At 44.8% G+C, this 141,689-nt stretch overlaps 3 protein-coding genes across 4 annotated transcripts; all 3 read left to right on the forward strand.

Moving 5' to 3' along the window:
• Window positions 1–18,611: 18,611 nt before the first annotated feature.
• Window positions 18,612–69,128, forward strand: TAF1B (TATA-box binding protein associated factor, RNA polymerase I subunit B). 2 transcript variants are annotated; one of them, XM_075414826.1, is made up of 15 exons: window positions 18,612–18,695; window positions 19,555–19,653; window positions 20,132–20,219; window positions 22,094–22,191; window positions 22,482–22,577; window positions 23,201–23,333; window positions 26,739–26,895; window positions 33,618–33,717; window positions 54,438–54,585; window positions 56,706–56,883; window positions 57,188–57,234; window positions 60,002–60,092; window positions 60,544–60,614; window positions 62,713–62,938; window positions 67,059–69,128. In XM_075414826.1, exons 1-15 carry the CDS (start codon window positions 18,678–18,680, stop codon window positions 67,249–67,251), a joined length of 1,743 nt encoding a protein of 580 aa, XP_075270941.1. In that variant the 5' UTR covers window positions 18,612–18,677; the 3' UTR covers window positions 67,252–69,128. The 2 variants fall into 2 exon arrangements, with proteins under 2 accessions (XP_075270941.1, XP_075270942.1); XM_075414827.1 differs by lacking the exon at window positions 67,059–69,128 and adding an exon at window positions 63,865–64,521.
• Window positions 69,129–76,303: 7,175 nt separating this feature from the next.
• On the forward strand, window positions 76,304–119,272 carry GRHL1 (grainyhead like transcription factor 1). Its single transcript, XM_075445065.1, has 16 exons — window positions 76,304–76,350; window positions 79,640–79,826; window positions 82,869–82,939; window positions 84,456–84,846; window positions 85,628–85,704; window positions 86,533–86,689; window positions 87,179–87,290; window positions 88,253–88,347; window positions 100,709–100,867; window positions 107,110–107,197; window positions 109,482–109,621; window positions 111,048–111,085; window positions 111,188–111,276; window positions 113,067–113,152; window positions 114,959–115,023; window positions 116,112–119,272. The coding sequence occupies exons 1-16, from the start codon at window positions 76,304–76,306 to the stop codon at window positions 116,224–116,226; spliced, it is 1,917 nt and encodes a 638-aa protein (XP_075301180.1). The 3' UTR covers window positions 116,227–119,272.
• Window positions 119,273–131,391: 12,119 nt separating this feature from the next.
• On the forward strand, window positions 131,392–139,408 carry KLF11 (KLF transcription factor 11). Its single transcript, XM_075414828.1, has 4 exons — window positions 131,392–131,472; window positions 133,388–133,642; window positions 134,985–135,978; window positions 137,902–139,408. The coding sequence occupies exons 1-4, from the start codon at window positions 131,431–131,433 to the stop codon at window positions 138,204–138,206; spliced, it is 1,596 nt and encodes a 531-aa protein (XP_075270943.1). The 5' UTR covers window positions 131,392–131,430; the 3' UTR covers window positions 138,207–139,408.
• The last annotated feature ends 2,281 nt before the right edge of the window (window positions 139,409–141,689 follow it).

Raw genomic sequence — 141,689 nt, forward strand, 5'->3', positions numbered from 1 at the left:
GACGGTTCGTTGTTGTGTTTTCTCCTTATTTGTATCGTTGTTGTTCCTGTTTTCCCTCTGTTTGCTGTTCTGTTAAACTGCCCTTATCCCGACCCACCGGTTTCTGCCTCTTTCTTTCCATTCTCCTCCGCACGCCGGCGGGGGGAGGGGCGGCCGCGTGGCGCTTTTGTTGCCGGCGGCAGCCGAAACCAAAACAGCTTGAAAGCCCTGCTTTACACTGTATTCCATCCTGCATGGTGCTGCTGACTTTTGCTTGAAGCAGTTCATGGGAGCAAGACTATAACAGTCAGACACCTAAAATTTCAATTATTTTTGAAAGGACCGAGTGTTCTCAACCCTGTCTTTGAAATGTGTTTGCAGTCTGCCTTTTGAAACTGCTGGTGGTGGTGAGCTCAGCCCCAGCAAAATGTTGCTGTGGGTGGAGGCCTTCCTACTATGACGCTTGCTAGGTAAGGATGATTGCCCTGATTCATGCCACGGGTAGCAGCCGAACACTCCGCAGACACTTACAGTTACATCACCAGAAGTCACAAAGTTTGGGGTCGTATTTTTATGCAGTGACCCCTGTTGATTGCTGGATTGCAAAGATGAAGGTTCTGGACTCAGTGGGAAGTACACAGAAGTAGGCTGGACACACAGCACAGATGCTCTCAAAACGTGTCCCAGGCAGTTGTCTCCAGAGAGATCCCCCCGCCTCTTAGCTGGCATGCAGAAATGCAACACCAGACTGTCACTTACCAGTAACTGCTGGACATTACTGATGGATGGAGTTAAGCCTAAATTTGCTATTTGCTATATTTTTGATGTTTGAATTTTCCCCTCAGATGTATGTGTAACACCGACAGGAAATTCCAGCAAAAGTCTCTCTTTCTGCTCTCAGTGTTGTTTTATTCTTCCACTCTCTGCATTTGTCACCCAAGCCCAAGCTGTTGCTAGGAGACAAAATGCATTTCAGTAGCATCACCCAGCTGCTGAGCTGTGCGGCTGTAGTTCCCATATTCAGTTAGAAAGCTTAAGTGAAATATTATTTTCCTCTGCCTGCCATGATTTATCTGTGGAGTTATCCATCTGCCTGTTAGAAGCGAGTGTAAACACATCTACGTATGCATTCTGTACTGGTCTTCACGCTGTACTGGTCTTCACGCTGTACTGGTCTTCACGCTGTACAGGTCCTCACGGTTCATGCTCAGGTATGGAAACAGTGACTGCCCTTGCCATCAGGGATGTTTCTGTTGATAGAAGAAGGGTGAAAATCGCTCCAGAGTATGAAAAAGGTTCTTTATTTTGCATCCTCTTTCCCTTGGTTAATTGCTTTTTCCTAAAAGGGGAAAGAGGATGCAAAATGGGGGTGCCACCAGCCTTCCTCATCCCCATGCAGCAGGGCTCACTGGGTGCTGGGAGGTCAGTTCGGGTTGCAGGAAAAAGTGGCGTGCATCACCCTGCTCTGCAATCAGCAAAGATTCGGGAGCTACCCAGAGGAAAAGTCTCGGCGCTTCTGCACAAAAAATGTAGTTTCCAGCAGTAGGTTTATGCAGGAGGAGCAAACCCCCAGGACCTTCCAATGGAAAGCAACAATTTGCTGACTGTGAGCCAGCCACAGCTACTAGATTGAGAAGATGGAAACACTGTTTGGCACATAGCACAGAGTCGTGGGAAATAAAGTCACCCCGGACCAAATCCCCCTGGCACCGTGAAAACCCCTTGTAAAGAGAGCTTTGAGAAGAGTTGGGATTTCCATTGCGGGGGTACGGTTTTCTCTCCAAGCACCTGCCCACCTGATTAGGTGATAAATTCTACCTTGCGATCACTCATCAGGCCAAGTAAGACCAACAGGGGCAATTAAATGCTGGAGGAAAAGATAAGGATCACTAATCAACTTGCAAATCATCTAATCAAACCGTGCTGCTCACATCCCACTGTTCCAGTGGATTTATAACTATAATTATCCTATTTTAATTTTTTTCCCTAATCAATTTTACATGAGTATTTATTTTCGTGCACTGAACATATTGTCCTCCATAGACTCGAGGAGTTTTTTTATAGTCATGCTTCTTAAGCAGCCACCTTGCATACCAACTCTTAACCTTGACGCATATGCAGACAGATGAAAAGCATTTTTAGGGTATTGCTCTTGGCTATAACGCAGCATTTTATAGTGTATAGATATGTTTTGCTTATATATACTTTGCTTTTCAGTAGGGATTTTGTAAAAAATCTGAGTATTAGTAGATGATTTAGCTGTACTATAAAAGATTACAGATTAAAAGATGTACCATAAAGACTGCATAGATTTTTTAGAATGGTTTGATTTTCAGAACAACTAAAACCCTCACATCTTAGTTAGACTCTGTGCGGGCCTTGCCTTTTCACATCAGCTAGACCTAATATATTACCTATTGCAAGAAGAGTGTTAATGAGGAGGACACCATTAGCATATACTTAGATTACCTAATATTTTACATTTTTAAGATTTTTAAAGGCACTTTTGGAAGAGCTCTTTCTTTTCCATACGGGACACCTCCAACAGCAGTCCAGCAGTTAATGTGAGGCCTCTCAGACTTCTGAAAAACCTTTCAACTTGTCGGTGTTGAAAAAAGCCAAGGATCCTTCCCTTTTTTGTGTTCCCCAGGTCCGAGCCCCTCCATGTCTCAGGAGATGTTGTTTCAGGTGGATCCTGCCAGGTAGGACAGGAAAAAATGGAGCCCTTCCTTGTCACTTCCACTCCCCAAATGCGAGAGCGTACTGGCAAGGCACCGCAGCAAAAGCCAGGCAGTTCTAGGTTTGGGCATATATACCTGCTAACTGGCTTTAATAGCATCCTGCCTTAATGACTTTCGATAAGACCTTGCAGATTACACGAGCTGTTGAATCCTGGCGTGAGTTTTGTTAGGTAAGCACTGAAATTCTTGGCAAGAAATTCAGAAGCTTCACAGTCAAAAAAGGGGATGGAAGCCACTGAGTTCGTGAATTATCCATGTAGGAAAATGTAGTTCTGTCCCTTGTACTGAGCCAACATGCTAAGGACAAAAATAAAATGAAACAATTATTTCTATATGTAACACTTGCCCAAAATTATATTAATGACAGAACAGTTATCAGGATTGCATGGAGTGTAAAGCCAGTCGTTCAAAGCATAAAGCTTTGGAGCAAAGAAAGGCATCTATTTTCCACAGCTATAAATGAATTTTCACCTTTATGCTGCACTATTCAACCTGCTATGACAAATCCCACCATGAAAACCCTTTTATTGACCTAAGAATTTCAATCCTTTACCACGGCTTTCTCCATTGCAATAAGAAGCAAAGCAGAGTTTATCACAGCAAATATATGACACTCAGGAAATTAGAGAGCTTTAGTAAAAAGAAAATAAATCCCACCTTTTAAATCAAGAAGCTTTTGTGACCGTTTATGTTTTCCATATGTGGTGATACTGTATGCTGAGCCAAGAATATCTTTACATCCCCGGTCTTAAAGCTCAGAGGTAGCTGTAACATGTCAAGCACAGCTCCGTGTTGCTACTGGAATAAAAGACTACACCAAGCTGCCAAAAATAAAAATAAAACAAGCTTCCTCTCTAAAATGTATTCCTATATTTCAAATGGTGGCGAGACATGACAAATAGCTGGCAAAGGCAGCAATTCATTGGATCAATAGATAAACTACCCAAAATCCAGAAGAAGCCTTGAGAATGGCATTCTTGAAAAATAAAGTACAGCCACCGGGGCAGCTCCTTGCAGTCAATCATAACACACGTTTAAGGCAATTCTGCTCCTCCTGGGTTCACGGAAAGTTGACCAAGAAAAAAATCCCTGGAAGACATACAAAAGAGCAGCCTCTGCAAGCCTAGCTTTAGGGCTTGGGGGTTAACCTAGACTGGTGCTAGAAGACCAGAGTTTTCTGGCGGGGCTCCTCCGTTGCAGTTTTACAAGCAGTAAATTCAGAAACACCAAATAAATGTGGAGGCTGTGTAGCCCATAGCTCCCTATCTGACTCATGGCCGTCACAGTCCCCTACTCCACGGCATTTATCGCGTCTGGACCCAGCTGTCAGCAGAGGCTGAATTTAGACAAGAGGCGGGCACAGGCCAGGAGAAGAGCCATGTTCAGGACTGCACAAGGCAAACTTTGCCCCAGGGACCTCCAGGGATGCTGGGCACACTTTGTCTCAGTGCCCACCAGCAGCTAAATCACACCAAGCTCCCAGACTGATAATGGGATTACTGAATCTGCTCAAACAGTAACAGTTTGTAATTCTGGCCAGACGTGAGAGTAATACCCTTTGTTTCTCTCTCTGAGCCCTGCATGGAAAGCAGTCCTCCAAATCTACCTGCCCAGTTTGGCAAAAGGTTTTTTCCCCACAAGAATGACTGTGGCCCCTCCTTGTTGACTGCCTCAAGGAAACTATGTGAAAACTGGAAATCATCAAAAGTCCTAACACTTCCAAACCTGCAAAGCAAATCAGTAAAATCAGAAGTGGAAAACCCAGACTGATAAAATCTCTGGGAAGCCATACTGAAGAAGTGTTTGCTTGCAGGTCAGCATTGAAGCAGCAGACACAAGCCCACACTATTTAAAATTTGTAATGAATTACCTACTGTCAGTCTCTGTAGTACAATCCAAATAAATCAATGATACATTCAATGGGACACTGCTGTGAAAGCAATATTGGGATTCAAATAAAGAAAAAAATCAAGATGATGGTAGAGGATTACATTTCCGTTCATACTTCATTCATCAATGGTTGGGATAGCTACCCGCATTCCAGTAGGCCCCTGAGTTATTTATACACCAGAAAGCTGAAATAAATGAACCCTTAGAAACACATAATTTGAAACCCTTGTTCCTACAGAAAGGTCTTTGTTAAGGACAAGCCATAAGATTTTCCAGAACTGGGATGTAAAGCTGTACATACACCTCCAGAGAATTTTAAAATGTTTTGTCAAGTTTAGGTAACAAATTATCTAAGGACAACGAGCTAAACAGGGTGTTTTTAAGATGGTGGCATTGCATCAGCTAGGAATTCAGCCCATTTTTATTATCTGGACACATGACAAATGATTTGCTACTATAGCCATTTGCTTAGGGGCTCAATCAATAAATATATAAGCAGCTATTTCTGCTATATATGATTTATCAGTAGACCTTCAATGGGTATGAATTATGTCATTTAAAAGCAACATACATTTAATGGTCTATTCAAGGATAAATTAACCTATATAATGCAATATATAATATTAATGTGATTCCATGATTTTTTACCGGGAAGCATCCAGATACATATATTTATTGGAAGTACAAGAATTTGTTTACTAGGTGGTTTAATTGTCTCAGATTAAAAAGTAGAATTATTGTGCAACAGCTTTGAGGAATGCATCAGTACTTTGTGATCTCTTAGATGTACAATCTGGGATGGAAAAAGTATATTTCTAAAAACAATATGCCATAAGCATCTTTATTTGTATTGCCTGGAATTAACACAGTGTTGAGGAGCGTGTTAGGAGACCTCAACTGGCATCTCTCTTGCAGGTGCAGCTCCCATCCCCAGGAGAGGTTCTCTTTTGAGAATAGCCCCCAAAAGGCAGTGTCCTGGGCTCTCTCTGAGGAGGTGACTCTAGCAGAAAGAAGGACATGGCCTTTTCCATTCCAGCCAGGTAAGATGCTGGAAAGGACTTATGCAAGAGCCAGAAAGGAACTGCACCCTGTTCCAAGCAGTCTGGTTTGTTTGCCATCCTTACCACCTGAATCAATCAAAGGAAGCTGTGAAGACAATTGAAGCTCTCCTCCTGATGCAAATCTTTTGCATCTTCTCCAAACGCTGCTTCTTCCCACCATCCGGTATTCCCCAGCTGAGATGCTGGAATCTTGCCTTAATGAGACAGCGCGATTTTGCGACCTAATTCACTGTCTCCCCCTAGAACAAAGGTGCCTGTCTACAGACTGGATCCACGCGAGATGATGCAGCTCCATGAGCAGCAGTAACTGTAGGAGCTGTTGTGTGCCCATGGTTTAGTCACTCCTGTCAATATTTTAGCAGGATACGTGCTTCTACATAGTGCTAAAATGCTGAAGTCATAGGTTCCACCACCACTATTTATCCTGGGGCTACACCTTTTTTTCCAGCATGGAGAGCACGATTTATGCATCTTATTTTGCTCGTAGGAGTGAAACTAGAAGTAGGTACACACATACAGACACTTCTTTACTGCTTCCCATTCTCTGAATTAGTTATTTTCCTTTTTTCTTTTTTTTTTTTTTTTTTGAAAGCAGGCCTTCTGACCTCTATTAAGCTTTTGTTTCAAGAATGTCATCACCAAACTTCTCATAGCTGTTTTTTATAAAGGACCCAGAAAACACCAGTTGTATTGATGGCTCTGCAGCAGCTGGTGGCCAACAGCCAGCCTTGCAACTCCACTCCAGGGCTGGGCACAGCTGCACAGCTTGTGCAAACCAGGGCTACATCTGAAAGGCTGAAAACTCCTTCACACTGTTTGTATTTGTTTCACCATATTTATTTGTTTCTAATTTGGCAATCAAGCAAATAAATGTGTAGAGCTACAAACTGTATTGGAAGGCAATCTGTGTTAAACAAGGCAACATGATGACAGCAGCCTTGGTGCAATACAGCAGCCAAACCAAACTTCTGTCACAGCATAGAAAGCTTCCTAGCTGTTTTTTCTTGAGAGGCACTGAAAAGCGGTTTAAAAGTGTACAGTGTGTATCCATCCTAATGCTTTAGAAATTGTAATATGTGAAGAGAAACTACCAGTGTAGGGGATGGGAAGGGAGGAACAGGGATTCCTCAGAGCACGTTTGACAGCAGTCGCTGCCGCAAGGCGGACGGGGAGCTACAGCAGTAATAGCGTGTGCTGTAGCAAACCTTCCCAAAACTCTGGTCTCCTCTAGCCAGCATTCAGGGTGCTCAGAAAAGGAAATGGGAATAGACATGAAAATCTTCTCCACTTTCTCAGACAGGGAACTGAGAAATATATTCTTTTTTAAATGACAATATGCCCTTCAGTAGAAGCATGAAGGCATGCAATTACGGAAATATGGGTATATTGCTTCAGCAGCTCCCATCACTTCGGGAGCAAGGCATGTTTATCACACTGCCTACTTCAGGGATCTAACCCAGATATGATCCAAATGATTGGAATTAGGACCTTGGCTTTATTGTAGATGTTCCTGATAAGCTGAAATGGGGGGACTGGGGTGCACTTTCTGAGCGAGGGTGCTCTTGGCAATACCAAGAGCCTGAAGTGCAGAAACTCAAGTACAAGTGAATTTGGATGGAGCCATACCAGTGAGATCCTAAATACACTCGACACCTGAATGCAGCTGGCCGGATGGTCTTCTGCCTCAGCAGCCTCCTGCCGTCCATGCCAGGGCACGCCACCAGGTCTTCCCCAGCACTGGGACACTGGTGGCTGTCACCACTGCTTCTTAGCCATGCATGGCTTGTTCATGCAGCAATACTTGGGAAGAAAAGAAAGGAGATTAGAGTAAATAGGAAACTTTGCAAAGGATCATCCGCTGTTCCCAAAGGGTCCTGCAGTGAAAACCCTGAGAGTTAAGAAATTGTGTCCTTTAGGTGCTTGACTTTGCATCTTTGGGGTTAAAAGGCTACTGGTAAGAGTGACCAGGAGAGAAAAGGAGTGAACACCCTTCTCTGAGGAGGGCAGGGAAGGTGAACGGAAAAGAGGACCCCGTTAGGCAGACGCGTGCCACAAACAACAGGTTCCTGCCTGATTGCTGTGTACTGACCACAGCGGCCGCATCTCTGATGAACCTCACACTCTCCTGATGATAAGCACCCCAGACAGAAAGAACGTGACAGACCCTGGGGTTCAGTGACAAGCAATTCACGATTCATAGACAGTTGCAAAAAGAAGTAGCAAACACGATTTTTTCTGTATCTTTCTGCCTCAGACAAAGACTCAGAAAAATGTTCTGTATTTTCTGGTTCTAGTGGGAATGTTCTTCATGATACTTTTCTGAGTTAGGCCCGGAGAATATTTAAACTGTGTGTTAATCCATCCTCAAACCCTGCTTCTTTAATACAAGACATTCCCAGAAAGTGATGGCTGAGCAGAGAGCTGTGAGAATTGCAGCTACATATTAAATATACATATCTATGTAGTTAATTTTGCTTCTCCTCGGTCTCCTCATGTACTATTTTAGCTTCCTTAATGATGAAGTCTTTGGAGCAAGGAGTGCCTAACAGGATTTGTCTGGAAAGTGCCTGGCAAACCCGGGGAGCAGCAACGACATAGCTCTGCCAGCCAGGCACCCCCCAGCACCATCTCCCCAGACGTCCGTGTGTGCTCTGCAGCAGCTGATCAGCATCTGCGTTGGACACCCGGACCGTTGACATCAGGGGAAGCTGTACAAACCTGGATCACATTTTCCATCTTTTTTTATAGCCAAAACACGCATATGTTTTAGCCATTCTTTCTCTCAATGGTTACACCCTATCCAGAGTGATGGAGATGTAAGGATGGAGCATTCAGACCCGACTGCAGGTCTCTGATCTGTTTGCCAGGTTGGAATCTCTCTGCTACCCAGCTGAGTGCACTTTTTCCTTCACAAGGATAATTCTGGGCTAGACTGTTTTGTTTCCCTGTGTGCTGCTACAGAGCTACTCAGTCATGTATGTTTTCCTGTGTGGGTGGAGATAATATCTGTGCCTTTGCCAGCACCTTCTTAACTCTTTTGAAGCTAAGGGTCACAAAAGAGTACTTTCTGTTGTTGTCAGCCTATGCTTCAAAGTTGTTTCAGATTTGCTTTGTGAATGGATTATTTTAACATACTTTATTATACAATCTTCTTGAAAGAAGCTTCCTGCAAGTTTAGAAATCACAGTTAACTAATGAATCATATGTTGTTTTTTCTCATGGGTTTGTGAATGAATAAGGGTGGAAAGTGGACAGATTTTCACTTCAGATGTTAATTCTGCACCAATTTCATGTATTCGCCTTGTATGTGCAGACCTTCCGTTTGCCAGGTGAAAGAATGCACTGGGGTGCAGCAGAGAGGCAAATACAGACAATTTCTCACTACCTTGCCAAAGCTGGAGATAGCTCAAGGACCATCACCCGAAAGTTCAAAGCTCATGTGCCAGGCCCTAAGTATTGGGCACTAGCCCCAGTTTCTTTGCAGCAGAAATTGTGGATTTTGATCTGTCTCTTGATATTTCCAAGACTTTCTTGTCCTTCGGTGTAGATCGGGAACAACTGTGGTGTCCCCCACATTTCTGGAAGGCAGTCCCTGACGCAGAAGTTCTCATCCTACATCTGTTTCCCCTTTCCATTGCCAGCCCGTACACCAGCCCTCCTCCGCACACCCACCCAGCCCCAGGTGCGCTCCTCTGCCTACTCAGGGAGTCCACGAAACTTCAGACAGAGGGGAAAACACCGCGGGCTCCTTTAATCCACCTTCCCAGGTCTGGCGTTGCACAGAAAGACAAGAAGCAAGACAGAAGCAGGCAACCCACAACAGATGGGCTCTTCCTACTGAATTCCCGTACCGGAGAGGTTAACCAAGTTACGGCTCAGTAACGACTGAGAGTAAGCGTGGCCTCCAGTATCCAGGCCAACAGTACCACAAGGGATGTGCCATTGCCTAACACTGTAGGTTTTCACAGGAAAGTGGAAAAGATTGAAACATGTATGAGCTACAGAAAAACATTTTGACTGCTTGAAGTGTATGTAATGTTCAGCTTTTTAGTCTAGCAGCTATTTCATTGTGGATTTTAAAAAAATACTTCACACAAAAGTTTTTTTAAAGTTTTTTTCCTCAACATTTCCATTTTGCAGCATCAGAAAATCTATACAAAGGGGAAAAACATTCCCCTGCCACCATCCCCCAACTTGTTTCTTCAAATCTTCACATATCTACTTCTGCCTTATCTCTCCTTTCCCCGCTTCCCTGCCTCTTGAGACAGAAATGCTGATCAGATGGGGTTTCCCTTCCAGACTGAGATTTGTAGGGCTTCTTCCATTTTGGAGACCAGCTTCAGTCCCAACAAAATCCTGTGAGCTACAGTGAAAGAAACAACCAACCAACAAATGTTGGCAAGACCGCAAAATACAGTGCGTCTGTAGGAGGAGTGTATTCTCAGGCTGGGGAAATACTGAATTTTCACAACATTGAAGCAGATAATCTGGAGGAGGATGGAATTTTTTTTCCTAGCACTCCCTAGTACAAATAAACACTGCTGAGAAAACAAACTTGTTTCGGTGAGAGAGGGCTGAATTAAACAGCGGTATCCATTTGTGGTCACCTAAAGCTGCTTCTATGCAGATCGCTTATCTTTGTTTACTGCTCTAAATTGCCTAAATGGTGTGAGCAATTCTGGTGATGGGTGTATGCTGTTTATGCCTTTGTTTGGGTTTGCTTGCCTTTGTCATATGGACAGGGATAACATGAAAATAAGATTCCTGGCCTGACTTTCAGATCTCCTTTTTCTTCCTTTCCAGCGATTGTGAAGGATACTTAGAGTGCATTAGGATTTTTAAATTAGTAGGATTAATTACATTATCCCTTCCTTATCTTGCACACACTCTTGAATTAGCACGTAGTGTCTTATGTGTGTGGCTATAAAGAAAAAATTGAACAAAGATTGTGAAGGCATCAGTAATTTGGGCACGTGGCCTTTTTACTACACATTATATTTGTGTGAGAAAGAAAGCATTTATCTGGCTACCATAAAAAGAAAAATCCCTGCGCAAAATCAACCCCCAAATCCCTACTCCATGAGGCCACATGATTTCAAAAGTTACCTTCAGAGCGTGATCAGACCACTAAGTGAAGATGACTTTAACACACAGGTATGTGCTGGCTTTTCCTCAGGGTGAGGGTGGGACTCCTGGAGCCCTCCATCTGTTGAGGGTTTGCATCCCACCTTCGTGGTTTCGAAGTCTCTTCTGAGGAGACCTCACCTGAAGAGGTGCTCTGGGTAGGCAGCGGGGACAGGGAGAGAAAATCACTATTTTTTTAAACCTCTGTAGGCAACATGAAATGTTTTGTGTGCAGACTGACCCAAGAACCTGGGGACTGTAAGAAATTTGATTACTTTCAAGTTCTTCATGTGCCAGGAATAGAAAAGAAGGTATAAATAAATAAGTAAATAACAAAGATACAGCAGGGAAAGAAATCCCTGATGCAATAGTAAGCTGTCGCTCCAGGATTACGTGCTGCAGGATTATGCGCTGAGAGGCTCTCTGTGACTAAGAGAACTCGTGGCACGCAGATCTACAGATCCATCTGCAAGTGGTGACAGCGATAATTCTGTTTCCCAAGGGTGAGCTAAGGCTACATTCATCTGTGATAATTGCTACAATATACATGCATACACCTAGTCCAAGTCAGTGTCCAGGAGGGCACGATCCAAAATCCATTGAAATGAGTGAATTTTTTCCACTGTCTTTAATGGGCTTTGGATGGGATTTTGAAGTTTATACCTTCAGGAGAGACCAAATAGTGTTATGTTTAAAATCAGGAAAACAAACAGTGCAGAAGACAATTAAGACTTTTAATGGCATTAAAAGGCCACCAGTTGGACAATTTTATCATAATTAAATCACTGTCCTCAAGCAGAGACTATATTGTTTAAAAGCTAAAATTTCTTAACATATCAATAAGCTGAAAAAAAGCATGACTCATCCCTAGCTTTCCAGTTCTCAACCTCCTTGCACAAAAGCTCTTAAAAATCGGTTTCACTGTTTTTCTCCTAATTATAATGCTTGATCCCTTTGTCACTGCTAAATGCATCCTCTTAAGCCTAAAATTTGCTAGAACTGTACTGATAAAACAGGGCTGCAAGACAATTTGCTGTACTCAGACACGTCCTCATGGAGTCTCAGGTACGTCTTAGTCCTGGCCAGAGCCTTTCTGCACTTTTAATACTTCCATTGTGTAACTGATACCTGAACGAAAGATGTGTGCAGTCTTCAGCACTGGAGGACCAAAGCTTTCTTCTGTGACCCTTCTGTGTACCTACAGAGAGAAGTTGCTTTAAGGGTATTACGTGGGGGTGAGACAAAAAGGAACCGTCACTGCTCTATTCCCTTGCCATTATGGTGTATTTAGCAACAGCACCACCACAAATGCCCCAGCGCACAGGTGAGCTAAAACATCACCGAACCTTCCTGGGGCACAATATATTCATGCTGATGTGAAGCTGCCTAGAAACTTATGGGCTTAATCAAGTTTTGAATAGGGATGGTGACCTTTTCTTTCTTCAGAAAGAGAGGACAAAGAAATAGATGTTGAGAAAAGGAGGGCAAAAGCCACTGGGGAAATGAGATTGTAAGTCCAAGAAAACCTATGCCTCTGTTCTACTGTATTTTAATTTTTATTATTACAATAGGAATCACAACTACTTTTTATAGCTCTCCTCCCCCTGTGATTTTAAAAAACCAGTCATGAACTGCATGGGGTCCTAGAAATTTAGTTGCAATTTTTTTTTAATGTTGTAGTTAGAACAGAAATTATATGTTTCTCAACTCTCCTTTTAAACTCCAAAATCCTGCATAAGTAATTACGGTAAAAACTATCATAAAAGCTGTGTATTGTGGGTGGGGAACAGAAATTGAGAAAGATATATTTTTCTTTATTTTAAGGGTATATTAAATATTATTTTCGGCTTAATTTCTTGGCAGAACATTGGCAGAACATTCACTTTGCCAGGACCATATCTAGTTTAGCACGGCATTTATCAAACATCCTTTGTATCCTTGAACAGGCACATCAGTTTGGAAGAGTACAGCATCCTAGCTAGGGTGATCCTACTGGTTCTTCTGGATTCTCCTGAATGCTGCTGCATTCTCCTTTTGACAGAGACAACCTGGGAAGTGAAAATTTGAGTCCAAAGCTTGGGCGCATTCTGAAAATAGGAGCTCGTATTCTGCTCATTTCTATCTCTTCTAGATTTGGCTCTCCTTCACCTCTATGCATTCTAATGTGGAATCAACTAGCATGGTTTTTTGAAACAAGTATTGGAAACCTGCTCCCAGTACTCTACGGTTCCATGCACTACGGCCTCTTGGAAGCATGATGGAATGAAGTATGATAGGAAAAGTTGCAGGGCTTTTTGATATTTCCATATTTTAGAAACCAGAGTAGAAGTTGTGGGCTCCTTGCCATAGCCTTGCTGTGTCTTTTTTATGAATTTTCTCCTCTTACCACATGTCATCTTATATGTGGTTAAATTTAAATTACTAGGGGAAAAATTAAACCAGTCTGAAGCTACCATTAAGGATACCAATAGATATCTTTTGTTTACCAAAACAATGTTTGAACAAAAGGGGAAACTAAACTCTATTAAGCATAAAGGATATGTAGGGCTTGTTTGTTAAGACTTGACCTAGAAAGAATGACTTCTCACGATTGCTTTCACATGCTACTTGCTTTGTAGCATGCTTTGGGATATTAATGAGCGTTTGGTTAACAAGGATTTTGAAAGTGGTAACTTTTTTGAAATTTAATTTTAACTTAAGAGCTCGACTAGCGTGTAACTAATTAAAAAAGCTTCTGGAGCTGAAACTTAGCTTACTAGAAGATGGGTAAAAGCATGTAAGACTGCTCAGCGTTCAAATCCTGCTCTGGACCGTGTCACGATTCAGTAACCAGACTGATCACCAGCAGTTTACCAGCAGATTACCAACCATTTACCTCAGCAATGGTTTCTCTAGCACCTGGAGAATGACTCTAGCATCACAGTCCCTTCTTTTTTGTGTGAGTTTTTAGATGTTTAAGGTCTACCACTTAGAGAGACTTTAAAAAATTTGTTCTTATATAAAATACATTTTTAAGACATCACCTAATGACAATATGTGCTGAAGGTAAAGTTGCTGCTGCAGTACCTGTGCAAAGGTACTGAAAAAAATCAAACACCTCTTTTTTTTTGTAAGACCATGTGCTGGTATCCACGTATTGGTACTGACAAGTAGCTCAGAGTTCATCGTGAGAAATGATGGGAGAGAAATGGTAAAAGAAATATTTCACAGCCCTTACTGCAGCCTTAGATCCAAGACTACTCTTCACTTCTGTGCAGAAAGAATGACCGGTGAATACTTCCAGTTATGGATAATGTCTGTCAGTGATCGCATCTTTGGTATTTATCAGGTTATGGAGCATGGGCCAGTATTTGGCCCCTGGCAATCCTGATTCTCAGTGTTAATGAATGACTAAAGAAAAAAATAAGCCTGTGACAGAAGTCTACATATAATGATTCCAAAACTTATCAGCAGTTTTGAGGACTTAATTAATTATATGGTGAAAAATGGCCCATGAACAACAACCCCCACCACCAAGGCTGTGTAGGACATAATGAGTACATTACTTTGCTCCCATGATTCTGCTGTGTTCTGCATTTTTCTGTGAGTCTTACATTCCTGCCTGCCACTGCCCACAACTATATTTCTCTGCTGCCCAGTTATAATCAGCAGAGAAGCTGTGTACTGTGCACTCACCGAATATGTGCAGACATGGGCATGTTGACCAGATGAACAACCTCCAGGATCCCGTTGCATCTGAATTCCTAGCAGTGAGTAGCTGCGCCCAGCAGCATTATTTGGAGCCCCTTCATGAATCCCAGCTCCACAAGGTGGCTCTCGATTCCTGTAAAAATACCTCTGTGTTTGTGGATTAAACACATCTGAGAATGACCTTGAGAATGCTCTTCAGGGCTCTACGGACGCTCAAGGCTATAGTTGAACCAAGATCCCCTTCAGTATGCCATGTATTTTTCTTCCAGTAAAGCTGGAAACTAGACAAAGTCTGACACTTAAAGTATTACAATTTGAAGGAATGTTTCATGTTAGTTGCTCAATAAGATCGGAAAAAGGAGAAAATAAAGGCATTGTACACGCCTGGAATGAGAAACAGGACATTGAAACACCCATTGTCTGCTCTGCGTAGTTATGGCTGCTAAGATCACCTTCTCTTCTAGAAGTGCCCTTCCCCTATTCTGTAGCTCCGCAGATCAGGTTAACACAGTCACCAGGTACAGGGGAGTGCGACCTCTGCTAATACGGACAGGGGGAAAGCAGCCTGGTGCTCCTCAGGAAAGAGATCCTGCCTTTGAAGGCCAGGACCCACAATGAGGTCCCTACTCAACTCCAGCCAGGAGGTCAGCATCCCCAAGCAGACGTCCCAAATCACTTCACTGCTGACCACGTTAGCATGGCTTCAGATCACATGAGGAGGTTGTACCTAAAGAATTTTACCTCCTAGAGCAGAGTACCTGAATGGGAGGTCCTCCCCTGTGGTCTGTGTCTCCAAATACCCACAGTTAGATGATCGCAGATGATCACCAGCTCTCTGGGGCACGGGGAGTCACACGTGAAACTGGAGCGAGACTGTGGCACTGCAGCGTACCTCTCTCTGTGAGATGGGCTGGGCTGCAGCCTACGTGCAAAGCAGAAGCCGACGGTGCGAACCCCAAACTCGGTGCGTAAGACTGGATAAGTCTGCTCTCCCTTCTGGGTGCAGTATTGCTGCTTTTGGTAGTCAAACATTCAACCTCATGCTGCTCACATCCTATGAACAGCTTAAGAAAACCTGAGTAAAATGCGGAAAAAAAAGTTGCCTGCTTTCTGTTGCTTTGGATGTTTGAGGTCGTATTTTCAGGTTTTCCACGGCTAGAAATGTATTTAAAAAACAAAATTTGAGAGCTGAGGCTGTGTAATAAACACTATCACAAGGCGACGCTGGGTGTGTCTAAGCTGTAACGTTAAATCCATTCTTCTTGTCGCTTCCTTCAAAGCTCTGCTGAGCTCAGCCCCTCCCTGGCTGCCCTCCCCAGCTGAGCTTGCTGCAACCCCTGCGCCTTGCTCCTGTTCCCACCTTTGTCCCTTCTCCCGCCGGCTCCTTGCACAACTGTCTCTCCGCACCTTTGCCTCCACCACACTTCTGCTTGGCACAGCTTTTCCCCTTGGCCCTTTCAATAGCGTGGTCTCTTTTAAAGATCAGTTAGAGCAAAGCCATCTGCTTCTTGTTTTCCTAATTTCCCTTTCGTTTTCTGTCTGTCCTTAAACATGAGCTCTTCCATAGAGAGATGGTGCAAAAATCGAACTGTGGGTGCTAATAACTATGTATATTTGCTATGAACTTGGATCTGGTAGATCTGCCCTGTGTTGATCTGCACAATCTTTACAGCAGTTGAGGTTGCCTTTCTGCTCCAACTCTTTGCAGTAGCTGTCTGACAACAGGTAAAGACTCTGGGGAGAATCTCTGCTACAGAAGTTCGTATCCTGGAGCCAGCACAATCTCACGAGCAGTATCCTGAAGGAGAGGCCAAGGGACACGTCTTTCAGTCCAATATGTAGTTTTTATGTTTTCACGTGTAGAAAGTCTGCAGTCAAGAGCCAGATAAGCGATATCAGCAATGGAACCCAGTTCATTAAAAATTCAAATCAATGGAAACAACAGGACATATTATTTATCTAAGCCTTGAATCAATCTGACTACTATGCATAATGATCTTAATTAGAAAAGTGAGCCGAAGCAGGAAGACAGTCTGTCTCCTGGCTTTGAAATTATCATACCCCTATCAGTATGCTTGGGTAACTTGTAATTAGGGACAAAGGTTACACATGAGTTTATATGTTGAAAAACCGGTTTTATACATGTCATTTCAAAAAGTATTTAAGAAATAGATGTAAGACTTGCTACCCCTATTATGCTTTGATTTTTTGCTACTAGATTACTAGTCTGCACTAATTAGTTGATAGTCTTAAGAAATACTGATAGAAGCTCTGCATTTATGTAGAGCCTGGATACTAATAAGTAACTAGTAACATCCGTAGCAGCCCTTCCGAAGTTTGGTAGCTTTTCACGTCTCTGTTTCACCTGCATGGAAAACGCAGCTCAGAAAAGCAGCGTCGGTTGTCCAAGAGCAGAGTGTAAACGCTTGCCTGTTCAAAAACTTCACTGGCACGTTACACCAGCATGCCGAGAATTACACCAATACAGCTCCCCGCGCAGTCACCCACCCTTTTCTTCTTGCTGTGCTTATCTTCAGCCGCTGCCACTGGATATGAAGTGTTCTGGTTTTGACAAGTGGGCAGAGTCCTGTGGTTATGCTTTCTGTAACATTTTTTTTTTGACCAGCTGTAATTAACTCCGAGGTTCTGCCCCATCAAAGCAGTCACTTCCATGCTTAATTTAAACAAGTTCTTCAATTTAGTTAAACCCACTGAGCAGGCCCACTGCCCGCTCACAGTGGCGAGTCACACACGAGCACCATAGGAGCGCTGCCTTATCTCCCGAACCGGAACACACCTCTTCCTGCCTCATCACAGATGCAGCCACCTTGATTTGTTTCAAAGTAGTATTTCATCTTAGAAATTCATTACGAAAAGATCAAACTCTTTTCTGTCACACGAATTGGCCTTGCTTTCCCAGAACAGTATTTCCACAGACAAAAAATATGGAAATTAAAATCACAAGTAGGATCTGTTCCATCAAAGTATTAGCTACGTTTCTGTGAGGTTGACAATCACCTTTTTAACATGTCAGGAATTACATGCGTAATTCTCTTTAATGGGTGTTACAAATGTTCATCCCACACCGAAAAAGAGATCACAGTTGGTATGAGTAATAACTTTTTTCCCTGAACAACAGTTCCCCTCTAGCTTTGTACATATCCTCCAACATCAATGTAACCACAGCTGTCAAGGCAGCCTCACCTTTTTCTATGTATATTTTAGCTTTAATTTTTTCCCATGCTTTCACTTTGTGGACTTTTTTTTTTTTTAAGGGGCCTAAACCTGTTCTCCAATTTTGTGGGCAAATTCACTGCAATAACAGAACTCAGTGTTTAGACATCTTTACACATTATTATTAGCGTGCAAGAAATTAGAGACCAACATCAAGATCTGGAGGTTTGGGGTTTTATTTTTTTAATTGAAAGCGAATTTCAAATTGTAGTTTCCCTCATTCAAGGATCTCCAAACATTTTACATAGTTAAATGCATTCTTGTGGCCTCCTTTTGTACAGGCAGTAGCAGCCCCCCTCCGAGGTGAAGCACCCGTACCACCTCAGCAAAACACAGTGTCCCCTCTGGGGTGAAGCACCCATGTCCCCTTGAAGCACCCACGTGCCCTCAGTGCAGTTCACAATGTCCCTCTGAGGTGAAACACCCATGTCCCCTTGGTGAAGCTCACAACGTCCCCTCTGAGGTGCAGCACCCACGTCCCCTCACTGAAGCACCCCCTGTCCCCTTGAAGCACCCATGTCCCCTCAATGAAGCTCACGACATCCCCTCACTGAAGCACCCATGTCCCCTTACTGAAGCTCACAACGTCCCCTCTGAGGTGCAGCACCCACGTCCCCTCACTGAAGCGCCTCGTCCCCTTGAAGCACCCACGTCCCCTCACTGCAGCTCACAACGTCCCTCTGAGGTGCAGCCCCCACGTCCCCTCACCGCAGCGCTCCGCGTCCCCTCAGAGGCGAGGCGCCCCGCGTCCCCTCAGCGGTGAGGCACCCCGCGCCGCCCCAGAGACCCCGTCCCCTCAGAGGGGAGGGGGCCCGCGCCCGCTCGGTGCCCTGCCCGCCCCCCGGGGCCCGCGCGGTCCCTCCGGAACGCAAGTGCCCGGGCTGCCGTTTCCAGGCCGGCCCGCGGTGCCGGCGCTCGCCGGGTCGGCCGCGGTGTGGGCCCCGGGGCGGCTGCCGGCATGGACGAGGAGGCCACGGTGGGGTCCGGGCGGCTCCGCGGCGCGGGGAGCGGTGGGGGCGGCGGGTCTCGGCGGGCCGGAGGGAGCTGGCGGAGCGCGGCGGCTGCGGCCGCGTGGGAGGCGCTTCCCCGCCGGGCGTTCGGCGGCTGCGGCCTGGACGGGGGGGGAACCGGCGGGGGGCGCCGCTGGGCGCTGCCTGCCCCGCTTGGCCCCGCCGGGCAGGGCCCGGGCCGGGGCCCTCGGCGAGGCGGCCGCGGGGCCGGTGCTAGGCAGCCGGTCGGCGCTTTGTCCCGGCCGGGGGCCGGTGCGGGGCCGCGGCCGTGCCACCCGGGCTTGGAGGGAGCTGCCCGTGCCCCGCCCCGCTCCCGTGGGGCGCCCCTGGAACGCGCTGTGTTTTCACCCGTCGGTTTCCCTCTTTTCTCCTGCCTCCTCCGGTTTCTCCGGGAAGGCTGCCTGCTCCCGGCCCGTCGCGGCGTTGACTGGTGCCGGCTTTCCTCCGCTGCGGGATATTTCTTCGCAGTTCTAGAAATTTATTTGTACTTTCATCGTCCCGCTCTCTACCTTTTTGTCTCTGTTTCTATTTCTGATGGGTGGGTTTTTGCCCAAGCCATGTCGTGTGTGCCAGGTGTGGGTTCTCATTCCCCTTGTACTCGTGTTCCTGTACACAAGAGCTTGCCAGCGAAAATTACCTGCTCACAGTTATCTGTGGCTGATAGCAAATGCGATGATGACTCGTTATCAATCAGAGCTAACATACAGGGCAGAAATATTCTCCTCTGTGAATAATCCCGAAAGCTGTGCAGTAGGCTGGTAATAGTGCCGTTCGTTTCACTGGAACACGTGTGAAACTCTTTTTTGTTTTTTTTTTTCCTTTTAGAGAGATTTTAATGAACGCTGCGCCCAGTGTTCAGAAGTGAACTGGGGTCTCACCGATGGAGGCAGATTTTATTGCAGATCTTGCCACAATGTTACTGAGGTAAAAAGCTAAGCTGCTGGCCTTGGAAAAAGTTTATTTTAATCGTTTCTTGGTTTTATAGTAAGAAAATGTTAGATTTCCTCCTTGGCATTAGGAGTTGAAGGCAATATTGCGATCCTTTTTCATGCTGTACTTGAGACTGCTTAAAACTAATGTTCCTTGAAATGACAAAATTTGAAATGAGCCATCGTAAGATGCTGTGTTGCTGTAGTGCCTCCGTGCTGTCTGGATGCCTTAGAGGTATTGCCTGGGTACTGCTGCACTTCAGTACAGTACCGATGTAGGCAAACCCTGATGCACGTCACCTGTATGTCCAGGATAGTAATTCTCTATATTTGCAATTTCTGAATGTTCAGAATTTCTGTCTCCCTTTAGTTTGGGAAAGTTGAACAAGTTCCTCCTTTATGTTTTATGATAAGGTAATCTATGCAAGGTAGGGCTGGCTTTTTTTTTGCTAAGGTATATTACTGTTTTGCAGAGAACTAGAGAAGTTGTAAACACTGATTTCATTTCCAATGCAAGAATACAGACAATCTCCAAAGGTTTAAGAAAGCAGGAAAAAACTGGTACGTATGAGTTTCTCTCTGTATTTTGCCCAAGGGTGGCTGCTCAGCCAGGGTTCACGTAGCCCTCTGTCCCTGATGGTGATGAAAAGCAGATCGCTAGGAAAGACTGTGAGAACAGGAACAAAATACATTCCCCAAACGCCATCAGAACTTTCAGCGGTCCCAACTCCAGTGACTTCCTAAGCCGCAGGTGACCTCTGTGAACGTGGTGGTGGGGTTTTTTTGCATTGAACAGAGCTATATATGTTACTTATTGCCACTTTGATTTGTGGAAGCCAATACTCACTGAAGATATTCGTGGCATGCGTTCAGGTGTGGTGATGCCTGTGTTCCTTCCTTGTGATGGCTATCACAGAACCGGAAAAGCTGCCTGTCTTTATAAGTGAGATGTGATGGTGGTCCAGCTCTTAGAATGTCAGTCTGGTTTGCGGTACAGGTACTTGGCCCTGTAGCCTACACACAAACCTGCATGGAGGAGATTTCATGCAGTTACAATAGCTAAGATGCTGTATTATGTCTTTCATTCATAGTCACTTCTATACTTCTAATTTGATGATTCAGAAGAATAGTGATCATTACGTATGATGCTATATGCTGTAAGGATGTTATGGTAAGGCTGCTGCTGGAGTTGTGTATGTATACTGTGATGGCTGGATAGATGTTTTACTGTTGTGGCCACTTTCGAAAAGCAAAAATGCATTGCAGTGCTGAATGAAGCATGGGGTTATCTTTGTCCCTGATACGCTGACCTATCTGCGCTCTACTGGTGTGGCAGTGGATTACTACATTCCTTTGAAAAGAACAATTGTGGAGAAGTGAAGGGAGGAGTGGAAAGGGGAACAGCCTTAACACCTCCGCTTGTCTCTATGCTGTGTTGCTCCTTAAGTCTGAGCTGTGTACCACTTAGTGCTTTTTCCTTCTCCTGTTAGGGAAGTCATTAGACATCTTCTTCATTAGCCAGGCTTTTTAAGAAAGAAATCCTTAGCTTCATACAGTCCCTTCTGTGAGTGCAGTTACATTATACTATGGCAGCTTCTTTTCATGCATTTATAGGAGTAAGCTGTGTCCATAGTTAACAGTTAAAGCCAACACCATTAAAGCAAGGCAGAAGCTTTGGGCAGACAACTTCTAAGATGGCGAGATGCAAGGTGTGATTGGAAGGAAAAATAGTGAAGAACAGGGAGTGAAAAGGAGGTTGAGAAATGCAGAGACAATTAAGACCAAAAGCCTACAGGAAAGGAGTTGTAAATATAGAGAGGTAAGGGTGAAAAGTAAATGTAATGCAGTCTGAGGGAATAATGAATAGACTGGAGAAGGCCCATTCCTGAAGAAATGCATGCTGTGCTGAGATTTGCTAGAAACTCTGAATATCTCAGGAAGTTTGTTTCCTTTAAGTGTGTATGATTCTGTGGGAGAGAATGATGAAGAATGTGGTGGTATTGGCTGGTTTTTGGTTGACTTGCCACTGTAAGGTGTTCCAGTTTTCTGTGCCGGGGAAGGGAAAAAAAAGGATCATATTTCATTTTTTAATGACAGGTTCTCAGTTATTTTAAAACTGGTCACTTAGCCACACTCCCCTTAATTACAAATGCCACACTAGAAATTAGAGTGAAATGTATTATTCTTGGGAAACGTGTGGAGAAAAGTGCTTGTTCAGTAGCTTTTCTACTTGATTAAGACTGTGAATAAATGGAAGTTAATGGAATATTCGGTGTAGCTGGTCTATGCTCTAGGATCAAAAATTATTTGATAGAGACATGTCTCTGTCCTGATACCAAAAGAACAGGATATTAAGTGGAAATAAGTTTATAAGGTTAAAAAAAACCCCAACATAGTACAAACACAAAAACTATATTTTTTTTTATCTTACTTAGATGGAGAATGTGAATGGTATGTTTGTGAAGGCTTTCAGGTTGTACTCAAGAAACAGGCTGAAGCTTTAGAAGCACTGGGAGTATGTCCACAAATGAAGGTATGTAGATGTCAGTGTGAGCTGTACACACTGGGTGTTACAGGAGGTGTTATTTTGAAAGACTGTCGTTTTTAAAGTGAATCGAACAACTCCCTGTCTGAAAACACTGAGCACAGGAAAACAAACTTAGTTTCTCTGGTAATTTCAAAACATGGTTTATAAATCACAGTTAATAAAATCAGAGCTGGAACATTATTCAGATTCCTGAGTTAGAAATTATGCTTTGTTCTCTTCAGCAATGAATGATCTTGTAAACTATGCGCTGATCACTATCCATTTGTATTTATCAGGATGAAATTCTGTGCAATTTTTGGAGGCGTTACCTACAGAAGAGCAAACAGGCGTATTGCAACAGACCAGCTGGTGAAACTGTCAAAGCATTATCAGTAAGTGAAAAGCTCAAATCCCATGAGAAGTTGGGTATCTCTTTAAAAAGCAACAACAGAAACCTTTGTTCAAGCTACACAGGTAGCTTGTATTAATGTCGCTTCAGTATAAAGGGAAGGATGTCTTCTAAACAGGGTTCCACGTGTCCATTTAGTTTGGGGTTTTTTTTCCTGTTTTGAGAGAATATGGAAAACTGCTTATTTAAAAATACAGCTTTGTCTTGGCATTATCTGCGGCATAGATAATGCCATTGTCTATGTTCATAGAAAGAGCAGAAATTACAATACAAGATGCATGATCAGCTACCATCCTTTCCTCCCTGCTCTCTTGAAGTTATTTCATCAAGCTTTGATTCTGTGTATTGCCAACTTTCTGGTCATTGTAGCAGATTGAAATGTAATGTAATCACTAGAAGTCTTTTTGTCTTGAGAAATCCTTTAAAAATACTTTTTTGCAGCGTTTCAATATGTACTGGTGATTCTTAGAGAAAGTAAAAATACGAACAGTTTGGGTTTAAACTTCGTTTACTGTTGATCTTGCATCTGTCATGCTTTATTTGGCTTCTTCAGATTGAAACAGTAACTAACAGTAGATAATACAATGACTTCTTTACAAAACCCAGGTGTGCGAGAGCAGTACTGATGTGGACAGTGAGCCGGAGAGACCTAGCCTGCTTCACTTGTTGTCTGTCTCTGAAAGTCAGGGTGATCTACAGACTGATTGCAGCCTTGCCTCGTCGACTAGCAAGGTCTCAGGTAGGAGCAATGAACTGAACTATCTGGAAGCCATCTTTGTATCATTTTTTAATATAAATAAATATATATAAAGTGTATTCATGTACAATGAATTGGAGGAACTGGTTGGAAAACGTAAAGTTTTCAGTGCTGTTTGCCACTGGAGTACTTCATATTCTATCAGAAACAGAAGACTGTCCCCCCTCCCCAAACCCCCAACCAAGGAGATGAAAGTTGAACAGGACCTGGAAATACAATGGGAAATGCAGGAGGAAGTTCTATTTTATAACAAGTTTGCTCTATGCCTTCTGTTTGGAGTGGGAAAAAATTGCTGCTATATCTGGAAAGCTGGATGGTCACGAACACAGCAGGTTTAAAGAATAAGCACTTGTTTAGCTAATACCAGAGCTGTCAGTCGTGACTTTGATGTTAAGAAACGTTAGCTTGTTCTTTTGGGGGGGTGGAATATATATTTTTTTTCCTATCCCATAGATATATTTAGCTTTCTATTTTTTTTCCTTACAGTATTTTTGGTACTTCTGTGCCTTTTGTCTGCATTCTTTTTACTACTTTCCCTATAACCCCTTCTATCAAAAACCTTCTTTCAACATTCCATGAGTTTCTCCTTTCTGTTCACAATATCAACTTGAAAATATTTACAGAATGCTAAATGTTTTAATTAAAATGTTATAGAACATTGGAGTGTTTGGTGCTACTGGGCAAGTGTAATGACAGACAATGCTGCAGTGTCTGATATTGGAAATACATTTCAAGGCACACTGGAAAGCTTTCGCTTGCATTCTAGACTCGTGATGGTTTTTCTTTTTTGCTTTATTCTTTGCTTGCCTTTTCCTCCTTTGTCTGTTTCAATGGGTTTTTTTCCCCTGTTACGTACTATGCTCATTATGTCCCATTTCTGTTCTTCTGTGATTTTGCCTGTCTATGCTTAGAAGAATGCAATCTTGTTCTTGCATGTTTTTCTCTTTATTTTGTGAAATCTAGAAATGGTAACAATGAAAAACTTGATCTGCATCAATTTAAAAAAAATTAATAAATTTAAAAGAAATTTTTAAAAATCCAAACTGAATTGGAGAGGGGAAAAAGGTGCAAAAATGGTGACGCAAGTTTTTGTGACTATAACGTGAGCACTTTTCATCCTTATAGATTACAATGACAAAATTTTCAGCTGAAGAGTCACTGTATGTACACATACATCTTAGGTGTTACACAAATATGTAGTATATGAAGAGGAAAGAATTCAGTGAAAATATTCCATGGAATTTTCTTCCCCTTTTTGGTATCTGGAGGAAATCTTTTCATCCTTGGCATCTGTGCCTTTTACAGTTAGGTTTCTTAGAGTTCTAGAACAGCTAGATAGTCTTAAAACAGGCCATAATTTAACATCTTCTTGGTCTCTTGTTTCGGAGATTGAATTCAGCTGTAAGTAGTCATGCTGATATTCACTAAAAGCACTTGAAATGCATTAAGAGTTCAGTGACATTAAAGGTACATTTTGGTGAAATCAAACAAACATAGGAATTGTTGTGTACATTGAAATTTAACACAAGTAATACTAAATGTGTTCTAGTCAATTATGAATTCTTGTGAGGATTCATAGGTTTCCTTTTCTGTGCCGTTTTTACTGAGCTGTTACTGCTACAGACTGGAAACCTCCACACCTTTCCCCCCCCCCCCCCCCCCCCCAAGAGGCTTGTCTAACCGGCAAGCATTTTTTTTTTGTTATTTTTATGTAGGTTTAGTAGCAAATTGCACTGAATATAGCACTGAGATATTGCTAGAGAAGCCTATTAAACTCTTAAATTATTAGATGTGTGTGTAACTGTGTGTTGTCATGCCTTGCATAAGCTGAAAGAAACAAAAGGAAATTGTGTGCCATCATTAAGGCCACAAATATAATGAGGATTATTTTAAATTGAGTTGAATGTGAAATTAATAATGAAGCTTCAGTTGTGAAGCTGCCTTTAAGCACAAGTATCCATGTAAAAGGTGATACTGACTAAGAGGATTAACTGATGTTCCTTCTTTTGTTCTCCAATGCATCTATATGTGATAGACCTCGTAGGCTGCTGTCATCTAGATCTTGTCTTAGTCCGTACGAGGTGTATGTTTGAGCCGGTTCTTTTAAGCTGTTGCTGCGTCCCCAGTGCTCCTGGCGGTAGGTGGCATCCAAGACCAGTTCTGGCTCAGGAGCACGCCATTTGCAGCGTCTTCATGCTGCGTGTCAGTGGGCTCTGGACCTCTGCTGCTGACCGCTGTCACCTTGCAGGCTTGGCTGTCACCTGCCTGCATAACCGTGGAGCTGCCAAGCTCTCTGAGGTTTGAAGCTGCTTTTTTGCAGGCTGCTTGCCATGGCCCTGCAGCTCCCAGCTGGGGAGCTGTGGATCCAGCCCTCACAGTTCCTGTCTGGAGAAGTGAACAGTCTGTGGGGAAACGGAGTGAGAAAATCTCTACAGAATTGATGCTGATATTTTGTGCTGGTGTGTTTTAAATGCATTTTTGTTTGTCCTGGCTGGGTCACGATGTAGAGAAGAGAGGCTTTTCTTCTTTTTTTTTTTCCTCCTTGCTGAACTCCAGGTTTAACTGCTGAAAAGGTTCCTAACTCATAAATCGTCTATGAAATTAAATTTCTCATTGCTGCTTCTCTTAGTTTTTAGTGATTCATCTCAGTAAGGAAGTAGGAAGTTTTGGGTTTTTTGTTGTTTGTTTTCTTTTCACCCTCTTCCCCACTTGCTACGTTTTTGTTCTGAAGGTGTTTCTTTTTCATTGAATTTAGGTATGTTGTTTTAAAAGAATACCTACACTTCCAAAGTTAGAGATTGTATGGCAGATGGATACCCACCTTAATCTCAGTAAAGTTTCTGCAATGTAAATCATTTTCTCATTAAAGTTCTGACTGTGTTGAAGTTTAAAACTGTATTTTAATCTCTAACTCCGAGACATTTGATTTAAGTACATCAGTTTTTCCTTTGTTTCCCCACTGGTCCCTCATCTCTCAAATGGAAAACAGTATTTCCAGCTCATAAGTGCTGTTAGTTATATGTTGTATAGGAATTACTGTCCTAGAATTCCAGGTTGAAGTGCAGCTCCCAACAAAAGGTCTCTTTTGATGGGTACCAGAGGCAGTTCTGTCTCTTCATATGATCCAGTGTCTAGTCAAGTGAAGTAGCAGTTTATGAAACAGCTTGTCATCTCATATTGTGGCAGATGACTACATTAGAGTTAAGCTGTTTAGTGGAAAAGCACATAAACTACCAAACTACTCAAAGTAAAGAATTCAGAATGTTACTAGTTGCTGAACAAGGGTCCTCGTATGTTCCTTTATCTTGTTTTGTGTATACTATGGATTGTGTGTATATCACAGCAATTACTTTTTTTTTTCTTTTCTGTTTTTAACATAAACCCAAGAAAGCATCTCTGTGTGCTCTGGATCGGTAGATGGTAGCTCCTATTTCATGAAGAACCAAAAGGAGAAGCTGCGGATGACAATGCCAATGACCCTTTCATTTTGTTACATGGCGCTACTCTGGTTGAGAGAACCAATGACATTATCTGATCTCTTAAGGTATGAACAGTCTCTAGCGAAGTATTAATTGCTTTTATAAATTATAATTTTTTTTCAAAATTACATCTGTACTATTGCACTCTTACTAATTTGCTCAGTAATAGTGAGAAGTTCTCTGTGTTTAGTTACCTGTTCTTTGGCATAACAAATCGTGTAGCTGCTTTTGGAGAACGCTGATTGCAGCAAGACCTGTAAGGTCTCAAAGACCTGTAAGGGACAATATGTTGAAGCTAAAGAAATTTTTTTTCTTCCTCCTTCAGAATATCTTAAGATTCACTGGAGGTGTGTATGGTCACACTTCTGCTATGTTTGCTGTTGTCAGCATGCCAGAATTAAATGAGTAAACGTTCTCCAGGACTTATGTCAGTGTCATCATACAAACAATGCCAGCAGTGTATAGTGATCTGAAAGGTAGCTAAGTGGCTTCACGCAATGGAGTTGGGCACAGAAATTAAAATAGGAAGTCCTTTTTTGTCTTCATATCTTTGTATCTGTGGTTATCAGAGTTCAGAATAATACAGCTTTTAATATAGTAGAAATAAAATATTCTAATACGAGAGTTTGATGCTAAATGGAGACAGTCAGACTATTATTGACAATGCAGTTCCCTTCTCCCCCCTACAACAAGGCTATGAACACTTTCCTTATTTACTGAAGGAATGAAAAATAATTCATCAACTTTTCTTGTTAGCAATAAATATTTTAGATCAGGCCTAAATAGTTTAAATTCAGGAATTGTTGAGTTTTCCTTGGAAGACCTTTTGTATGATGATACTCCTTTTTAACAAGTGTTGAAATATTGGGTATTTCTAAAAAGATGGTGAAAAAATGTTACTTTGCCAAAATTTAAGGAGCAGAAAGACTCAAGTAACTGTATGTTTGCAAATCAAATTGAAAACTTGGACAAAATAAATGAAAAACTGATTAAAAATTCAGTTGATATGATAGATTTCAGTTCTTTAATTTTTATTTTTCAAATATGTAACCTGTGAGCTAAAAGGCAAGGCAGTGAGTACATCTCCCTCACCTGTGGTGCATATAACTGGTATTGCTGTTGAAAGTTCAACGAATGCAAGGGAAGTTTACCGCTGAGCCTGATCTTCCATCGTGGCCTCTCTGCCCCTGGGGTGCCAACTTCCACCTGCGCTTTTCTACCTTTGTACAAGCTTTCCAAGAAGAATGGGTATGGAAGAATGCTCTTTTGCAAGTACTTCTAAAAAAGGGGAGGTTTGTATGTCTCAAAAGTACAGGAGTCAATACTAGCTGATTTATTTCCATGCAAAACAATGTTTAACCCTTTGATTTAACTTTAGGGGGTGGCTGTTGCCTTCATCGATGAGCATTGCACAAACCATTGCATATTTGCATAAGTGGATATGCTTTGCATAAAAGATGCTTGTAAATTGTTCAGCAAAATGCCACAGTATTCAGAATTCAAACTAGCATCCTGCACTACAGATGTATTTATTGAGTAGGTTAAGAAATTGTAGAACTCAAAAGTAGTTTAGAATACCAAGATTTATTACTGACTACTGTTTTCCTAAGGAAATGCTGTCAGAGTCAGAACTACCATAGAGTACTCTATTTCTGTCAGTTATTAGAAAATAAGTATATAAATCCTGTCTGATGATGTTTGTATATGGCAAAAATCCAAGTAGTAAATTACAGTTACTGGGATCGAGCAAATGGTTCACAGTAAAGGATTATTGCTCATCCCATCCCATTTGGAGAGAAAAATGAAAAATTAAATATCTCTTCTTTGGTTACTGTATCTTGGAAACTGTCGTTGGAAAGCATGTGGGGTCGTATGAGGCAAGTACATCCTCACGAGTTCCTGTCTTAGTATGATGGTGTGTTTTGAAAAAAAACCACAATCAACAACAAAAAAACAACTCTCAAAGTCACCTGTTAAAGAGGAAAGGTAGATTGTGTTGTTTGCGTATTAATAGTATATTATTGTATTTGGCACTTCAAACATTGGAGACTGCAGAAAAGATCCATGAAAATGATTCGGAACCTGGAGAACATCCTTTGTACTGAGATGCTTAAAAGCTGAGCACGTTTGCTTGAAAGGATTTAGAAGAAACATGAAAACAGTAAAAAAATCTGGAAAATGAGAGGAAAAAAAAAATCAAGTACCAAATATAGTACAGAAAGGCATAAGCAGCAACTAATAATCCGAAATTGAGATAACATGATTTGAATGAGAAGACATCATTAATTAGATACAATTTCTGTGTGCAATACTTTTAAAAGTGGGTAAATCACAATGATTCAGTGACTTTAAATGCGCTGAATATGTGAACTGAATTAAATGCAGAAAGTGATGTTTAAAAGAATGTAATTTGTATTGCAAAGTTTTACCGTGATACGATAGTTATATGAGACCGTAATTACATTATCATGTTTCCCTCCCTGCCCTTAAGGTCTTTGCCTTTCACAAGTTTGATGAAGAAGGGGAAAGAATTTTAAATTGCATGAACTACCATAAAACACTTGTTTTCTAACTTCTGAATATGTAAGTTTAAAAAATCAGACAACGTTCACATTTTTGCATGCATTAAGACACACAGATCAAAATAGTGACAGACCAGAGATGAAAACTATGCAGAAAAAAACATTAAGTATTCAGCATTACCTTTTAAATCTTTATAGGCAAATTGTTTTATTTAAACCAGCTGAATTACAGTTGTGCTTAAAGTTCTGCCTTGTTTTTTCCTCAGTTTGATTTTCTCCCTACGCTGAAGTCAGCTGACTACCACCCCTCCCTTGTGATACATGCTTAGGCACCATGGTAGGGCACTCTGCCAGCTTTTAAAGGATTTACGACAGCAAAAATATACTCCTCCTTGCTACTTGACACACTTAGCAGAAAAACACTACAATTACCTCCTCTGACAGGGACATTTTGTTTCAAAAATAACATTTTTAACAACCTTCTATTCAAGTTTATGCAACACATTAAATCCTTGTCCAGTGTGAATAGTCTCACGCTTCATATGCGGTATATTATTTATCTAAATGATGAATAAAATTGTTGGCTTGGGGAAAACGTTTCAAGATGCTAGACTTTGAGATTGTGAGAACCAGTGCCTTTCAAATGGGGTTGTACCTAGCTGTGCTGGCAAGACTAAACTTGTCATGAGTTTGTGGCATTACTGTGTGGCTTTAAGAGATGCATCACTTCCTCGTAGCATGCAGAGGACCTAGGATTTTTTTCATACTTGGGGCTTACTAATGTATGCTGCTGCTGTAATTAAAAGAACATGGACTGTGTACTGTGTCTGCCAGTCAAATTATCAAGCACTTCACTGATGCAATATAGTCTTACAAATGTTTTGGTCTGTTAAATGAAAGGTTTGGAAGAACAGCAGAAGAAAACTGTTCTGAAGTGCCGTTCCAAATCTGGGCTTTTGGAGCAAGCGTTAAAAACCTGAATCATCAGCACATTGTATTCGCAACAGGGTACTTAGGCTGTTTCATGTGTTTTTAGAATGTAAAACCAACTTTTAACCTGAGAGAAAAGAGCATTTCTTTTGTATAGAGACAGTAATTTCAAGCTAGGAAAGATGTAATTATTTTTTAAACAGTTGCAATGCTTTGACTTGGTACAGCCAAGTTACTGAAAACTTCCTTTCTTTTTTAAAAGCCGTTTTGATGGACATTGTTTGTCTCTTGCAGTGTAAAGATGTGGTTCCAGCGTTGGTTTAAGCTGATCTGAGTTTCTGTTGCTGTGGGTCCTGCATAAACATTGGTGCCCTGGGTACTAGCATTCATCCAGCTTACGGTGTATTAGTTGAAAGAAGTGGATCTGCAGAAAACTTAATTTTGCAAAAGAAAGCTTCACCGGACGTTTTAGCGCGGGTTAATTTGCTTCACTGCAGTCCCTTTCCGCCTTGCGCTGGCAGTAATGTCCCTGCAGTCAGCTGAGTCTGGCAATCTGTCTGGTTGGAATCAAACCCTGGGAAACAAAAGGCTCGTTTTCAATCTAATCCTCTGTCTGAGAAGTCACACAAGTGCTTTTGTCAGCAGGGAGGAGCGTGTGGCAGAGGGCTGAAAGGCAGGTGGGATTTCCCATCTGGGAGGCAGCAAGCTGTTAGGGTGGTTTGGCTGCGATCACCACTATGCCACACCCGAAGGAAGGTCTGGGTTGCTTGTCCTCCTCCAGCTGTTGCTGTGCTGGCTCAGGAGGTTGCTGCTTTCGGTGTCTTGGTACCAGCTCTTCAGAGCTGACAGCTGATTGTGTGATTGCGCCTGAACATGTGTCAGCCAAAGCGTATCATCAGCTGAGCCAGTAATGGGTCACTGTTGCTGAAGGAGGAATGTCTTGCTTCTCTGTCTTCTCTCCTCCTGCCTGGGCGATGCATTCCGTTCTCTCTGCTGACTTCTGCACTTGTTGGAGCCATCTGTGAGCCTCCTGGGTTTATTAGATGATGAGAAACAAACCCTTCTTTCTTTCTGTAGGGTAGCGGGCAGTCAGCTGCTGTTGTCAGGAGTTTGAGTTACCTTTGTGGAAGAGGATGGTGAGCAACAGGAACACGCAGCCAGACCAGGAGGAGGAAAGTACGACTAGTTATGTTGAGCTTTTAGGTTGGCTCAATTGATTTTGTGAAACCATCCCTCAGATTTAACTTTCTTGACTCAGATGAGCTAGGGAGCTGTCGTGCAAGCGGCTCAGCAGGTCGGGCAGGACGGCATGGACAAGCAACTGGTGCTGGGTTTGGACAATAACCTCACTGAGTCCATGGACCAGTGCACATCTCTGCTTGGACTGGGGAAATGGTGTTTATACTGGTTGAGGAAAGCTACTGAAATTCCGTTAGCAAAATGTGCATCGTGCAGTTAGGTTAGCAAGGATCGAGCAGTGACTTTTACCTGTTCATTGAAGAGACTAATACACAGAGCGTCAGAATAAAAAGTGTTGGTCAATGTGATGCTTCAGATTGCTGTTATTTTTCAGAAGTCATTACAAAGGATGGGTTAATTCTAACTAATTTTGATTAAGAAACACACCTTTCATTTTAATCCCAGTTTGAATTCAATTTTTTGATTAAACTGAAAATTCCTTAAGAATGTTCTTTTAAAAAAATAGGATGTAACTGCAGACTTTGCAGTAACTAACCTTTAAATAGAATTTTAGTCAACTTCGGTAGCTACTCACTACGTAACATGCAACAAGTGATGATTAGGGCACCAGACTGTGAGAGGGAAGGTGGGTTTGTGGATCGCTGAAGGCTCAGGAGGGAGGCGAATCCTCCTCAACAGTGGCTGCTCTGTCTGCGAAGACATTGTTTGCCTTATTTTTGTTCTTTATTTTTTCCTCCAGACACGTTTTGAATGAAAGTGGCAGATTGCTGTGCTTTGCGAGGAGGAACTCGGTGGTTCAGCTTGTGGGTTTGGATGCAGCTAGCGACTGGAGTGTTTCGGTACTGCCCCACGTGGGGCGCAGCTGCAGGGCCCAGCCTGACACCCGCTGTAGGAACCCCAGGGGGAATCGCAGAGTTCATAGACCAAGAAGTTCCTAACCTACGTAAAAGAATCAGAGAGATATTGTGCAGATAACGCACCTGGCAGGAGAGAAAACTGTTTTCAGATCTGTCATATTATTTAAAGAACAGTCTTCTCTGTTTGAAATGTTAACTTACTCCAATTTAGTACACTCTTTTAACAAAATTGTTTTGGAGAAGAGGGGACAGGAAGGTGGTTCTAGTTTAGTGCTGTGAGAGACCACTGATATCCTTTAATCTCAAATGAGACTAATGTCTGCTCTCTTGTGAGGATCCATGCTTGTTCAGTGCTTACTTTGCTTGGTGTGAATGTCAGCTAAGGTGTTGGATAAGAGCAGGGGTTTGGTGTGGTGCTTGCTTTTTGTTGGTAGCTGTTGTTAAATCCCAGCTTTTATATATATCTATGTGTGTGTGTATATATATATATATGCAAAAGTCAAGAAAAATCCCAAATAATGCTGCTGTTAAGTCCCAGCTTTTACATATATCTATGTGTGTGTGTATATATATACATATATATATGCAAAAGGTGAGAAAAATCCCAAATAAGGCTGTCAGCCACTTGCCAAAGTCAGTTTTTAACAATAAATTCATTATTTGGGGGAAATAAAAAAATTATTTTGTATTAGCATACAGAGTCATTTCTGTTTATACACAAATAACACTTTAAAAAAAAAAAAAGGCAGAGTACAGCTGTAATTGATGGGGTTTCAGTTCTGTGCATCTGCTCATCATTCTGTGATTTTCCTCCCTACCACATTACCTGAGTCAAACTCCTCCAGCAGAAAGTGTTTTAAAAGTAAAATTTACTTAAAGCTTTAGAATTTTGAAAAAAAAATTCCATACCATTCAAAGGAAGCTTAAAACAGTTTTAGAAATGCCGTAGCTGAAGAATGTGCAGAACAAACTCCATATAAGCCTGTTGATTGTAAGCTTAACTGCCAAAATGTTATCATTTGTCAATCATATCTGAGCTTGAACTTAAAGGCCTGTTAAATGATTGAACTGGTTTTTGTCCTGTGGAGCGTTTAGGGGCGTGTAACTTCAGGTAGAATTGCTTAGGCAATATAATACTGATGTTACTTCAAATCAGAAGTTGGTTTGTATATTAATTTTAGAATAAACAAGGTCCCTTCCAACCCAAACCATTCTATGATTCTATGATTTGTCATACTAAATACTATTTTGATTTGGTCTTCATTTTTTTTTATGCAGGTTTGTTGTTGAAGGTCATATTCCGTATTTGAATGTTTTTCAGCATTTTCCAGAGAAGATGAAGTTATGTGGACTTGATCTAAAGATCTTTTGTGTAGAGGTAATCTTTTTCTTAAGGGGAAAGATTAAAAAACCTGACCAAAACCTAGTTATTGTGTGGTATTTTAATTTTTTTGGTCACTGTACTAATAAATTGATTAAATCTATTCTTACGTTGTAGAGTTCACGTTTCGCGTTATTAGAGCCTGTGCAGAAACCAGTGCACTCTGTGACTTGGAGTGCTTTAATCTTTAACCAGTTTTATTAAGCTGATTACCTAAGTTAAAACGAAATCAGTAAGTACTTGTCAAGAAAAAGGTATTCAGAACTTCTTTTAGAACACTCAGAAAACGATTTGGCTTCACATCGAAGGGCAATATACTGTCCTTTTTGGTGCTTATTTGAAATATCTCTTGAATTTGTTTGTAATTCCATGTTCTTTTCATAAAATATGGTTTAGATGCTGTCTCTTGTTCTGTTTCTTGCTGTACTGAGTAAAATATATCAAACCTAAAATCTACATAAGGGGTTATGGCCTTTCTGGAAGCTGAATAGTGGTGGACAGTCTTGAGTAAAATGTAAATTTCCTTTGTTTACGGTTGTTATGTATTGTGGTAACAATTGCACACTGGTGTTTGTGTTGCAGAAAAAAAATGTTTATTATGGATTTTTGATGTGTGCAAATCTTAGCTTTTCAGAGCAGAAAGCAGCAATTCTGCTAACAGGAAAAGCTAGGTTTTCGTCTGCTATGAGGTGTTGGTAGCCCAAGCCCTCAGTGATGATGATGTGAGTAAGGTTACCATTCTCCATATTGTAGCTTATATTCAGCAGATCGTGAGGTGTTCAGAAACTAATCTGTAGCTTTTTTTTTTTTTAATACCACTGCTGTCCTATCAGGATAAATAATAATTATGACCTTAACTTCTAAAAATCGGGACATAAATTTAATATAAAACCTCTTGATTGCTTTTTCTGTCTTAGATCTTACCTTAGTAGAAAAGATACGTCAGGTTGAAATGTGCATGTAAGCTTTTTGGTTTTTCTAAAACTTCTAATTTTCAGTCTTCCTGTTCTTCTTTGCCTACATCCTCTGGAGGTACTTTTGTCTCTCAAAAATGGTTACATAGAGCTTGTATTCTGGCCTGACTAACTAAAATACACCCCACCCCTCCATCCTGCAAATCACACAGATAAAATTTTCGTAGGAATTGCAGCTGTAAAATGTGTACCATGACTCAAAGTGGGAGATGTGCATCTTTGCAGAGAGGAGATGACAATTGCCCTTGGAGGATCCTGCTGCTTTCTTTTGGCGTAGAGCTGTTTCTGGCATGCAGGATGACCTGATGCCAATCCCGAACGTGATTTCATCAGTCCCTATTAGCTTGCTTTCTCTCAGAGCTGTCGGTTTGGATTATTCTGCTGTCCATAGTGTCCATAAGCACATTAACACTATGGATTGTAGCATGTCCTGATGTGGGAGTGGGACTTCACAACCTGAGAGCCACAAGATGGTCAATTTAATCTTGTTCCACCTTTTATATAAAAGAGGAAGTCTAGCCACTTCACCCTTGGTCTTAAACACTTACATAGCATATATGCACTTTTCTTTTTTCACAAACAGGGAAAAACCAACCCATATCTGATTTTTTTTTTTTTTTGGTCTTACTATTGCTTATGATGAGTCTGTATCTAGTGTCGTCTGCTATTTAGCTTACAGAGAATTGCTGATCTAAAAGCTGAATTTGTGTAACTTTTGACTTCCATCTTGCTTGTCTGTGATACTGACACCTGCACCCCTCACTTCCCAAGTATAAGTAGATATACATACTAACCAAGTAATCTTTTAACTTTGTTTTCCTTGAGGTACATGGGTAAAGTTCTGTAAGCTTACTGTACGGTTTGTTTTCCAGCCACTCCAGTATTATTTTGGCTTCCTCTTTCTAGGAATATCTGCTTCCTGCTTCACCTTCAGTCTTCCTTCAGTAATGCATCCTCAGGTTGATTTAGTTTTAACATTTTTTACTACGTCATTGGGCTGATAATTGCAAAAACCTTACTAGCTGTTTCCTACATCTTATGTTTCAGAACTGATCTTGCTGCTCATTGCAGCAGTGAGATTACCAGTAACATAACTGTATCTAGTTTTGACATCTGAGTTTTGAGAAATTCAAGAGATGCGGTTATTGTCCTGGAACAGGAAGCCAGGTTGTGTAATACTGCATCCTGAAGATATAGCCTGCATTCTTTTCTCCTTGGTGTTCTGTATATAATATTCTATAGACAATTATCTTCAAAACCTTTATGAGATTATGACTGTTAATAGCCAGGCAGGTAAGATGCTCTAATGCCATGATTTGTTGTGCTTCCAGTCTGGTGAATGTAAACTGCAAACATGTTCAAAAATCTTGGTAACTGACAGGGCTATTAAATATGTCTCCTTTTTATTTTGAGCAGATTTTTAGTGCATTTAATTGTGTCTTGTGCTAATTCTCTGCAGCCCAAAGTTGACTCAAGAAGTAGTTACGTTGTAGTAGCTTGAAGGATTTAAAATTGTACCAAGTGTTATTTTATCAGTTAAGGACAGATGAAGCCTAACTTGATAAGACTCATCTTATATAAAACCATTCTCAGTGGCTGAAAGGCTTTTTTCAGTTCCGATTTCCCAGATACCCAAAATATATTGAATTTGTACAAGGTTGAAGTTACAGCTTTAAAAAGATAAATGCAACAATTATTATAAGCTGAGTCACATCTACTTTCTATCTTTCTGTGTAGTGACGTGTGTATGTGTACATGCACAAGCCGCCTTTTTTTTTTTTAATGCCTCATCATTTAGTAGTAGTATTTCATGTGCACGGAATGTGACTAGTCTCAGGCTTTCCAGCTGATGAACTTCTGTGTTGTGCAATATGGGAATGGAGTCCATATCCCTGACATTTTTTCCCTGTCCTGCGTACAATTTAGCAATTAGAGGTGATCGCAGCATCTGTCATGTGAGGAGGGGCTTAGTGGGATTTTTATCCGTGAGAAGAGAAGGCTGGGGTGGATTTCACTGATGTGTATAAACACCTGACAGAAAGGAGCAGGGATGGAGTCAGGCTCTCTTCTTGGTGGTGCGCAGTGGAAGGACAGGAGTCAGTGGGCACAAACTGAAATACAGGAAATTCCATTTAAACATAAAACTCTTCTACCATAAGCACGATTTGTGCTGGAGCAGGCTGCCCTGAACCACTGTGGAGTCTGCATCTTTACTACTTTAAATTAGTAGTAGTATGTATAAAGTTTCGTTGGTAATTGTTTTATTTTTGCTGGTAGTATCTGTCCTCCAGTGGAGCCACAGACAAATTCCCTCTTCCATGTCTGCTTGAAGTAGGGATACATCCTTAAGATACACATCCTCTATTTTGCTTGTAGGGATTTATCTTTATCCTTATAAAAATTGATTAAAGCATCCCTTTTCTCTTGAACTATCAACAAGTTGTCCTTGCCATAGACCTGTTTTTCCTTAAATTTTTGACTCAGGACAGGATACCTGATTAACTTTTATGTAATTATTTTGGCTGTGCTTTAAAGTTGATTCTGCTTTACTCTCTCATGTTTACCTTTATCTTTCATTATGTTTTATAAAACTCATTACTTTTTGGTGTATTTTACCATTAATGCATTGTAGATTGATTTTATTTTTTAAATGTCCAAAAATAATTTTTTTTTTTTTGATTCTCATGTGCTTAACACACACACGCAGACTTAAATGTACGCATATATATATAAGTAAGCAGGTCACTCCCATGGCTGTTAGGCAACATGATTTACTGAAGTACTGAAGATAACAAACACGTCACTTTGGAGTATGTGCTGTGGGCAACAGGATAGGTGTAGTCTCATAAATATCCTTCAGATCCTGTTGTTCTGAAGAACTTCAGGAGCGGTCGTCTTTTTTAGATGCGCAAGCATCTGGACTTGGCAAGGAGCCCAATATGTGACCTCAGTGAAGTTCCCGTCTTTCAATCTCCCCATCAGCTTTAAAATAACTCCTTTTTTCCTAAACCTATTAAGAATCTATGTTTTTTTTCTAAGGCATGGGGGGGAGACTAGGAGAAACTCACCTGGTGAGCTGTAGATTAATTCTGTTCTGTAGTTGTCCACCAACCTGCCCTCGAAGACAAAAGGGACGGGTACTTACCTGATTATCCTGGATTATACTGCCCTGGAGTGGGGCCACAGAATGGCTTCTCTGTATGAGCCTTTCGCGCTTTTTTTTTTTTTTTTTTTTTTTTTTTTTTAATTCTTAGATGGAAGTAGCTGCACAATTCTAAGTCTGGAACCTTCTGTCTTCCGAGAGGGCCACTGAATGCTTCAGTGTTGACAGTGTTGTGGATATACAACATCTTCTTCTAGACAGATTGCTGTCAAGGTACCTATATCTTAAAAATATAATATCTTTTTGTTTTATGATTAAATTCCATTCCTCTCTGTCTTCCTCTGTGTGTTTATTGGTTTGGGGTTTTTTTATAATCCACTGAGTACTGCTGCCTATAAGAAGAAATACACTTACTTAGGCAGCTTTGACCTTGAAAAGTGAGAAAATTAATATCCAGGTTACTTTTTAGTTGAGTATACATTATTATTTTTTTTGTTTCCTGTTACACATCCTACCTCCAACTTACTCATGTTAACAGAAGCACCGTTTAGTTTTAATTCTGCTCTATATAGTTCACCTATTTCCATCCCTAGGTGTCTTGATTCTTAAATAACTCCTAGTGTTACTCTTCAGGTTTTTCCATGATACCAAAACGCTTTCTAAACTTCCAGCTGAGAGGGATGTTAGCACCTTCCTTACCTTTGCCTGTGGAAAATTCTTGAATGCATCCTGGTAAAGGGGCTGCAATACGTCAGGCTTGTCAGAAATTAGTGTTGTGGACAAGAAGAGAAGAATCGTGAAACTCAGAAGCACATGTCGGGATTTTTGCTCCTTTCTCCTACCTAACTGAAATGCTTCTTGTTTCTTTCTTCTCCCCGATACCTTTTTTTTTTTTTTTTTTTTACAGGCTTATCTTTCTGTATAAAAATGACATCTGCCTGTCAGATTAGGCCAGTAGTTCTGGGCAGTTCTCCCTTGTGTTCAGTTTAATAAGAATTTCAGTTCATGCTCCATTATGAACTGATGTTGGCTTTGATGGGAAAAGGAGGAGTTTGAAAATAAATATTTGCTGCCCTAAGTAAAGGTCTAATTCATCCAGGGTCTTCCTTTTCCTTGGTAACCTGTGATAGGTGTTGAAGTAGGTACTATAATGTCTTTATAAATTAGACTGGAAAACTTTAGCTCTTTTGCAAATGTGCTACTTCAGTGCAGCGTATTTTATTCTGTATTTCTGTGTGATGCTTTGGATTTATTTTATTTGAGTTGGAGGAGTGTATACCTTGCACGCATGCGTGCACACACAAACCTTCCCTAACTTGGCTTGTTAAATTTCTTTCTTCTTTTATTTGGGAATGAAAGGCTTGCTTTAAACATTGAGAGATGAACATTCTTCTCTATGCTGTCTGGCAACTTTCCAATTCTTTGGTTTCTTCTCTTACCATATACTACAGTTTGTATTTTCTTTTTGTTGTTCTCTGTTTCCTTACTCTTTAAAATTTTGCTGGATTTTGTTCTTGGAAGCACTTTTGTATCTGTATTGCTGTGCAACTAATCCTTCTGCCACCCTTCTTTCTATGTCAGGTTCAATCAAATCTCACTTCTGCTGAGGATTTGAGAGATTAGATTTCTGAGATGAATTTGCCAAGGTTTTCCTTTGGTATCAAGGATGCTTCTGTTTTGCTCCTTTGTTCTGCATGCTTTGTTTTCCAGCAGAGCAGTTCTTCAGTTTTGGGTACAATTATGGGTTACGGTCTTCCAGTGAGACTTTGTGGTAATTTTTTTTTTGTGGTGCCCTTTAGTTATCCCACAAAGAAGGAAAAAGATTTTTCAGAGCAGCAGCGCCAGTAGATTGTGCTGTCTTACTTGTGGGAGCTGGAGCTTCAGTCGTCTCTCTCCTCTCTTGACCTTATGAAGATTGCTTGACTGACAGGATATTTTTAGTTTCCATTTTTCCCATTGCCATTGTATTATTTTGTTCAGGATCCATGCCAAGCTAATAATTCTAGAGTTCCTGAATCTCCCCCCTTTTTTTTTTTAATACTGCATATTAATGTGGAGAGTCCTTTGATGTTTAGAATTTCTTAAGATTATTTAAAAAACAACATTTGTGTTTCAGAGAGCTCCTCAGTTGTTTCCTTGAAGCTTCTTGTGTGTAAATTATCTGGGCCTCTCCTTTGTAAATACTCGGTTTTATCAGATACTGGTTTGCTTTTTTGCAGACATAATTTTTCTCTTCCTTACAAATGATTTTAACGAGATGGAATCGTATTGTTTTTCCAGTTACAGAACAGTCTTGCTTTTTCTTCATATTTGTTTCATGACTTACCCACTTATCTGTGAAATTTAAGGTTTTGGGGGTTTTTTTTCAGTTTTCCTGCTGCCTATGGCTTAGTCATCTGTATCTCTTGTTTCGTTGCAGAATATCTATAGTGTTGTTTCTTGCCTTTTTTTTATCCAGGAGATTGTCCCTGAGCACTATGCAGTCAAATCCCCGATCTGCTTCAAAAGGGGGATCTTTTATTTGTGTTTTTCCCTTTTTTCCATTATCCCACAATAAAAAGAGGGATATGACAGACCTGTGGGGGAGTGCAGTGACCTACCAGGACTGTATTTGGAGAGGTCTAAAGCATGTGCTTTCATGTCTAGGAGCTACACATTTGTGTACCATTTACTGTCCCACTTGAGAACAAGGTTTAAACTTGAGACTTGTATCCTTGTGCAGTACTACCCAGTGTCTTCCAAGTTCAAAATGATGATGTAATGTTAATCATTTATGTTACAATATGGTTGAATGTTGCCAAGTTTTACTATGGCAAGAAGAGTCAAGATATGGAACCTCAGATTAGCCCCTCTTTCTGATTCTCTTTGTTACAGGCAACATTACAACTGGAATACAGTTAATACTTCCACTGTATAAGCATTTTGTGCCTTGTGACCATCCAACAACTCAGTTGCTCAGTAAAAACTGGTTTGAATTAAATAGGGATGTGCCACAAAAATGTATTTGAATCAATTCAGCATTGTTCAAGCATAGTAAAAACCATTTTGTTTTGTAAATTAAGCTGACAAGTTTAGTTTAAGATGCCTCCTGATTTTGATTTCCCTGTGAATGTTGGGGGCAGAAGAACTGTCAGGTAGCCTGGAGGAAAACATAACATTGGAGGGGTTCTCATGGATTAAGAAGATTGCTCAGTATTTTGACAATTACCTGCTGTATACAACCAAAACTAGGACTTGGTTGTAGTCTTCAGCTTTCAAGGCTAGTGGCTCAGTTTTGGAAGTAATTTGGCATTCCGTCCTTATTAATTTCCAATCATCTTTGTCAGCTTGTTCCAAAGTGTGAGGGGGTTCGTGTAACTTATGCTGCTAGGATTGGGTGAATAATTTGGCTATGTTCTGTCCAGAAATAGCATCAGTATTACAGGTTTCTTGAAAACTAGTTCTTTGAATATACAGTACTGAATAACACGAGAAAACTGTCTGTTGCTTCTGTATCGAAGTGTGTTGCTTGGCTTATTCATGTTGAAAACACCTGTTTGAGTTGTCTTGTTGGATACTTTGAGCTGCTTCTGTTTTGTTTCCTGCAGTCAGGAGCTTATCACAAATTGATAAAATACTTTGCTGTGTTTGAAGTGCCTAAACTTAGAGAGATAGGATCTTCCTTGGGAGGCTTTGAAAAGTAGCTACCTCTCTCACTTACTGAGAGCATTTTCATTAGATAACTTAAATGTAGATACTGAAGAAGGATAGATTGAGATTAGCAGAGGGACTGTTATTAGAGTATAGATGCTTCTCTCTACTTGCCTACACTTAGCTCTTTTCCTGGAGGGCTGGGCAAGCTCGTAGAGTTTGCATGCTGCTTTCACTCGCGGTGATAATTCTTCCCACTTTGCACCAAGAACAAAGCCTGAGTACTTCCTCATCATTCTTTCGAATATGGAAAAAAGAAGTATCTTCTCACATAATAAAATAGATGAGCGGTGAGCTTTACACACCACTTTATACTGCGTGGTGACCACAGGGAAGAGTGAGGCCTATACTCAATGAGGTGCTCAGGGAAGAGCATGATGTCTGTGAGGACAACGTTCCTTGGGGAAGGCTGTAGAGCACTCTGCTCATATCAGCCCTTCTGTGTGCGTAGGGCCAGGGGCTAGATGTTCTGGGTAAACTCTAGCGGTGGTGTAAGCTTATATGAAGTTGTAATACTGACAACTGAAGGACCTCAGAAATCTCATGGTGACTGTTTCATCATCGCTAAAAATACAGGTATTTGTCCTGCTCCTCAGGATAATGCCTGCTTCAGATTTCCTGGTGTCGTTCCTTGGTTTATACCCTAAATTGGGTGCAATGTGGCTGAGTGCTTTTATAAAACAAATTATATTTCATTCTCTGTGATTGTTTTATATCAAAGATGCTATTTATGGTACTGTAATTTCATCAACTTAAAAGCAGAAGGATTAGCATTTGTTTCATTACAGAGTTTGGGTATGTGAATAGAAGTTTATAAACATGACAGTATTTCTTAAGTGCTCGTGTTTCTTTAGTTGTGGGTGTGGATTTAGTCTCCTAATTATAGTACTCTTCTAGGAGGGGCAGATGAAGTGAATCACTGTTCTAGGGCTTCACATTTTTTGTCCCGCTGTCTAAGGAGGAGTGAAATTTCCCTGTATACTTTTGTGTTCTGAATTTTGCATGAGGGCATTGTACTGAAATTCTTACTGTGGAAATCATTTAAACCATTTGGTGACTGCTTTGGTATTGCTAATTTGATAGGTGACAACAGTGCATTCTCTAAACTGACATTACTGTTTTGAATGCTGACATGTTAAATTATTTTCTAGTCTGAAGGTGTTTTCTAAAATAAAGTGGTCTGCTGACCATTTTTGATGAGTAAATCATGTAGGAAAAAGTAAAATGCATATCATTGATGCAAGTAAAGGCTACGTCCACTTACAGAAGTAATTTTTAAAGAAGAGTGATAATTTTAAACAAAAAATCCCAGTGTAATACGAGTTGGTTAGTCTTCATTCTATTCAGTCTTGTTTTTTCACTTTAGTTCCGTTCTTGATAAAATTCTTAATCCTATGTCATGAGCAGTTTGGAACAGGTCTTGGAAAAATGCTACCCTCTTGATCAGGTTTACTGAAAGAACAAAAAAAAGAACAAAAAAGGCAAACCTGCACCATTCTGCATCCACTGAAATATGTAATCTCTCAGCTTCACAGTTACGAGAATACAGATGGAGCAAATACAGCTTGCAATTTCTCAAATTTTCTTCCTGTCCAACAGTTGGCTTTAAAAAAAAATCCTGAGTCTATTTGGAGAAAATAGCAATAAGTAAAGAAAAACTGAGTGGGAGGGAGACCTTAAAAGACAGATACCATGCATGTTTGGGGTTTTTTGTAGGACATTGTTACAGTGGGTAAGTATTACACGTTAGTTTTTTATTTTCTTTGAAAAAAGATTATAATTCATTGACCCACAAGCTGCTATTAGAACACACAGATATACTTTTTTCCACCATTGTCTCTTTTGTGTCCAAGCACACTCATGATGTACATGTCAATCAACAGATTTGTCCATGCTATTAGATTTTGTTGTTAAAGAATAAAGTTTTTAGCGTTCCCTGAAAGCTGGTGTTATCAATGCAATTATGTTCATGTACCAGTCTTAATTTAAATACCTGCATGATATTAATTATACAAGTTTCTGTAATCCCTTCATGATCCTGTTCTCGAACATGCGGTTGTTGCAGCGCAGCTACAATGGAATTTTCTAATAACTCATGACTTCTGGTAAAGAAATGGAGATCAGCTTTATGTTAATGTATAAATCTGTCATGCACCCATATTTTAAATACTTTGTGGAATTCTGGTTGGGTTTTTACCTTTTTTTTACTCTCCCTCTTCTCAAAGTTATAGAAGAGCTAAGAGGTATGTAGTCACAACAAGGATCATCAAATGCAGGGACAGTTTTCCCGCAAGAAACAATTATCTTTATCTACTTGCCTTTCACCCTAAAGAAGAGGTGACTAAGAGGAAGATGGGGCAATAGTTTGTAGAGCTTGTTTAGGAGGCAACCGATCAATGTCTGTTCGATACAAGTACTGGGAGGCATCAGAAAAGGTTGCTGGTCTGCAGGTTCAGAATCAAACAGCGGGAAATGCTACTTCATACGTTTTGTGGGTAACGGGTGAAACTCTTCACTGTAGGATGTTCTGGATGTTAGAAGGGCCAGGTAGTCACTGGACAAATGTCACAAAAGAAGAGCTATCTGGGACTAAAAAAAGCAAAGTTCTCACTGCTGACTTAGCCACAAATGGCATGAAGCTGGACGGATACTTGGTAAAGTGTCCTTATGGCTTGCTTGGTTCATAAATTCCTCCCTACGCATCTCTCTCGCTCGCTGCTGGATGCAAGACTAAATAGATATTTTTGGATTGATGTGGTACAGCCACTTTTTTGTTGTTGTTGTTCTGGGATTTCAGTAAGAGTTTCACTTTGTGGTTCTTGTGTTCTGGGGAGGCTTTTTTTTAAGATCATAAAACTTCATTTTTCATTAACTAGTTATCTTGCAACAACTCTTTCTTAAGTCATAGTTCAAGCCTTTAAGTTAGGTGAACTAAATACCATCCTTTAAAGTTTCAGATCTGGAGATCTGGGGATGTTTCTTATTCCATTTGAAAAGTGTTGAGGAATGATTAAATGGTAAAAGTAGGCAAAATTATTGCTTAAAAGGGGTATATCTAGCCTATGGCAAAGAATCCTAAGCAATGAAAGCTACACAGTTTCCTTAAGCAAAAACTTCGCTTCTTGAAAGAAGATTTTCGGTTGCTTGTATTTTTCTAGTGATCCTTTGGTTTGTTTTGGTGGAGGAGCTAAAGGAATTGCTGTAAAACCTCACAATGTGAAATTTGTTAGTGTTGAGTAGCGGTGATGATCCCAACACCAGGAGGAAGAAGGAAAGCTTGCAAGAAGTCTGGCCTAGAAATGTGACGAGGAGAAATGTGAAAGGCCAAGTAAGAGTAAATAAATTCTAGGTCACGGGGGAGCCATCCTGGAATGGCAGAGATGACAGCTTAAGGGATTTTGCACTTTACTCATAATATTTCTAAACAGCCTTCAGTTCTGTGGAATTTTTCTTTGCCCTGAAACTAAGCCCAGGTCTTGGATTTGTGAACAGATGAAGATAATACTTGCTGTCTTCTTTCCATGTCTTTGAATAGCAATAAAGGCTTTAAAGTTAAGTGTATGGAATTTAGGAATTACTGGAATGAATTTGCTTTTAGCTGAGACTGATGTAGAAGTGCGCGAGGGTGTAGTCATTAATCATTTCATCTCGTATTGTTTCTAAACCAAGATAGCGTCTTAGTTTAGCATGTGGAAAATAATGACGTGCTCCTTGTATCTTTTCCTTCTCTTCATTTAAGGTGGGACCTTAAGCCCGCTTTAGTGCACGCCGTGTGAAGCCAGCACAGTTGCAGAACATTTGGTTCTTTCTTTTCTTACGATGCTGGTCATTCCCCTTCGTCACACATCACATGACGGTGCCTTCAGCTGCCCGGGGCTGCTCCTCCAGGGCCGGGCTCGCAGGGGTGATGTTGTGCTGCTCTGTCTCAAGGTGTAGAACTGGGACAGAGAGACCTGCCTGGGGCAACGGCTGGGTTTGTGGCACAGTTCTGAGGAACCTTGAAGATTTCCTAAATCTTGTAAAGCTGACCCCTATTTATTTATTTATTTATTTATTTACACTGGCTTTTCAAAAGGGTTTCATGTCACTTAAGCTGCTGGCTAATACCCGTGTCTTCCAGTCATCACACAGCTCGTAGCAAACTGCTGCTGTTTGTATTGTCTCACACTCCAGGTTTTGGTGGATTGCATATTTGTATTTTAGTTTGGGGCTGATTCAAACAAAGTAATTCCTGACGAAATCTATTAATAAACTCATAAACGCAGGTCAAAAAGTTTGCTCTTTTTTCTCCCAGAGTGTTCAGACTGGAATGACAAATGCTTCCCTGGAAAGTGTATCCACCAGACTGGCTTTTAGACACGTTCCTCTGTTTGCTGAGGTCCTTTTCTGAAAACATTCAAGGTCTGCTGTGCAAGAGCCTCTTTTCCTGACTAAAATTTGGATGAGCTTAATTGCCGTATGATTTTTTTTTTTCTTTCAGTGGTAACTATTTAAATAATTCAAATTAAGACAGAAGCCAGTCATTCTTGTTTATCTAAAAAAAAAAAGTCTTCTAAGATGTATAAAATTCTAGCCGAACAAATTCTGCTAATCAGCTATGCTGCTTTTACCTTCCAAAACAAGCAGTGATTACTGCTTTGGTCTGCTGGTGTTTTGAGATACCTTGTAATCAAAAGTACCTTGATACCTAGTTTTGTTGGGGGTGGGTGTCTTTCTATCTGTGGGATTTTTTTTTCTAACTATTTTTTTTTGTGCATTTTAACAGGTGCATGCAGTACTTGTTCAGGATAGAAAGCAGTGCAGAATTAAAAGTAGCAAGGGTGAGGCTTTTATTTGAAAGAAAAAAAGAGCTGAGGAGGAAGTTTGCTGCTGAAAGGGTTATTGTAGTAATCAAGTTTATCATGGGAGCTTGCTGTTGTGTAACAGAAACTCTAGCTTGTCCATACCTGTCTTAAAGCATTACTTAATGAAGAAAGAAAACAAACGTGCCAAAATATTTATGAAATTCAATAAAATTTGTTCCCAAACTCTTAAATTTCAGTACATTATGACAGTTCATCTCCTTATTGGATTACTCTCTCCATTTGTAGAAAGACTGCATTTTTTTAGAAAAGTGGTATTTGTCAGCATTGGCTTATGAGCATGATCAGGCTGACGCTGAAGCATGTGTCTGTTGGTTTAATAATATTGAACCTCATTTATTCAAAAACCACTTTAGCCAGGAATCGGGTAATGAACAAGAAGTCTTTCTCTGAAAATAGCATATTAAAAGGTCTGCTATGCGTCCAGTGAAAATCTCTTCTCTTTTTTTATTTTTTTTTTTCCTAGTAAAGGAGCACCTCTGTGCTGGATGTTCATTTAGCTTTTTCTCTTGTGCATGGGTTGCTGGCGCATCCACATGCTATCTTGAATTCCTCAGTAAAAACTGCCCATGTCAATTTAATGCAGGCTGATGTCCTAGCACAGCTAGAATTTTTTTTCCTCAAATATGCATAAACATTGTTTACTGAGTCATCTTCTAAAATTAATCTTTTTTCTATACAAAGATCCTTTTCACTTCCTCTGTGACAATAATCAGGGGTAATTAGGGTTTTTGAGATGTAGTAACTGTTTCAGCTGAGACAGTTATCAAAGGAGAGAGCAAGAGAAAGGCTGCCAGTGTGATGACTACTCCTTCTTCTGTGATTTTCAAATGTTATCTTAACTTTTCTTCACCCCCTATTTGTTGCCAGGCAGATAATGTGGGCAATATGTTTGCCTGGCTTCAAGGTAGACAAATGGATTTCATTATCTTCTGTTAACCTTTCAGTTTTCCTTGCTGCTTTATGAAAGGCTTGTAAAGCAGCAACTGTAAGTGTATGCTTGGTCTCTATATGTTTTTCCTAGTGAAGGAAGTCTCATGAGATGCGTATTTCCTAGCAGTTATCTAAATGGGCTTGTAGCAGTTTCACTCGGCTTTGTTCTTCTTGTCATTTGGTTCCCTTTTAATAATTCCAGGCACACCCTCTCGCTGTTACATCAGCATCTGTATGTGATTCATGGATATCGGGGTTTGAAGAAATGTATCTGCTCATTTAGTCCACATGAAAATGGCTGGACCGAGTCAGAATCGAGGCTCACTGAATCCGGTCTCCTATTTCTGGTAGTGACCTGGGAAAGGAGGCAGGAGCAGGGTGCAGTGACTCTCCCCCGTATGATTTCACACTCGCCAGCAATTCACAAGTCTGGGATGTTTCTGCACAGCAGTGGTAACAGCACTTACAACGCCCAGCCTTTACATTCCACGTGTCTTTTCTGTGTACCCTGTCCTCTGGCAAAGAAGGCGTTCATGAAAAATATAGCTTGAGACTACACCAAATCTAACTGTGCAACAGAGTTGACTACATCAGTTTTGCTATGTAACCTAGCTGGGGAAAAAAGTGTTAGTGAGTGCTGCTTGCTTTTTAAAGTTTGTATTCATAACAAAACACAGTGTTAAAGCACATTTAATTTGCGTCTGATGGCTGTTGCGTTTGTTTGCTGCTGTTCCAGGTGGGATGGTGATGGTCCCTGAGAGGTGGACAGAGGTTAGGCAGAGGGTGAGGGGGCGAAATGTCATTTGAAAAATACACGTCAGCCAGATTCATAGGTGCATGTTTGTTTTGGAGGTAGCCACATTGGTGGTGCTGTAAGAGTACAAGCAAAACGTGGAGGAAAAAAAAAATCTTCAGTGATCTTGGAGTCTGGGCTAGCCAAAAACGTTACGGATGTAGTACAGAACAATTGATTCACAAGGTCATTTCATTCAGGTTTAAATACTAATTTGGGTGTAAATTTCACAGCTGATACAGTTATTGTCTTTACTGTCAGTTCTTTTGTGTAACCCGCATGCACTGCAGCTGGCATCATCCCACATCAGGCTTATGCTGTGGACGAGCAGATAGATCTGAACCAGTTGAGCAGCAGAAGCAAAGTAAAGTGAACCAGGCTCCACAGAGCACTCAGCTGCTGTGCTCGTTGCTGGTGCCTATTTTACTTTACATAATTTTCAGGCTACTTTGGGTTCCTGGCCATGTGTGTTTAAATGCAGGCTATATTCAAAGATGTTTACACACATTAGGGCATCCACTTGATTTATTACTTTTACAATAAATGTCTTTTGTTTTATGAACACATCTTGCTTTACGCAAGGATTGAACCAAAATTCTGGGTTGTGTTGTAAAACCCCTGCTCTAGCCCTCCTAACTTGATGTTTTCCAAATCTTCAAGTTAAATTGCTTACTTAGTCCATTTCCTGAGAAGTTTGGTACACTCTTTTTCAAACTTGGTATAGGTTGACTTGGTCATCTTAAAAATGATAAAGCCTTGCTGGGATTTAGATAATTCTAAGCATATCCAAACTCTAAATGTCAGAGATTCCCAGAGACCTACAGAATGCCAATAATGAAAATTATTTTTCATTATCATGTTAGATTCCGGTATTAAATGGCCGTTAAAAGAATCACTTAGGAAAGAAGCCCACTGCTGAACATGAGCAGCACAGGTGGAGGTAGAGCCTTAGAGAATGTGCAGGCATGGGAAGAAAGGGTTCTTGGGATGGAAATTCTCAGGTAGAAGGAGGACGAGGAAGGGAACTGTGCTGCAAAAAAGGTACTTGAGAGGAGGATGGAAGGGGAAAAATATAAAAGGGAGAATTTAAAGCAACTCTATAATTCATTTGTTTCAGAAGGGATAGAACATTTTCACAATAAAACGAACTGAACTGTGAATATATAAGGAATGGCTGCTGGGATATTGTCCCGATACAGGAGAAGGAAATGGCCTGTACAGTCATCAAAGAAGAGAATCAGTCAGGCCACATTTAAAACAAGAAGCTATGGAGCCTGCAAATGAATCTAGAAATCCAGCCAGTGCGTACTGTTTTCTGCTTGTTGATCAGCAACATTCTGATACTGTCCAAACAAGTAGGAGAGGCTGCAATCTTGGCTTACCCTAAACAATTACCTGTTACTGTAATCTGATTATCATGCTAATAGTTTGGCTCATCTGCTTCTGAAAACCAGCTTGTTCTTTTCTAATACAGGTGAAAAATTCCATGTAACTCTGAAAGATAAAGGTAACCAATTTAAATAGTCTGATGAATATTTATCATCATGAAAGTCTTGTTCTAAACACTTCTTTACCAACTCAACAGTGTGTATTTTGTCTTCCTATGCTCAGCTGAAGATGGGGAGGGAAAAGAAAAGAAAAAATATTTGCAAGTGGTACTTGTCTTTCCTGCTGCTTTATGGAGGATACCAAAAGTTACTGTATTTGTCACACGAGAATAAAGACAAAACAGTTAAGGAAAGTTCTCGGTAACCTCTGTACCCAATCTAGACACATTACAGACTCTGTCAGCGTTGTTGATCAGTCTTGAAGAAATCCCAGCTTGCGAAACACCTGAAAAGGCTAGCAGGTGGCATAACTTGAGAAGAGTTTTCTGTCAGTCTTCCTGAAATTATTAAATGCCCTCAAGGGTTTGTAACTGAGGTTTTTTTATGTGGAGTGTTTCCCAGGTTGTTGAAGCAAGGTGAGAGCTCAGTAACTCCATGTGCTGATGGACAGGGGAGTTGTCGAGTATTTAGCACAGGAATACAACTTGAAAATATGTAACGCAAAATTTTTTTAATTTATGATTGGATAAATGAAAGTTATACTTGGAGAGTGTGTGGTGGATGATCTAACGCTGTCCCCTCTTGTCCAAGTGCTCCTCCCTTGGGGTTAAATCACGCGGTGCTGGAGGCGGAGGTTTTTTACCTGAAGGAAGGAGGCCCCAGCTCTAGATCTTGCTTTCCTAGTTGATTTGCCGGTTGACTTTCAGTGCAATTTATTTTATCAGGTTCTTCTGGCAGAGATACAAAGCTAGTAAGAAGGTGATAACTTTTATTAATTTTGAGGCTGCTTTTTTGCTGTATCTTGCTTTTTCTTAATATTGTCCTAACATTTGCTGTGTTGGTTATGTGGAACTTGGGTGTTCTTTCTGTTTTAACCCTCCCAATGTGTATGAAACTTTGCAGAATAGGAGATTTGCTGTATGATCTCGCAGCTCTTTCAGAATTAAACAGAGTGTGAACAGGGTGTGTAGTGACTGGCGAAAATTATCAGTGCTTGATTACTGAAACACTCTACAGTTTCCGCAGTCCTCAACCTTTCAGCCTTCAGCCCTTTGCTATGATGTGTCCTACTGAGATGTGATCTTGTGTTGGATTCAGCTTACACTTGCAGTTTACAGTTCCAGAGATTACTGCGTACTCCCGAAAGTGTGGTGTTTGGTTCAACTTGCATCGTCATGACTCAGCGCTGGGTTGTAGAAACGTGAGGACTACAGTGAATGTTTCTGAGCTTAGGGGGTCGAGCCCTAAGGAAGCATCAGTTGTCATAGCAAAGCAAAGAGTGTTTTCTAGCCATTTTGAAGAACCGAATTGCCTTCTCTAAATTGCAGGCAAAAGCTGTGAAACAAACGTCGGTGTTGGGCTTGCGGAGGAAGGGATGATTCACTAGTACCTAGGACAGGAAAGCTGTGTCCTCAGCCTGATGTAGTGAGAGAAGCTCAGATACAAGCTGATGCAGGTGCCTGCCTTGAGCCCTCCAATTAAAAGCTGTATTCCTTACAGTACCTCTGTGTTAAATTAGACTGTTCAGATAACTTCACGGGTGGTAGTTTGATATTTGAGAATGGAAATGCTTCAGATGACTGGATTCCCGTATCTTAATTTATTTTCATTCTTGATACATTATTAAGAAGCTACTAATTCAGCTGCTTTTCATTAAAGGGCAAAAGGTATTTTTTTATATCTAATTAGGAATAGTATTTATGTGATGCTTTTATTTGAATTATGTGGGACTTTAATTTTTCTCCAAATACACTCAAGAGAAGTTACATGTGATGTAGGTTTTGTTCCAGATTGTTTTGGTATTCAATTTAGCACTGCTTTTTAAGAGGAATGAAAAGTACTGTGAGCCTGGTCTTCTGTAGAAGTCTGGTAATGCGTGTTTTTCTTGTTTCTCAGGATAGTCCTGTAGCAGTCTAAGCCAATTTTTAACACTGTTTAGAAAATATGATGAACATGATCCAACTTCCTAACTGTTACAAAAAAATTGCATGTGTAATAGTGACAGCAGAATTATTCATTTGCTTAAGCATGTGTTCATGCAGTTAGGCAAGTCTGAACTGCAGTCTGAGGGGAGACCAGTTAAAAAAAAGGAAAGGAAATCTTGGCAATCCATTCAAAGCAATACAATTTGAGCATTGGCTACACAGCGTATATTAAAACAGATGAAACCAAATGACTGAATAAAAATGCTTTATTTCTTGCTGGTGTTGTAAACATGATTGCTCTGTTTTTAATCTGGTCGAGTGAAAACAGAAGCCTGAATTCACTCTTGTTGGGGAAAGTTTTGAATCTGTGCACAAAATGTAAATGCCTGCTAAATTCCTGTTAAAGGAAAGTACCTTATGCACAAATTGACTTGATAAACATGAATACATGATAAAGTGCCCTGCTCAATTAGAACCACCAACACAAGCAGCAAAAGCATTGCTTTTTATATGTTTAAAATGGTGAAGTAGCCTGAACAACTGAAAATTATTGCTTTAAGAGGTAAATTTAAGTAATCATCTAAAATGTAAAGAATTAAGACTGTTTAATAAAACAGTTAAAGTATTAAGAAATGAGGGTCAAGTCTTACAGTCCATACTTACGCAAACTTCAGGTCCTGCTGAGTTCATTATGAATAAGCATGTCAAAATCCGTCTGTAAGTTGTATTTTCCTCTAGCAGGAAAACCTTAGCACAAATTGGGAGAGCTTTCTTAATGCAGTCAGTAGTTTTGAAAAGAGTTTCAGATTTATTTTCTTGGAATAAATATGCCAATATGGAATTAGATTTTTTTTTATTTTTTTTAAATGAAATTATGTTAAAGATTCTGTGAAAATGTTCTGGAGAATGCGGGCCTGCAGCTGAATGGGAATGGAGGCACTGTCACAAGGGCCAAGGAGATGGCTCAGGTGATGAACACTTTTTTTGCCTCAGTCTTTGCTGATAAGACCAGCCTTCAGCAGTCCCAGGTCCTTGAAACCAGGGAAGGCAGGCTTACCCTTGGTGGAGAAGGAGCAGGTCAGGGAATACTGAAACAAACTGGATGTACGAAGGTTCATGGGCCGTGATGGGACGCAGCCACATGTGCTGAGGTAGCTGGCTGGTGTCATTGCAAGGACGCTGTCAGTAATTTTTGAAAAGTCATGGTGAATGGGGGAGTTTCCTGAGGACTGGAAGAAAGCAAACATGATCCCTGTCTTCGAGAAGGGCAGGGGAGAGGATCTGCGGAACTAAAGGCCTGTAAGCTTCGTATTGATCATATTCACATTGAGAAATATTATAAATAAATACTAAATATGATAAATATGGAAGGTGATGGAGCAAATAAATCTGGAAACTATTTCCAAATATAGAAGGCCAAGATTGTGACTAGGAGTACATGGCATGGATTTATGAAGGGGAAATTGTCTGATCAACCTGATAACCTTTGATGATGAGTAGACGGCTTGGTGGACATTGTTTATCTTGTCTTAAGTAAGGCTTTTGACCCCGTCTACCACAACATCCTCACTGACAAACTGAGGAAGTTAAGAGCTAGTTAAGTGGACTGCAAGGTGGATTGAAAACTAAGCAAGTTTGCAGATGATGTGAAACTGGGAGGCGTGATTGATAGACCAGATGGGCATGCTGCCATTTAGAAGGACCTCAGCAGGCTGGAGGAATGGCCCAACAGGAACCTCATGAGGTTCAGCAAAGGGAAGGTCAAGTCCTCCACCTGGGAAGGAATAAATGTAGACACCCACACATGCTGGGGGCCAACCGGCTGGAAAGCAGCTGTTCAGAGAAGGTCCTGGGAGTTTTGGTGGACAAGATGCTGTGACAATGAATGTGAGCCAGCAGTGTGCCCTTGTGACAAAGACAAACATCATCCTGGGCTGCATTAGGCAGAGCATTGCCAGCAGGTCAAAGGGGGTGATCCTTCCTCTCTGCTCAGCACTGGTGAGACACATCTGGAGCGCTGGGTCCAGTTGTGGGCTCCCCAGTACAAGAAGACATGGACATACTAGAGTGAGTCTATTAAAGGGTGATGAAGATGATGGAGTGGAGCATCTGACAAACGATGAGAGGCTGAGAGATGGGTGTGTGAATAGCCGACAGGAGGGTGCAGAGGAGAAGAATCAGATCCTTGTTATTGGTATACAGTGACAGGATGAGCGCAAATGGACACAAATTGAAATACAAGAAATTCCATTTAAGCGTAAGGAAAAAAAAAAAAAAAACCCTTTTTCTTTTGTACGGTGAGGATGGTAGAGCACTGGAGCAGATTTCCCACAGAGTTTGTGGAGTTGCCATCTATGGAGATATTCAGAATCCAACTGGATGTGGTCCTGGGCAACCTGCTCCAGCTGACCTGAGCCAGGGGCTTGGACCTGATGATCTCAAGCAGTGCCTGCCAACCTCCACCTTTTTGTGGTTCTGTGATGTCTTACGTCTTTTAAGAGTTCACCCTCAGTTGCACCCATTTGGATTGTTAGGTTTGGTTGGTTTGGGGTTTTTTTAGTGATCTTTCAGTGTTCAAGCATCTGGAGACATACTGATCACAAGAAGGTAGTGGGTTGGTTGTAGGTCTGAACCAAGTTTTTATTTGGGTTTGTTTTGTTTTGTTTTGTTTTAATGTAGTTCATGGGCTTTAAAACCAGCACGTCTCACTTTTTATCTGCAGTCTGGTTCTGTTCTTGCATGTGTATTTAGTCGTACAGAGTGCTAAAAGAGTCTGTATAAATAGTTCTGTATTGAATAATACAGAATTTTAAATGGATAACTAATTTAAAATCAATAGCAAATATGGTAATAGAGCAAATGTATAACACCATCTAACCCTGTCTTTCAGTCATGGCCTGTATATGAAGAAGTGTACAACAAAATGCTGGAGCTTGCAGCATTTTTAGACCTGCCTCGTTTTCCAGATATAACAGACAGCAGCTTTCTTCATCCAGACATATTGTGCGTGAAGTACTTGATGGAAGCTAATTTACCTGGTAAATATTTTCGCAAACCTGAACTGATAAAATTTTTCTTTGGGTTTATTAAACTCTAGTAAAAAAACTTTAGTTACTGCTATAAAGTACCTACTCTTTTCCTTCTCATTTATCCCCATTTAAGCTTGAACTGAAAGATAATTTCTATAGAAAGCACCTTCATCAAACATTTAGAGGATGTATTAGAGGCCCAGATACGCAGGGGCACTCTGGTGCTGGCTCTCTAAAGGCTGTGGAGTGGATACTTCATTTCAAATCTTTCAGTATCCATGTGAACTGAGAGGCACTATTTGAAGTCACTTGATTTATTAACTTTTAGCTAAATGATTCATGAAGTTGGTTAGCATTGAATTGTCATATATAATAGTGAATATATATTCTACAATATTGCACATTAGCATTAATTTTAGTATGAACAAGTGATACTGTCTGGCAAATCAGCTGCTATCTCGATTTCCAATTTAGTTTTGAAATTGTATATTGCATAAATATTGAATATTTTTGTTTATTCTGAAATTAAGTCTTGAATATTGAATCGCCAAAGACAGGCCAATAAATCCTAGTATGTGAACTGTCTGTTGGGCTGCCATACTTCTGTTGAATACCACTTACCACTGCCACTGAAGATGAGTTATACAGACAAATAGCATGTAAATTAGTTGTGTTTTTTTTCCTCAACGCATTCCAACATTTAATAGTGTGGGTTTTTTATTGTCTTATTTTGCAGTTAGTTACGTTGAATAAAGCTATTTGGCTTTTCTGTGCACTCACAATTGAATGAAGAGAAGGCAAACAACAGATTTCAGGCTAGAATTCCAGGGCAGAAATTCTGATTTTGTAGTTTTACACTGGTGTTGTGCTAGAGCCTAGAGAGGGTCACATTATCTTTCAGATTCTGAAGTATCAATTGAATCAAAGAAGCAGCTAGAAATGTGGCATTTTCAAATTTATTAGAGAGAAATACAAAGCGAAGAACTGTTTGAAAATTATTGTAAAAGAAGAATGTATTGTCCTTCTGTTTTTTCTTGCAACTAAACTTTTTATAATGTTGAAGTGTTTTTTTTACAATTTGTAAAAGAGCTACCATTGTTGCCTAACAAATCCTAAAAATAAAGCAAGCAATGAATGGGCAGTGCCTCTTAGGACATTAAATAATAATGAAAAGATCACTTTAAGTACCTGAAATAAAAGAAAATGTACTGACAGTATTTGTAAAAAAATGTGGTTTCCTGATTTTGTTAACTTTTTTCATAACTTTTACTGTTATATACAAGAGGATTAAAAATGAGTTCCTACTGAACTCTTTGTAAGCAGCAAGAGAGCGTAAAGTGTGGCTGGATTAAGGTTGTACTTAGTCATATATTGCTAACCTTTGTGGAATCTGGTGGTGATGTAATCAACTCCTGTATTTCTTGCTGAACAGGAAAGGTGAGAAATTTGGGGGATTTGTATCTGTGAAAAATAAGCATAGAGTAGTAAGAGGCTGTAGAGATGTCATACTGCTGCTTTTGGAGCTGTAGTTGTGTCTTTTTGACACAACCTGACTTTACAGCGTAATGCCAGTTTTAACCTAGGCTGGGGTTGTCTGTATCTCAGCTGCGTTTTGTCAGGGTAGCAGCGAGCGTCGCCCTGCCATGCTGGGCGGCTGTTCAGGTCCAGCTCACTTCTTTAAAACTAGCCCCTGTTCCTCTTGGCTGTACTGAATCCATCCTTGCATTGGTCTTTAGTCAACATGCAGGAAAAAAGTTTGCGACAAGTTTTTTGGCTTTGGGGTTTTTTTGAAACTATGTTTATGTAGATTTAAGATAGGCTTTCCCACAGCAGTGCGCAAGATGATCTAACAACATCAGTCAAGTAATATCAAAACACTATTAAAAATGTGATTTTTTTTTCCATGTGCATATATAATACCACAACCCTTTGCTGTGTAAGCACAGTGAAGGTTGCCTAGTATTTCTAGAAATACCCCAAAATACTTTTCAGCCTGAAAAAAATTGCTGTCTAATGGTCCTACAAGACATAAGCATTGTTTTCCTGAAACGACCAACATATTTGCACTGTAAAAGTACTTCTAGCTTGTCTCAACATACCCATTTTGTATTTTTATTTACATTAATCAGATGAATTGCATAATTGGACTTGTCGAGTGGTGAAAAAGATCGGTATTGGAGAAGTGGATTTCCTGACTCTTGTGCCTGGAAAGAAACCAACAGGAAACGTGAAATACGATGTTCTTGCTGCAGCAGTTATTGTAGTTGTGCTCAAATTATTGTTCTTATTAGATGATCACTATGAATGGTAAGTGCACAGGCAAATCTGTAGCAAAGCCCGAATCTCAAATAGTGTAAATTATTGTCTTGGATCATTCTTTCTTTAGTAATATTAAATTTATAGTATTTGAATTTTCATTAAGTTCAGTAGCATAAAACGTACACTGAAGGCATTTTAGGCATTAAATATTACTTCTTTTCAAAAATCATCAGTTTGAATCTCAAACTCGGGATATAATTAGGGTGTAATTTTTGTCAGTTGTATTTGAACTTCATGTGAAAAGTGCAGTATTTGGATCTACAAAGTAGCCTGATTTTTCGTTTTTTTTCAGGTTACTTTCAGACTTTGCTGAAGAAAGAAGTAAAAATAACAAAGAAGGTACATAAATATTCTAGTAGAAGCAGTCTTATGATTTTGTAAATGAAAGAACTTTGTAACCAGGCTTAGAAAGACTTATTGATCATTAAAACGTGCATTTGTCATTTATTCTGTTAGGGCAAATCTTTATTTAAAGAAAAGAGTAGATCTTGGTCACGTAAAATTGTCTGAGTTTACCTGCATAATTCTTATTGTACTGGATAGGGGAATTTGGTACTAGGTGCTTTTCTGCTTCTCCCTGTGCATATCTGCCTCTTGTTTTAGAATTTTATGCATGGTAGGTAAAGATGAATGGGTAGGCAGTAAAACGTAAATACCAGATACTTAGTAGGGGCATCAAACCATGTTTATGATAAAATCCAAACTTGTTTAGTCTTGTTAAATAAAATGTCTTAGTGTGTAACATACTTCAGATGTAATCTATTTTCTTAGTCCATATAATCCTGAGAGAGTGTGGAAAAGCTAGCAACAATTAAGATAGAGAAGATAATGGTGTGAACATGGTTCTTTGAGGGCAGAAAGACCAAATCAAAGATTAGAAATCTTCAGGAACATGTTCCATGGCCTGATCCAGATCACAGTTGCAGATAAGATCAAAGTTGTGTTACAGTGGTTTATCTTTTAAGCCTTCCATCCGGTTTTGGGTCCGTTTTGACCCTTCTGTTACTTTTTAAAAATTTAAGTCAACTAAAAAACAACTAAAAAAAATGGTATTAGCCATGCATGAGCACAATTACTGCTGTACCTAGAGATGGTCATAGCTGTTAACTAAAACCGGTAATTCTCATTTTCAAGTGGATACACAAACTTATTTTGGATCTGATTTTTTTTTTTCTTTTTCATTTCCCTTGAAAACGTGAAGTGCGTAGTAGTGACAAGAGTCGAAGTTGTGCAACTGCTTACAAGCTGAAGCTCAAAGCCATTAATGTCTTAATGGGGTTTCTCCCTTATTAACAAGTCTCATTGCCCTTGGGAATTAACAGCTCATTTTTTTTTTTACTTTAAAATCTGCTGGTGCAAAATGACCTATATGCTATGTTATGTTGTCCCTATCCTTAAAATGTTGGGGTGACAGTGAGCAGCTGCGCAGAGGAGCTGATGTGAGAATTTCTGTTAGAGCTCTGATTACTGCCAGAGCTCAAAACTGCCTCTGGCATTTTCCCAAAGTTAGCGTGATGAAATGAATAATGGTTAATACTGATTTTTAAAGAACCAATTTATGTTGGCTCCATTCTCAATTTAGCTATCCTTTCTCTCATAATTTTTTGTAATTAAATAAATACTATTTCAGCTCCTAAGTTTTTTGAGACAGACTGGAAGCTGTACAGTAGACAATTGTAGTTACCTAGTGTGTTTGTCTGTGTATCTTCTATGTACTGCACACATACACAGTACTATTTATGTTCAAATAAAACATGTGACTGAGACGTATATATGTTTGTGTGTGTCAGAGCTGTGTATTTTCCAGTCATCTCAGCTGTATGAACATCAGACTAGCAGTACTGGCCAGGTAAATGATTATTATAGTGTAGCATCATGTCTCTGACTATGGTTTTGCTTGTGACAGATGCTTAATAATTCATAGGAAGTTTAATAAAAATTTCTGCCCCCTCCCCGCTTCCTCCCCCATCTGCCCTCCCAGCAGTTTAAGAGTACTTACTTAAACCTCTGGGTGGAAGGAGTTCATAAAAGAAGTTGTATCCATACCTTTGAATTTTAAGAACTACCGAAGGGTCTTTCTTCCCTCCATTTGTCTGTTGCTTTTTGAGTCCATCTATATTTCTAGCATCTAAGACATCCTGTGGCAGGATAACTTGAATAGCAAATATGAAGATAATAGAAAACATATAAAAGCTTGATTATAAGAACAGCGTGTTCACCTTCAAAACAGTTTAAACAGCTACCTGGCAAAGCTAAGCATGATGCAAGCATTGCATGTAGTGCAGATGGGGTGATGGGGAAATGCAAAGCCTGGTTAATTCAATGCAGATAATCCACCCACGTAATGAGAGTTGATTATATTTTAGATATATAAATCTACACCACAGTTCTATTTGGAATTCTTGTTCTTACTTTACCCAGTTGGTGTACTTCAGTCCTGTGCCTCTTGGGAGCATCAATGATAAATGGGCTGCTAGAACGCCATAGGCCTTAGTGTTTCTGCATGTGCTGGTAAATATTCACATGTCAATGAGTGAAGTTCCTGTGCTCAAAAACATGTGAGGCTGATACAAAGTGAATACAGTTGTCCACTCCATCCTTCCTGCCCTGTAACATTTCATGGATAGTAGGATAGGCAGCAGGGAGTTGATGAAACTATTTGAAATCTGACATCTGAGCTTGTTTAGCTCTTATTTGATTAAGCATAAGCTTGATGCATAGTTTCATTAACCTCTTGAAGTCAGCTTTCAAAGAAATGAACGCCACTTCTGACTGTGGAGATCCAGTTCATTTGGTAGAGAGGGGGTAGTTTCTAGGCCTAACTTTCAGAAAGGAGGGAAAAGAGTCGAATTGTGCTAAATCTATGAAGTCTATTCGAAGCTGAGGAGCTGGTTTGCACTTGTTATGACATGCTATTCTTTCACTGCATTTCTGCATTTCTTTTCTTACAGAATTGTTAGACCAAATATGTCTTAAACCACATAGAATTCAGGATAGGTTTGCATACAGGTGGGAGGTGCAGGGTCTAAGTGCATGGAGACCACCTTTTGTGTATTACATGTTTCTTTGACTTCTTCTCAATCTAAAATGTGAATGTTTTATTCAGGTGTTCCGTATTTTGAGTTCAAGAAGTGGTACAAAGTTATAAAATGTTCCTTGGATGTGGAGCAAAAAAAATTGGATGAAGAAAGAGCCAAGTAAGAGGTTTTCAAGTACTTTATCTTTTTCAAGGTAGGCAGTTTTACATGAAATCCTGACCCCCACAGAAGATCTAAAAGTTAGGAATTTGCTCCACATTTCCATCCAGTGAACTTGGGTGAATAGAGCGATTAAATCCCCATCTTCATTTTCTATTTACACCATAATGTTTATCCAGCGTATTAATTAAATGCTTACTTTCTGTGACAAGTAGCTTATAGAACTGAACAATTAACTGATTACAGTAAATCTATGCTTACAAGCCTCAGTTTGCCTACTCCTAGACTTACTAGCTGTGTTCGGGGGGCAGTGGCTTTTAATAACACTAGCCATGAGATAATTTTGATTTTATTTTAATAGCTCTAGCAGTATTTGTAAGAAGTTACTGTTCTTGTACTTGTTTGCTGCAGCTGTCTTTTTCCTAACAGTTCTTATGTCTCTGACTCACAGATATCTGTGGAGATGTGAAAAGCCACTGTTTTATTCAGCCAAGAAGAAATCTAAAGTTCTTAAGAGAAGACGTGAGTAAACTTTGCGTCTTCCCAGCAATGCAGAAATCTGCTCCAACTTTTCCCATCACAGAAAATCTGCAGCTGTGACTGTGATAACATTTACATCTTAATATACTTTCTCTTCTCTCTTTCATCTCTGGGTACAATTAATGTAGTACTATTTTACAACCCGTGGCTGGAATTCTTCAGACATTTTCCTCATACTGAACTGAAACTGCCTTTGCCAATATTCCTAATGACCTACTGAACCTCATCCCAGAATGAGTACTCTGTCCTCATCTTCACTGGTTGGTCAGCTGCCTTTACATAACTGGGATCTTCCGGAATTCTTGTTGGTCGTCCATAGCTTTGCTGTCCCTTTTCTCCTATACGTCCTCAAGTCCTCTGGTGTGAATATCCCAGTATGTCCTGTGGTAGATGCTGCATGTCCATCTTCTCTCCCGCTCCTTCTTTCAGTCTTCTATAGAAAATGAGGAAGGCTTGTCTGAACGTGACTTAACTTGAATAGCTAGCTATATGTGGTCAGAATGCAGGGACATCTACTTTATTTTAGTAGCTCTAGAAGTACGTTCAAGAAATTGCTGTGTTTTACATTGACATAAAAGCAAACAAACAAACAAAAAAAACCCAACAAAACCCCCACTTATCTGTGGAAATACAGAAACCCGGAATTTTATCCAACCTAATTAGATCTGAAGTTCTTCAGTCTGCAGTTAATAGTATCTAGTAAGCAGCAGATATTTGGAGAGAGGTGATAAGTGTGGCGAGTGATATTTTTCCCTTTATATACTCTTCCAGTTTCTGGAAGTGCCTGGTTCACGGACTTCTAAACAGGTTGTATGATGCTATTTGGCTTTAATAACGCACGTTGGATTTCTCTTCCGAGAATGCAGTTGGGGTTTTCTGAGATGCAGTAGGGGTGATGCTTCAGTCAAGTCATGTTCTGTGGAAAAAGATGTTTAGGTTTGTTTATTTCAAGGTGATTGTTTGCTCAGATGTCCTGTGGTTTCTGCGTTTATAAGAAAAAGTGAATAATGATTCATTATTCATAATTTCTGTGGCACTCTAGATTCCTCTTCTGGCTCTGCTTCTCTTTGAGCCAGAAGAGGACCACTTAGATTACAGAGCTGTACCACTGGCTGTTGCACAGAGGAATATCATATAATGCTGTTACAACTGGGCAAGATTAATCTTAAAACAAATTTAAAATAGTAGAGGCAAAGAATACCTATGCAAAGAGTGCTCTAGACCACTTAAGTGCCAGATACGGGTTTTCAGAAACCTTCCTCAGCCTTTGTTTTTGATGGTAGATTGTAGCGTCCTTTTAAAACTAAGCTTCCCAATCCTTGGATTACTTCAGGATGTCTCTTCAGATTTTTTTTTTCTAGTTTATGAATTAGTTTATTCAGATATGGGTCATACAAAGAAGCTGAAGCTCCAACAACAGTGGTTTTTAACTTGCTTTTTACCCTAGAAAAACAAGGCTTAGGCAGTCATATTGTGTGTGCAGATCTGTCATGCTACCTTGATTCCTTTCTCAGTCTCAGTAACTTAGGAAAGTTTGTGGGGAAAGGTGGAGTGGGTTTTTTTCTTGGGGTTTTTTTTTTTTCAGTTGAAATTTGAACTATGAAAAGTTTAGCCTTAGATCTGTATGCATATGAAACCAGGCGTACTTAATTCTGGTACACAGGAAACCATGCAAAAAATCTCAGCCACTCTGAGTGATAGCATGCGACCAGGTAAATGTAGCGAAAGGCATCTTGGCAGGTGTCTTCTACCAGAATAAAAATGTCAGTAACATCAAATGGATTTTACTGCTGTTACTTGGAGAATCCTTTTAGAGTACCCCAGTATTAGTATCATTAAGTATGAAAGACGTGGCATTTTAAATTGTCTTTCAAAAGCTTTTCCCTGAAACATATGACAGAGTTGAGTTTTAAATGGAATGGAGGAGAAAACATACAGACCTTCAAGGTTTCTCAGTATTCCATACAGAGGTTAAAAAAAAAAAGCACAGATACCCAATTTTCTTCCTGTATTAATCACCTCTAAACAGTATTCTAATACTTAATACTTTTGCCTTGGTTTTGTGTTTCTATTTGTACAGAAATGGTTGTGAACTTACAAAATCAGTTTGGCAAGCTGTCTGGCTCAGTGCGACCTGCTGAAAAGCCAAATCCTTCAAGTTTTCAGTTAAGCTGGTCTGAAGAAAACACAGATGGGAGTTGTTTTCACGGGCATAGCCTGAAGGGAATTTTGCAAGAAAAATGTGGTTTACTTACAGCCATGAACCCTGACTACTGGCTGTGTACAATTAAACTATGTACTGAGAAGTAAGTATTCAAATTTTTGTTAAATACATTTCGGAAAGTTCTCCTGAAAGTAGAGTGCCATATATATATTTTTACAAATGACAGCTGTGGGGTGTGTACACAGCTATGTATTCACATACAGTTAAAATAATTTGTAGAAAGGGGTGTGTGTGGAATGGTTAGTCTTGGATTGGGAGTAGACAAACGGTAATAAGAAGAGTGATAAAAGTGAACTTTTGAGGAGATGAGACAAAATCAACAATTTGAGTCACATGGCAAGAGTAGCAGCTAGATACAAATACTCACTTTGCATCCTTCTTCACAGTATTTTAGAAAAAACTTGCACCACAGCTCTCCAGAGAATGGGAAAACAGATACATTCCTTTCTTCCCTGGCCCCCAAAAAAGCATACACAATTAATCTTTTAAATCACTGTCCTTCTTTTGTGGTGGTCTTAATGAACATTAAAGTTAAAATTAGCCATCGGAGTTCAAATAAGCAGGCAATTAATGCCTACAGAACATATTTTTAAAAAGAAATAATTTTGAGTGAAAAGGGTTCTATCACTATTTCGTCTAAGTATATTGGCAATCAACAGTTGTATTTTTTGCAAGCAGAAAAGTAAAAGAAGAAATTTTTTTTATTGAAAATGTAAATGAAGAAATAAGGGAAAAGAAAATATTTTGTGCTATTAAGGAAGTTTAGTGCCTGTCTTTACTGGAGAACTGTTCCCAAATTCTGACTTTCACAAGTGAAAAGGAGTTTTTTTTTTCAGTTAAGGGTATATCAAAACAGTCTTGCTGTTTGTTAGCAAAATTATTTTCTTTAAAGGAGCTAAGTAGCAAGGAGCATGATAGCCCAGCTAATCCAGCCTTATACAGAGTTATAGGGGTGTTTCGGTATCCGCCCGGTTTGTGTCAGACTTCTCACTCTTCCTTTAATACCAGGTTCTCCTCTGGAGTAAAATTCTGCAAAAATTGGTGAGTTTTCTATTTAGTGGGCGCTGGCAGGGAACCATGGCCAGAGACAGAGAGCAAAAGACCTGCTGAGGGACCGTAGATGTTCGGCAGCATTTACTGCAAGGAATTGAAAATATCTGAAATAGTGTTTCTGGCAAACTCGCTTGGTGGTGTAGATAAGGCTTCCGGATCATAGACCAGGTGTTGGTTCTGCCGTTGGTTGTATCATGAAATCCTAGTCCAGAAAATGCATGTACCGGTGGGTATCAGTGAAAAAGGTGAACTTTGCAGATGGCTCGGATTCTCCTGAATTTCCTGTGTGTGCAATCGGAGGGGGTTTTTTGGAAAAGAGGTCGGGGTTCGTTAATGTGAAATGAGATTTCATTAGCGCATTGAATAACATCTTAAATCTCTGCCTGGTGTATACTTCTAAATGTCACACTTGAGAGAGCAACAGCCCCTACGAAATCTTAGTGATACATTCCTGATTGTTAAAACATTAAATCTTCCCCTTGAAAATAGCTGGCTTTTACATGTATGCAGCCTTTTCTGTCTTTCAGTGGATTTATTTGCTTATCTTTATTTTCCTTTTCACATTACCTTTCACATATCCACCGTGACAGAAATGGGTTGGAATAATGTAAACACAGTGTTCTATTACAAGAGCTTTGGTTGTATGGATTCATTCTTTTGTATGAATAAGAACTTTTTATTTTTTTTTTTTTTTTGAAGGGAGGAGAGGTAATAATCCTTTTACCACAAATTTGCGTAAATCTTATGTACACACTGAATGAGTGGCTATTTCGGTGTATGTTTGTGTGAATAATCTTTCATGCAAAGTCTGTTTTTAAGCCTACATTTTCATATCTGATATATTAAAATGTTAATGGCAAACTGTCATAGCCTTCATGAAACAAGATTTGAATTTCAATTCTTACCGGTTAAATTTCCCATTATATCATTTGCAATGCAAGTAGTTAATTATACATCTGACACTTAGTTAACTTTGGAAAACATCATCTACTCTCTCAGATATGAGGTTTTATCCTATGCAAGTGTGTGTATGTACAGTAGAACTAAAAACAAACTTACAAATTCTCTTTCTCTAAAAATCAGCATGGTCTAACTGGGACTACTGACATGCTTTAATCCCAGGACTAAGGTATGATTTCAATGTGGCCAAAGCTAAGATCAGTCAAATGGCTGGTAAAATGCTTTAAATTTTATTTTAAAACTTTCAGTTTTAAACTGAATTCTAAACTGATTTGGTATAGAAGTCTTTAGGTGATATACGATGAGGTATTATAATGTGTGGAAAATGTTGAGAAAAATAGATTTCACTTATTACATTGAAATTTAAAATGACTTGGGATTTTTTTGGCTCTTCAGAGATGCTCTTTGAGTAAGTAGCAGAAAAATAGCACAAAACAGGGCAAAAATGTATGTGCGTTTGGGCACTCTTGTGAAAAGTGTAACTCCAGTTAATCAAATAGGTGCTTTACAGTATTGATGTGATTATGCATTTGCCTCAGAATATACAATCTCACTCCCCTGCCCCCCCAGTGAAAGCTGAGATTTGACACCTGAGTTGCCGTAAGAGCTGTAATTGCTGAATCGCAGGGTTAGGACTAGGACGTGACAAAATATCTTCATTTGTATTATCCCAAAAACGCAGGTTTGGTTCAGCCAACAGCATTTCTCAGCGAAGCTCAAATTTAGCAAACGCGCTGGGTTGTGGGGTGAGCGAATTTGTTCTGACACTGCCAAAATGTCTGATTGAATTTAGGATGTGTAAGAAGTCGCTGGCAGCTTTCAGGCAACATGAGGTAGGGCAGAGGATGGGGTGTGCAGTACAAGAGACCCAGTTTCAGATTTCCAATCTGCCAGACTTTGGGGGGCTTTAGACAAAGACTTCGCTCTCCAGAGTGTGGCTTGTGTGGCGCTCCGGGACGGGTCCGTCTGTTCCTCCGGTTTGAGGTAAAATGTAAATGTTTGTTGGGCCAGAGGGAGCGAGCAAATGACTCTATAGTCTCGTAATTAGTACAGTTGCCCTTAAATTGGGACAGACAGGTTCCAGTCCTTGTTCTGGTGAATATTTAAGACCGCTGCTCTGAATCAGAGAGAGGGGAAATTTTGAACTCTGCTTCTCCACATCCCAGGGCAATACCTAGTAAGCCAGAAGATGCATAGGGCTTATATGGTGAATAGCACGTAAATCCCCATATCAATGTAAAAGATTCTTTTAAAAATTGAAACAGCTGGATTTTATATTATTTTAAACTTACCACTTTTAATAAAAACAAATGTGGGACTAACCCAGAACAGGGTATTTTTCCAACCTGAAACTTCATGTTTCCGGAGCTATCTGTCCAGTCTGTGTCATCTTTTGTTCAGTCTGACACTTGGTACCAGCAAGTCCGGTCTGCTATTTTCATTACATACTGCATCAATAAAATCACCTCATCATTTTCATTAACATTTTTGCTGTGATGAAAGCCACAAAATAATTAAGCAGGAGGCTGCTACAGCACTAACTGCTTTCTGTTGACCTGGTCAGTGTTTGCCCCAGTGTTACTTATGTTACTCCATTGACTTGAACTTAGCTTTTCTCTCTTGGTTCTAGACAGGTAATTTGTGTTTAGCCCACAAACACAATGGATGAGAAATGGATGGGTTATAATCCCATGGCATAGTGTCAGGAAGAGGAGAGAGCACCCTATGGAGGGATGGGCAAAGAACAGAGAAAAGAGCCTGGGGTGTCTGCACTGGGTACTCTTAGAAATTTTAAAACTAGGTTAAGGTCGCCATGTTTACACTCTGCTACATTTGCTAAAAGCTGGCAGAGTGAACACGGGTTCAGTTCAGTCCTGAAAGGCAAAGAACGTATTCCTTGCCTGGGTGAGTACGATCTGATTCACAGAGTAAGAAGCTAGACAGGCTTTTCCTTCGCAGAGAGTCTGCACCACCTCTGAACACGTCTTAGTCCGGTCCTGTACTTCAGGGTTTTGCAGCAGCGGATCCCTTCACAGCATCGACATTGTATACCAGAATTGTGATTTGTGCTCTTGACAAAATGTATAGTTTTCCTCTAATTACAATTAAATATATAAATGCTAGCTAAACACTAACTAAATACACTTGTAATTTAGGGCTTTGGTTTTTTCCTTCACCTTTCTTTTCAGATTGTGTGGTCATCTGGCTCATTACAGAGAAGTGGACTTTCCCCAGAGTTACCATTTTGTACTAAGATTATTCTCCTTTCTTCTGAGGATACAGCCCTCTTGCATCCATGATGAGGTGTGTGTGATAGAACTCAAACTTTTTAATAAAAAACTCTGTAAAAAGCCAAAATACAACACGTGCCTAAGGAAGTAAAAATGCCTAAAAATAACAGTATTAAAACCATGTAAATTAGGTGGTTGGATCCCAGACCACGGTATTACATCTAAACTTATACTGATCCTTTTGACTGCATTTTGTTAAGATGCTAGTGCTGAGATCGATCTACTACTGTACTTCAGTTGTAGTGTCATCATTTTATCTATAATTTAAGTCACTGGTTTCCTGCTGGGAAAGTTAACAAGGAAAGCTGTTTATCACAATTTATTTCCTCACTTTGCATCAGAGCCAATAGGAAGCTGTGAAATCACCATTTTTTGGCATAATTGTACATATTTTGAGTGTACTGGACAGCATATTAGCATCTAACTACATTGTGAGATTTTGCAATTAAAAGATTATCTATTTTTTTACCGAGTGTTGTATGACAGCAAATATATTTCTAGAAAGTAATGTTTACTTTGTTTTGAAATAGTGTTAACAAATAAAAGGAGCAGTTGGTTGATGTTTTTACTGCAGTCATTGTTTCTAAACAGGCTGTTCCAGAGCAACTCTGGCACCGTTTTCTCCATTTCCTTACATCCTGTGTATCTCCCAGTCTCTTGCTATGCCTGAGCCTCTCATTCAAGTTAACACCTTTCAGGTCTGTGTTCCACACCAGGCTTCACAAATTTTGCAGCTACTTTTACACCTGGAACTGTTCATCCTATTTCTTGTGCAACAGTAACTGCCAGGTCCTCCTGTCATTCTCCTTTTGTGAGGTTACTCTTGACCGCTTTATAATCCAGCTTCTTCCGCGGCTTGCGCCTCAGCCATTCTGCCAGTTTCACATGCTCAGTCTTACTTATGCACTGTGTTTTTAAACTCTCCCAGACAATGTGTAAATGAAGTTGGGTGCTCCCACTACGTTAAAGACGCCATAACATATACATATGTTGAACAGAGATGTAGAGTAGATACCCAGATGAAGAACACTGCTTTCAGTTGAATGAAATAAAATTCAGCAACTCCGACCATCAGTACCGAGTAGAGAAGTTGCCAAATCTTTAATCAAAACCAAAATCAACAGCTGTTTCTAAGCGTTATTATAGACAAGAAAAATGGTGTCTGCACACTTCAAAAATAGTAATAGCTCCCTTCCTGAGCAAGGGCTTCAGTGAGATATAAGCTAGGAGGGAAGGTAATCAGTTCAGCAAGCAGACTCTGAGTATGATGGAAGGGTTTAAAATCTGTTGCAGTTCAGTCTGTGAAGCCATTGTCTACAAATTGAGAGCAGGCGAATGACTGGAGAGGGGAGATGTGCTGCCCTACCTGTCTGGAGCAAAGTGATAAAGCAGTATTTCAAGCACGGGTGGAGCAGACAGGACTGAAATTCTGGCAAACCAGGAGGCTTCACTGGCTCCGCAAAGGCAGGAGGTGATTGACTGTGGTGTCCTGAGTTAAGGTGACAGAAAAGACACGGTTTGGGTGAAAGTTTTTACTTTTTCAGCTAATTTAAGTAGTTATTTTAGAACAGGGATTTAGAGCAATGGTCCTATAAAGTGATTGTAAGATGCAGGTGAGAAGGCATAATTTTAGTCACACAGAGCTCAACTGTGCTTGATGGGGCAAGAGGAAAGAGCAGACTGAGCTGTCACTTGTTGTATGTGTTAGAGATTTCATAAGTGAGTACAGTGTAGTGTGTCTAAATCTGTTGCCCCATTGTGCGAGATACCTCAGACTTCTAACAAGATGCATCTTGAACTCATGTTTACATTAATGGACTCGGAATATACCAATTTGAATCTCATCTTGTGTCTGGTGTTTGTGTTTTAAAATTAGCCGTTATCTATTATGTTTGACCTCACCTGAGTGAATTACTGAAGTTTGTAAATATTTGGTAAAATTACTGACACTCTTTGTTTTAGATGAGTATTTGTATCAGTTTAAAATCTACAGAAGTGTAATACACGTTGTCAGTGTTTTCAACAGTGCATGCTCAAGCGACTGTCTTACTCTTTTTACTATAATATCTGTTAAGGTTCTGAATTAACTATCTAAAAGACACTTTATTATACATAAAGGATTCATTTAATTCAGAAGTCCTTATTTGAAAGACTTATGCACTTAATTATAGGTACACCTTTCTTTTAAAACTACTGTAGTAGTAAAATCTGAGCTTCGTAAATTAAAATACTGTGCTCATTGTTACATTGTTACACACGTAACAAAGCTCTCAGATGTTAGAATAAATTAAAGCTGTACTTTAATAAACTGGAATAAAGCTTGCAGTTAATCATCAAGAGCCATGTGCCTTCTGGACACATAGGTTAAGAGTCAGATTTAAAAATAAAGGGTGTGCCCCTAAAATACTTAATGTTAGTTCTATCCAGTTTAATCAATCACCACTTATGTTGGAGTAATGATGTTGAAGAAGCTGACGAGCCACGAGAGTGCCTTATCTTTAGTGAAGTGTAGTTGAGTGTAGTTGAGCTCTCTTGGTACAACTACTTTGAGTCCAGTTAATATAACCCTGAGGTGGAGCCGTGCTGGTTGAACAGCCAGCTGCTGGCGGATAGCTGAAGGGTAAGGTGTCTGCCACAACCCAGCAGTTCCAGCCACCTCTTCTACTTTTAAGTTACAGCTGCTTTCTGTAACTATTTGCTGAAAATGTCTGGGGAAAGCTCAGCTTTCTGATATCTACTTTTTTGTACCTCTTCCCGTGGAAATTTTAAGTAAAGAGACTCAGTTTGTTTTGTTTCTTACTCTAAAAGTTGAGAGTCCTTAAGTATATAGATAAAGGCGAGTGGGGTTTTTTTTAGATTAAACTTTTAAAACAGTATATATTGAGAACACTTGGAACAGTTAAATAATTATTAACGTAGACAACAGCAAATCAGTTATTCCAAGACCTTTATATGCCTTCTAAAGTGAATTTAGGCTTTCTCCTAGTTTGTGTGTTATATTTGAACATACTGTTTTTTCTCTATCTCTAAGAGTGCAAAAGTAACCTTGCTTTATGAATTCTTCTAAATAATGCAACCTTTCCATTGTTTCAGTGGAGAAATATGACAGATGTCTCTTTTTTTTTAAGTTACAGCCTTCAGCAGAATTGGTGTTTTACCTTACTAGTTTTTTGCTACCTCTGTGTCTGCATTCCCAAATCAGCTTAGTCTCAGTCAAATATGTTTTTCTTTTTAAAGTTTTTACTATTTTCCAGACATGAAGGAGAAGTGTTTGACTTTCTCCTTAACTGCTTATGCAGAGTGAGGGCCCTGAACCTGATTTAACCAGAGAATGAGAATCAGCAAAGCCCAATACCTGCAAGCAATGTTAGTCTAATTTATTGGCCATAGTGTGTTGTATGGGCTTTGCTGCAATTGCATCTTTCCTAACCCATTTTTAGCATGACCCCTGAAACAATCGTGTTTGGAAGATTTGAGAAAGCTTCGTGCAGTGTTGCAGGCAACGCAAGGAATAACTCACTTTTTGATGACTTCTTGGGAAGCTCAGAAGTCCATTCCTCAAAATGATGTTTCTCCCTTTATGGACGAAGAAGACTTTTGCTGACAGTCCTGAAAAATTATTTCAGGGTATTTATGCTAAGTTGTCATGAGGATGCTTTTGCAGGGGTGGGCGCAAAAGAAAGAGCACTCACAGGGCTCTTGGGAGAAGTCTGAAAATGTTAAGTCCCTGGATAGTGTGTCTGCTCCCTTGTTCATCTGTCCTTTCCCTGTGTCAGGTTGAGTAAGTTTTATGCTGCTTCATAGGCAGAGAAGAGTCAGGACAACTCCGCTGAACTAATCTTCTATTTTAATTCAAAATTAAATGGTCACACGTATTTCCTGGCGGAGCATGTTAGTATGTGGATTGGTCAAAGCAGTGTCTCTCGCCACATTTATCCTCACATGAAATGCAGAGTCCTTGCTTTCCAGTATGTCTTCTGCTGTGACTGGTCTTGTTACTCCTCACATGTGAAGCTCCGTTGTTTCTGGCCAGACTAGATGAGGGAGAGCACAAAGGGGATGCCAAGATGTGGAAACAGGTGAATGTGAAAGAGCTTTCCTCACTGCTGCTTGTGCTAGAATGCTGCTGAAAGGGTGAATGAGAGAGTGAGGATTGGCAGAACAAGAGATGATGAATGCTTGTGTCCTCACGTGAGGTTATAGCTGCCCTTGTACAACTGCTAATGGCAGCACTTCCAGAGCCAGAACACTCTTCCCCAATCCGCAGCATCTACTCTCTGCCTCCGGCAGTACATCAGGTAGTTTTAAAAGAAAATACAAGCACATTCCTCTGGCTCACATGGCTGCTCTGTATCGTGAAAGTATTCTTTGCCTGCTCATAGACTGCCCTGTTGTCCGAGCAGTGGCTTTGCTCATCAGCTGAAGACCCTGCCATTGCCTCATGAAAATGCCACCAAGTGTGTTTAGCGTCTATGTTGCAATCTCATAGCTTGGTTTGGATCCTGGGATGCTTCTGTGCTGCCTTTTCATGGAGGACAGCTGCGACGGCTGTCTGGTGGAGCATCATGTGCCTCTGACAGGGCTGCCCGAGGGGTGCGGAGTAGAGGCTGCTGCGAGAGAGAGAAGATGCCACCTCTTTACAGGCCTAGGGAAGAGAAGAGTGTCCTAAAACTATATCCAAGCACCCCAGCTCTCAAGACCAGGATATCAGACTGTAGAGCTAGTGAATTCCTGGTGAGCCGTCAGCTCCTCGCAAGCCAGGCGGGTTTCCCGGCGGCGGCCAGGCTGGGTCCTGTGCCTCTGCGCAGGACTGCGGCCGTGGTCCCTCAACGCGGTGCAGCAGGGCTCCCCACGAGCGCCGTGTGCACCTTGCTCTGACGGTGGGATGTGAAGGAATCCACCTGGCCCTGGATCTCACCCGCGCAATGAGTTGCGCTGTGTTGACAGAAGATTGTGACAAAACATTTTTGTTTGCTGCACTGAGGTCTGTGGTGTTCGTAACTCCTGACTGGGCAGCTGGGTGGTTTCCGTGCCGCGGACCAAAGCGGATTAGGCAGAGAACAGCACACAGCGAGAGAGCTGAACGCGCTGTTCTCTTGCCTCACCACTGTCGGCCTGCGCGGCAGGACCTGTACGCAGGAGTCCAACCCAGAGGAAGCGCAATGTTGAGCAGAGGCGAGGAATGTTCAGCGGGAGTGGAGAGCATGCTAAGGATTTTATTGTCAGTAAGATTCTAGGCTTCAGGCTGACCTTATTTTTTCTTTTTTAGTATTTAGGCTACTGTAAAATTGATTCATTTACATTGTAGTGATTTCAGAGTGGTCTCAGTCAGGCTGATGGAGCTGCATCTCCTGCCCCTGAAGACTCTCAACGCTCTCAACAGCATAGGGTTAAATACAGAATCAAAAGGGAAATTTTTAAGGAATGCCTATAAGATTGCACATAGGGATATGACTGAAGTGAAAAGCAAACTGTTTCTTTTATTGTCCTGTTCTGTGCTTCACACACTGTGCTTTCATTTATTTCTTTACCCTTTTTCCCTCCCAGCTTTTTCCATCTTCTCTTTCCTACAAGGCATTTCCAGCTTCCTCTTCCACTGTCACTTGGGTTTCTGTTTCTTTCCACTATGCCTGCTTGCACCTCACTTCCTAGTGAGTTCATGAACCTCTGCCTGGGCTTTTCTCTCTTTTTTCCAGCCCTTTGATGCCTTCAGGCTTATTCTGTGGGGGTCAGTGATCAGCTTTGGCCTTTACTTTTCTGGCTGTATGGTCAGTGACCACAGCCCTGCAGCAGAAAAGCAAAGCTTGCCTGCTGTGCTGTGGATGAAGTATAGAAGATTCACTGCTCTCTACAGCCAGCTCTGCAGCGTGGCCCTCCCATCTTAGGGGTTCAGATTGAGTAGGAAGTATCTTTTTTTGACTCCCTGATGTGTTTTGTGAAATCACACGTACTCTTACCAACCTGATGCAACTTGTTTGCATATTACACAGGTGTGAATGGCCAGTGCGTGCAGATGATAATTATCAGGTAGGAGATTTTAAAAACTTAGGTAAGTCATAACAGTAGCTGATCCTTGTCCAGAACAATTCCCAGTTTCTCTAGATAGCGAGGTCGACAGACAGACTAGGAAGAGGTGCAAGCACGTTGAGACAGTGCTCAACCAGATGGCTGCAAGTGGCGTGTGAGTTTGGTGGGGTTCCTTGCGTGTTTCGAGTGGGATGCGTTTAAAAGGAAATGAATACGTGAGCAAGGTAAGGAGAACGCTGAAGGCAGGACCGAGGCGGAGAGAAAGGTAAAGGGAAGGGCATGAGAGGTGGAGGAGAGCAGCGAGATCGAGGTGAAAGGGCTGAGGGAGGGAAGGAGTCGGAGGGAATGCCAGTCAGCGCAGGGCAAGGGAAGTCCTGCCAGAGCGCTGCCGCATCAGGCTGGCATGGCTTTACGCCCGAGCCAAAGCTCTGCTAAATCCCTCGGTGCTTCTTGCCGGGTTTTATTCAGTGGTGATGCAACCCAGTTAGTGACGTCACAGAAATACACCTACGAGTGGTGTTACAGAGTCTAGATTGTGACCGGCAGATTAGTCAGCGGTGTCACAATCCGGTGTTTATATCATTGTCTCCTGAATGTGGAAGTGATTGCTACGGAGATAACTAAGTTTTCATCGGCAAATCAGGCTGTTAGGAAAAGCCTTCTCTTTTTGCAGAGGCAAAAGCTTTGATTTATTTGGAATAAAATAATGGTAAATTCTAGTTTAGCAGAAATACCAAGCATGGCTCATTACTAAGATTTTAGCAATTTGGGTGCAACGTAAACATGTGACTGAATTTCAGCACGTACTGCATCTGGGTCACTGACAGCTACGGGGTGGTATTACATTTGATTGTTAATGAAAAGTATGCCTGTGTGCCAAAAAGCAGTGATGATGTCTGCACACCCCAGAACTCTGCAAACAGAAGCGGGGAGCGCAAGGAGTCAGTAACTCTTGAAAAAGTTAGCAGCCCTTCCCAGTACTTGCGATTTTGAGCTGGTTTTGTAATTTGTATCGGAAACAAAGCGAGTTATACTCGTTTGGAAAAAGGTAACTTTCTGACATCTTAATCGGATGACAGCATATTTTTTGTGTGTGAGAGCAGATAACATTTTGTCTTCTACATAATCTCAAATTAGATTTTTTTGAAGTAGGTTAAAAATACAGAATACCTTTTGTTGCATGCCATAAAGAACAATTTACACCAGTTCATTTCACTTTGCGGAGCAAGATCCTACTTCAGTAATGATATTTATCTTTTGCCATCCTAATGGCAATGTTTGCAGATCCAAACAAAGCATTTTGTTTCGAGAACGCTGGTTGTAATCCAGTCAGAGGATATTAAGCAACTTCCAGGATTAGACCCTTAGTGAAAGTTTGTTGCTTTAGTGTCATATTTCCTTCGGTTGGCTGTTTGAATTGTCCTTCTGTAGTTTTGCACCGGAGTATATCCTGTGCAAATAGGGAAGGGATTTTGACCTAGAAGGAGAGACCTCTTATTAGTGCGCATACTTTTCAATTACAGTAGCTATCTGGAGCATCTTGACATATGATAGATAGCATTGTTGCTGTATGGGTTTGATTCAACTCGTTACTTAAACAAGCAACCTCCCACCCTTATTTCTCAAGGAGAAACTGGAGATCTTTCTGATTTCAGGTCCTGCATGCCACTTTGGATGTATCCAACGTGTTTGTGGTGTTGCTGCTGCTGTTAAACCAGGCGCTTTGGGTGCATTTCCAGCAGTGACTCCAGCGCAAACCCCTCTCTCCCCCCAAACCCGGGTTCATCTGTGAGGCACCCAACGGCTCCAGCGCCCGCCGCGCTCGGGCAGCCGGCGCAGCGCTGGCGCGGATTAACGCGCCTCGCGTGGCCTTTAGACCTTCCTAAGGACGGGTTTAGTGCAGGAAAAAGAAATGAGGTTATAGGGGGTGGGAGAGGGAGAAGCGCGAAATGATCCGCGGGCCGTTCCCGCGTCCCCAGGGCCGGGGTCCCCTGAAGCGGCACGCGCTCGCGGGGTCGGGGCGCCGGCCGGGCCGCTCGGGCAGCGCGGGGGACTCCGGCGGGGCGGCCGTCCCAGCGCCCAACCCCCCGCGAGCCCTGTGTCTGCAGGCGGAGGGGTGAAACCGGGTGGAACAGGGGTTTATATTCCCCTCAGAAAAGCGGCCTTTGACAGCGCGGTACCGAGGGGGCCGCGGCGCGCACCCACGGCGCCTCAGCCCGCCCGGCGCCTCAGCCGCGACGTTCCCCGTCCGCCGCCGAGCCCCGCACGGCCGGCGGCACCGCCCCTCCCCGCCCGGCCGTCCAATGGGGGCGCGGCGGCTCCGCCCCGGGGACCGCGGCAGCCAATGGGGGGCGTCGCGCGGCGCCCGTCCACCTGCGGCTGCGGGAGCCACCTGAGCGGGCGAGAAAAGCCGACAAAACCCGTCGGTGCGGCGGGCTGCGCGCTGCTCTCTCCGCTCGCCCCCGCCTCGCCCTCCCGACCCGCCGGGCCAGTTCTGCCGCCTGCTGCCTCCGCCAGACATGACACAAGACTACGACAAGTGAGCGAGCCGGGCGGGGAGGGGAAGGGGAGGGATGGGGGGGGCAGAACCGGGTCCGGTCCGACCGGTGCTGCCGCCCCTCCGGGGGTAGCGGCCAGAGGGGCTCGCCGCCCGGGGCCCGCTCTCCTGCCGGGCCGGGCCGGGCCGGGGGGAGCCGCTCTCCGCGGGATCCCGCCCCCCTCCGTCTTCTCGGAGGAGTAACCGGGGCGGTGCGAAATGGCGGGGTGGGGGTGAGGAGGGGGCGAGCCCCGGCGGCGCAGCGGGGCGACCCCGGCGGCCACCCCGCCCCTGAGAGGCGAGCGGCGAGGCAGGGCCGGCTTTGAAACCCGACACCCGCGGCGAGGCGTGGGTCAGCGCCGCCGCCGTCCCGTCCCCCCCCGCCCCGCCGCGCCTTAAATGCGGGCGGGCGGTGGCGAGTGGGCCGCGCCGTCGGGAGGAGCGGGCGCCGCCGCAGCGCCGGGCTGCCCCTCCGCCGGGGGCTGAGGGAGGCGGGCGGAGCCGCAGCAGCGGGCCGGCCGGCCGTCTGTCCTTCCGTCCGTCCGTCCCCCCCGAGCCCCCCGCGGCGGCAGCGGCCCCCATGGACTTCTACGAGGCGCACCCCTCCGGGAAGGTGGATTTCGGCAGGTGAGGGCCCGGCGGGACCCCGGCGAGCCGGGCGGTGAAGGAGTTAAACGCCGCGCTGCGGGCGGGCTCCGTGCGGCTCGGCGGGGCGGGTCGGGGGTTTCGGGTCCGCTCCCGCGCCGGTCGCTGGAACGGGGCGGCCCGGAGGCGGTTGGGAGAACCCACCGCAAAATTACTGCGTGCTGGACGATCGGCGGCTCGAACGCGCTCGTCTCCTAGGGAAGGAGTAGGGGTTTTGTCAATTTATTTTCTTTCGTATACCGCTCTCTAAGGGAGGGCGCTAAGGCAGCGGCTCGCCAGCCTCACGCTGTGCTCCGGGGTTTCGTACGGGCCGTTACCTCCCGGGACGCCCGGTAGGTGCGGACGCGGCGGCGGAGCTGCGTGCGCCCGGCTGTCCCGGCGGGCAGCGGCCGGGCGTCCCTCCGGCCCAGCACTGCGGCTGTGGCCGGGACCGGCCGGCGTCCGCGGGGCGGCTGCGGGGCGGGCTCTGCACCGGTGGAGGGGGGAGGGAGCGGTTCCTGTGGTGGGAGCGCAGGACCATGAGGGGACTGGAGCATCTCTCCTAGGAGGAAAGGCTGAGGGAGATGGGCTTGTTCAGCCTGGAGAAGAGAAGGCTGAGAGGGGATCTTAGAAGTGCTTATAAATATCTGAAGGGTGGGTGTCAGGAGGATGGGGCCAGACTCTTTTCAGTGGTGCCCAGTGACAGGACAAGGGGCAATGGGCACAGACTGAAGCATAGGAAGTTCCGTCTGAACATGAGGAAGAACTTCTTCCCTCTGAGGGTGACGGAGCACTGGAACAGGCTGCCCAGGGAGGTGGTGGAGTCTCCTTCTCTGGAGATATTCAAGACCCGCCTGGGTGCAGTCCTGTGCAGCCTGCTGTAGGTGAACCTGCTTGGGCAGGGGGGTTGAACTAGATGACCCCCAGAGGTCCCTTCCAACTCCTACCCTTCTGTGATTCTGTGACTTGGTGGGCTGCTGAATCCTTGCAGGTGAAGAGAGAGGGTAGCTGCTTTTTGCGATATTCCTTTGCTTACGCTTCGGTCACATAGAAAATAAAATTCAGAAATTGTTAAAACTGCAGTAGGAGACTTAGTTGCAGCCTTTGCTGGACATGTCTGCTACTTTATGAGCAGATCCATGTGCTGGTAATCTTGAAACCTAAAGTTCAGGAGAAATAAATGTCTTCCTTCTCTTATTAATACGTTCTCATTTTCCTGAAAGAAGCCGTGGTTCTGTTAAGGATTGAGTTACTGCCAAGCCCTGTGCTTCTTTTGATAATTCTGCGGATAATTCTTTCTGTGCTGCTTTTAGAGGGGTAGGTTACCTGTAGGGCAATACGCATTACATTTAGGTGTTGCAATGACAAAGAAATCGCACAAAAATACGTAGGTTTTGCATTTGCTGCATTTCTGGCTAGTGGCTGCTTTAGTTCTCAGTAGTTTTGGTTCTCCCTTGGTTCTCTCTTTCCATGTAAGCATTGCGTTGCTGGAGGGAATCAGCTTAGTGGTCTGCTGAGTCCCAGCAAGGCTGACTTGGCCCTTGAGCTTAGCAGGGATGGAGCAGGTGAACTGCACCTGGGATGCTTCAGTTGCCTTTTTCTTTATGAGTGAGGATTTACCCGTTTGCTATGGATATTCGAGGTTTCCTTTATCACACTGTATAAGAATAGGAGCTTGTATCACGTCCCCAAAAGAAATTCTGCCTTATCTTCTGCTGTGCAGTCTTTGGTAGAAAGTGGATGTCCTCAATACCAGAGGTATCTCCAGTTTGGTATCTGTGTCAGTGTGTACCCAAACATGTGCAAAGACCTAAAGAAAGGGCTTGTTGTTGTTGTTGTTTGCTTTTTTCCAACTGTATAGTACTGATTTATAGCCACAAAGTGCTCTTACAAATCCTGGAAACTCCCACTGGCTTTAAGTGTCCTCAGCTCAGCCAAGCTGTCCCATTGAAGTTCAGCGATACTCCTTGTGTAACTGCTAAAGGATCGAAGGAGTAATTTGCAAAGTGCTTTGCAATCTTTTTTGGTAGAAGGTGGTGATAAATGTAGGATACTGTTAAGCTGATTATAGTGATTAGAGTGTTTCACAACCCTGTATTTCACAACTTTTTGTACTTGTAGTATATTTCAATCTCTGAAAGCAACTGGGTAAATAGGTGAAAAGAATGCTTATCTACTGGGGAAGGGGTGTGATGGTGGTGGGGAACTGTGTTTTGTGGGGTTTGGGGGGGGGTTGTAATTATTTTAAACTATCATCAATTCATTAAAAAATGCTGAGTTTGGGATTATTTAAGAAAATAAAAAAGCCTCCCTCCTCTCTCTGCCAGTCTGCAGTAAACTAATGTTATGCTTGCACTGGAAAAGAAAACTGTTTGAACTGATTTAAGTGTCAGATTTAAATGATGTTAGCTTGAGCTGACTTGAAAGATGAAGCATATATTTTACTAATAGAACCAAAGTCTGATAAGTTGTCTAAGCTGGTAGGACAGCATTTTCTACACATGTCCCACTTTCACTTGTGGGCAGAAGGTCCAAGTCATCTTGTTCCCAGCAATCTCAAAATGTTTGGAATAAATGTAATTTTTTTGTATACTAAAACATAAAGGGGAAACACTCCAGTTTTTCTCTTCCACCCCCACCCCCCCCCCAGTCATCTGTTGAGGGTGTTTAAAACTAGTGTCATGTATTATTTCAGCAGTAACCAGGCAGTGAGTCTTTTGACTTCCCTTGTCAGAAAAATTCACTGCCAAATTGATTGAAGGACCCTTTGACCAGTTTTCGTGTGTAGTCTATAACTAATCAGCAGCTTCCAGATATACTCCGAGAGGGAGGATGCCTTCTGAAAGCTCTGGGAGAAAGAGATGTTTAGTTAATTCACATTTTCTAGTCCCACGTGGGAACTGGAGCAGGTTGCGGCTCGGTAATATTACGTGTGATGTGCTAGAGGTTTTGTCGGTGGTAGCCCAGTAAGCGCCTGTAACTTTTTCTGGGCTGGATTTGGAGCGTGAGCAGGTCAGTGGTGCTCTTAAACGGCTTTGTGATTTTATATAGGCTGGTGTAATCCAGCTGAGTTTGGTCAAATTAATTCCGATTTACATTGAGAGCAAGTGAGATCAGAATTAGGTTTCTGGGCTTTTTGTGTTGACTAATCCTTGCAGTGCACTGAATCAGAATATGAACCCTGTGAAACTGGGACAGCTAATATTGAAGAACTTTAGGAATGTTTTTCATGTGTTCTAACAGGTGCCTTTTTCCTTTCTCCTTTCTTTTTTTTTTTTTGTTATGATTCAAGTAAAAGACCTGTGTTGGTTCTTCAGAATGACTCTCTCTACTCTCAGAGACGTCCTTACACCAGTGAAGATGAGGCTTGGAAAACCTTTCTGGAAAATCCCCTTACAGCAGCTACCAAAGCTATGATGAGCATCAATGGTGATGAAGACAGCGCAGCTGCCCTCGGACTGCTCTATGATTACTACAAGGTAGATTGGCGTGGGTACGCTCTGACAGCCTGCAGAGTTCTTGTTCCTCCTGTGGAAAAGGTGCCATTTGCTAGAGGATTTTACAGAACCTGTGGATAGATCATGAGGACTTTAAACTATGTGGTTTTTAAACAGAAAAAAATTCCATGTCCCATTTTCTGAAAACTTTTGGTTTTTTTAGCTCAGTGAAATTGTATCACCTGGATCTTAATGTAATGGGTCACAGCCGCAGTAGCACTTTGCCTGTCGACTCAAGGTTCTGCAGGAGGCAGTGTATTATAGAAACAGTCGTGAAGAATGAGGCTTGGGAGCATGTCTGTGTCTGAATGTAAATACACATGGAGAAAGAAACTTCTCTCCTTTTGCTGGTGTGATCCCTGTTCTGGTGGGGCCGTTGGCTTTTGCTGGGGCATTGATGTCCTGCCTTAGTCTTGGCTGGTACTAAGCTAGAACTACAGATTTTTGATGGTGTGTGGGGCAGAAACATCTACCTGCAGGATTTGCTGTCTGCATCCCTCTAACCCTCAGTGAGCTTCGGCTGCCACAGTCTGTTAATCCTTTGGCTGCCGCGGTTGTCTTCCCCGGCATTTACGGTCTTCTCGGAGATATGCGGCTTCCTAGGTGCTCGCAGGTGAATTGAACACAGTCAAACAGATAACCCTCTGCTCTGTGTGGGGTACGTTTTGCTGAGCTTTCTTTCTGAAATACCAGAAGTCTAAGCCAGGGTAGTTATCTCTGGTCCACGTCCAAGTCGGTGGCGACCAGCGGGTGTTTCTATGCAGGGAGGCGTCCCGCTTGTGTTAGACGCTTGCCTTATGGTGGCCTGGCTCACCGGGTGGAGATGCCTTTTTTTTTTTTCTCCTTTGCTGAGTGTGCAGGGAGGCCAGAAGGCTGACTTGGCTCACATTCCTGATGTTTTGGCTAGTGACTTTTAACAGTAGTGAGCACAATTGCCAGGCTCGGTATGTTCTTCAAGCACGAGCAGAGGTTGCCTTGTGCATGCAAAGTCCTTGCCTGCCCTTTTAAGAGTTGAACATGTCTTACATATCAAAATACTCTTGCAATGCTTAATATGGAGATTAGTGTTCTACGCACATGACAAAATGCCACAGACTCACTGATGTGGATGTTATGTGGCTAGTTTTGTGAGAAAACGGACTTTCTGCTTTGTGCCTGCACTTGCTACGCTCTTGGGGAAAAAAAACACAGCACTTCCACCATAATGATTTTAATCCGCAAAATCGATTTTGATTTCTAAACCTGTAGATTACAAAGAGGATGGTGATGTTGACTCTTCATACTTGGCAAAGCAGAAGGGATTCGCTGTACATTAATGTCTCATTTGGGGTTTCCTCTTATGTTTGGGTGTCTGTGGGTGTACAGAGAAATCGGTGGAAGAACAGGTATGCTGCACACTTGCATGAAGCAAAATGGTTAGAGCTTGAAAGATTTATTGAGGGCTGTTATGAAGTAATGCTAGAGGGGTGATGTCTAGGCATTTCTAATACGCCCCCTCTGCAATATTAAAGGCAGCTGATGAGATCACCTCCTTATAAAAAAAACAAAACTAAACAACTCGACTTTTCTTCCATTTGACTAATGAGCTACCCGGATAGCTCAACTGTAGTTGATAAGGCCTTAGGGGAAACAAATTTTTTTATCAAAATGTAGAATTTAGGAGTATTGGATTTGAGGCCAAACACAGCTTGGAAGGCCCTTGTTTTTCAGTGACAAGTTAGCATTGGCCTCTTAGCAGTCTCCAGCTAGAGATTCTCCACGTTTTGCTGGTGGAAAATCCAAGAGTTCTGGTGTTACATGGAGATTCCACGTTATGTGGAAGAGCCAGGACTTGGGTTTTATTTAGCTGGGGGCTGTTCAGAGAAGTATGCTGTTCACACAGGTGTGCCGTTGGCCTTTGAGTGTCAATAAAGTGGTGATTCCCTGCGTTGCACCCAAGCTGGCAAACGCAGGCAGTACCTGACCAGGCTTCAGCGAAGGCAGGTGGTGGGAGTTTTACTCCTCCTTACACTGCAAGGTGTTTGCTTTGCTCATTCAGGAGGTGTGTTGAGGGTGACAAAAGTCCTGGGCCCCGTGTGTGTTTGCAGAGGAGCTGGCTTGGACTTGCTGTGCGCTTGAGGGGACCTGAGCACCACAGACGGATGCCAGCGGTGGTGAGAGCTGTGCAGGTTGCCGGGATGCTCTCTGTGTGCTCTGGTGAACCGAGCTGCCACAGGGCCAGGAGTTCACCTTCTTCTGTACGCCATGGCCTTGCAGCACAGGCAGGAAAATGACGTGTGTCTGTGTGTGGACTAGGTGGCTTGTGTGATCGGTGTTGCAGTGTTTTCGGGGAAAATCCTGTCCATGACATAAGGTAAGAGGAGCAGTACTGAGATGCCTTGTGTCTTAAATGCAGGGCACTGGTGGCTGCCTTTTCTCTATAAAAGGTTTAATATGGTTTGGGCCAGTGTGTTGTGTGTGGCCTTGCACAAAAATGAGCTGTAGCATCCCAATACACTTATCAAACCTGGTCCTCCCCAAATCCCATGGCCTCCAAGGAGAAAGAAAAGCCTCAAGTGGTCTTTGAGGAAGCGGCTTAGAGAGCACACCTTCAGGAGGAAGGGACTGTGGAGCAGCATCCTTTCGTAAGCCTTCAGCTCATGCAGAAAGCTGAACTCGGCCAGCCTGCAGAGGAGAAGACTTGCACTGCCAGTGCAAACCTTGGTGCCCTCCTCCTGGTCTGCTCACCCCAGTGCTGGTGCTAGAACCAGGGATGGCCAGTTTTCTGCACCAGTTCTCACACTGCCTGGTGGTGGCAGGAGCCCAGCCAGCTGGGTCAGGTATGCAGGGATCTGCAGGGCATCACCTGGGGTGGTCTTGGCATCCCAGAGCTGTGCAAACGTTGATCAAGCTCTAATGCTAGTAATGACTGGTGTCGGAGAGCGATGCTTTCTTAATTTAACCAAATGGCTGTGCTTTGAGGAGCTATTTATTTTTTTTGTATGGGAAGAGGAATGCAATTATAGTATGTCTTGTATTTCTCAGGTTCCAAGGGAGAGGAGATCTTCCACAGCTAAACCAGAGGTAGAACATCCTGACCAAGACCATAGCAAAAGGTATCACTTTTTATTATTGCGTCTTTGCTTATCTGCCTTCCCTCCTAGACCACCAAAGCTGCTGAAGGAAAGTAACTTGCTGCTGCAGTGCAGTGTTGTGCTGGAAGAGAGAAATCGTTTGCTTTTCCTCTGTGCCCCAAATTCCTGTGCTGCCCCAGGAAAAGGATGGAAATTGGACCTTGATGTGGAGATCTGAGGCCCAAACTGCTTCTCATCGCCATCCATCTGCTTGCTGTGTACTGGTGTCATACAGTCAGCGTAGCGAAAGCTGTTCTCTTTAACACTAGGCACAGCCTGGTAGCACAGGCACCCCTTCCCAAGGCTGCGGAGGTGACTGGTGACCCTTTTATTTTTGCGTGCGGTTGCCTCAGTTGCTCTTTGCTGATCTTGTTCTCGGGCAATAGCAGCGTTGATTTTTTGTGCATGGGCTGATAGGGAAGGACTTCAAAGTGCTTGTGATTTAGTTTTGCATTTGTATTGTTTGTGGGCTTCTTTTGTATCCTCTGGAACTCCTTTCTTTCTTCTTCTTCCTGTCTTCCCTCTCCTGCGCCTCCCAAGCAGAAGATGATACTGATTAAGTAAATATTACGAACATGAGGTTCATTCAAGCCAGGCTTCCACTCCTACCATCCTCTTCCTTTGGACAGACTAGAATGCTTGAAGGACTCAAGGTGAGGTTTGTGGTCTGGCTGAGCCAACTGAATGACTCGTCGTTGTGAAGAGCAGTCTGGTTCCCACTGCTCCCCTCATACCAGCTCTGGTTTTCCACTGACCCATAACCTAGCAGAAAAAATGAAGTGGCTAGTTTTCTGCCAAGGGAACAAGCCAAACTGGCTCACCAAGGGGACAGAAGGAGCGTCAGAACTGGTGCAAGGGAGAGGGCAGGACAACGTTGTTGGGAGGGAGAAAGGGAGGACAGGCTGGCTTAGTGGTTACTAGCTGTGAGGTCAGCTCAGCCGCAGATCTCGGTGTCGTCCTGGCAGAAATGAGCGCGGTGGGGTGGAGAGTGTGAAGTTACGCAAACCACTCCAGGGAGTCTCGGTGTGGATTTTCTTTGGGGGGAGTTGGGCATATGAAAACGAGACGTAATTTCCCTATTAATGCTTCCCAGATGGCATGCAGTCCTAGGGCAGAGGAGCAGCAGTCTTGCTCTCAGTCCTTCTCCATCTGCCAAAGAGCAGTTTCATGGAGCCTGCATGTGCCTGTGCATGGTGGGAAGGGCCTCGAAGCGCTTAGTTTTAGGCCATTGTTTTCCAAGCAGTGAGGATCTGGGCTGTGAACCCTCACGCTTTACTCAAGGGTAATTCATCTCCAAGGTAGGGTTGTTAGCAGTGGGTGAGGTTTCTTTTTTGAAGGAGTTTCTCAGCTTTTCAGGTTAGGATTGAGCTGTGCGCAAGCAGGAGAGCTGGTATCAGCTGTCCTTGTCCAAAAGCCAGAGAAGTATTTCTAGCTCTTGTTTAATGAGAAAATAAACTGTATAATTGATGTATGATTTTTTTTTCTTTGTCCTTTAAAGGAACAGCATCCCAAATGTGACAGAACAGTCACTCATTTCTGCTGGAGAAAACAGAGTCCAGGTTCTGAAAAATGTGCCTTTCAACATTGTCCTTCCACACACGCCCCAGATGGGCATGGACAAGAGGGGTCACCTTACAACCCCTGACACAACGGTCACCGTTTCAATTGCCACAATGCCCACCCATTCCATCAAAACGGAGACGCAGCCCCACGGCTTTGCAGTGGGCATCCCACCAAGTGTCTACCACCCCGAGCCCCCCGAGCGGGTGGTGGTCTTCGACAGGAACCTCAATCCCGACCAGTTCAGTTCCAACACCCAGCCTCAAAACTCACAGAGAAGAACACCAGACTCCACTTTCTCAGAGACTTTCAAGGAGGGCGTGCAAGAGGTACCAAGAGAGGCAGTTGCTGTGTGTGTGTGTGTGCGTGTCTTGATCTGGATGGAGAGATCCAGTTCCATCTTTGTTCTTGTTACATCGGCCAGAAATCTGTTCAGTGATTTAGGAATAGAAGACTTTCTCAGAAAGGTGTACAAGTATTAATTTAGTAAATAAAACCTTCACAACATGAAGTCGTTAGCAAAAGCGAATGACTGATCTTACTAGTGACAGAGCCTTTGGCTTGCAGGGTGTGGAAATAGTTACCTTGATCCACAGCACCGGGCCAGGTTTTGCAAGAGTTCATCGCTCCGCATTGCCTCCGCAGGTACCGAAGCGAGGTGGCTGTGTCTGTAAGCTGCCTTGCTGCCAGTTTCTAGGCGTGGTGTGTCAGTGGAAAACAGTTGGTTTATTTAGGGACCTTGAGTGAGAGTTCAGCTTGGATGAAAATCCATGTGTTTTGTTTTATGGAATCAGCTGAAAAAGACTAAGTCTATGTTTTGATTTTTAAGCCAGGCATTAAGGAATGTGTGTGGCTGTGCCGTCTCTTTGAGATTTGGGGGAACTTTAAAATGTTGCCCTAAGCTGACTCAGAAGGCTTGTGAGATATTGGCACCCAAAAGTTTTGGTTTAAAACCCAGTTCAAGTGTCCTGCTTGTACAAACTAAAGATCAGTTGTTCTCTGGTGATCAATTGCCTGCCAGAAGTTCTGTGGCAACGAGTTATCTGTTTAATCTTGGCTTTCCTTGTTGCTGCTGTGTTAATTGTTGCGTTTTGTTTGTGTCTGCCCCAGGTTTTCTTTCCTACTGAACTGAATCTCCGGATGGCCAACATGAATTCAGAAGATTATGTGTTTGACAACATTTCTGGGTAATGCTTTAAGCCCCCTGCTTGCCCCTGTCCTCCTTCTCTTTTACGGTTGGCTTGTCCTCGAGCAAGCAGTACAGCTCGTTCCCTTCTGTGCTTAGTCTCTGTCAGGCACTGGGGACACTGTGGATCTCAAAACTACAACAGCACCTGCTCATTCGGATTTCACGGTTGAAAATCCTGCCTGTATCTTTAAGGAAAACTACAGGCAGTGTTAGAAATGCCAGCCCATTTCAATGCTGCCCTGTTTCAGTCCATGTCCTTGTAACAACCCCCTGTCCAGGGGGAAGGAGCAGTGTTGTCTGTCAGCTCTTCAGTGGTCTCAGCTGGCTTTCAGCTGCCTCCCTCTCCCTGACCTGCTTGCCTTGCTCTCTCCCTGTTGGAAATCTACAACAGGAACAGGAAGCGCGAAACTCATCTGAACTCAAAGGGATGGGAATAAACTAGTTGTTTGGTTAGCTGCAGTTGACCGAGAGGTAGCAGGAAAAGACCGGCCACTGAATGGCTTGTTAGCTTGTGAATTTTAATTTAATTGCTAATAGATGCTTTTCTGCTCCGTGGGAGTAGCTCGCTGTTCTTGACCTGAATAGGGAGCTTCCAGTCTTGCCCGCTGATGCATCTTGGGATTTAGCTTGCCAAGAACTTCTCTTAAATGTTCATTCATGAAGGAAATGATTGAAAAAGGGGCTCATCCTGTTTTCCAACTTCCTTGCCTGTTGATGGCTTAGTGAGTCAACTAACAGCTTTGGAATTTCTCCAGATTAAATGTAGAACATTTAATCAGCTTTCCAGGAAAATGCCTTAGCAATCACTGCCCTCTTCGCTCCATAGGAATAACTTTGAATACACGCTGGAAGCCTCCAAGTCCCTCCGACAGAAGCCTGGGGACAGCACGATGACTTACCTGAATAAAGGTCAATTTTACCCCATCACGCTGAAAGAAGTCAGCAGCAGTGAAGGAATCCATCACCCCATCAGTAAAGTCCGAGTGAGTGGCAGCTCTTGTGGTTTCTTGGGAAAGAGGGTGTGTACGATGGTAGCCTTAAACTCTCCCAAAGTGCACTAATCTAAACCAGAGCATCAGCACGAAGGCCAGCTTACCCGCTCGCTTACGTCAATGTTCGTTCCTTCACTGTCCACTTACTTCCAGACCAACCCTTCCTGGCTCAGTCTGTTACGAAGTGGTGTCAGCACTTGTGTAAAGGTGATGCAACACCTGGAATGAGATCCTTGAACTCCAGTTAGGAGAGCAGTTCTGCTGATCTCTGTTTATGACCCAGAAAGCACTGCTGTCCGCCTTCCTGCTTGGCACCGGTGTGCCAGGTATACTGTGGTGTGGCAGGTTGGAAAGCCCAGAGCAGAAAACCTGATACTAGGGGGAGAACTTCCAAAGCAAATGTACTCTGTGGCCTCTTCTCTTTCACGTGTTTGCGTTTTGCTTTATTTTTTAATCTTTCCCCTCCCCATCTCCTTACAGAGTGTCATCATGGTTGTGTTTGCTGAAGACAAAACAAGAGAAGATCAGCTCAGGCACTGGAAATACTGGCACTCAAGACAGCACACAGCCAAACAAAGATGCATTGACATAGGTAAGGAACACTCTCATTACTGATGTCAAACTCCAAACCTAATTCCTTGGCAAGGCTTGTTTTTTCTGCTAAAGCTTTGTTATTTTAAGGAACCTTTAGATCATGCTCTCTCCTATCTATAGCTTTGCTGAAAGCCCGGAGAGAGCTTTTGATTGCTTCGTGCTGTAGTTTGTAGGGCTTACTGTCGAGGCTGGTTGTTGGAGGGTTTGTTTGGTTGGTGAGCAGGCTGAGTTTAGGGTTTTGCGTTGGGAGATCTAATGCCCCCTTCCAAACTAGAGTTGCTTTGGTGTGTCCTGGTGCTTGTAGCTGAAGAGCAGCTTATAGGCTCTGTGGCTTTCCTAAATACTGTGTTTCTTCAAAGGACAAGATCCTCGCAGAAATACCTCAACACTCATGATCCTCCTTCCCACAGCTTCACTCACAACTGGTCTTTGGTACATGTGAAAAAAGAAAACACTGCAAATTTCCACTTGCCTCCAGACAAGGCTGGGGCTGGCTGGCTTCCAGCCTTCTCTGGCTGAAGGCTGGGTTGTACTCCTAGTCCCTTCCTTCTGTGAATAAAAGCGGGGATTTATCACTTGGCACTTAAAGCAGACGCGCATGCAAATCGTTGTTTGTTATTGAAGGAGTTTTATTGGAGCTTATGCCCTTGCTGTGCAGGGTAGAGTTTCCTGCACATAGCAGGCTGTGGCGCAGGACGTGTGATACTTGGTATGTCTGCCTTTCTCGTTGGAGTTTCTGGGTTGGAATTTCTGCCAAGTCCCTCGTTTTCCTCCTTCCTCCTCTTTGTTGTTTTTTTTTTGGTTTTGTATAAGAACCATTTCCAGCATTCTTAAGTACCGTTCCATTTCCTTTGCCCCAAAGGGGTTGCTGAGGAGTTGCAGTTTCTGGCTGCTTTGTGTGATGCAGGACTCCAGGTGGTATCCCTCTTCCTCTCTCTCATACATCCTTCTTTCTAACAGCGGACTACAAGGAGAGCTTCAACACCATCAGCAACATTGAGGAGATTGCGTACAATGCCATATCCTTCACTTGGGACATAAACGAGGAAGCAAAGGTATGTGACTGTGATTATATTTCCTGTCCTTTTGCAGATTTGGGGGCTGGGGGAGGGGAAGGGTGTGTGGCCTACCTGGTGATTAGCATATAACAAGTTTGTTTACGCTCCTACATTAGGCAAAACCTTCTGGCTATTTCTTAAGAGGGTTTGCATGTGCAACTGCGGAGGGCTTTGCAACTGCTTCAAGGTTCTTGGCAGAGCTGCCTCCCTGACAGACAAGTACTGACAAAAGGAAGCACGGAGCGTTTCCACAGCAGATGAAGCGGCGCGGGAGGTGTGATGAAGCGTAGCCGGGCTTGGAGGGAGGCAGCTTCTGAGGGAGTTAAGGCTGCAAAATGAGCTTGCCTTTAGCAGGAGAGGGAGTAGCTGCTGCTGTTGAGCTCCCAAAGCATGCGTTGCCGAAACCGCAGATCCCTACACCCAGTGACCTGTTTCAAGTTAGAGCAGCCTCCTGGTGAACTCTGATGTTTTTTCAGAACTGTGGGCGCTACAGTAGGTGTGTAGGTACAAACAGCTTCCCTAGCTAGTACATAACTGCAGTTATTTGAAGCTACTCCAGCTTTTGAAAAAGGCCTGTGTATCTTCTGGGTGCCAGGACAGCAGGTCACAGAGCAGGGTCCTCTCTGTTCAAAAGGCATTTTCCACTGGTTTGTTGCTGGAGTTAAAGTGCAGGAGTTTTCTTTGGAGAGTTGCATTACTGCCTGGGTTTTCATTAGAAATTGGAAATTGTTTCCTTCAGTCTTTGGAGGTTGGCTGTTCCCTTGCTGGTATGTCATGTGCTAGTCACTGTCATGAGGAAAACTACTGGTGGCTGCAGAGTGCCATGTCGAGGAAGGGCCTAGCTTGGGGGACATCGGAGCTCTCGGCAGAGAAGGCAAAGGTCCTCTGGAGCTGTGTGTGCCACCATGCTCGGCAGGAGGCACAAGGGATGGTGTCACTGCACAGTGGCTGTCACCATGAGCTGTGCTCTTTACTGCACAAGCAATTTGGAGAAAAGGGAGAGGGAGAGGTTGTGTGTGGGTTGCTTTTGGGTTTCAGCTCTGTGGAAGAAGTTGGAGTGCTTGGCAGGCAGCAGAAAGGAGCTGTGTGTGCTGCTGCTGAGAGAATAGTGCTGCATCGCAACATGCGTGACGTTACTTCTGAGGCTGGTGCTGGGTGCCAGGCTTCCTGGTTCACCAGATTCGTCTGCTGGCTTTGGCTTCAGCTGGGTTGAGAGGGATGGCGGGGATGACCTTGCCTGCTGGAGGATGCTCAAAGGCTGATGTGATTTTTTTGAAGCATGAAGCACTTTGCTATGTGAACAAACAGATGAAGCTTCAGAAGGGCTGTCGAAAGGAGGCAGTAAGTATTCTCAAACTTGTAACCTGCTGCTGTAGCCAGTCTAACATTGGCCAGTTCGAGGAACGCTGGTAATCTGTGTCTGGAAGGTACTTGAGATCTTAGGATTTGCGCACAGGGGTGGATCATGAAGACGCAGCAATGATTTTTGGGTCCCCAAGGAGTTCGAAGCACTTTGCAGCTCTGCAGCTGCCTCTCTGCTGGCTGAGCCATCCTGCAGCCGTAGGGACAGGCTGCTAACCCAGGAATGGGGCTTAGACCTGGTGCTGAGAACCCAGTGGTAGCCCCAAGGGAAGCCATCCCTTCCCAGCAGGTGACAGAGCCCAGCCCGACGAAGCTGGTGCAGGTGGTTATTGCCCAGGTGCTCTACAAACCCCTGAATGAGTAGTTTCAGTGATTGCAGGTCCATAGTGAAATTGCAAATAGCAGCTTGAAAAGGTCTGAGGACCCTCAAGGGATTATTTCAGCTCAGGGCTGAACTTCATGGGATGAGGTGGTACAGCAAGCCATGCCCAGACTGGTTTTGTAGCTACATAGGCAAATTTACCTCCAGGTTCAAAGTCTTGGCGTGCGAGTTCCATATACTTTGAGTATTGGTTTGTATGAACCTACAGAGGGGCCTATGGACACTGAGAGTACAAGCCTTGGCTCTTGGGATCAGTATCGTATTAAGACACAAATACTCCGGACTTCAGTGTTCAAAGAATTGGCATTTTTAGCAAGTGCTCCATGTGTTTAAGCATCTGTTTAGCTCTATTTCTTTTCTCCGAGTGGATGCATTTTGTCAATGGCTGGATTTCTCACCAGTAGAGCTGCAGTTCTTTCTCAACTCCTGTGATCTTATCAGGAGATGCCTGAGCCAATTTCAACAATTTTTATTGCATGGTTCATTTACCTTGCGTGCTCTTTCTCTTTTATTTTCCTTTTTTTTTTTTTTTTTAATTTCCCTCACCCTCCTGCCCCCAAACAACAGTCTTGAAGTGTATGAAGAAAGCCAGGAATAGAGAGAGGCGAGTTTCTGATGCTGCAGAAAGTCCTCCACAGTAATAAATAGAGCGTCTTGTGTTTAATAACAGCAACAGTGTTGCATAAATGGTATGTTTAACCAGCCGGCAAGCCTTGATTATTAGAAACTTGCTTCCTGAGCCCTGGAGTTACCTGGACCCGAGCCAAATCATTCTTCTGGGGTTGCTGCTTCTCCCATTTTCCTCCTAACCTTGCTCCCAGTTTGCTGTGGGAATGAATGATTTGGTGCTGTGCAGAGGTGTCAAATGGGAGGTGATGAGGCCGTGTGTCTGGGGGTTTTTGGTGTAAATACTGACTTAGGCACCTGGGGCTCCAAGTGCCTGTTGGATTTAAGGGAGGAATGGCATACTATCACAAGAAGTTGCCCCTGGCAGCTCTGGGACCAGGCACTTGCCCTTCTTGTGCTAGCTCTCACTGGGGGGATGCACAGGAGTATGGGACGTCTGCTGCTTTGTCCATGCAGGAGGTCCCACCTGCCCTGCCCGAGGGTGCTTTGCCAGTCCGCTTGGGGCACTTAGGGATTCTGTAAAATACAGCTTTCTGGTGAAGAAACACTGTTTTCAGGCAATGTGAGTCATGTGCTCGCTCTGTAGCATGGGAAGCGTGTGGATTTTGCAGCCGCGGATTTGGGGGACAGAAGGGATGTTTGAGATCCCCACAGCAACCGGTATTTCCCAGTTGTGTTGTGCTGGGACTGCTGAGGGCAGCTGCAGGACTTTGGACACCGGGCACAGCAGGCAGGTCTGGCTCTGCACGGATGGAGCTGTCACGCAGCTGGCTGCGTTGGTGTGCTGTTCGTGAGCCAGCCTGTGTAGAAACCAGGAGTATTTCGTGCGTGACAGACACTTCCCGCTCTGGGACAAGGCAGTGTCCGTGGGTTTCAGAGGAAATACTGCGTGGTGCTTTCTGGCAGCTCCTCTCTGCCCTCTTCTGTTGCTTTGGGACATCACAGGAGCCGCTAGAAGTGGCCACTCAATGTAGTAGTGGTGGGTTAAGTGTTCTCTGAGTGTGTTCAAGCTGGAAAAGGACCTGTGATCCAAAGCCTCTGTGCTCTGAGGCAGCAAAAGGAGCTGAGACTGAAGAGGAAAAGACAAACTGCCCTGAAGTGATGCTCTTGACTGGAAGGAGAGTGAGGACAGGGGAGAAGGATTGACAGGAGATGCTGCAGAGTGGGGAGGCAGTGATTCTGATGGGCTTCCAGGTGTCTGTGTTAGAAGTGAGGTCTGACCCCACCACCTGACAAATCAGGGGAGGGGAAGAATTGGATGAGGAGGCAATCGTGCAGAGAAAGGAGGAGATGGTGAACTGGGAAATTAGTTGATAAACTGGCGAGTTGTTGAATTGGATATTTAGGAAAGCCAGCACACCTTGACTCAGTCAGGAGCCATCCTGGTTAGGTGGAAGTGTGGTCTGATGAATCTGACAGAGATGTGTAGCTGATACTTGCTTGCATGCAACAGGTAATGCTGGAGTTACCCTGAGGCTTGTGAAGACTTCAAACAGTTTCCCACCCTGTGCCGGATGTCTGCTGTGTTGGGGAGACAGTCAAGGTGGGGTTCTTCTCCTGCGAACAGCTCTTAGATGTCTGAACACAGCTCATCATCTTTTGTTTCTATGACTTCATTAAGGATGTCTAGAGCTGGGATGGAGCTTTTTCTGGAGGTGCCTGCCCCTCCTCATTGACTGAGCAGGCTTGGCCATCTTTAAAATCAGGGGATTTTGAAGGTAGGGAAGAGAAATTCTGTCGTTGCAGCTCTTTTTATGTGTTTGACCTCCGTTAGTCAATTGGGAGAAGCATTTGTAGGCTTGGGTTGTGAGGCTAGGAACCATCTCTTCCCTGGTCTGTACAGCATGCTGGGTTCTCCTTCTCTTGGTTGATACCCATTAGAGGTCTTTTCATGAAAATTGCCACGATGTGCATGGTTAAATGTACATTTCTTTCAAGTGTTTCCTATTCATAAGGGTGGCCGTTGTCCTGTTACCTCTGTTGTGTTACCCGTTAGGCTATAAAGCAAATTCTCTGTCCCTTGACTCTGGCCTGGGGACAAGGCCTGCTTGCAGGTCAGTGGCAGTTGGACAGTCTGGACAGATTGGTTCCCCCAGGGTTAACTGGCTTTGCTGGATCCTGCTTTGCTCAAATCCCGTCTGAGCTCGTGCCCGGTGGAACAGGAGGGTTGGGACCTCATGTCTGAACAGGGTGAGTTGTTGTCTGCGCGGTGATCTCGAGAGCCTCCTTGCCCCATTTTTGTAGTCCTAACAATGCAAGGACCCTGCTGTTGCACCTCTTCCACGCGTGCCAACGGGTCCCTTCTGCAACATAGCGTTGCTTCCAGCAGCTCCCAGAGAAGGGCCCCGGTGGAGGTGGTCTGTCTGGCTTGCTTTAGGCTGCATGGTGGGACTGTAGCCAAAAATGATGTCACTGCACATTAAGGGCTTTATTGTCCTCCCACTCCTTCCTTCAAAAAAAAAAAAGGTGTTATAATCCAGATGCTTTGTGTGAAAAGACCCTTTCTGCTAAAAAGGAATACATGGTGAGGGTGTAACAGGCATTTCAAGATGGAGAATATCATGGTAGCTTTTTTGCTGTCTTTCCACCAAAGGGGAGGTGCTGTGATATCTCTTAAGTGATGTCATGCCCTGAATGACAGAGCAATTAAACAATGCTTTTTTTTTTTTTCTTTTTTCCCCAAGAAAGGTGGAGTGGTTCTCTATTAAGGTAATTTGCGGCTAATTTGGGTTGGCCTTTTGAAATAGCAAATTGGGCAATGAGGGTGGTCTTCTGGCAGATCCTTCTGTGTATTGACTGAAGTTCTTAGGCGTGATTTTTTGTTCAGATGAACTCAGTTTTTGGAGAGGGTGGATCTCTTGCTACAACTTGAAAGTAGAGCTGGGGTATACACCACTGATTTATTCTAAGAATTTATTCTAGCGTAATCCTCACTTGGTGTTCACTGTAGGAAGAATTTCAGCTTTTTTGATTGATGAATATTGCATGCATTTGTATGGATGCCATTGTAATGAAACAGCAGTCATATGCCTCATTAAAGAAGGTGTTGCCACCTTCAGCAGCATTGAGTAGGTACAGGTTTGGCAAGTTGGAAATGAAACTATGAAATGTGATGAGTCAGACATACTTAAAGGAAAGAGACTGGTTTGAAGCCAAAGCTGCAGACCACAAGTACACACAGCCTTTGGAGTAGTGACATAGGGAAGTAATAGCAAGTATTGCTTACCTGCCTCTTAATGCAGACCTCTCCCTGCTCTGTCCTGAGTTTTCTTGAAAACAAGCGTGTGGTGCCTTTGATTTTGAGTGTTGCAAATTAGCAGCAGGTTTTCAACTCACAGTTTTTCTTCAGAACTTGGTGTCTCAAACTCCGCTATCCCTCTGGTCTTCCAACCAACTACAGAGCTCCCAGGGTGTTTTGTAAAGCTGGAAGAAAAGTCTTCCTGACATTAGCTTTTGTATAGAGAAAACTGGGAGGCGTGGGGTTTTTTCTTTTGTTTTCTTTTCTCCATTCCTTTTATACCTGATGGCCACACGTCCTTTCCAGCCATTTTCATGCCTTTGTAGACTTAATTCTTTCAGTTTTGTGTTGGTTTATTTGTTTTGGGAGCTTGTTTTGTTTGGTTGGGGGGCGTGTGGTTTTTTTGGGATGGGGTCTTTTGTTTGGTTTTGTACATATTGCCACCTTTTTGCCAAACTGCTGGTTTTACTTTCTTTCCAACCAACCCAACAAAAGCTGACACCTTTATCTTATCAGAGCGTGGGGTGTGAGGAAGCATCAGTAGGACTGGAAACCTCTGTCCCTGGGTTTCCCACGTGTTGCAAGCAGAGATGTTCCTGTTATTTCCTTGCCTCACAGCAGGTTGGAATAATGATCAGTCTTGCTCATTGTGAGCAGGAATATGTATTTTCCGTTCATTGGCATTCATTTTCATTCTCTTATCTGGGGCTGGGTCATATTTCCCACTCGGCATTCTTTGGCGTGGTGTGGGACCCACGCCGTGTTTTGTGTCAGTCACCCAAACTGGGCTTGGTGGGTTTGAAGGCGAAGGTAACTTCCCCAGGCTGCGAGCGGGACAGTGCTGGGCCTGGCTGAGCGGAGCTGGAGCGGATGCGGCCCTGTCGCACATCTGCCAGACAAGCCTTATTTGGAGCATCCGATCCCAAAGGCAGGAGCCGGCTGGGGAGCCCACAGGTGCACGAGTTGCCCAATTTTTTTTATCTCTCTCTCGGCTCACCTCCTGCTGATGCAAAACCTGCGGTGCATGTGGGACGTGAAGAAACGAATGTGAGAGCAGCAAGATTAGCCACCTCTCAGATGGTCTGTACCGAGCTTTGGCTTTTGGTTTGTGGGTTGTGTTGTTTTTTTTTTTTTTCCCCCCCCTCTCTCTTTAAAAGACCGAGCAGCCTTCCCAGCGCTGCTTTCTTAGGACGTGCCTCCGCGGGTGCGTGCAGGCAGACCTGTGCTTGCCCTGCCTGGCCGTGACCCAGCGCCGATCCTGGAAGCCGTGTAGCTGCGTTAGCACAGCACGGTGCCCGGGCTGGCAGCCCTGCCTCTCAGAAGGGCTCAGTGCTGCCCTAGTGTCATTCGTAAGGCTCTTGGGGTGGAGGTGGCTTGCATCCAGCCAGCTCACAGCATAGATGAAGAACGTGAAGGCCTGTCTTGTATACACCCATGTGGACAAATCTTAAGGAAGGGACCCTTTATTTTTCCCTTTTGTGTTTACATTTGTCTAAGTCTTTAGAGAATCCACGTGATTTCAGCCATCAGCACTTAAATAACAACCGTTGAGCCTCCGGATAATTTTTCTGTAGTGGCAGGCTGAGAAATGAGGGATTTGTGGAATTTGGGCCTGGGGCTGCTCCTTCAGCTAGCCAGCAAGCAGTGCTGTGACTGCATGGCTGCATACCCCTGAAGGGCAGACGCGTCCGCGGGAGACCAAGCGAGCTGTCGGCGGCTGGGCTTTGCACTGGCATTGCCAGAACTCCCGCTGGCAGCCATAGTGTTGGATGGGGCATGTGCCTTGGTGCTCCGAGGGAGTCTGTGCAGGATGAGGAGGGGGGAGTTGGTTCCTGTCCTGTGGCCTTGCTGCTTTGAGGCAAAGCAAAGTGAGATGCAGCGGAGGTCCTGTGGGTCCCGTTGTGCGAGGGCTGCGTGTGGCCTCGGGCTGGTCTGCGAGCAGGATGTGCAGTGACCAGTCCGTAGGTGAGACCCTGCCTTTGTGTTGGGGAAATGGTTCCAGGACACACTGGAATCCCTTTGTCTACTGTGTCTTGGGCAGAACATTGAAATTACTTAGCCAAGGTCAAGAAAAACAGTATCCAGCTGCATTCCATGGAAAGAAGCTTATTGCAGTTTAACATGTACCTGGTTGTTAGGCTGTAGGCTCCGAACTCTGTATTCTGTCCAAACACAGTGATACAAAATCGAAAGCATCCTGACAATTTTAAGTTAAATATAACATTAAAATGAGAGGCTTTTGCCTGCTACTGCTAGAAAAGAGAGAAAGTTTTATCTGCATTCTCAATAGAGAGAGAAATACTCAATGGACTTAAATTATTTAGTGATGTCGTCATCCTCTGGGTACAAAAATATAATGGAGCATAAATAGAAGGAGGTGAATTAAATTTACCTGTCTTGTATTGAAATGAAAGCTGTGTGGAGCAAGGTGGTCAGACTGGAATAGTCCCAAGTCTGTCACTGTAGGGTCTTACCCAGAAGGACCTATAAGACCACCCAACGGGGTGATCTGTTACGGGGCCATTACAGTCTCACCCTTGCCTGTGTTTGCTGGGGACTGGCCAGAGCTTACGGTGTGCTAATACCCATCCGAGTTGCTTGCCACTACCTATGGCAACCCCAGACCTTGTTGATGCGTACCTACATAGCATTCCTTTTCAACTTTGCTTTGCAGTGAGTCAGAAGAGGCTGTACCAGGTGGCATTTCATCTAAAGCTGCTGCGTGTGTAGCCTTTGGACTAATCAAAATTGCTGGTGCTTTTTGTGTGACAAAAGAGCACGGCGTCCAAGATAAACTCAGGAGAGAGATCTGGGTATGCAAGCCTTCATTTAAAAAAGGCATCTTTCATCTCGCTGACAGCGAGGTTCCTGCAGCGCTTTGATTGCCCTTTAATTATGGCTGTTTTTCCTGGTTTGTTTGAAAGGCAGATCTTGTTAGAAAAAGGTGCTGTGTAGAAAGAACTTGGCTGTCTCTGCTGCCCTTCCTTGAGGGCACACAGCAGAGCTGCCGGATTAATTTTTTTTTTTCTGCATTATTAAAATGGAAGATCGTTTCTCGCAGATTTGAACATAGGCATGGCATGTTTCTTCCGAGTGAGGTGAGGAGGGGCGGGAGTGGTGGGGTGGGTAAAGCAGACCGGGAAGTCCTGAGGTCTGGCTTCTTCCCACGCTGACTTCCAGCGTGATCCCGGAGGAGGTGCTTTAATCCTTCTGCCTTGGGTGTTTCGCTGTGTGTGGCTGGGCTGCTGCTCATCTGCCCCAAAGGCTGCAGGAAACCCAGCCTGGTGGGGGGTGGAGGAGGGTCCTGTAGCGTCTTGGGGTGAACGTCACCAGGTGTGGGGGGCTAGCAGCTCATACCAGCTCACAGGTTTTGTGCTGTTTGGTTGTTTAAGCTTTAAACCTTGCTATTGTGGAGCCATTTCAATAAGAATCTCAGTTTTCATTAATAACAATAAAGCATGAAAAAATCAACCAAAAAGAAAAAAAAGGAAAATAAAGCCTGGCTTTCTTTGGAGAGAAAAGCCTGTAAATCTGATTCAAATATAGACTAAAGGCTTACCTGCCAAGCAAGCAAAATAACTTGAGAACAGGTTTCTAATACTTTTAGAAATCTCAGTTTTAAAGAAAATCTGCGTAACTTTTGAGGGTTTGACTCATGTTTGTAAGTGCTTGGGCTTGACAATGCTCTATTTTTACATTCTGTCTTTATGTTGAATCTTGGGAGGTGAGATGAAAATGTGCGTGTTTTTTTTAAGTAACAAATCTTAATATAGCTGAGAATGCGGAACTGCCTTTGGAAAAATAGGTTGGACACATGAAAAGGAATCTTGCTCAGCAGGCTGAAGACGCAGAGCAACTTCTGCGGTTACGTTTTTCTTTCTTCTGGCAATTTTGGGGTGGGGATGTAGCTGGCGCAGTCACTTGGCCTTACGTTTCTTTCGAATGCAAGTCAGATCTTCCTGGACAAAAAACACCTGGCTTGAAACTGTTTTAGCCCAAACTGGAGAAGCTGTTCACTAAAACTCCGCTTTTGTGGAACTAGAGGCAAAAATAGGAGTTACAGGATGGGTGGGGAGATGTAGGTGATCCTTTTGAACTGAAATGGCTTTGTACCAGCAGAAGACAGGCTGGCGCTCTGTTGCTTCAGAGGGGTGATTAGGTTTTAGTTGTCATCTCCTGCTCAGAGTCCTGAAGACTTAAATGGGATGAAAATGAAGTCAGCTGCTTAAAGCCAAAGCTAATCAAATGAGGAGACTCTATAAAGTAGGAGGATAATCTTTGTCATCTGACAGGCAATCCCAGATTCCCATGGGATACCTGCGCAGCTCCGCCGTAGTAGCATGCGTCTGTCATGCTGAGACCAACCCTTTTACCTCAGCACGACGTGCTGCGTGGGCTTTGCGTGGCTGGTAAGCCACGAAAACTGAAAATCTAAACCTGAATTCTTAGAAGTGACACCACTTGCTAGGGAACTGGTGGCTGATGCTGCACATTGAATCTGCTGGTGTCCAGTGGTCTAAAACTCAAATGAGGGGTTTCGCAGAAATTTGGAGGCAGTGGTGGACCTGCTGGCATGCGTGTCCGGGTGTGTTTGCATAAGGAATGCAGTCATTTCTTCACAGGGACCTGAGACTTGCGTGTGAATATTCAGTATGGGTAAATAAATTTAGAATTTAAATTGAAAATGTAAAAATGTGCAAACACCAGAGTTGAGGCTGTTTTTAAAAACAAAACCCCTGCTCAGGGAACACAATTATTCAGGCTGTGCATACATCTGATTACCTAGGTCTGAACTGGGTGAAAGCAGGTCTTCATACTCCTTGAAGCTTTTCCCCCGGGGTGTGCCAGCGCTGCAAGCGAAATGCCCTTGTAAAGTCGAAGGTAGCAAGAAGGGAAAGGGGGTGGATAAAAGCTAGCAAAGCCATGATTTGGGTTAGTCTGGGGAAGATTGAAGAGAGCTTATTTTAAAGTAATTTTCCTGGCTGTGAGTTGAGATGCATTTGATGCTTTCAAAACCAGTGGCCTTGGACCAGCGTGGGTTTGGGATGCTGAGACCCAGGCTGGAGGGTGAGCAGCCCCTGGCCACTGCCGAGCAGGCAGCGCAGGTCGGGGTGGCTGGGTGCCGTGCTGGCGTGGGTCGGCTGCGGTCTCGTGCGTGTCCGTGTCCCCTTGCACGAGTGGGGCTGCCAGCTCTGTGGGGTGGTGCGTGCGAGGGAAGGGATGGGCACCGTTTGCCGAGCTGCTGTGCCGGCGGCTGGGGCTCACAGGGGCTGCCAGGAGTTGTGTGTGAGTCTCCAACATTCAGGCAAGTTATAACGAGAGAAGACGCTTATCCATGCTATTCTTCTTTTTCTTCCTCCCCCGGTGCTTTTTGTACTACTGTGTTATATATGAAAAAAAGCGCTTATATCCCGAATCCGGTGATAATTGTTATATTTCCATTTCCCCTCTTTTGTTAAAACTGGTAGAGGATGTGTGAAGAAGCCTACGATGAGCACTTTGCAAAACAGCGAGTCCAACCGCTCAGGTTTTGGAGGCCTGCCTGGAGAGGCTGCCGCGCGGGGACGGCTCCGGGAGGTGGCACTGGCTGCCTGCGGGGACAGGGCTCCTGCGAGGCAGCTGGCCGGCTGCTGCTGGCTCCCCGGCTTCGGCTGCGTGTGTTTTGAAGCAGCGGGTTCCCGGCCTGTATACTTGAGGCAGAGAGGAGAGGAACTATTGCAGGTCTTGATAGCTTGTAAATTCCTGGTAATTAATCATTGCAGCTTCTTCTGAGACATGCCAATAATGAGGATCCTGTCTGGAGGAAAGCCTGGCACATAGCAAGCCCATGTTCTGGATACAAAGTACTCTGGTCTATCTGTTCATGTCCACACAAGGATGTTTCTTCCTTCTGTTAAACATCATTGCACTTTTTCTCTGATTGTGGGTTTGTTTCATTGTGGGTTGGTTTTTTTTTTTTTTTTTTAAGGCAGTTACGAAAATGAAATTAGTTATGCTCAAAATCACTCAATTCATTTTCCCCATAATTCAATGTTTTTATTAGAATAATGAAAATAGTACTCTTTACCTTTTGATCTGAACATTAACAAGGTATTGTAGGTCTTACTGGGGAATATTCAAAATAGTGTTCGTCTTTTTAAGTGTAAAGCCCAGAAACTCTTTCACAGAAATAATGGCATTATTCCTCTGTTTAAAGATAACACGTTGCCTAATATTTTTGAAAAGCTTTTACTATCCTTTAAACAACAACAAAAAAAAACAAGTAGTATCAAGCATAAGCTGTGGTCACATCAGCTTATGTAAAACTCATGGAAAGCTTTGTTTTAACTTGTCCAATGTAATATAAATTTTTCAAGTCATGATTGTGTTCTTACCAAGGTGGTAAAACACTGGGGAGTGAGGATTGGGTGTAGGAGGGTTCCTGTTGCCAGAAGTTTGATGACTACATTTAAGATCTTTTGAGCGAAAATAGCTGGGAAAGATGGGTGGAGTCTTGATGAAGTTTGAAGAGTTTGTGGAAATTCATTCTGGACAAAGTGGCTTTGTCCCCTGTAATGGCTTACCTTAAAGAATTAAGGATGTTGTGCCACTTCTTTGAGGTTTTACCTGATCTCTCATAAGAAAGAAGGTACTGCTTGTAGTGGCAAGGACGAGCATTTAGATGTCAGCACTCAGAGTAGTCCCTTCCTCATGGGCCAGCCAGGAGTCTGTGTGTCACTACTGATGGGTGCTGCTTCCCTCTTCTGCAGGTTTTCATTTCTGTGAACTGCCTCAGCACGGATTTCTCTTCTCAGAAGGGAGTTAAAGGCCTGCCTCTGAATCTTCAGATCGACACCTACAGCTACAATAACAGGAGTAACAAACCTGTCCACAGAGCCTACTGCCAGATTAAAGTCTTCTGTGACAAGGTAAGCTTGGGTCAATGTGCCAGTGATCCTCTGGGAAAGGCTGTTGTACAGCTTGGCAGCTGGTGGTTGGTTTTTTTTTGGGGGGGGGTGTGGTGGTGGTGGTTTTGTTGTTTTTTTGTTTGTGGGTTTTTTGGTTTTTTTTTTTTCTCTTTTTCCCCTAATTCTGCCACTTGATATTTTGGCTCACTGAAAACTCCTGTCTGTGTTCAGCATTTGCAAGGAAAAAACTTTGACCCTTTCTACTTGGCTCATAGATGTTATGATGACCTCTGATAAATCTGCTGCTCTCAAAACGCTGGAGCACTGAGAGGTGTTCCTGAGCATTGACTTTGGAGAAAGGTCAGCGAGTGGCAGAAGACTCGCTGTCGGTATTCCAGACACTGGCAAGTCCTGCAGAGTGCCTTCAGTAGCAGGAATCGTTGCAACTGATTGGAGCAAATGGAGGCTTCTCTTTGTCCCCAAGCTGTGTCGTGATGGTCCTTTTAAATGTCTTCGTGCGTTCTTGCTGCATTTGTTACTAAAAAATGCAATAACCTGCACATCTTGTGAACAGAAAACATGGCTGTTTTCAGTGTACTGCTGTGAGATGCAGCAGTGTAGGGAAGCCCATTTACAAGCTGGATGGGTGCTGTAATTTGACTGCTCTACCTAATGCATTTAGCACACAGAGAATTACCACCTTTCACCAGAAGCTGTGAAAGAAACATAATGGGAACTGAGCTGAAAGCAGTTGTAAAGGCTTAACTGAGTTTGCGAAGAAAGGACATTTTCCAGTCTTTGTAACTATTCCCACCTGAACAGCCTTCTGAAGGACCAGAGCAAGTAATGTGTGATATTGCTACTTCCAGAGCAACCAAGATCTTCCTCGGCTGAGATAAATTCTGGCTGGACTTCACCAGTCCTTCTTTTGATTGCTGTGCACCACACCAGCTTCCTGCTTTGCTGGCATCCTACGTGTTTAGGGCCTCTTTGCATCCAGACTCTTTGCAAGTGGTACCTCAAATACCTCTCTGTGCAGCAGCAGGTCTGTGGTGGGCTTGTGACCACCCACTCTTGAGTCCTGTGCTAGCTTTGCACCAGTCACATACTGTGTGGTCTTGCCTTATTGTCATCCCCCATGATGCTGCCACAAAGATTAATCTCCTGTGCTGTTGCTCTACCTCCACTTACCTCCCAAAATATATGGAGTCCTCTGCAGTCTGCCACTGCTGTAGCATTCCATTGACCCATCCTGCCACGTTTGGTTGTCCATCTGTATGCTGTAAAATAGGCCCCTCTGCTTTCCTGCATGGCTGAGAGAAGGTGCCTGTAGCTGCCTGCCAGTGTAAAGCTACTCAGTCATCTTCCTTCAAGTGCCTCCTGAGATGGCTCCTATTGTGATGATTTCTGCAAAGAATTTAGCAAGAAGTTAACGAATGCTCTCCAGAGCTATCTTACAGGCTTGCCAGTAAACCTAAGAGGCTTGGATCTCATGGACTTTCTTCAAGCCTCTCTCTTTTTTTTTTTCCCCCCTTTTTTTTTTTTTTTCCCTCTCTGAAATGAGACTGGGGCAAGTGTGTCATCTAAAGCTCTTTCGTTATCTGAGAGTCTTGTGTATTATCATCCTGTATTCTCTACAATACCAGATGAGCATAGACTTGCTGCAGGGAAGGAGGGGATCTTCTCCTTGTAAGTTGTCCAGTCAATTACTGACAGTGTGGTAGGATTACTGACAGGCTTGCGCCACTGCTAAGAAGACAGATTGGTTAATAAAAAGGCAGACAATGTAGTCAGTACATAGCTTAAAGGAAACCATCTGAGCCTGTACCATAAATTTCAGCAAGTCTGTTAGTACGGTAATGCCAGTGTATCTTTTATTTTCCTTTGGAATTTTGATCTTTCCTCCTCCTCCTGCTTTATTCCTCCAGATACTTTGCAAATTGGACCTGAATTAAAAAGGAATGGAGGGGAGGAAAGATTACTTTTCTGTATTTAATCTGACTGTTGTCCATTTGGTGCACGTGCAGCCAATGTGAGGTTGGTGCCTGCTGATTCTGCAGTTTGCCTTTATAGAAATGGTGTTGAAGTTTTGCCTTTCAGATCCGGGCTGGGTCCGGCAATGAGAGCTGGGGACAGATGCTGCCAAGCTGGGTACTGTTTGTCATGGCATTGAGTCAAACGCTTGTTTGAGGCGCTGGGCAAGCGCTCCCGTGAGCAGAGCTGTGTCCTTACAGCTGCAGGTACTGAACTCGTAGATCCCAGTGCTGGCCATCTTCTCCAGGCTCCTGTAAGAGCACTGGCATTTCAGAAAGAGCACCTGTTCTCTGCCTTGCGTTGAATCTGCAGTCGACTGGCCTTGAATGTTTACAGGACCATCGTCACTATAGTATCCACACGTATCGCAGTCCTTAATGTGTTTGTCCTCATGCAGCCACTCTTACCTGTAGAAGTACTGTTTTCTGGGTGGAGGACCAAGTCTATAGTGGGGAGGTCTGTTGGAAAAGACAGCCCAAAATGATGATGCTGTGGCCACCTGACAGGGACAGCTCTGTGTAGGTCCGCTGTGTTCCCTTGTTGAGGCTGTGCTTGCGTTGCACGCCTGAACTGATTTTGAACCCAGACACTGGCACGGCAGTCCTCTGCTGTCTCTTTTTGCGTGTGCAAATCAATAAGAGATCCTATGGAAGGTCAAACAGTTTAGTTAACGTTGTGTGGTGGCCTTTGCACTGGACGGGAGTGAGGAGGAAGGTTCCTGTGCTTGGGGTGGAAGGGAAAGCTGCTGATACTTGTTTCTGGTTTTTGGCTGCTGCCTCTGAGACCAAGTTTCTTTTTGCGTTTCTGCCTTTCCCGTTTGCGTGTTCTCTGTGGAAAGGTGGTGCACAGGTGCCCAGGATGTTTGATTTTTCATCTAATACTATGTGGTTTCAAGGCCTGACTAGAGCAGTGTGGGTGTAATGGTGGCATCCTGTGGTGTGTTACAGCACGAGGTTTGTTCAGGCTTGGCCCAGCAGTACATGGGCTGTGCAGGAATGGAGGTGACCTGTCCCAGAGGAAGAAGACTTTGTCTGCTGCAAATGGTACCTCAGCTAAGCATCCACATGGGGAAGGTTAAATACAGGATTTCACAAGCTGTAGCTAGTGTTGCGCTCCGGGACCTGCTGTTACTCTTGTAGTGATGGGCAGTACTGCAGGAAGGTTTTTGTGGAATGGTAGGAACAAGTGAGTGAGATGCTGTTGGAAGGGGAGAGGTGGTGCAGGGCAGCTGGAGGCAGCATTGATGTGGATGGGCAGCAACACCAAGACTGTTCCTTCTGCTGCATGATCACAGAATGGTTTGGGTGGGAAGGGACCTTTAAAGATCATCTAGTACAACCCCCCTGCCATTGGCAGGGACACCTTCCACTAGGTCAGGTTGTTCAGAGCCCCGTCCAACCTGGCCTTGAACACTTCCAGGGATAGGGCATCTGCCACCTCTCTAGGCAACTTGGGACAGTGTCTTGCCACCCTCATTGTAGAAAAAAAACTTGTTCCTCATGTCTAGTCTAAACCTATTCTCTCTCAGTTTAAAACTGTTGCTCGTTGTCCCATCACTCCATGCCCTTGTAAGAAGTCCCTTTCCATCTTTCTCTTAAGCCCCCTTCAAGTACTGGAAGGCTGCTGTAACATCTTTTCAGAACCTTCTCCAGGCTGAACAGCCCCAACTCTCTCAGCCTTTCCTCATAGCAGAGGTGCTCCAGCCCTCGGATCATTTTTGTGGCCACCTCTGGACCTGCTCCAACAGGTCCATGTCCTTGCTATGTTGGGGGCTCCAGCACTGGACACAGGACTCCAGGTGGGGTCTCACAAGAGTGGAGTAAAGGGGCAGAATCCCCTCCCTCAGCCTGGTGGCCATGCTGCTTTTGATGCAGCCCAGGACATGTTTGGCCTTCTGGGCTGCAAGCTCGTGCTACTGGCTCATGTCCAATTTTTTGTCCACCAGTATCCCCTGGCAGCTAGGCCCCTGGGGCCACAGGGCAGAGGAAGATCTCAAACAGCTCGTAGGCTGTGTGCCAGAGCTTGCATCCAGCATGAGAGGGTGTGTGAAGAAGGACCAGGGAGCAGCCCTCCATCATCAGAGCACATCTGACTGATGCAGCCCTTGTGTGGCATTGGGGAGTCCCGCGGTGTCGTGAAGGGTCTGGATCCCAGTGTGTTGTGACTCGACGTCGCATCCTGTCCCTGCATATCTCTTGCTTGTCATCATGTTTCTCGGCGGGAGGGAAGGATGGCAGTTCTCACTGAAGTGCTGCTTCCCTTTCTCAGCCCAGGAATCTGTTACACAACTGGAGACGTGAGTGAAAGAACAACGACACAAAAAAACCCTGCAGCCTTTAACACAGACAGGAGTGTGAGATCTTGCTTTTCAGGCTGTGGGCTGTTCCCTAGGTGATGAAGTTAGGAAAACCTCATTCTTACAAGCTTACTTATTCTGTAGTTGTGGAATACAAGATTCCCGGTGTCTTTACTTCATAAGTATCTGGCTGTTGCTGAGCTCTGGCGAGGCAGAAAAGCCTGTTATCAAGACACAGCTTTCTGTTTTTATGTGGTATTTTAAACGTGTTTCCCTGAGCCCCTGTAGGCTGGAACAAGTTGACATTCAGGCAGAACTCTGGCTGTGGGTATGGGAGGGCAGAGGTTTTCTCAAAACGTGTGCTCTTCATGGATTAGCGTGTTCTCCATGGGGAAAGCAGGTGCTATTCTGTGTAGCACAGTGTTTAAGTAGCAGAACTTTATTTAATTTCCGTGTGAAAGGTAGAAGGCAGAGCTGGAGCCAAATCTGATCTTTCTGCTGTCCAGCTGAGATGTTGCGACTGTTCTGGTAAGAGAAGTTGCAGAAGAATGCAGGTCCAGTTGTGCTGAGGTTTGGGCGAGATGTCTTCACTGTAGTGGGCTGTATCAGCTTTATGGGGTCAAGCAAAGCTGGCAATGGCTGTGTCTTTGTTAGTAATTTTTCTCTTTTTTACAGCAGCTGCCTGAAGTTGCTTGTGTCCCTGCTTGTAGGGGGGAGAAAAGATTATATTTGTTAATGCACATCAAATATCTGGGCTCATTTTCCTTTTCATTGCTGGTGCAGGCATGCCTACTGCTACCTAGCAGGCACAGGCATTCTGTTGCCTATAGGGTGTTGATTTACTGGGAAGTTAGGAGGGCTGTTGCCCTGCTCCCGTGCTGTGCACCATTAGGCACCATCTCCACCCCATTGCCGCATGCTTTTTGACATCTCGTTTTCCATAGCTAACATAGTCTTCCCCCAGCGCTGTGCAAGGATGTGGGTGTGTTGGCAGCTTTGCAGGGGTAGGAATGAGAAGTAATGGCTTCCTGTGGCCAGATAACTGTTAGCTCTTACCCTGCCTTGCAGGAGGGTGTTGGGAGACAGGTAGAACTTGTATGCACAAGTTTGGGCAGTGATCTGGTGGTAGGACCGGGATTGAGTGCTGGGGTTCTACTGTGAGTTTATCACCTCATGCAGCCCACAGTGTGACATCCCTGCCTCAACCACAGTCACGTGAGCAGAGCCGGAGAACAAACACGATTCCAATACAAGCCTTCTTCCCTCTCTCTCTGTCACAGCTCCCTGCACCTTGCAGAAAATATGGCGCTCTCCCCACTGCTGCTTGGTCTGGGGGGCAGGAACCCTGTAGGCATGAACCCAGTTAGGTGTCTGTGGCTTCCACCATAGCCTGGCCCTGACAAAAAGAGAAGTAATGCCTGCCTTAAAATGATGTGTCTTCAGTGTGAGATCGGTGAAGGCTGGTATAACTGCTGCTGGCTCAGTGTGCAACGTGCAGGAAAGTGTCTTGCACTTGGTGATCCAAGTGTGGAGTGACTTTTATAGATCAGGATTTAGTGATAAAATGGGGAACTCTTGTATGGAGGGAACTTGCAATTTTTTACTGTTTTAAACACTTCAGATACATTTTATCCCATTTTATACATTTGTTATAGCTGGGGGTATCATGTTGTCATATCTCCATCAGACTTGAAAGAAAGCACGCGGTTGTGTCGTGGGTATGGTTGTTGCATTTCATTAAATGATAGGACTCAAAAGTAAACAGATCTCAAAAGTTGGCACACTGGCAAACCTGCAGCTTGGGTGCTGTGGAGCTGACATCCACAAACACAGCTCTGGAAGAAAAGGTGTTCCTGCCTCTGTAGCTGAAAACCCCCTGAAAACTAAAAAGACCTTCTCTTTCTCCCCTGTCCCTTAATCTCTTGTCTGGCAGGGAGCAGAGAGGAAGATCAGGGATGAAGAGCGAAAGCAGAGCAAAAGAAAAGGCAAGTGCACTGACCCCAGCTCTCAGTTGAATGCCTGTAAGTAGAAATAATTCCATGGGTATTTTAAATATTAGATCTCATTTTGGTTACAAACAACTCGTGCAGTAGAACTGTGCTAGGTCAGTTTTTATCCCCTATGGAATAGTGTTTGTTTAAAGCAGTTGCTTATGGAGGCATTGATTGTGTTTTGCAACATGCTGAGTCACGTAGGACTTCGCTTGTACGTAGTTCTCGCTGTCCAAGACAGGGTCCTGCTGTGTATTCGGTCAGGTATGGGGTTTAGCTATTGAAGTGACAGGGTGAGGGTGGGATTTTTGGGCGCTACTGGAGCCACTGCAGCTCCCAAGTGGCAGCGACAACTGAGGCTGCTCCAAATGTTTCCAGCTTGACCCTAAACTTAGGCTTTAAGTTACGTTAAAAATGTATTTATAACTCTGCAGCAAGGCAGTGGAAGCTTTGGGACCGAGCCGCCAGCCTCCCAGCCCTATGCTCACTCTTCTAGAGCAAAGTGGTCCTCAGGAAATAATTTCAATAGGAGCTGTTCCAGCACGTGTGAAGGCCTCGGCACCATAGTATGTAAAGGCTGTGGAGCTTCCTCCTGCGGAGCATCGTTCCTTTAACTGCTGCAGGTGACTGCAACAGAGCCTGTGTTTGGATGACTCGTTATTCACCAGCGGAGCTGCTTAGAGGAAATGTATCTCCGTGCTCCTCCTTTGCACGGGGCAGGTGCACGCTCTCCCTGGCTCTGCTAGTGTGCTTGTCAGAGCCCTGCTGTTAACAGCAGTCCAACTGGTTCAACAAGCGTGCACCTCGAGGCTTGCTGGGCAGGATTTTCCTGACGCAGCAGGTACAGGCTGCTGGAGCAGCTTCAGAAGAAGATAATGCTACAAGGGAACCCGTCTGCTCAAGGGAAGTTGCAGAAAGGGCTGGGTTTTTAGTTGTTTTTTTTCCCAAAGTACACTGAAAGGTAGGTTTAGCACACTGCTACTAGCATTTCACAAACCATTTTCAAAAACAAACCATTTCACAAACATTTTCAAAGCCCCAGCGGCTCCCAGAATACTGAATGCGGCCCTTTACGTAATGGCTGGAAGGTGCAAACAGTTTCAGTACGGATTTCCAGGATCTTACGATTTTACAACAGCTGCTTTCCAATATGAGCTTCCTAGGCTTGGGATTAGCCTGTTGTGACCTTTATTTTCCTGGAAAGTACAATCCATTGCCATTTAGTTCTTGTGTGGGAAGTTTTTGATTGCTTTGAGCCATAAGCTGTTACACCCGTCTCTGGGGTCACGAATGCCATGTGCACATGGACTGATGAGCAGCAGAAATAGCTTGTGGCTTTTGGTCAAAGTTATTTTTACAGGGATTGAGCAATCTTTAAAATATCAGTTTTTGCAAGGAAAAAAAAGGTGTATTTTCCAGTGGGGACATGAGAAATGAAGTGTTTTGTTTGCAGTTGGTTTGACCCAAAATTGAAATGTTTCTACTTGGTAAAATGAAGTCTTCCGTTGGGGTCAGCTTGACGTGAACGTGCGTGAAGTGCGGTTTAAGGCACCCTCTACCTCACTCTCTCCCAAATGGGTCTTTGTGGGTGAAGTCTGCCCACGTGATGCCTTGTGTCACATCGGCTGGTGTGTCGTGAGAGCCAAGGTCTCTCTGTGGGAGACAGTGCTGGCCCTGGTGGGCGATGAACTGGGGTCCAGCAGCTTGAGGTGACCAGGATGAACAATGAGATGAACAAAAATGTAAAATTTGAAAGTGTGGAATTGAAATGTAACTCTAAATCTAGCATCTTGCAAGAGACAATATTTGTGGCACCTCTGTAGTGTGGTGGTGCTTCTGTGGTGCTGTCTCTGAGAGGCCTCTTTGTCGTCTTTTCTGCCTTCCCAGTGTAAGAAATCCAGCAACCTTGAGGGGACGGACAGGGAGAAGGGGGGACTTGGGCTAGCTTTACCCTCTGTTTGGGTAGTTTGCTTGGTACATGGAAGACCTAGGTTCCTCTGTTGGGGTGAGTGGCCAGACCATTCTCCAGCCTAGTTTAATACATGAACAAAGTCAAGCGCCTCACTTGGAAGGAGAGAGAGAGCAAACTTCTAGTCTGTGAAGCGAGATGTTTCCTAATGGTCCAGGCCCTCATCTGAGAAGCAGACAACCCAGGTTCAAACTCCTCTGGCACAGAAGCCGCTCCTTTTGACTCTGACTACAGAGTACCCTTGTTCAACAGTATATGTGCCTTTTAAATGATGTAGGAAAGCCACAGCCCCGTCAATGTCTTCACTATCCTCTGTTCCATTTTTTTTTTTTGGTGTCTCTTCAGTTTCTGATGTCAAAGTGCCAATGCTTCCCTCACACAAACGTACAGACATCACCATCTTCAAGCCCTTCATGGATCTGGACACTCAGCCTGTCCTTTTCATTCCTGACGTTCATTTTGCAAATCTTCAGCGTGGGGCTCACGTAAGTAAAGCTCATGGGTGCGGGGATGAGGAGGGCCATGGGGTGTATTTACAAAAAGCCGAGGGTGGGGGGTGTGTGTGTGTGTGTGTATATACATACGAAATGCCTGGCTGTCTGCATCGACGCTGTAAACAAATACAGGCTGAGTCTCATGTGAGACGTTTCTCCTAGACACATTGGCTGGAGTTAACTGGGGATGTTTTCTAGTTAAGTTCTTTTCCTATAAAGTCCTGTTTCCATGAACCTGAAAGGATGTTTCCACAGCATCTCCAGCCGAGAGTTCGTTGAAAGAACTAACTGCAGGCTGGTTTGCTCTCATAAAGTCCGTTGGGTTCCTGGTGCGCTGCTGTAGACATCGGGCTCCTCCAGCCTGCTGCTGCAGGGTGAAAAGCTATTCTGTGGAACTGGCAAGTGCGTCAGCTCTGTGATCCACTGCCAGAGTGCCCTGCCTTAGCATTCCTGGAAAGTCCCAGCTGACGGGAAACTGGAAGGGAAAAAATTAGAGTGCAAGTTTCAAAATCTTGAACTTTCCTGTGCCAGGAGTTGTGGCATGCTCTAACAGAATCTAAACCTTACTTTTTAAGAGCGTTGCCTGAACTCTGAACAGAGATGGAGAATAAACTTGTGTCTGCAAGGCTGACTTTTCTGTATGTTTTCCTACAAAGGCTGCAGTGGTGAGGTCTGTCAGGACACTCTGTGCTAGTCCGGATAGAAAGCTGAATAGCTCTTGTATGTTTCTGCCTCTCTCGTTTGAGATCCTTTAATTTCTTTATGTAAAGAGCTAAAGAAGATGCTTACTGGCTTTTGAAAGATTGAGCCAAAGTTTCATTTGATACAGGGTTGAAAGGTAATAAGAGGAATTATATTCTAGGTCTGGATAAAATTTTCACAACTGTAGGCACAAGTATTATTTGTTTATTAAAACGAAGGGCAATGTTTATTGCTTGGACCAAAGCATCTTGCTTCTAGTCGTGTAGATGTGGCTGGCTCCCTACTTGACAGCCTTGGTTTCCCCTGTGTCCTGTACTGATGTGCTTACGAGCGAGTTGGGTGGGTGAGCTGTTGCCCATGCCTTGCAGCTCCTGCCGTGGGCTCGGGTTTCCTCTCTTTTAACTTGGTGTTGTTGGGCCTCTGCTCATCCCGGATGCAGCAGGATTATTGTTCCATACCAGTGACCCTCTACCACAAACAAAGCTATTGCTGAGTCGCTATTAACAGATAGCACTTAGAGAGATGGGGAGAGCACTGCTGACAAGACCGTGTTACGCCAGCTAATGGGCCTGTCCTTATGCAAATTTGTTTTCTAGCGTTCAGAGCCCTTTATAGTGTTTTCCGAGGACAGAGTGCCACAGAAGGTTCTTGCTAGCTAGCTAATTCCGTGTGTTTTATTGCGTATGTCAAGAAAATCTCCCCTTTGTTTTAAAAGGTCCTTCCTGTTGCTTCAGAAGAACTGGAGGGTGAAAGGTGAGAGCTGCAGTACTTCAGCCTGCTGAAGTCTTGCCCTTGGACAGAGGGGCAAGTCCGTGTGATTGTACCACTGCTAACTGTTTGTCCTGTCAATGGCAGCTCTAATCTGAAGAGAGGAGCCTACATCGGTGAAGAGGACTTCATTGCTACTCCGAATAAGATGGCCAGATTAGAGGAACCAAAAAGAGGTATTATTTTCTTCTTTCAGAGACTGAATTATTTGAGTATTTGTCCATTGTGATGGAGATGTGTCTGAGGTTAAAGAGTTGTTTTAATTTATTTTGGAGTATACTTGAGCCTGATTTTTCTGGCTTTGAGTAGCAATAGAAAGAGTTTGTGTATCAGGACGTAGTTCAGCTCTGCAAATCTTTTACAGTGTCAGAGTTTCTGGGTTTTTCTGCCCACTCAGACACTGATTGGCTCTGAACCTGTAAGGAAGGAGACTTGAGAGTGAGCGAGCAGCTTACCAGTTCCCTTGTGGATTGGGGGAGAGAATTCATCATGTAATCCACTACAAAATACTTTGGGAATCTTCTCCAGGACATTAAGTAATGAATAGCAAGAACTGGTTCTGGCTATAAAACAGTTGTATCTTTCATGGTGCTGGAAAATGGGCTGTTCATGGCTGAAAGCCAAACGGAGAGAATATTCCGCTTATTTTTAGTGTGTTGTCAACCTTTGCAATTTGATGTGAGATTAGATGTTGCTGAGGTGTTGTGGAAGGAGATGAGAGGTCCCTTTGGAGATGGTGTGGTGGATTACCTGCCTGATGACAGTTCTGTGTGGAAGGCCCATGACAAATTTTAAGATTAAAAGAGGAGGATTAACTTGCGATGTGGCAAAGGTGAAGTCTAGCAAGTCTGACATTAATGTAGTCTGGATAAACTAGTAAGGAAGGATGGATTTTATAAAAGGAAATTAGACTTCTTGATTTTTCCTTATTGCTGTATGCCATAAAACAAGACCCATGGGATTCTCTCTCGTTTTGGCTGGTGTATCATCCAAGCTGTGCTGTAACTGAGAGTGTGTATGCTGTCTTCATTTTTTTAAACCTACAGCCCTTCTTTTTCTAAACCTGCCTTTAGCAGAGGAAATCCATCAAGGTGCTGTGCTGTCCTGAGTTCACCTTTTTCAATTAGATACGCCAGTAATTGTTCCATGTTGCAGGTGTATCAAAGCTGTGGCTGATGAACCCTTATAAACAACCCAGGCTGCAATACCTAGTCATTAGAAGATGGATTAAAGGCAGCAAAGCTGTTAAAGTCTAATCTTTCTTGCTCTCATGGCTTATTCCTCAGCCTTAATGCAGTTTTTAATGAGGCTGATGTTACATACAATGACTCTCTGCTAGCTTGAGAACGCTAGGGATGCTTACCTAATTGTGTTTCTCCTTCTTTCATTCCCCTCCTAGCAGAAGACTAAGTCCACATTGCGAGTCAGCTGGGGTGGTATGAGTATTACTGAAACATGGCAAGGGGTAGGAAGAGAGATGAGACAGCGTAGGAGGAGCAGAGGATGTACAAATAATTTTTTTAGAAATGAGGAGGTGGCCAGGATGACTTCACCTGCTGTGGTAGCATCTGTCCGATCATTGTACTATGCAGAGTCTTATGGCAGACGATGACCTGTGAGATATGGATACCCAGGAGTCTCAAAGCTGTGTGTTTTGCATTCCATCTTTCTGTGTTTCAAATATGACCTTTTTCTTTCAAATAATAGAGGAAAGAGCAAATAGGGAAAAATTTAAAGTATTTGCACACAGAAGTTGCTCAAGCAACTCTATTGTGAAAGAAGTATGCTTTGAGCTAACCTAGCCATGCATGTTTTTGATACAATCTTCAATGTACATTGAATTCACTATGTATATTTTTTAATGAGAACCTCAATGTGTATTATTGTGTACTTAGCCACTGTCATATATAAATCGGCTTTGAGGAGCAATTATGGAGTAAATTCCTCTGTCCGATTTGCTTTTCAGTGTTGCTGTATGTCCGAAAAGAGTCAGAGGAAGTCTTTGATGCACTAATGTTAAAGACGCCGTCTCTGAAAGGTCTAATGGAAGCAGTAAGTAATAAGGCTGTTTTATAGTCCTTGCCTCCGGTTGGAGAAAAAGCAAGTGCAGTCCCTTGCTGTCTCGTCCTTATACACTGGACAATCACAGAAGCTAGACTGTCAGTTGCAGCTTGTGTCCACATGTTCCTGCTCTTCTGGAGAAGGAGCATAAGGCTTATTTCCTTTCAATAACATGGAAATTAATGTAAATCATGCTTTAATTCATCGTGAAGGGACTTCAGGAAGCTTCCCTTTTAAGTGTCGTACCCCACGTCTGTGGGATTTGAGTGTAAGAAGGTGTTTCTTAGGCTTCCTGAAAATCCAGGCGTGTCAGGCTTGATGACTGGATACCTGAGATGGTCCCAAAATGACAGGCACTGCTAGAGAGAGCCTTCTGGCTCGCTTCTTATGTAGGCTGTGCTTTGGCCAAGCTGCAGAAGCAGCTGTGTAGGTCTTTTCCTAGCTGCATCAAAAAACAGTCAACAGACTCCCACTGCGGATGTCCCTCGTGTCAGAGAGAGCATTTTAATTAGAAGGTAGTGTGATTTCCAGAATGTGTTCAGTGGCTTGGGCTTCTTTCAGTCTTTCAAAGTCTTGTTTGTGGGCCTCCCCACCCCTTTCATAACCTGCTTATGAAGAGGTCCAAGTCCCCCCTTGTGAGTGTCCTTGAAGACTTTTATATATCTGTGCACACGTGCATGAAGTTGCTCTCTGGTACTTACTTGGCTTCCAAAATAGCCTTCCACTACCCCTGCTGCTGCAGTGCTGCGAAGGAAATAACACAGCTTAACTCTGAGGAATGATGTAATGTTTGGCACGAGCTCAAAACTGACGTTTCTGGCTGCCTGTTTCTGTGACTAATGCCTTGTCGATGTTTGGAGGACAGACGCTTTGGGGCTGTACAGCCAAGTCGTGGCATTAGCTTTGGGACCCAGAGATAGTTCTGTAACCTGAGGTTCTCTCCTCCTGGCTGCCGGGCTTTGCCAGCACAGGCAGGCTGGAGATGGGGAGCTAATGGCGAGCGAAAACTATGAAGTACTCACTTACCCTGTGGTCCTGAAGTGAATCTGCACCTTTGTTGTTTCACTTGGGCGTCTTAAAGCAAGGAACCAAGAGCTCACAACTGTAGCTTGGAGGACACCCTCTGTGCTTTTGCATCCTGAAATGGCATATTGGTTTGGTACTTGCTGTTGGTGTGATAGAGCAGTTTGCCAAAGTAAGCCAGGCTTAGGTTACTGACCTAGTGACTTTCTGGAGGCCTGTACGATGAAGTGCCATTGTTAGTGCCTGTGGTTTCACACCAAGGTCACTTTGCTGGGTCAGGGGGACATTTCTGATCAGCTTGTGTCCTTAGCAGCAGAGGTCTTCGCTCTGTTGCTGTCTGCTTCCTGCACCTGCTGCTATGACGACTGGTTTTCACCTGATCCCTCTGACACTGAATTTAAAAATGGGTTTTGGTATGCTAAGGGAACAGAGAGCCAAGAGAGGATGAGAACCAGGGTGTGGGGTGTTCTTTAATGTGTGAGGTTTTTGGTGTGGGAGCAGGGGGTTGCTGTATGAGAAGTCAGTGGCCGCATTTAGTACATGATTAAATATTTTGCACAGAAGTTGGCAAACTGCAGAGGAGGGTTCTCATCTGTAGGCTTACGCTGCAGTTCAGGATTTAGTATTGCCTTTATAGGGCTGCGCAGTTGCAGAGCGGTTAGAGTGGTTGTTTTGATCTGCAGACCTTTTTTTGTTCCTTTCTGTAAAATAGTAAGTGGAAGACAATGCCAGCAGTCTCCTGGCTTCATCAATGCTTGCTTTCTTTTGTTCTAGATATCTGACAAGTATGATGTTCCTTTTGATAAAATTGGAAAAATCTTCAAAAAATGTAAAAAAGGGTGAGTATGTACCTATGCAGCAACTGTCAGAATATGAACTCCATTTTTCAAACCTTTAAGCAAGTCTGCTTTATAATTCCTCCATGCATTGCACGTGAACAAATGCCATTTGCTGTGTGTGTGCACGCACCGTACTAACCCTATTCCAACGTCATTCATAGAGCAGCAGACCAGAAGGGTCCTATAGAAATTGGTAGTCTGAGTTCCCAGGTAAATACAAGTCACAGGACCTCTCAGAGTTAATTGCTTTTTGAACCAGAGTTGGTCATGTCAGAGGAAGAAGAGGTCACTTTGTTTAAAGATGCCCAGTGGGGAAAGAACCTACTTCAACCCATGTTAAATTGTTCCAGTGGTTAACTGTACTTGCTATGTCTGCATCTGGCTACAATTACTAAACCTGGTTGTCTTTTTGTGGGCCAGACTGAAGAGAGCTTTACCTGTGCAATACCCATTCCTTACAGAGGCTGCACTCCACAGTCCTTTCATTTTATAACTTATATAATCCAATTCTTGAGCATGTCCGCTTTTGGTTTTCCTTTTAATCTCCCGGTAAGTTTCTTGGCTTTTTTCTCTAAAGTCACTTCGGTGTCGTAGCCCCTTCCCCAAAGCCCCTCTGGCTGGAAAAATACACCCTTTAATCACCTTTGGAATGTAGTTTCAAGGGTTGTGCTTTCATAGCAGAATTACCCCACCAGCATAACTGCAAAAGGTTTGGATTGATGGTAGCTAAGCCACCACTAAGGACAGCTGTGTGTGTGCACACGTGCACGCTCACATGCCTGTGTGTGCACACTCAAACACCCGGGTACTGACTTCTGGCAAATGAACGAAGTGGCCAAGCATGGCTTCTTCCCTGCAAGCTCTGTAGGGTCAGAGTTAACCCTTTTGTTCAGATCCTGGAAGCGTGGCTGCAAGCCTCGATGGCAGGTCTGGGCGAGAACAGCTAGGTCTGCTGTAGGAAGCAGTGGATCAGAGATCGGTGAGCAGTTAGCTCTGGGCAATCTCGGCTCTCTGAGACTTGAGGGTACCTTTGGTGTCTTTGGTATTTAGAACTGTAATAATTTCCCTGACTTATTTTGTTTTTCCAGAATTCTGGTCAACATGGATGATAACATTGTGAAACACTATTCTAACGAAGATACCTTCCAGTTGCAGATCGAAGAAGTTGGAGGATCTTACAAGCTCACTCTCACTGAGATCTAAGATTATGGATCCTCTGTGGATTTCAAACAAAGGTCTCAAGTGAACATTTTCCCATAAGTTAGTATGTTGGGCAAAACACTAACCGCCTTCTCCAGAAGAAAGCCAGGTGTTGACTTGTTCTGGGGAGCAGAGCAGTGTTTTAGCTTAATACATTTGTATTTCTGTTCTTTCCAAAGAACGTTGTAACGTTCATGACCTTATTTGCACTTGAAATGAGCGAGCAAAGATCAGTGATTAAATACAGAGCATGTATAAAACACTAGTAAATACGGGAGGGGAAAACCCCTGGAAGGTGGCCTTTTAGAGCGGTGATATCTTATTTATCTATTCAGTATCCCTGTTTGAGCCCATTATCAGCTAATACCATTTTATTGGACTGTTTTCTGCTAGGTAGAGCTGCAAAACTACTGATTGATACTAGCAGGAATTGCGTGCAGGTTGGAGAAAAGTCTCACTATGTTTACTCTTGAACAGGGCAGACTGCTGAAATCACTTGTGTCATTTGGGGGGAATGTAAAACTGCCTTGCTTATGAAGAACTCGCCTTAGTAACTGTGTGAACTCTCATCAGATGAAGCTATATTGTATATAAGTGCAATATATTTTTGAAGGTTTGTAAATGTGTACATACAAGTGATATGTAATATATATAAAATATGGTGTTCTGTATATACCGTGAATATACGCAATGAAGCCCATCTAAAAGGATGCCATATGCAGAGAAAACGGATATTTAACGTAGCTATTTAAAAACGGACAAACCCTTAATATGCACCAAAGGTGAGCACACGTTTGTACGTTCACAGAAGGCACAGGAGACCTGCTTGTCCAACATGGATCTTCCTGCGTGGAAGGAAAAAGGTACCGGCCCTCTCCTAAACCCTCCCGCACCGCAAGGCGACAGCAGTCCTGGCTTCTCTGCTGAGCTGCCAGTTTGAGCCCTGAAACGGCTGCGCACTGCTGCCCTGGGAGCTGATTTGGGCTGAGTCCGAGAGCTGGGTCCCAGGAGGAGCGGAGCAGATGCAGTTTCCTTGAAATCTCCCTTCTAGGGGTCAGAAGAAGGTTCTCCTGGAGGGTGGGTTTTTTGGTTTTTTTCCTGCAGCAGTGTACTTAAGGCTCGGCTGAATGCAGCCCACGACAGCAGCTCAGGCTGGATGAGCCCATGGGTTGGAGAGGTTGTAGGCTGTCAACACCTGGAAGTGCACAGGCAAGGCTTCTGAGAGAGGAAGGCAGCACTCGGGCTCAGCAAGCCGAGCGTTAGTGGGGCCTGAGGGCCGCACGCAGGGTAAGCGTTGCTGGCGTACGCACATCGCCGGGCGCTGGCCCGCTGCTGAGGCGCAGAGACCGAAGCGGGGCAGCTGGTAGCGGGTGTCCTGAGCCTAGCCCCAGCTGGGGGTGCCGAACACCTCAAAACACTCTGCTCTGCGGCTGGTTGTACAGTATTTACTCATCACTTGCTTACGAAGGAGAGGCACTCTCTGGTTTGTAGCAAGTGAGAGAGGAACATTTAAATAGCAGCACTTGGCTCTCGGGCAAAACCTATGCTACAGGGTGAGCAGGTGAGTGCGAGTAGCGGGTCCAGTGTCACTCAGTGCTTTTGTTAGGGATCTGGAGAGGTTTATAATGCTTTCAGACAGCACAAAGCTGGGCAGAGCCGCAGGTGCATCACCCAGGACGTGAAGGTCCATCTGGATAGGCTGCAGAAATAGTCCAGAAAAGTAGGATGTGATTCTGAACAGTTACCGAATCGTAACTGAGTGTTGTTCGGCTGTGTCATGCTGCTGTTCGGAAGAGGGAGGCAAATGCCGTGTTGGGTCAATAAACAGGACCGTGGCCTGCAAGAAACAGGAGACCTGCCTTTTGCTCTACTTGGTATCACCGAGGCTGCTGCTGGAGCGCCGCGCCCTGTGCTGCGGCCGGCCCTTCCAGCAGAGCCTAGTCCTGTCCGATGTCCCAGGGAGGCCGGGCGCCCGCTGCTCCGGGCAGAGCTCCTGGCTTCGGAGGAGGAAGGGTTGGATGCGTTGCCTGGTGAAGAGTCGTCTTCAGAAGGGAAGGTTGAGGGGAGCAGCCTCTCGCTGTGGAAGCATTCTCCCAGTCTGTCACAAGCGCAGTGAGAAGTGGGTGTCAACTGCAGGACTTGGCGTTGGGCGTCGAGGCGGTTTTCCCTCGTGAGGAGAGCAGAGCGCCCAGGGAGGCAGTGGATTTTGGTGTCGGAGGTCTTCAGAGCCGGGCTGGGTGGCCTGTCACAGGTGGATTTGGTTCTCCCTTGGTGCTGAGACTAGGTGACAACTTGAAGTCCCTCCCCACCATATTTTTTTCATGATTTACATGAAAGATAGTATTTTGGGATTTGTGTTCAGACCAATCCTGAGTTGGTTTGTGGACAGTTCCATTCCCTCCTTCTCCTCCACTGATGGGCCCCATGGTGGCTCGTGCCAGTGCTCTGGGCACTGCGTGCTCCCCTCTCCACTCTGTAGCTGGAGTCGAGCAAACTCCGCATGGGCGCATCCGTGACTGTGGGCACGTGGATGGAGCTCGTGGGCTTGAAGCTGAGAGAGAGAAGCTGGCGTGCAGCACAGCGCTGAAGACGCTTGGCCAACGCGTTCCACCCCACACAGGAGTCCACCACCAGTAGAGCAGAGCAGCCGTGGGACCGGTACCCAGCTGACGCCAGCCCGCCACCTGGGCTTCCCTCCAGCAGTCACGGGGAGTTCTGTTACTATGGCAAGGGAATTTTTTTTTCTAAACCTGATATAGAGTACATCTATATATTTACACATTTTTATTGAAAATGGAAGTTTTATTACAGAAACTCAGTCTAGGGTCAGGGAAGTAGTTTTAGAGTCTCCATAGAGGTAGGATTGACATGAATGTTATTTCTTTTTACTGTTTAATGAAGTATGTGAACTAAATCTGACGATTGTTTTCCACTATCGGATATTCTGGGACACGGGTCTTATAACAGTAGCAGCAATGTCATGTATGTTTTATGAAACTGATTTTTTTTGGTTTTGCCTGCTGTTTTTTAGTTGAAAATGTATTTTAAACCAAGCTATTAAATTTTGTATGTTCATTTCTAATGATGAGTCTTTTTATCTAGTAAATGCATCTGCCCTTCCTCTTTTATTTTTCCTTTGACAGGGGATCTATAAAACAAAACCTCAGTGATCGCTCAGTAGTTTCTCCTCTTTGCAGAAGAAAAAAATTCCAGTGCCAGCCTTGCTGTTATTCCCACAGAAGAGAGGGTTAGTCCCATTCTCATTGCCTGACTCCAGCTGACCTCACCCATTTTTGAGCGTGGGGAAGCTGTGTAGCGTTGTGTTTCAGCAGGATGCCTGCCTTCGGCAGTAAAACCAAACCGCCATGGGTGAGCTCGGGTGCGTAGTGGGTTGTTGGTGCCCGATGGTCCCTGCTGGAGGCTGGACACAAGCATGGGGGCCATCGCCCCGTGCAGCGGTGGATGGGGTCTCCCAAGGCTGCAGGTGCGGAGGGGGGAGCTGTGGGCTCCCAGCGATGCCAGCAGCTCTCCCTGCTCCGAGGGATCTTTGCGTGATTGCCAGCCCACGACCGCTACTGGGAGCGGGGGGTGGCAGAACAGGCGCTTCCCAGGCACCAGTGAAGCTGTAGGCGTGGACTTCCCAGAGATGAAAATGGCGGAAGTCCATGGCAATTCTCCAGAGTAGTCCTAATGCCGCTGTTGCTCTAGTGTCTGGAGAGGTGTTGGCCTCCTCTTTTTCACCATTATGAGATGTCGGGACAGGCTTTCACTTTGGCTGGCTCCCCAGCCCCTGCAGCGGTTGCAGGGTGCTGCCCTGGGGCAGCTTCTGCCCCAGCACCTTCCCGATCGCTGTGCTTGCGTCAGCGTGGCCAGGGCTCGGCGGGGAGCAGCGTGGGAGGCAGAAGGTTTCTGGGTGAGGATAAGGCAGGTAACACTTTTTACTTGCTTAGTTCTAGTTCTGGTACGGGCTGTGCTTGCAGAGTTTGCCTCCCAGGCATAGGAAGATGCTGCAGGACATCACGCAGGAAGTCCTGGGGTGCCCTGGGTGATGCACGAGTGCCAGGGGCAGCTGAGAGTCCTCTCCACCAGAGGTGGTGCCCACTGGAAGGCTGAGCGGGGTTTAGCCCCTGTGCAGTCCCTTCGTGGCGTGCAACGCTGCTGCTGCCTCCAGGTGTGCGATAGCTTCGTCTTCCCCAGTCTGTATGGGGTGTGCACGTGTGTGCCTGCGCCATCCCTCCTTCCTCCTCCGGCCGCCCTGTCGGCCCTTTTTGGTTCACCTAGAGGATTTAAAGGAAGTGTGGTTTTGAGGAGCTCCTATTTGCAGCGGAGCATCAGTGGATGAACAGTGAGCTCCCAGAGATGCAGCTTTGAACTCCCAAGGCAGGCAGCCTTACAGGGAGATCCCTGCTTCTTCCCCACGGCGTGACGCGGGGCTCGAGCATCACAAGCATTTAGTTAAGCTTTTAAGATCTGATCTTTTTTTATTTTTTTGTATGGGAAAGCTAAATTCTGTGGCTTATTCAAGGGCCTTTTGTCTATACAAATTAATTGCAGAAGCTTTTTCTCAAGGCTTTGCAAGAGCATGGTGCTTACATGCTCCTCTGGTTGGTTGGTTGGTTTGTTATTTTAGATTTGATTTGTTGTTATGATTAAATGAATAAATACTAGATGATATTTAGATGACCCCTCAACCAGATGAATAGCTGTAATAAAAAAATAATGAGCTCTTATCATTTGATTTGCTCTTTGTCCTTGGACTACCCTACTACACCACCAGTGCTCTTTGTTGGATGCCTTTGCGTAGTTGACAGTACCGCAGGAGGGATATTTTGGCTTTGCTTTTCTTCGTGGCTGGAGTCAGTAGCTGCTGTGGCCGGGGTGGTTGTGGGGTTTTCGGTGCATCTCGCAGTTTCTTGTTTGCGCAGGGCGCTGCTCCATGACCCCGTCGATCTGTTTGCCTGCCCGCACAGCGGGTGGGCGGACGGCGTGCCTGCTGGCTCGGCCGTTATTTATTTTGCCATCTCTCCAGCGCGGCCATCGTGCAGGCTGCAGACGCGTGCGCAGGTACCAGCTGACGACCCGTGCCCATGGTGCAGAGCCGGGCAGAGGAGTGGTGCGTGGCTGGGCCTGGCAGCAGCTCCGAGGAGCGGGAAGACAGTGGAATGGTGTTTGTACCTCTGGGAGTTTGGTGTCCGGAGGCGGGGATGGCGCAGGGATTGATGGCAGATGATGGAGCGTGGTGTGTGGGTGGCTGGTGCCACCAGGCTGGGGAAGACAGTGTAAATGGGAGTGAAATCTGGAGTGGGGGCGAAGGGATGTGGGAAAGGGCAGGTGAATCGAGCCCCGTGGTTCCCCAGCACCAGGGCAATCGAGTCGCGTGGTTCCTCAGAGTCCCGTGGGCAAGGGGAGCTGGATGGAGCCCTGACCAGGCAGCGCTGCCACCCCCTTCCGTCCGCACCCGCTGTTCCTGAGCCTGAAGGCTTGGGGCTAGGAGGGTGCAGCCCTGCCGCTGCTGCCACGCAGCCCGGCCTGAGCCAGCTCACCCGCTCGGTTGTGGGCACGAGTCCAGGCAGAGCCCGCTCCCCTGCCTGGAACAACACCCAGCCCCGCGCAGAGCGGTGACTGGGGGCAAGGGTGCGGGGACGGGCACTGGCTCTGCTGGGCAGCTGTGCTGGTGGCACTGGGGTTGCTGCCAGCGCTTGATTTGATGCTGCTTTTAATTCTGTCATGAGAAGGTTTGCTGGTTTTGTTTCCTTTTTCCTTAAAGTAAATAATTACACGAGCTTTGCAAACATTAGTAAGTACATAAAGTAAAAAAGATCACTCGGTCATCAGCTCTGCAAGTCCTGTCTCCACGGTCTCTGCTCTGTGACTCTTCTCTCTCGAATTGCTTTGCTTTGAGCCCGTCAGCCAGCGCTGGCCAAGGGCTTTTGGGAGGCAGCAGTGCTGGGTCCCCCATCTTTTGGGTGTCAGGGCCCTAAACTAGCCCTTGCTCTCCTACTTGCTTCTGCTCTGTGTGCTTAGAAGAGAGCCCAGGCTGCAGGCAAGAGGCTGGTCGAGACTTGCCGTGCACGAAACCCCAGGTCAGGACAACATGCAAGACAACAGTTCTAAAAGCAGCGACAGCAAGCTAAAAAGAGAATCTGTTGCTGCTCAAGTCACCCCTCGCTGTGCTGTGTGGCCGTTCCCAAATGAGGTGGCACCTCACGGCAGTCCTGCGCAGAGCTTCGCCTGCGAGCGATGCCCGGCCTCGGCAGGCGCTGGGCCGTGCTGGCGGGCTCCCCGGAGCTCAGCAGGAGCGATGGTTTTGGTGGGAGTGGGGCCCAAACCCGCCGGATCTCTGTGGGGATACAGCTCGTCCCCACGCCTCCGTGTGTGCTGTGGGGCCGGGGAACACGGCACCTGCCCCATCTGCGGCCGGCAGCTCCCTCCGGACCCCACACTGACTTTCGTTGCTTTTTCAAAGGAGAGTTCTGAGCCCTGCGCTGGGACTGCGAGGAAATTTGTAAGATGTCTCAAGAAGAAGATAAATGAAAAAGATAATTATAACCCTAAATCACTCTTTTTTGCCTTTTTTTTTTTTTTCTTCCAGTCCACCTTCCGATTCCTAAAGGCTTGAGGTTCATGATGCTGTTCAACACCATCAAATTTTTCAATATTTAATTTCTTGGCAGATTTTCCCCCCATCACCCTCCTTTGAAAACCCTCTCTCTCTCTCTGACCCTCCAGGTTCTCTTCACGCTGCGTTACACATTTCCATTACCCCGCTGTTATTTTGCTCCAAAGGTATATCTCAAGGCTTTTATGAAGCATATTCGAGCTCCCCGATGACGGCGCTTGGTCGGGCAGATGTAATACAGCGTGACAGATGGCGTGAATGCCACGAAGCGCAGCGATAGCAGGTGGATATCAGGCCAGTGGGGACCTGGTTGGCTACAGCAGAGCTGGGATTTCATGCCCGGGAGAAGGGAGGAGGAGGACCTGGCCTGAGACTGACAGAGCTGGGGAAAAAATAAGGTCTGAGCCATGCAAGTCTCTCTTTGGCGCTGAAATGGAAGCACGAACCTTCAGGTCAAGGGCATTAGGATCTCCACTGTGCAAGGGGGGTAACAGCGGGTAAGTCCAAGCGAGTGCCAGTTTCGAGGCAAAGCATCAAGTCAAATTCAGCAGCCCAACCTGGCGGGATACTTTGTTGAAGCAGCAAGTGGGGTACATTCTGCTTCTGAGCAAGACGCTGGAGGAGGCCAAGTCATCTGTGACCAGCAATACTGCTGGGGAAGGGTCACGAGCAGGAATTTTGGTTTCCCAGCTCCTTAGCTGAAGCAGGGATGGGATGTGGACGTCCCCCTTGGACATTACAGTGGGGATTTTAACTGTTAAGCAACTCCATCGCTACTGACTTTTCCCCCCAAAACCCCAAAGGCTCAGAAGAACATGGGTGGCTTATATTTATTCAGCTCTTAATGGACAATTTATTTGTCAGTAGTAAAATCCTATGTTGATTGTGTCCATTTAATATATACAGCTAATTGTAAAGGACGGTGTTAATTCGCATTATGTATACAGAGGGCACTCAGGGAATATAATGATTGGTCGTAGAGTTTGGGTGCAGGCGTTGGGGGAATACTACCCTTGGGAGCGATCCCATCCCCAGCTCCTGCCTCCCTCTGCTTTGGCTGCCGTTAAACGGGGCCGCGTCCTTGTCCCTGCGCTTGCTGTCCGTCCCGGGGCATGCGGCTCTGCTCGGGGCCCCAGCGGGAAGGTGGCCTTGGAGACGGACACAGAATCCCCGTCGCCTGTCAGGGAGCACGGGCTGACTCTGACGGAGACAATGTGTTTTTAAGAGCACTGCTGTTTTGCCCACCAAGCCGCGTTTGGGGAGGCGAAGGGAGCTGTCAGGTGAGCGCCGATGGAGACCCCACGACGAGGAGCAGAGACAGGAGCGGGCACAGCGCAGTCCGAGGAAACTGGGAGGAGGCGATGCCGCAGCCAGAAACCACACTGGTTGGTGGGGAGTTTAAATATAGTGGGTTAGCGATCGCATCTCGGTTCGGCTGTCAGCATAGAGTGACAGCTAGCTGTCACGAGGAGGATTTTACACGGCAAAATTCACGGTGGTGCTCACGCAGACATTATTTCAGGCATTTATGTTGTTATAGGAAGCAGCAAGCAAAGCTGAGCATGTGGAGCAGGGGTAACTCAGCTTTTGTCTCCTGCTTGTCCGCTCCTGCAGACCACATGCTCCTGTGAGTGTCGAGGTGGGGAGGACCATGCTGCACTTGTGGCCCCACAGCCATGTTCCTCAACCTTGGCTGGGAAACGTCTGGAAGCAAGCAGGGCTGAGCCTCGGTGTCTGCGAGGACATCCACGTGCAGGAGGGCAGCAGTGAAGGCGTATTTGGTGCCATGGTCGGTCACTTACAGGTGGCCGTCTCATCAGTCCCCTTCTCCTCCACAGAAGCTTACCAAGTAAGCTCTTGTGCTTACTTCTGTCCGAGGATGGCCTGGCTGGTCTCCTGCCCTTCCTCAGCCCCCTCATTGGTCTCATTTTCAGTAATGGTCACTATCTGCAACCCAAGATAGGTGGTTTTTTTTAATGTCGACGTTCCTTATTCTTCAAGTTTTGCCAGGAGAGGGCCAAGAAGGTGAGGGAGAGGCTCTTTCTGTGGGGCTGGGGAAGGGAAGGGTGGGAGATGCAGCTCCGGGGAGGAGCAGGGGAGGCTGCAGGATGGAAGATGTGGACCAGGGATGTGTGAGTGACTAATTCCCTGGGGAGCGCAGGATCAGGAGTCACCATGGAGTGGGGGGAGAAAAAATACAGATAAAGCACTAGCCCAGAAGTAAAATGGACATTTATCTTACGGTCTGCTGAGAGAGGTGACCCAAGAGGCAGCAACCTTTCACCGGGCAACCAGGTATGGGATGTCATGGCCCTTCCCAGGCACATAAGAAGGGCTCATTCCCAGAAAGGGGTGTTCGGGGAAGCCTTTGAAGATGCTCAGTAGTGTCTCAGGCTATCAGATATGACAAGGGACAGAAGTCGTGCAGCTGAGCCGTGCAGAAATCCCCTCTGACATCAGCCAGGTAATCCAGAAGCAGTGTGAGGAATGGGAAAAGGTGCCATGTTCTTAAACAAACCCCATTTGGTGTCAAAACGGATGGCCCTTGGCGAGCTGCCCGCAGCAGCCGTGCGGGAAGACCACATCAACCATCTCCTCTGATCGCACACGGACCTTGGCCTAGAGCCAGTGAAGAGATAGCTAAACTCATCTGCTGAGGCAGCTGGATGCCTGCAATCATTCAAATCCCCCCTCCCACAGACCTCCCCGGGGCCGGGCACCGTTCGGTGCTCGGTGCCGCACAAGTACCCGGGTGCATACGGACAACGTCGTAGAGGAGATGGCAGCGCTGGCGCTGGGGGACCTGTTCTCTGCCTGCGAGGAGACCATCGCCAACTCTGTGCGAGGCCACTCCTGCCCGGTGAACGTCGGTGGTACCAGTCACCCCCAGCTGTGGTGTGAACCGATGGTCCAGGAGTCAGTCTGGTCACACGAGACATCTTCCCAGCATCCAAGTGCCGCATGAAAACACTTCAGTGTTAATAAATACCAATGATGATTCAGAATGAAACACGACTTTACACACAGGCTTGATACCTGCCTAAGCAAGTCGTGAGATGACCAAAAGAGGGGAGTATCTGTCAGCATTGCTAATGCTTTAATATACTGTGTGTCAGAAAATACGCGTGGGTTTAGCTAGCAGTAATATTGAGGGCAAGAGAACGGTGAAAACAATGAAGACATCCACTTAAGCAGAACAATGAATAAATAGCATGTCATTTTTATTTTTGCTGGTATTTGAATCTGTCCTTCAGTGCCCCTAAAATAAGATCAGGGCACAAATAGCAGCAGTAGAAGAACCAGATGGTGCACTCAAGCAAGCAGATGGTGCACCAGGGTGTCGTACTTATTACTGTCACTTACTGTGTTATTCCTATTACGGTGGATCTCTGGATGGTCCTCACCTGTAATCAATATTTGTGGATTGGATTTTTATAATTCAGTAAACGTTATGTTTCACATACCTGGAAAAAATCTGGTTGAGCGGTGATTTCTCTCTGTAGTACTGCCAGGTCTCAGCAAGCGTTTGATGTAGTCGGTATTTTTTCAGGTAGAAACATGTTTTGGGGAGTGGATTAAAAAAAAAAAACGGCAGCATGTGTTTATTCTGTAAGCACCCAGGGTCCAAAATAAAGTGGGAAACAGGCTGTGTGACTTTTCTCTTTGAAACCCTTTCCTTTTGCTGTAACCTGGCTATGGTTCCTGATGCCGTGCTGGCTGCTCACCCGCTCCTCGGAGGCTGTGCTCAAACAGCTTATCCACGCACCGAAAGCTCCGTCTGGTCCTGAAAGTGAATACGAAAGATGCAGGCGAGGAAGAAGCTGACTTCTGACTCACACCAGCTGGGGAAGGCACGCAAGGACTATGCTTTCTGTCCTCCCTTTGGGCAAAGGCTGCTGTGTCACAGCCCGTCCCTGCTAGCAGACACGTCCGCAGTTCGCCGGGGAGAGCCGGGGCTCCTCGCCCAGTGGCGGGAGGGATTTGCTGTGCTACCCGATAGCCCACAGCCATAAATGAGATCTCCCCGGGGGCAGCTGGCCCACACGCAGCCGCGTTTGTTCTCCCCTTCACCAGCACGCTGGGAGCGCGTCCCTTCAGCTCCGCGACGCTCGCCGGGAAGAAGGCAATCCACCGAAACACCGCTCGCACAGACCCTCGCTGGCAGCTGGGATCAAAGGCTGCGTGAAAGCCCCTGGATTCATCATCGCTTTTGCATTCAGAAATTATTTTGACGAGAAACATTCCTTGTTGGTCTGTCTGCTATTTTCCTTCTCTTTTTCTTCCTTTTGCACACTGTATTCTTCACTGTTATCCCTTATATGCCTTTTGGATCATCTAGTCCAACCCCCCTGCCAAAGCAGAGTCACCTACAGCAGGCCGCAGAGGACTTTGTCCAGGCAGGTCTTGAATATCTCCAGAGAAGGAGACTCCACCACCTCCCTGGGCAGCCTGTTCCAGTGCTCCGTCACCCTCAGAGGGAAGTTCTTCCTCATGTTCAGATGGAACTTCCTGTGCCTCAGTTTGTGCCCATTGCCTCTTGTCCTGTTGCTGGGCACCACTGAAGAGTCTGGCCCCATCCTCCTGACACCCACCCTTCAGATATTTGTAAGTATATATTAAGTCCCCTCGCAGCCTTCTCTTCTTCAGGCTGAACAAGCCCAGCTCCCTCAGCCTCTCCTCGTAGGAGAGATGCTCCAGTCCCCTCACCATCCTTGTAGCCCTCCGCTGGACTCTCTCCAGTAGCTCTTCATCTTTCTTGAAGTGGGGAGCCCAGAACTGGACACAGTACTCCAGATGGGGGCCTCACTAGGGCAGAGTAGAGGGGGAGGAGAACTGTATGTAACTCTCTGACTATATCGCCTTCTGTAACTCTGCTATTCCCACTGCGGTCAGTGCGTTCATCCCCTGGTTGAGTCTCTCCGGTCCCGCTCCTGCCCTCAGCGGGGGGCTGCCGCAGCCGTTTCCATCTGCTGGCGTCAGGTACCGCCTGGCAGAGCTCCTTCCTTTGCTCTCTGCTGGGAGGTTTCTCCTCTGGCTGCTGCCGTGGGCCCAGCAAGTGTGTTTCAGGGGGACCCGGGGCTGTGGCATCTCCAACCGCTCCATCCTTCAAGTGCCAGGAGAGGAGGTAGAGGGGACGGAGAGACACACCCTGCACGCACGTCGCGCTCTTTCATTTCTTCCGCTGTGTCTTCTCAGGTCTCCCGTACGGGGGCTCTGATTGTAATTGTCGGTATTTATTTAACCCTGCCCCATTTGCTGGGCTGTACGCGTGTGCTGCTGTAGCCTGCTGCTGCATTCAGCCAGACCAGAGGCCGCTGCCAAATTGCACTAACTCTGAAGCTGCACCCAGGACAACTGCTTGGGTCTATTTTTAGCTGCTGGTAAACATGAGGAAAACTCTCTGATCCCGTAATCCTCTTCGTCTAGTCTCTTTTGAATTGTTTATTGTATAATTATGTGCAAAAAGGGAATGGGGGAGAGCTGTCTATGTGCTCTTTTGTTGCTTTCAGTCTACAGTATTTAATATTTCCCCTCCTACTCACACGCAATGTTTGATTCTTCTCCTGCCTTCCCAGCCGAAAGGATAAGACAGCCCGACCGGAGCCTCCTCAACCCTCCACCGAAGCAGCTTTTATCTGCTCACTGCTGCAAAGACATTGTCTATCTCTGACAAAGAAAGCCTTTCTCTGAAGTGTTTGCCAGCAGTCTGAGTTAGACAGGCCTTCACGCAGCCCAGCGGTGCCCGGAGAGCCAGATCCGGAGGCAACGGCAGCAGCAGCAGGGCAGGAGGATGGCTCGGTGGGGCTGGGGGCCACACGGCCGCAGCCAGGCAGGGCAGAAGCACCCGCACAGGATCACAGAATCACAGAATCATTAAGGTTGGAAAAGACCTCTAAGATCACCAAGTCCAGCTGTCACCCCATCACCACCATGCCTGCTAAACCATGTCCGCATCACGAGGCACGGGCACGGGCAGGCTCCCCCGAGCTCTTCGGGAAGGAGCACTGGGGAGATTCAGGCCCTGTTCCAGGTCACCAGCTTCAGGAGGGAAAGCGCAGCCAGCGCGGGTCATCCCGGCGAGCACCCTCGGACGTTGCTCGGGAAGCCGGGCTGCTGGTGAAACCCGCAGGGAAGTCGGGGGGTGTAGGCAGAAACACAGAGAAGCATGATAATATTAACTGCATTAATATTAACTTCATTAATATTCACCTTAGTGCAGCCTTGGGAAAGGAAAGCGAAAGGGGGGAGAAGCTCTAGGCTGTTAGGGCTGGGGGCTCGGGCTCCATGGGGCTCAGGTCCGTGCTCTGACGCTGACACCTGATGTGAGGAGGAAGAAGATGCTCCCTCCTCATCCAACGCTGCCTGAGCTGGCAGCAGCAGAACAAGGCAGACCAGGTGATTTTGGTAGGAGCTCTGAGGTATTAAAAACTTTTATATTTAAAAAAAGCTTTGAGGCATTAAAAACCTTAGTTGCCATCTTCAGCTCAGCAAAAGGAACACAACCAAACACATTTGATTGCGATAGAACAAGGAGTAATGGCTTTAATCTAAGGGAGGGTAGATTTAGACTAGATGGAAGAAAGAAATTTTTTATGATAAGGGGGCGAAACACTGCCACAGATTCCCCAGAGAGGCAGTGGAGACCCCATCCCTGCAAACATTCAAAGCCAGGTTGGGCTGGGCTCTGAGCAGCCTGGTCTGGTTGCAGATGTCCCTCCTCAGTGCAGGAGGGTTGGGCTAGATGACCTCTAAAGGTCCCTTCCCACCCAGAGCGTTCTGTGGTTCTGTGATTTTCCCCGTGGTGTAAGTCGGGTGCAGATGTGTAACATCACTTCTTCCGACTGGCCTCACATCTGCTCGCGGTTGCGAGGACCAGCAGTTTCCACCCGGGGCTCAGAACACGCAGGCACTGTCTGCGGTACGGGACAGGGGAAAACACCCCGCGGTGAGTCGGGAGGAGCAGCCATCCGCTCCGCTTCCCCCCGACCGCTTCTGCGCCGGCCAGGCTGCTGCGCTGCCTGCGGAGGCTGTGGCTCGGTTACGGGTCTGTGCTGGAAATGAGTGAGGCTGTGCATGCGGGCGCTCCCAGCAGAAGCCGCATGCGTTTCAACAAGCAGCAAAGAGACAAAACCAATCCTTCCTCAGCGACGGCGGAGCTGGAGAAAAGGCTAAACAGAAGGGCCTTCAGGAGTGGAGGGCTCGGGGCTGCAGTGGCAGCTGCAGTCGTAGGATCGTAGAATCATTAAGGCTGGAGAAGACCTCTAACATCATAAAGTCCAACCGGGACCCCCCATGGGGGGGGGGCGGTGGCCGTGGGAGGCCTGGCGATGGGAAAAAAAGAGAGAGATTAGGTTAAATTTAGGTTAAAATTAGGTTTCACCTGGAGTCCTGTGTTCAGTTTTGGGCGCCTCACTACAAGAAGGACATTGAGGTGCTGGAGCATGTCCAGAGAAGGGCAGCGAGGCTGGTGAGGGGTCTGGAGAACAAGTCTTGAGAGGAGTGGCTGAGGGAGCTGGGGCTGTTTAGTCTGGAGAAGGCTGAGGCTTATCGCTCTCCACAACTACCTGAAAGGAGGCTGTAGTGAGGCGGGTGTTGGTCTCTTCTCCCAGGTAATTAGAGATAGGACGAGAGGCAATGGCCGCAAGTTGTGTCAGGGGAGGTTCAGGTGGGATATTGGGAAATATTTCTTCACAGCAAGAGCGGTCAGGCCTTGGAACAGGCTGCCCAGGGCAGTGGTGGAGTCCCCATCCCTGGAGGGGTTTAAAGAACACGTAGATGTGGCACTTCGGGACACGGTTTAGCAGGCATGGTGGTGATGTGTTGACGGTTGGGCTTCACGATCTCAGAGGTCTTTTCCAACCTTAATGATTCTGTGACTTTATGAAATACGGGAGGCACTGGGGAGAGATGGGAGGTGGCAAGGGGAATGCCCGGCCGGCCAGGCCAGGGGACCGGTGTCGTTCGGCGTCTGCGGGCGGCGGAAGCTAAGCCAGGCGAGGCGGGCGGCCACGGGGGCGTGAGGCGAGGGCGGCCCGGCGAAGCCCGGGAGGGGCCGGGACTCGGGAGAGCCGCGGCGGAGCACACCAGCGAGCGGCGCGAGAGCCAGCACCGGAGCGCGAAATGGGAAAGAGAAAAAAAAGCGCCGTTTTCCACCCCAAAACTCCCGTCCCGCCCCCGCGGGCATTCCCGGCCGCCGCCCCGCCCCCCCCGGCCCGACCTTTCCCCCAGTTTCCAGCGCGCGCTCCCGTCCCTCGGGCCCCGCCTCCCTCCCCGCCTTCCCGCCCAAGCGCCGAACGCGCCCACGCGCCACCCTTCCCGCCGGCACCGCCGCGGCACGCCGCGATCACGCCGCCCGCCGCCGCTCATTGGCCGGTGGCGGGCCGCGGGGGGCGGTGATTGGTCAGAAGCCCCCTCCACCCCCGCCCAGCCCCGCCCCGCCCCTGGCGCAGGGAGCGTGGCGGAGCGCTTCCCGCGGGGGCCGCTCGTCTCCTCAGGCGGGCGGGGGAAAGGGAGGAGGCGGGGGCGGCGCCGGCTGCGTCGCCCGCTGCCCGCGCCCGCCGCGCGGTCACACCGCGCCCGCCCGCGCCATGCACGGCTCGCCCCGCTCCGAGATGGGAGATGCGGCCGCGGTAAGCACCGGGGGGACGGGGCGGGGGGGGGCGGTCGGGACCGTTACCCGGCGCGGGGGGGCGGCCGGTCGTGGCGGGGCAGAGCCCTCAGGGGCGTGTGTTGCCCCGCTCGCCTCCTTTCCTTCGCCTGCCCCTCAGCGGCGCCTCTCCCCCGCCCGCTCCCCGCCTCACGGCGGGTGCCCCACCGTGAGGAGGGGAGCGGGCGGGGGAGAGGCGCCGCCCGCCCGCTTCCCGCGCACGTACGGCCCCGGCAGCCGGCGGGGTGATGCGAGGACAAGGCGGCCAGGCGCGGTTAGCCATTGCCCTGGCAGCGGGACGAGGCCGGGCTGAGGCGCCCTCCTGGAGAAAGGGCTTTTTAAAAAATTTATTTTATTTTCTTTTTTCTTTTTCTTCGAAGCGGAGGATGTTTTTCCTCACGTTTACTTAAACTGGAAAGTCGCGCCGTGAGGGAACGTCGGCTGCCGAGTTGCAGAGGCCCGCCCGGTGTGGCTGCTTGTCTGCGTCCGCGCTTGCAGGCGGCAGCGGTTTGTTTGTTGTTGTTTTTTTTTTTACCCTGGTTCCCATTGTTTTCGGTGGAAATTCTTAAAAGGCTCTCTCAGGGCGGTTGGATCGCGTGGATACCCGTTGTAGAGGGGTTTAACCCCTCCCTGCCCCCCAGCCTTGACGTCTCCATGCACGGTACCTCATGTTTTAGCCAAAAAGAAGTCCTCTGTGAGCCCGGTGCTGGCGTTTGGGATCCGTTAGGTTTAACACACTGCAGGTCCCTGTAGTGGAGACAGTGTCACACAGCTCTGCATCCTTGTGGCACTGTTGAGCCGAGATCCTTCCACGCCAAGTAGCAAAACTCATGTACTTAGCTGTGGAAGCGGTGTCGCCCAACAACTGTCATTCCCTCTAGGGCTTTAGGCCGTGCTAACAGTGTGGCGGAGCTTTTTTGGTTAAAACCCTTTAGCTGCAGTATATAAGCACGCTGTACAACAGCATGAGGCCCAAGAATCTCGGCCCATGCTTCTGAATCCCAGCCTTCACGGTTAGTTGATGTGCCTGAAGGCTGGAAGAGTTCGGACGCCTGGCTGAGGCTGAGCTGGCACGTGGCCGACAAACCAGCAGCGCAGCGTAGCTTTTGGGGTCACTGCCAAGCATTAGGAAGTTTGGTTATCCTTTCACAGGGAGGTCAAGTGTTTTGCATGTACGCACTTTCACACACATATTTTCTGTGATGCTCGCAATTGGAAACAGATCAATATGATTGCATATGTCTTCATGTTATTCATAGCGCATCTTGGGATACCTAGCACCTGTATAATATCATACCTTTCTAAAGTACCACGCAAACAATTCCCGCTGCACTTTGAAGACGATTTTCCTGCTTTCCCCAGGCCCCAGCTTCCCTACTGCTAACAAAAAGATTTAAATGCTTTTGCAAGGTGTGGTACCCTGAGTCAGTGATCATACCTTAAAGCATCTTACTGTCAGCTGAAACTTATCTTCTAAATGTTACAAGAATGAGACTAGTGCTGGAATAGCAGTTGTCTTTTGGGTCCAGGAAACAGCCTTGTCTAGACAAGGTTGGAAGTCCTCTTTTTCTCCTATTTTTGCTTGTATGCAAGCATGGGATGTGTTTATTCAGAGCAGTGTAATCCAGGAAAGTGACTCTGGAAACGTGAGCTATGCACATATCTGTTCCTTTCCTGCAAATCACACTTCTTTCTTTACTTTTTTTTTTTTTGTAAGAGTAACAGGGGTGGGGAGACGAGCTGGTGGGGGGAGGGCAAGACTTGAGCTGGTTGCTAAAAGTCTTGCTGCAGGCATGGGATCTGTTTCAGATGACCTTCATCCTGAGCAGACAGTACGTGGGTGGTGTCGGCTTTGTATTCTGACTTGTCCTAACAACCAGTAATCCGATTATGTTTAGGTTGACATTGTGGACATCTATGAGTCTATCCGTGAAAGGCAGCGTCATGACAGCGAAAGGTCTACCTGCAGCACCTTGGAGCAGAACGACATTGAAGCCGTTGAAGCGCTTGTTTGCATGAGCTCCTGGGGTCAAAGATCACAGAAAGGTGACATATTAAAGATAAGGCCACTTACGCCCTTCTCAGATTCCGGTGATTTCACAATGCACACCGAGGCTACGTCTGAATTACCAAAGGACTATTTATCTACACTGGTAAGAAAAGCATGAATGCAAAATCAATATGCCTGACATCTGGGTGTTCCATCTCTGCAATGTTTTAACTTGGCTGGGAGAGGTAGCTTGCTCATGTGTCCCTGCGTAGAACAGCGACAGAGCAGCCAGTGCTGTGTGTGTGTACACAGAACAGTGAGGCGGGCATGTCGAGTTTGGGTGTTTCTGCTGTCTCTGGAATGGCAAATGTAGGGGTTTAATCCCTTGTTAGATCGAGGTGTGAAACCCTTGCTGACAGGTGGTTTGCTTTGCCAGGTGCGCTGGGGAGGCTGGCTGGGTGGTTGTAGGTTTCTTGGAGCACTTTGGGCAAGAATGGCAGAGTCGGCCTCAACGATGCGGCACCGACTTAATCTGCAAGCACTATATGAAAAAGGCTCTTGATGACATTTGGCTTCACTCTGGTCGTTATAAGAGAAAGTACAGGTTCCCATTATGAAACAGACAATTTAATTAGTTTTTATGCTATGTGTTTGTACATGCAGTCTGTTATTTCTCCAGAGCATTGATCTACTCTGGCTGACTAATGTCAGCTGAATCACAATTTTTTTTTTTGTTGCAGTTTATGTTGCAACAAAAGTAGGTATTAAAAAAGGGCTTGGTGCCGTTCGGGTTTCAGACGGTTAGGGCCTGTTTCAGCCAGCAGGCTTCTAGTATGCAGTTATGTCAGGAAAAGGGGAATAATAGAGGGACAGGTTAAGACAGCGTGGCAGCTGCTGTATGGGCTTCTTTTTCTCACACTCGTGCCGCTCAGTGTTGGCCTTGTCTCGTGAGCAGCACATGAGACAGGCGTGAGTTTTCAGCAGTAAAGGAGGAAGGAGAGGTGGTGGCAGCCAGAGCACGTAGAGAAAAATGGATGGATAAGAAGGGAGAGAGCTGTTCCGTTTGTCTTTATCTCAGAAGTAGCCACCAGCTGATGGGGTAATCGTTCTTAAAAGATCTAGGCCTTGCTGGAAGCTTGAAAGTTAAATGGTACGGTATCGCTGTCTGTTGGCAGTCTGTTTCCTGTGACCAGCAGAGCGCTCGTAGCCTTTTACAGCTGCACCCATCGCTGAGGAGAAAGGATTGAGAGAGTTTTTGTAGTGCAGCAGTGAGTAGACATGCAGTGTTTTATCCAGGTTTACAGCTGCATCATTGCCTTCCATTTATTAACATGCTTTTGAGCATATCTGGCCATCAGATGAGGCGATGTATGTTTTAATCACTTTGTTCTAAGAGTCAGGTTCTGAGATTTGGAGGAAGTGGTGTCATTTTATTTTTCACAATCAAGATAGTGAAAAATTATGTTAAGATATTACACTACTGTATAATTGTGGTTTTTTTGCAGTGCATGACCCCTCCGCACAGCCCTGACTTTGTTGAGATATCAGCTGCTATGCTTCTCTCCTCACAAGTCACTTATTCCAAACCAAGGACTGTCATGGCGAACACAGCTGCCTGCTCAGTCACATCAGCGACCAGTGCCTCTCCCATAACCAAGCCATCCGTTACCAACATGGAGCGACAGTGCAGTCGGAAGCCAGTGATATCCGAATCCCTCGCCCCTCAGCCTTGCAGGGCCATGGCAACAAGCGTGATACGTCACACAGGTGATAGTTCTGCTTACTATCGCATTCCTGCTGTGCAAGAGAAAACAAAGGTAACTTCAGGTTACAGCATTTCCAGAGACTGGTGTGAGGCGGATGACCGAAGACATTCCAGATTGCCACAGGACACATGTGCTACGGGTGATTTGGTTAACAAAACCTCTCCGGTACATCAGCCTTGTGCACATGACTCCAGTGATACTGTGACCAATAAAGGACAACTACCGGTCCGGCCCGTTTCACCGCAGACCCACTTACCAAAGAATTGTGAGAATGACTTGCAAAAAAGAGCTACCCCAGTGACACCTGCCCCTGTTTCAAGCCCCCAAGTTCTCTGTCAGATGATCCCTTTAAATGGACAAAGCAGTATGATCAATGCCTATGTCAAGCCTTCAACTCCAACAGTCTCAACGCCCATGAAACCCATTTTACCGCAGACAGCCCCGCTCCCTCAGCCTGTACTTATGGGACCTTCTGTGCCTCAGGGGACCGTCATGTTGGTTCTTCCACAGACTGCCGTCACACAGACGCCGCAGTGCCCGCAAACAGTGATGACTGTTGGGAACACCAAGTTACTGCCCCTTGCTCCTGCTCCTGTGTTCATCGCTTCTGGTCAAAGCTGTGCCCCCCAGATGGACTTTTCTAGACGGAGGAATTACGTTTGCAACTTTCCTGGCTGCAAGAAAACCTATTTCAAAAGTTCCCACCTTAAAGCCCACCTTCGCACCCACACTGGTGTGTATGACCAGGAGGTCCTTTGTTGCTCCGGTGCTGGCTTGCATTGGGGTGCTGAAATGCACATTTTTTGGTGGGAGGGGGTGGGAAAGGGAAGAGGCAGGTGATAGGAAACTTCTGCATATCTCAGAGAAGGGAGGAATGTTCGTTCTCCGTGAGCAAGCACAACAAGACAGACTTTGTTCGGAGACCTCAGCTGACCCCGTAGTGTTAGTTGAATTTCACATGCTTTAGTTGGAGCGAAGCTTTGCCATCTGTGTGTGTGTGTTTAGATTTGAGTGGAATCCTGCCATCTGGACCAGATCGAAATGAGTTGTGTAAGTCCCTTTCACTGGGGGCACGCAGAGGTCTGGTGTAAGCAAACCGTAGTACAGGTACTTGGTCTTAATTGTTACACAAATAGAAAGTCAGAAGCTGCACATTTTTCCAGAATTTTGTTTAGACTAAATGGGAATGCATTGAGATTTTGGGCAACTGTGTTAGGAAGTAGAGCTGCTATAGGAACATAGCCGTTTATCTGGTTACAGAAAGGGAATTTTAAAAGTATGTGAAAATTAATTCTACTTAATGTGAGCTAATTTGCTCCATAAAATCTGGTCAGTGTGGAGACAGCACACATGTTTTACTTATCCTTTTTCTAGCTCTAAGATCCTGTTCAGTTAAAACTAACTTGGAGTTCTCGGGGACTGTTTTTTGTGTTGAGGGACAGGTTCAGTGGGAGATTGGTACAGAACAGCTCATTCTAATTTCTAATTCTAATTCATGTCTAATTTTGTTTCTCCTTGGCTTTTTTCCCCCACCCTCCCTTGCCCCGCAGACACTGTGGTTCATTGGATATCAGCTTCCGTGGCAGGATTTGCATTAGTTTGCCAGATTGTCTTTACAGTTCCTCTGGGGAAAGAGCTTAAACCCCTTGTGAAGCTGATAATCCTTGTAAACCAGAGCTCAGAGGTAGAATGATGCTTCTGCTTCTGGCTTGAGAGTAGGTGCTGCAGGCTGCTGAATTAACCTGACACTACAGGATAAACACAGACAGGCAACAAGTGTCTCTCTTTGAGCGTGTGCGGCTGCTGATCCCTGGGGAAGCTGCATGTGTCCCCGTGTCATGATGAAGACTAGAAGATCTATGGGAGGTGATGCATGCTGACCCCCCACTAGCCAGTCCATGTTTCAGGATCGTGGGGCAGAGGAGTTTGGCTTTCTTTTCCCACTTTTGTCCTGCTCACCGAGTGACTGGGTGGTGTCATGCATACCAGACATAGAACTGTACTCTCAGTATCTGAAATAAGAACAATGCTTCTGTGGGGCTTCCTTTCAGCTGGACACTTCTGTTCCATTCCAAAGTGTTACCATAAATTTTGGGTCATTTGCTGTCATTCCTGGGCCTGCAGAACTCCTGTAGCTGTCTGTTGGACCTCCAGCTGCGTGGGGATGGCAGGGCAGGCCTTTCCTCGGTGATACGCGCTGGGGCGGTGTGTGTGCGTGCAGGACTCGGTCACCGGAGCAGCAGGACTCTGAGGCTCCGTTCCAGGCTTTCGGTTGCCCTCAGCGTCTGCTGATGACATGCAGCAGCCATAGCACTGTGGTCACACAGGGATGGGGACAGACGGCTCCTTCTGGTTCAGTCAGGCAGCTTTGAAGCCAGTTTAAAGCAAAAGGTGAAGAATCTTGGGTAGCTGGGGTTTTGAATAGCTGAAAAAAATAGACAATTAACAACGTTTAAAGAGATAGGAGGGAATAAGTAGAAACAATACCTATGATTTTTCTCTGGAGCACAGCTTGAGCTGAAGCTGATGTTGACTGCACACATGAGCAGTTCTGTGGAATTCATCAGTTTTTGCAAGGCAGAATTGAAGTTAGTTCTTTGATAAAACTGTAACATGGCTTCTCTAAAGTAAGTTGTGCTTCTTTTATGTCCTGCAGGAGAAAAGCCTTTCAGCTGCAACTGGGAAGGCTGTGACAAGAAGTTTGCCCGCTCCGACGAGCTGTCACGCCACCGTAGAACTCACACAGGAGAGAAGAAGTTTGCTTGTCCCGTGTGTGAGCGTCGCTTCATGCGCAGCGATCACTTGACAAAGCACACCCGCCGCCATATGACCACGAAGAAGATCCCCAGCTGGCAGACGGAGGTTGGCAAACTCAACAGAATCGCCACAGCAGAGAAACCGAAAAGCAGCAGTGCTCTGAGCATGCTCATCCCCGTGCCATCGTCTGTCTGTCAGGGCTAGTGTGAGGAAACACCTTCTCTACAAACTTTCTGAAGATCAGGAAGAGCTCTGATGGCTACAACAGATCTGACAATGGCTTTTTTCCCAGTGTTTGTGCATGCTTCAGTTTAGGTCCTCCATTAATAACGCTATGCGAGATATCTATCATATCTTTTCTTGTCCATTCCCTATCTGTTTTTTTTCAATACTTGGGCAAATGCAATCACCAGCACTTCAGGAAAGCAGAACTCTTTGGAAATGATTTTGGCAATAGGTTAAAAAAGTCACTTGTAATGCTTGCTGTTAATATTCTGATGGACAGTAAAACAGGGTGATTTTTAATTTTTATACTAGTATTTTCTATACCAAATATATTTTGTATTTATTCATTTTGGTCTTGATATGCAGACAAATTACTTGACCTGCATTAGTAAGGGTATGCAGGATGAGACCCAGAGTTTTGGAAACTCCTTTTCAGTAAACCTGAAGAATGACGGAGTGTTTTATAAACACGTAAGATTTGATAACTCACAGTGGTTGGGGTTTTCATGCTTGCAGATCCTGATCCTGCAGTGGGCCGGTGCGGTTACACCCTCCTTACGCAGGTGACGTTGGAGGTTTGAGATCAAAGTGTGTCATCATTTTTGAAACAAACCAAACCAGAATGACTTTCTTCCAGAAAACAAGTGTTGAAATCCTCAACATTTTATAAATTTGTGTCCTTTGCAAGTGGAAGCTGTTGTGACTTTTGATAGAAGTTTGACATACCGGGGATTCCTGAATCCACACTCCACCAGAGCAAAGTTTGGAGGAGCCAGACTGTTCTAACGGAGGTAGAAGCACAAACACCATTTAGAAACTTCGACACTAAAAATTATGTTTTACTTTCAGTCCTACTAAACCAGCATATCAAAATCTACTGAAAAAAGCAAAAATGACAAGATAACCCATGAGTAATTAGCTGGGTCTCTATGTTTTTTTTAGAGTACAGGAGAAATAGAAAATTAAGGGGTTTTATGTATCGTGGATGCTTGTGCACCTTATAGGAAATTATTCAAGGCTTTCAGTTACCTGTATCAAAGCACCAGAGGAAGCACTAATCATGTCTTGACTTACGAAACAGCCACCATGTCAACCTGATGATGCTTTTCCTGTGGCCTTATACTTCTCCATGTATTTTGTATAAAATCACCCTTTTCTATTAAATGAGATACTCTCCCTGTTGAATGGATTTTCTTTCACATCAAGTGTAAATACGGCTGAGAAGCGGAGTTGCTGGCTGCAGGAATGCTGTGTTGCAGTGGCATGGTAGGAGTAATAAACCAACATGTCCGTAGTGCAGTCGGCCTGCTTGGTTTCTGTGGCGCGGAAGGGCGGTGTGCGTCCGTACTGTAGCAGAGCGGCCGTAGAGCTGTCGTGCTGTACCGGGTGGTGTTCTGAAATACCTGTGTAGCGTGTGTTCCTTATGGACTCTGCTCCCTTCAGCCACTCCTGCACTGAAGCTTAGTTGAACACTGAGGAGGGCTATTTTTCCTGGATATGTAAAACGTGGATAACGAGGAATGGACTGTCTGTGTGTTCTATAATCCTGGTCTTGCTTCTCGGTGTGGGCAAAGCACGGTTCTCAGCTATGTGTAAGTGCAGACTTGCTGATCTCAGCAGCACTCCCATGAAATCGGCAGAGATCTGTTTCAGTTGAAAGCAGAATATGTCATTATTTTTTACACTTCAGTCTATAGTTATAATTAACAATAACAAGTTTTCAAACTGCACTTAAGTGCAGTATTGTGCTAAGTGTACTAAAGTTTTTGTGCCCAACCTTTAAAGTGCCCACACCCTGTTCCCTCGACACGCGCTGTAATCCCACGGACCGTAGCGTACGTGCTGGTGAGCGCGGGCGCGTACGCAAACCTCGCTCGGTGCTCTCTGAAGGGCTCGGTGGAAACCCCTCCTCCTGGTGAAGTGGATGCCGGTGGCATTACTGTTCTGTGTCGATACCCAGTTTTCCAAATTTGTCTGGTGAAGAAAGAGACATTGCTGTTCTCGAGTGTGGTTTTTTTTGTGGTTTTCCTTCTCAGAAATCCCTTAGAACCAGAAGTTTGACTGTTGGATGCCATTTTAGCATGCTTTTAGCCAGGGGGAGAGTGTCCTGTCTCAGTCCAGTAGCCAGTTTAGTATGTCGGTTTTTTACAGACTAACGGTTTGTGGTGTTCACCTGAGCAAAACAGTTTGGAAACTCATGTCGTAATTTCGTAAATTGTTGTGTTACTTGATTGCATTGTGGAGGGGAGATGATGGAGTGGAGAACGTTGGATTTTAAAAAGCGTGTCGTGTATGTGTGTCACGGTGTGGAGAAGCGAGGGCTCCCTCTTTGTCGGTGTTACCCGGCCTGCGACTGCTGACAGCTGAGCTGTGCCGGCCCTCCTTGCTCTCCCCGTTGCTGCCTGCTGCGTAAGGGTTACTGATGGATTAAGCGTGGCTGCGGGAACTGCTCGCTTTGCACTTTGCTGCCTGAACTCGATTGTTCAGTCTTTTTATTTTGAGCCGACATTTTAAAGAAACGGAATCACGATTTTGTACCTGTTTTTTACCTTTTATTAAATAAAAAGTATGCAATGTAACTGGTTCTGAATCATAAAAAATTGTGAATTTTCAGGTTTCTTACACATCCATTCCAGAGCTCTGTAAATCCATCTGGATTAGGGTATATCTCTAGGCCAGTGGAAGACTTTGGGACTTGCTAGTTCACTTACCTGTAGAGGCAGGACTTTTTGGATCCCGTTGTAAACTGACCGGTGCTTGTCCATCTATAATTTGACACAGTGCTTCTCATGTATTTGCTAGAATGCATACACCGCTGCCCGGATTCAGGGTTTCTGCATGCTGCCTGAAAACAAGCGTCTCGGAGTTCGTAACTGTCCTTCTAGCGTGGCCTCCAGAAGCTGTCAGCAAAAGGTGATGGTCCGAGTGCTGCTCTGTCAGTGTTGCGAGCTGTGCGTGGCATGAAACTGGAAATAAAGAAGAGATGAGACTTTGACTCAAAAGGTGGCTGCTTTAGCCCTGGTTCTTCCCGTTCCCGCGGACCTGCGCTCTGGTGGGGAAGCGGCTCTGGCAGGCTGGGTGGCACCTCCAGGTCTCGGCTGGGAAAGAGGTGCCCGGCGACTGTGGCACCAGCAGCAGCAACTACTTTAAATTTCTAAGCACCTCTGCTGTTTCTTTCCCTCTGAGCAGTTCCCACATTGCAGCAATGTTTGTTTCTAGCGAGGTGACGTTTTAATGGAAGGGAAGGGTGTAAGGACACCAGCTGCTGCCACAGCCTTTCACTGCGAGGTGACTTGGTCTCTGCAGTCGGAGCCCACGGAGGGCGAGCTGGGAGCGGTGATGCAAGGCTTTGTCCACAGGAGAGCCCGTCGTTCTTGCGAGTGTGTGGAAGATGAGAAGATCCCAAGGATGGTCCTGCTCCCCCCGCAGGAGAACGACGGGAAGGGAAGGCTTTGCTGCGGG

The sequence above is a fragment of the Opisthocomus hoazin genome, chromosome 2, assembly GCF_030867145.1.
Source record: "Opisthocomus hoazin isolate bOpiHoa1 chromosome 2, bOpiHoa1.hap1, whole genome shotgun sequence".
Lineage (NCBI taxonomy): Eukaryota > Metazoa > Chordata > Aves > Opisthocomiformes > Opisthocomidae > Opisthocomus > Opisthocomus hoazin.

What these genes read in the sequence shown, in the direction of transcription:
- TAF1B (XM_075414826.1), top strand. An exon ending in TTAGATGATCACTATGAATG is followed by an intron (nt 56,884 to 57,187) that starts GTAAGTGCACAG and finishes GTTTTTTTTCAG; the next exon opens with GTTACTTTCAGACTTTGCTG. An exon ending in ATTAAACTATGTACTGAGAA is followed by an intron (nt 62,939 to 67,058) that starts GTAAGTATTCAA and finishes CTTTCTTTTCAG; the next exon opens with ATTGTGTGGTCATCTGGCTC.
- GRHL1 (XM_075445065.1), top strand. Translation starts at nt 76,304, where the DNA reads ATGGACTTCTACGAGGCGCACCCCTCCGGGAAGGTGGATTTCGGCAG. An exon ending in TCAAGGAGGGCGTGCAAGAG is followed by an intron (nt 84,847 to 85,627) that starts GTACCAAGAGAG and finishes TGTCTGCCCCAG; the next exon opens with GTTTTCTTTCCTACTGAACT. An exon ending in TTCAAAAAATGTAAAAAAGG is followed by an intron (nt 115,024 to 116,111) that starts GTGAGTATGTAC and finishes TTGTTTTTCCAG; the next exon opens with AATTCTGGTCAACATGGATG.
- KLF11 (XM_075414828.1), top strand. Translation starts at nt 131,431, where the DNA reads ATGCACGGCTCGCCCCGCTCCGAGATGGGAGATGCGGCCGCG. An exon ending in AGGACTATTTATCTACACTG is followed by an intron (nt 133,643 to 134,984) that starts GTAAGAAAAGCA and finishes GTTTTTTTGCAG; the next exon opens with TGCATGACCCCTCCGCACAG. An exon ending in CCACCTTCGCACCCACACTG is followed by an intron (nt 135,979 to 137,901) that starts GTGTGTATGACC and finishes TATGTCCTGCAG; the next exon opens with GAGAAAAGCCTTTCAGCTGC.